Here is a 144179-nt window from a genome sequence, read left to right on the forward strand (position 1 = left end):
GAGTTATGGCTGAGGACTAGAGGGTTACAGTGTTTAGAAAAAAGAGAGATAGAGTAAACCCAGTAATTACTGACCATTCAATTTGACATCAGTGGTGGGGGAATTTTACAACCCAGGACAGAAATATTTGTTGCTTGGAAAAGCATAGCATAATAAATTTCAAGCAGCACGGATATGCTAATGATAAATCATGTCTGGTAAAGTTTACCAAGAACTTATCCCAAGGTATTTCACAGCAGCATTATGAAACAAAGTATAACACTGAACCACAAATGGAGATATTAGGTTAGGTGAACAAATGCTTGGTCAAAGAGGCAGGATTTAAAGGAGTGTCTTGAAGGATAAAAGCCAGGTAGAGAGCTGGAGCGGTGTAGGGAGGATATTCCAGAGCTTGGGGCCGAAAAGGTGTGGCCACAAATGGTGGAGTAATTAATATCAGGGATGCACAAGAAGCCAGAATTAGAGGAGCAAATATATTTCTGCGATTTGTGGGGTTGGAGCAGATTACAGAGATAAGGAGGTGTGAGACCACGGAGGGGGGTGAAAACATATTTGACAATTTGAATATCAAGACATTGCTTGACTGTGAGCTGATGTAGGTCAGTGATCGGGGAATGGGACTTGTTGTGAGTAAGCACACAGGCAGCAGAGTTTTAGATCACCTCAAGGTTACAGATAGTAGAATGTGGGAGAATGTGTTGGAATAGTCTAGTCTACAGGTAATGAAAGCATGAATGAGAGCTTCAGCAGCAGATGAGATGTGACAGGGGTGAAGTTGGGCAATGTTATTGAGGTGGGAATAGGTGGTCATAGTGATGGCACGAATATGAGGTTGGAAACTCATTTTGTGGTCGAATGCCACAGAATCACAGAATTGTTACAGCACAGAAGGTGGCCATTCAGTCCATCGTGTCTGCACTGGCTCTCCAAAAGTGCAATTCATCTAGTGTCACTCCCCTGCCTTCTCCCTGTAACTCTGTACAATCTTCCTTTTCACATAACTATCCACATTCCTCCTGAATGACTCCATTGAATGTGCCTCCACCACACTCTCAGGTAGTGCATTCCAGACCTTAACCACTCGCTGTGTGAAAAAGTTTTCCTCATGTCACTTCTGCTTCTTTTACCAATTACTTTAATTCTTTGTCCTCTCATTTTCGATCCTTTCAAGAGTGGGAACAGTTTTTTTCTTATCCACTCTGTCCAGACACCTCATAATTTTGAATACCTTTTTCAAATCTCCTCTCAGCCTTCTCTTCTCTAAGGAAAATGTTCCAACTTCTCCAGTCTATCTTCATAACTGGTATTCTTCATCCCTGGAACAATTCTTGTGAATGATTTTGTACATTCTCCAATATCTTCACGTTACCTAAACTGTGGTGCCCAGAACTAGACGTAATACTGCTACTGAGGCCGAACTAGTGTCTTATACAAGTTCAAAATATCCTCCATGCTCTTGTATTCCATGCTGCTGTTAACAAAGCCCAGGGTACTGTATGCTTTATTAACTGCTGTCTCAACCTGTCCTGCTACCTTCAATGACCTATGCACATATACACCCAGGTCTCTTTGCTCCTGCACCTCCTTTAGAATTGTACCCTTTATTCGATAATTTCTTTCCATATTCTTCCTACGAAATGAATCACTTCACATTTCTCCACATGGAACTTCATCTGCCACCTGTCTGCCCATTCCACCAACTTGTCTATGTCCTTTTGAAGTTCTACACTATCCTCCTCACAGTTCACAATGCTTCCAAGTTTTGTATCATCTGCAAACTTTGAAATTGTGCCCTCTACACCGAGGTCTAGGTCATTAATATATGTCAGGAAGAGAAAGGGTCCCAACACTGATCCCTGTGGACCTCCACTACAAATCTTAAATAAAAAAACAATACGTGCTGGAAATACTCAGCAGGTCTGGCAGCATCTGTGGAGAGAGAAGCAGAGTTAACGTTTCAGGTCTGTGATCTTTCATCAGAACTGGAAAAGGTTAGAAATGTAATAAGTTTTAATCAAATAAAGCAGGGATGGGGCAAAATGGAGCAGAAGGGGTGTTGATAAGATAGAGGGCCAGAGAGATTAACTGACCAGGAGGTCATGGAGCAAAGGCAAAGAGAGTGTGCTCATGGTGTGGTGAAAGATAAAGCATTAGTGTAGAGCAGGTGTTAAATGAGAGAATAATGAACAGCCCTAGCTAAAAGCACCAACATAAAAAATTCAGTTGTAAGGCTGGCACATGGTAAAATAAACTGATAAAACAAAATAACAATAAAAAGGGTCAGTCATGCTCTGAGATTATTGAACTCAATGTTCAGTCTGGGAGTCTGTCGAGTGCCTAATTGGACAATGAGGTGTTGTTCCTCGAGCTGGTGTCGATGTTCACTCGAACACCGCATCAGGTGAAACACAGATTGGGTGACCGCTTTGTGTAACACCTCCTCTCAGTCCAAAAGCATGACCCTGAGCTTTCAGTCGCTTGTAATTTCAACACCTTCCATTCCCCACGGCCGCTGTAATGCCCACATTTCTGTCCTTCTGTTTCCACCCTCCACTCCCGCTTTACTTGCTTAAAACCTATTACATTTCTAACTTTGGCCAGTTCTGATTAAAGGTCACAAACCTGGAATATTAACTCTGTTTCTCTCTCCACAGACACTGCTGAGTATTTCCAGCACTTTATGTTTTTATTTCAGATTTCCAGCCTCTGCAGTATTTTGTTTTGATTCCACTACAAACTTTTCTCCCACCCGAAAAGCATTCATTGATCACTAATCTCTGTTTGTTGTCACTCAACCAGTTTAGTTTCATGTTGCTACTGTCCTTTTTATTCGATGAGCGATAACTTTGCTCACAACTCTGTTGTGTGATACTTTATCAAATGCTTTTCGGAATTCCATTTACACTGCATCTACAGCATTGCTCTCATCAAGCTTCCTTTCTACCTCTTCAAAAAACTCCAGCAATTTTGTTAAACGCCATTTTCCCTGAACAAATCCGTGCTGGTTTTCCTTAATTAACCCACATTTGTCCATGTGCCTATTGATTGTGCCCCGAATATGAAACCAAGGTTGTAAACAGATTGTCTGAATCTCAGACTGTTACCAGGGAGAGGGATGGAATCAATAACAAGGGAACAGATTTGGAGTGGGCAGTGAAAACAATGGCTTCAGTCTTCCCAATATTTAATTGGAGGAAATGTCTTCTCATCCAATACTGGATGTCGGATAAGCAGTCTGATAATTTAACAACAGTGGAGGAGTGGAGAGAGGTGGTGGTGAGGTAAACATGATGGAGTTCTTTGATGAAACAATGGAGAGGGTTGATGAGGGATGGTGTGATTTAAGTTATATTTATAGACTTTCAAAAGGTGCTTGATCAAGTGTCATTCAATAGACAGATTAGGAAAACTGAACCCTATGTAGTTCTTTGATAAAACAATGGAGACGGTTGCTGAGGAAAGGAATGGTGGAAATAGCAGAGGCATTGGTCAAAATCTCCCAATCCTTCTTGGATATGGTAGTCATGACAGAGGACTGGAGGGCTGTAAATGTTACTCGCTGTTACAAAAGGAGAGATTAGAGAAATCCTGTAATTACTGACCAGTCAGTCTAATGTCGGTGGTTGGAAATTACAAGAGGCCAGAACCCAGCACAAAAAATATATCTTTCTTGGAAAAACATGGGACAATAAATGACAAACAGCACGGATAGGTTAATGGAAAATCATGTCTGATAATCTTGATCAAGTTCGTTGATGACATAACTGTGAGTGTTGATGAAGATAACATGTTTAGTGTTATGTGTACAGACTTTCAAAAGGCCGGTGATCAAATGACATTTCATAGACTTGTCATGAAAAATGGAACATATGCACTAATGTGACAGTGTGGATATGACACTGACTCATGGACAGAAAGCAGAGAGAAGTGGTGAACAGACATTGTTCAGACTGAGGAAGGGGGAGTATGCAGTGCCGTTTCTCAGGTTTTGGTATTAGAACCAGTGCTGTTCCTGGCATATAGATAGATATATAAATGACACAAACGTATACGTAAAAAAAAAACATAATTTCAACTCTTGCAGATGACGTGAAACGCATAACTAAAGGTGGAAAAATTCAGACCAGAGAATTATCCAACTTCACAGACGTTGTTCTTTAAAATGTATTTATTCTGGACACTAATCCATCAAAAATATATTTCTCACTCTAATTTATTTGTGTGTGATTCTCGTGTGAGTGTGTGTGTGAATGTGCAGCGTTTATTTTTATTATTTTATTTCGATCTAGCTTAGATTGTTAAGTAGAATAAACTCACCTCTTGTTTAAACTCAAGAAAACCTGTCCTATTGGCTCTTTCACGATCACAGCAAAGATAAAAGGTAAAATACTCACTGAGGTGGTCAGCACGTCCACTGCTAAAAAGGAATAAACTCTGTTGTGGTGAAATAGGATATAAGACAAGAGGGGAGCCTGGGACCCCTCCTCACCTGGCTGTAACAGAAATCTGGAGGTTCTAGTGATCGTAAACCAACAACAAATGAGAAATTGTAAGTGGGAAAAACAATTGATCCTGAGAAAAAAATTAAAATGTAAATGCAGATTTTATTGTGGTTTTCACTGCTGGAACACTGAAATGCCCACATTGGAAGACAGAGCATACGAATATATGAAAGTATGAATTAGGAGCAGGGGTAGGCCACTCGGCCCCTCAAGACTGCTCTGCCATTCAGTAAGATCATGACCAATCTGATTGAAACCTCAACTCCACATTACCACCTACCCTCGATAATCTTTCACCCCCTTGCTTATCAAGAATCTATCTATCTCTCTCTTACAAGTACTTAAAGATTCTCTTCCACTGCATTTTGAGGAAGAGAATTCCAAAGGCTCACAACCTTCAGAGAAAAAAATATTCTCCACATCTCTGTTTTAAATGGGCGACCACTCATTTTTAAATAGTGACCCCTAATTCTAGATACACCAAGATACACACATCTTTCCACATGCACCCTGTCAAGACCGCTCATGATCTTAGATGTTCAAATCATTTCGCCACTTACCCTTCTAAATTCCAGTGGATATAAGCCGAGCCTCTCCAATATTTCCTCATAAGACAGCTCACCCATTCCAGGTATTAGTCTGGTAAACCTTTTCTAAATTGCTTCCAATGCATTTACATCCTTCCTTAAATAAGGAGACCAGTAATGTACACAGTACTCCAGATGTGGTCTCACCAATGCCCTCTATAGCTGAAGCATAACATCCCTACTTTTGTATTCAATTACCCTTGCGATAAACGACAACATTCTGTTAGCTTTCCTAATTACTTTCTGTACCTGCATAGTAACCTTTTGTGATTCATGCACACAGACACCCAGATCCCTCTGCATCTCAGAGCTCTGCAAACTTCCACCATTCGATAATATGCTTCTTCTTTTATAATTCCTGCCAAAATGGACAATTTCCCATTTTCCCACATTATACTCCATTTTTCAGGTCGTTAAGCATTCACTTAACCTATCTATATTCATTTACAGCCTCTTTATGTCCCCTTCACAAGTTACTTTCTTACTCATCTTTGTATCATCAGCAAATTTAGATACCATGCCTTCGGTCCCTTCATCTAAGTCATTTATATAAATTGTAAAACGTTGAGGTCCCAGCACTGATCCCTGTGGCATACCACTCGTTACATCTTGCCAACCAGAAAATGACCCATTTATGCCTACTCTCTGTTTTCTGTTCGCTAACCAATCTTCTATCCGTGCCAATATGTTACCCGTTCACCATGAGCTTTTATTTTCATAAAACCTTTGATGTGACACCTTATCAATTGCCTCCTGGAAATCTATGTACAGTACATCCACCGGTTCCCCTTTCTCCACAGCACATGGTACCTCTTCAAAGAACTCCAACAAATTGATTAAACATGATTTCCCTTTCATAAAACCATTTTGATTCTGCCTGATTACGTTGAACTTTCCTAAGTGCCGGCTACACCGTCTTTAATAACAGCTTCCAACATTTTACCTCAGACAGATGTGATGCTAACTTGCCTGTAGTTCCCTGATTTCTGTTTCCCTCCCTTTCTTAATAAAGGAGTTACATTCCCAATAAAGGAGTTACATACAGAGTGAAGTAATTGGTACATGTTAAAATCCCTCTCTGTTGAAAAGTTGAGTAATGTAGCTGGACAGTTAGGAATTACTATCCGTCCAAAAGGTAGGAAACCCGAAATCCTAAGACTTTTGGCCAACCATATTTCACTTGAAGCTGAAGACTCAAACAGGGTTAGAATCACTAACAGATAGAGTAATGTTAGCTAAGGTAAAACTGGAACAGAAGAGAATAGAATTAGAATTTCAGAGAGAGCGAGAAAGAACAGAGTGAGTGTCAAGAAAGGGAAAAAGTAATAGTGTTCCAGAATGCGAAGGAGGAAAGGGAATTAAGCCAGCTCAAACAACTAGAGGAAGACCCATACACCCAATGAAGGCACAGCTAGTGTGGGAGCTGCCCCTAGCTCAGGACCATGTGCTGATCTCTTAAAGTTCTCCCAGTTCATGACAAAGTTCAATGAGGAGGATGTAGCAGACCTTTTCGTCACTTGTGAAAAGCTTGTAATGTAACCGAAATGGCCGTCAGAGACTGAATACTGTTTTTACAAAACAAAGTAACAGGAAAATCCCATGAGGTTTATTCACTGTTGCCAGATGAAAGTTCATCAGATTATGAGATGACTAAAATTGCTATCCTGGGTGTACATGAAATAGTACTGGAAGCGTACCGTCAAACATTCCAAACCCTCAGAAAGCAGCCTGACTAAACAGACCTCGAGTTTGAAAGAGTTAAGCAGCTTCCGAACATAGGGACATAGGAGCAGGAGTAGGCCATTCAGCCCATAGAGGCTGCTCCACCATTCAATATGACCATGGCTGATCATCCACTTCAATGTCCTTTTGACACATAATCTCCATATCCCCTTTTTGTCATTTGTAGTTAGAAATCTGTCAATCTATACTTTAAACATACTCAACGACTGAGATTCCACATCCGCCTAGGATGCAGAATTCCAAAGATTCAGAAACCTCTAAGTCAAAGTTTACTCCTCATCTCTGTCCTAAGTGGCTTCCCCCTTATTTTGAAATTGTATCCATTAGTTCTGGACTCCCCAACCAGGGGAATTTTCGAACATACGTCTACGCTGTCTATCCCTTTAATTATTTCGTACGTTTCAATGAGATCCCGACACATTCTTTGAAACTCTAGAGAATACAGGCCCAGTTTCCCCAATCTCTCTTCATAGGACAGTCCCGCCATCCCGGGAACAAGTCTGGTGAAGCTTCACTGCACTCCCTCTATGGCAATAATATCCTTCCTAAAGTAAAGTGACCCCAACTGCACACAATTCCAGGTCTATACACATGAAGCAAGACTTCACTACTCCTGTACTCAAATCATCTCGTGATAATGGCGAACAGACCATTAGCCTTCCTAATTGCGTACTGCACCTGCATATTTTTCAGAGATTTACTGACACCCAGGTCCGTTTGTACATCCACACTTTCTAATTTTTTACTATTTAAGAAACACTCTGCACATCTGTTCCTCTTAACAAAGTGGATAACACATATTTGCCCATATTATATTCCATTTGCCATGTTCTTGCTCAGTCACTATGTCAGTCCAAATCCCCTTGAAGACGCATTGCATCTTCCTCAACTACATACATTCCCACCTAGTTTTGTGTCATCTGCGAACTTGGAAATATTACATTTGGTCCCCACATCCAAATCATTGACATATATTGTTAACAGCTGGGGCTCCAGTACTGATCCTTGCGGTACCCAACTCGTCACAGCTGCCAAAGTGAGAATGACCCGTTTCTTCGTACTCTCTGTTTTCTGCCTGTTAACCAATCTTTAATCCATGCCAGTATATTACCTCCTATCCCATGTGCTTTAATGTTGCTAACCAACCTCCTGTGGGAGACTTTATCAAAAACCTTCTGAAAATCCAAGTATAAATCCATGTTTACGATGCCCAAACAGATTATTATCCAACTGTCCATTTATCACATCCTTCAGAATAGAATCCCAGCATTTTCACAACGACTGATGCATGAGAGCAGGTCTATAATTCCCTGTTTTCTCTCTCCCTCCCTGCTTAAATAGTGGGGTGACATTTGCTACCTTCCAACCTGCAGGAACCGGTCCAGAATATATAGAATTTTTGAAGATGGTCACCAATGCATCCACAATCTCCATAGCTATCTCTTCCTACACCCTGGGATGCAGACAATCAGATCCTGGCGCCTCATCAAACTTCAGCCCCATTAATTTCTCCAATATAACATTCTTACTAATATTAATTTCCTTCACTTCCTCAATCTCCCTAATCCCTTGCATCTCTAATTCTGGAAATTTCCTTGTATCTTCCCCAACGAGGGCAGACACAAAGTAATCATTTAGCTTCACTGCCATTTCTCTATTCCCCATTATACATTCCCCTGACACTGCCTGTATTGGACCCAAATTTGTCATCGCCAAATGTTTCATTTTTAGGTAGCTATAGAAGATTTAATGTCAGTTTTTCTGCTAACGTTTGACCAGTGGACAGAAATACTCAAATTACAGCCCACATATCGAAACCTCAGAGTGGTGATCCATCTCAAGTAGTTCACAAACTCGCTCCCCCTCCCATTAAAACCCACAAAGAGGAACAAAGGGTTCAAAGAGCTGGACAAATTGCAATTCTGGTGATGAATTTTCCCTTGTGCACAAGGCCTTAACCCCAAAGGGAAACACTTCCCTGGTCACCACAAAGACCCGAGAATAAAAGGTGGGAGTGTTATAGGAACCCGAACAGCCAAAGGGCAAGGAGGAAAAGCTGGACACACGGGGGTCCATCCTCAGGTCAAATAGGACGGTACTGAGAGCAGGAGAAACGGCCGAAGACCTGTGTGTTTGCAGTGTAATCGGGTAGGTCGCCATCGAGCTGAATGATGCAAGTGATGGGGAAAACCTGGAGGATTAATCAGGGTCCACCAGATCATAGCAGGAAAAATGGCCCTGATGGAAAGCACAACAGATCAGGCTGTGCCTCCAACTGCGGCAGTCAGACCCAGTAAACATACCACAGAGAGGGTGGGAAAAATAACCAAAATCCTTGAGAGCTACCAGGAATTTGTATCCTCAGGAAAAGTGAAACCATACCCCTTGAGTGAGGGAAGTAAACCAATAGTCAGACTCAAGGATACAGGGGCCAGACAATCCCTTCTGCTGGGAAAAAGAAAGTGCAGTGAATGCTAGAGTGTTAGCGAATGATATCGGAAGACAGCATATGTCCATACTCTTATATCCGGTGCATTTGGAGTGTGACCCAGTTTCATGACCCTTTACCATGGGGATTGTCCCTAATTTACCGGTTGATGTGTCGAACTGCTCCTGGGTAATCATCTGACAGGGGAAAAGGTGGCAGCTTCCCCAGTAATTCTGGAGAGACCAAAAGAGGTCCGGGAGACAGGAGAAGGTCCCGGACATTCTCCCTGATTGTGTGGTGACTCGGTCCATGGCCAAACAATCCCCTGAACTGACACTGCAGACGGATGACTCTATTGTCTGGTTGTCTGAAACCTTCTTGGGAGGTTAGAGGACCCAAAGGATGTGTTACCCAGTTCTTCCTTTTTTGAGGCTCCACAACCCGACCCAACGTTATAAAATAGCACAGACTGTCCAAATCAAAACTGAGCAGAGGGAGTTGCAGACTGTTACTATTTAAAGAATGAGGAGCTAATGAGGAAGTGGAGACCTCCTCACAGAACAGCGGATGAAGAGTGGACAGATGTTCGCCAGATAGTGGTGTCGAAGACCGCAGAAGACAGCATTTTGACTGGCCACAATTCCACAAAGATGGTTTGAAGTTCTGTAAAACTGGTCTCACGTGCCAGGTTGTGGGCAACCCTTCAGCAGAGTGCTGGTGGATTGTGTGGGACCCCTGATGAAAACAAAACGGGACTAGTAGTATCTTCTCACCATTATGGATGTGGTGACCCGATTCCCAGAGGCCATTCGCCCGAAGAACTATCTCTGCCAAGGAAGTGGTGAAGGGGCTAACTCAATTCTTTACCCGATATGGACTTCCTGCTGAGATCCAGTCGAATCAGGGCACACATTTTATGTCCAGTATTTTTGAAAAGGTCATGGGTAATCTGGAGCACCGCAGCCTCACAGCTCCAGCGATCCGGGTTCGATTCTACGTACTGCCTCTTTGGAGTTTGCGAGTTTTCCCTGGGACCGCTTGGGTTTTCACCAGGTGCTCCGGTTTCCTCCCACAGCCAAAGACTTGCAGGTTGATAGGGCCCTAGTATAGGTTGGTGGTAGGGGAGTTGAGGGATGGTGGGGATGTGGTAGGAATATGGGATTAATGTAGGATTAGTATAAATGGGTGGTTTATGGTCGGCACAGACTCAGTGCGCTGAAGGGCCGATTTCAGTGCCGCATCTCTAAATAAATAAAATAAGTAAATAAATAAAGTCCTCAGCCGACCATTCACAGTCACAAGGGGCTTTGGAGCAGTACCACCAGACCCTAAAGACAATGATCAGGACATACTGCTATGAGCAACCCCATGACTGGGACAAAGGGATGGGATTTCTCCTGTTGGTTCCCGAGAATTATCTAATGATTCCACTGGCATTAGTTTCTTTGAATTAGTTTATGGACACGAGGTGAGTGGTCCTCTTAAACTAATCAAGGAGAACTTTTTGGGATACAGGGATGAGTCTTCCATGTTAGACTACATCTCCATGCTCTGGGAGTGGCTCACGAGAGGCTGTGCAATGGCTCAGTAACACCAAAAGATCTCACAGGCAGCTATGCAAAGGTAAGCAGACAGAAATGCCAAGGCTAGAACATGTCATCCCTGAAATCATGCATTGTTAATACTCCCAATGCAGGGCGAACCCATTAAAGCCCAGTTCAGTGGTCCATATCGAGTGGCAAAAGGAATAGTCAGGTAAATTATTTAATTGACACCCCAGACCAAAGGAAAAAAAAGTAAATGCTGCGGAGGGGACAGACAAGTACAGATCTGTCAGACATTCAGGAGGGGAGAATTGAATAGGACAGTGAGGACAGGTTAGAGGAGGGCCAGGAGAATTCCCAACTGGAACCCCCCACTCTCCGATTTGCCAACCCTGAAATGTTAGATAAATTGGACCACACACTCTCCTCATTAAATGCAGGTCAAATATGTACCCTAAAAAGGCTGCTAACAGCATTTACAGAAACGTGCAAGGACAAGGAAAGGTCCCAAAAAGGCATGTCAATGGTGAGGGAGATGCCTCACCTACTCGAAGTGCCGTTTGAGAGTGCAGTGAAAGCTGGACAGACATCTGCGAGCAGTATTGTCGCAGAAGACATAGGATAGATAAAAAAAAGTTCCTTCCCATAGTTAAGGGAAATGTGAAAGGAAAATACCCTAAAGTAAACAGCACTTGCGTACCCCACCAGAAAGCTAAAAGTAAGGTCAGTGTGGATCTACCCACTGAAGAACACAATGATCAGTTCCCAAACCCAAAGCTCTTCAAACCCAACAATTTCAATGGCGAATTCGGCAAGAACAAAGGCCCAAAGGAAATCTCGGACACCTCACTGTGTCTAAAAAAAAACAATTTATTCCACACTGTCGGTTCAGGGAGAAATATTATCAAGGTGCAGTAACCTGAGTAGTTAAAACTTCATTAGAGGAGAGAAAAGGAAAACAAGCATTGTCCAGGGTCGCACAAGACACATAACCATCCCAGATAAAATGCCAATAAAATTAAATCAGTACAGCTGCAACAGACAATGTCAGCTGCAGTTATTCTGAGATTAATGTGTGAATTTGAGAAGTGATTCTTGAGAATGCATGTGTATTTCTTTCGTTTTCTTCCCACAATTCTGCAATGAAATGTTCCTATTATTACATTTCTTTCCATGTACTGTGGCGGTGTCAAGATAACACAATATGCCAAATGAGGAATTTTAATTCATCGATTGGAAACTTACACTAAACCTTTAATAGAACACATCCCACAGTTAACCTTGAAAAAGCTGGCAGCAAAGATGGCCACCGCAATTGGCATCTGAAACACCTTTTCACATTCCAAAGCCTACAACAGCAGACACATGTCTGATGAGCCTGGAACTATATCCTTGGCTTGCTCTAATGATTGAATGACCTCAGATTACATTCATTATTACGGCATACAAGGCTACCCTGACACATTGACTTTGAAAGAGCAAACTCCTCCAAGTACTGACATCCTGAACCCTGGGCAGATCGAAGTTTCTAACTTTGAATCTCATTAGAAAGGTCCATGGAATGTACTGAGGCAGTCAGGAGACCTTCTGTCCATCTCTGTGAAAGCTGGCAGTTTCCCCTGGACAAATGCAGAAAAGACAGTGCTTCAAACTGTGCAGAAGCAGAAGGGCTGTGACCCCCTCTCTATCTCTCCATCTCTTTCTCCACCTAACATCACAAGTTTGAAAACCACATGCGACTGTGGGCCCCTCAAGCCCACAGATTGCTACAGACAGAGTAACCAGGGGAAGAAAGCCACCTACAAGTCTGCCTCAAAGAAAACCCTGAGCAATGTGGACCAGCAGGAAGACCACGGAATCGCCCAACATCACAGAATGAGTTTTTTTTAATTTATTCTGGACTCAAATCCAACCACAAATTTACTTCTCACTCTGTAATCTATTTGTGTGTGTGTGTGATTCTCGTGTGACTGTGTGTGTAACTGTGTGTTCTGTTTTTTAATGATTTTATTTAGATCGGGTTTATATTGTTAAGTATAATAAACTCACCTCTTTCATGTTTAAACTCGAGAACCTGTCCAATCAGTTCCTTCACCATCACACCAAAGGTAAAATGTAAAACACTCAATGAGACGTTACTATTGCACTGTTTATAACGGACAAACACTGTTGCAGTCAAATAAAGAAGAGCCACTCTGACCCCCCCCCCCCCCACCCCCCCACCCCGCCTCACCTGGCCATAACAATTGGCTGGGCTGGGGATGGAGAGAATATGGGGATGAACTCAGCTCAGCATTAAATAGATACCAGAGGTTGTAAACTTCCTGGTTCAGCCTCAGACAATGGCCAGCGAGGGGGATGCAGATCATGGACAGGGAATGGTGCTTGTGACAGAAACTGAAGACAATGGTTTCAGTCTTCTCACGATTTAAATGACAAGAACACTAAATCAGTGAAATATGGCTTATGAATCTAATAGTTGGATACAGAGACTTTCCAGGGACACCAATAGTAGCGAGGATAGGATAGTAAATACATTGAATCATCTTCAGAGCATAAGCGATCCGCAATTCCAATGTTATCCAATAATAATCTGCAGTAAGATAGTCAAACCAATAGGATAAACTCCAGTCAGTTGTTGTAACATTCCACTCTATTGTTCTCAGATTCTGACCCATTGCTGTAACATTCCAATCTATTGTTCTCCTATTCTGACCCATTGTTGTAACATTCCAATCTATTGTTCAGATTCTGATATCTCCTCTCCCTCTCTCTGCAGCCACGGATCCCTTTGAGTGCCGGAGCTGATGCTCCCGCTGAAACTTTCAGAAAACACATTGAAAGGAGTCCTGTATTAATAGAAGAGGGAAACCCTCCAGTGACACCATTAGGGTCGATGGAGACTGACATTAATTACAGTCACTGAACAAACTGGTCCAGTTGACCCCTTTCAATTCAGGACTTTTTGTACCACAGTAAAGTAGAACATTTACCCAGTCTGGATGGGAATTATGAGAGTTACTGGGAAGGAATGGTGGAAATGACAGAGGCACTGGACAAAATCTTTCAGTCCTCCTTGGATATGGGAGTGATGCCAGAGGTCTGGAGGATTGTCAATGTTGCACCCTGTTTAAAAAGGAGAGGTTGGGTAAACCCTGTAAGTATCAGTCTAATGTTGGTGGTTGGAAACTTCTCGAGGTCATAACCCAGCACAAAAATGTATCTTGCTTGTAATACACGGGTTAATACATGACAAGCAGCACGGAAACGTTAATGAAATATCATTCCTGATAATCTTGATCAAGTTTGTTGAGGACGTAACTGCGATTGTTTCATTAATATAATCATAGAAAGTTTAAGATACAGAAAGAGGCCACTTGGCCCATTGTGTCTGCACCGGCCGAAAAATGATCCACCTATTCGAATCCCACCTTCCAGCAATTGATTCATAGCCCGACAGATAATGACAGTTGAGGTCAATATCCAGATTCCTTTTCACTGAGTGAAGGGATTCTGCTCAAACTATCCTTTCAGGCAGTAAGTTCCAGACCCTCACTATAAACAGGGGATGCAGTACTGAACCCTGTGGAACGCCACTGTAAACAGTCCTCCGGTCAGTAAAATACCTGTCAACAACTACCCTTTAATAAAAACAAGAAATGCTGGAAATACTCAGCAGATCTGGCAGCATCTGTGGAGAGAGAAGCAGAGTTAACGTGACAGGTCAGTGACCCTTCATCATTGACCTGAAACCTTAACTCTGCTTCTCCCTCCACAGATGTTGCCATACCAGCTGAGTATTTCCAGCATTTATTGTTCTTACTTCAGATTTCCAGCTTCCGCAGTATTTTGCTTTTATTATAACAATTACCTTTGGTTTCCTGCCACTGAGCCAATTTTGTATTTTTTGGTGGACAAGTTTCTCCTCAACTCCCCGCTAATCCTTCTACCGAGCATTTTAAGTCACTGTCCCCTCGTCACTGATCTCTCTGCTGAGGTGAATAGAGTCGTCACCTTCACTCTATCCAAGCCCCTCAAAATTATGTCCATTTCAATCAGATCTCCCTTCAGCCTACTCTGTTCCAAATAGAACAACCCCAGCCTATCTAATCTTTCTTCATCGCTGCATTTTTCCAGTCCTGGCAAACATCCTTGTAAATCTCCTCTGTACCCTCTCTAGTGCAATTACATCATTTGTGTAATGAGGTGACCAGAACTGCAGACAGTACTCAGATTGTGGCCTAACCAATGATTTATACAGTTCGAGCATAACCTCCCTGCTCTTGTATTCTATACCTCAGCTAAAAAAGGAAAGGATTCCATATGCCTTCTTAACCACCTTATCGACCTGACCTGCTACCTTCAGGACATCAGTGGACATTGACTCTCAGGTCCCTCACTTCCTCTACGCTTCTCAGTATTTTCCTATTATTCGTCTATCCCTTTGCCTTGTTTGACCTCCTCAATTACATCGTCTCATACTTAACCAGGTTGAATTCCATTTGACACTTTTCTGCCATCAGTATCTTCCTGCAGCTGACAGCTATCATCCTCGCTATCTACCACATAGCTAAGCTGTGTGCCATCTGAACACATCTTGATCATGCCCCCTACATTCACGTTCAAATCGTTAATATATGCGACAAAAAGCAGGGAATCCAGTACTGAGCCCTGTGGAACGCCACTGGAAACAGACCTCAAGTCAGTAAAACACCCATCAACAATCACCCTTTGTTTCCTACCACTGAGCCAATTTTGTATCCAGCTTGCTGCATTTCCCTGGATTCCATGGGATTTTATTTTTTTTTATCTAGTATGCCACATGGGACCTTGTCAAAAGCCTTGCCAAAATCCACGGAGACCATATCATCTGCACTACCCTCATCTATCATCCTTGCTACTTCGTCGAAAAATTCAATCAAGTTGGTCAAACAATATCTTCCCTTATCAAATCCATGCTTACTCTCTTTGATTGACCTGAAACGTTCCAAGTGACAGTTTATCCTGTCTCTCAGAATAGATTGCAATCATTTTCCCACTACTCAGGTTACACTGACAGGCCTGCAATTATTTGGTCTATCCCTTGCTCCATTTTAAAGAGGTACAATGTTAACAGTTCACCAATCCTCTGGCATGACACCTGCATCCAGTGAGGACTGGAAAATGATGGTCAGACCCTCTGCTATTTCCTCTCTCACTTCATTTGACAGCCTAGGATGCATTTCATCAGGCCCTGGTGATTTATCAACTTTCAAGGATGCTAATCCCATTAATACTTTCTCTCTCCTATGGATATCACATCCAATAATTCAAGCTCCTCCTCCTCAACCACAATATTTGCATCGTCCCCCACCCCTTTGGTTAAGACAGATACAAAGTACTCATTAAGAACCTTGGCAACATCTTCCGCCCCGACTCATGTCTATCCACTTATGTATATAGATTTTAAGACGGCCTGTGATCAAATGACATTTCATAGACGTGTTATGACATGGATTAATGTGACAGTGATAGTGTGGATATGACACTGATTCAGGGACAGAAAGCAGGGAGAAGTGGTGAACAGTCATTGTTCAGACTGGAGGTGGAGGGGAGTATACAGCACTGTTTCTCAGGGTTCAATTCACTCCGCATGATATCAAGAAACGACTGAAGGCACTGGATACTGCAAAGGCTATGAGCCTTGACAATGTTCCGGAAATAGTACTGAATACCTGTACTCCAGAACTTCCATTCCCCCATCAAGCTGTTCCAGTACAGCTACAACATTGGCATCTACCCTGCAATGTGGAAAATTGCCCAGGTATGTCCTGTACACAAAAAGAGGACAAGTCCAACCCGGCCAATTACCGCCCCATCAGCCTCCTCTCAATCATCAGTAAAGTGATGGAAGGTGTCATCGACACTGCCATCAAGCGGCACTTGATTAGCAATAACTTGCTCAGTGACGCTCAGTTTGGGTTCCGCCAGGGTCACAAAGCTCTTTACCTCATTACAGCCTTGGTTCAAACATGGACAAAGGAGCAGAACTCAAGAGGTGAGGTATGAGTGACTGCCCTGACATCAAGGCAGCATTTGACTGAATATGGCATCAAGGAGCCCGAGCAAAAATGGAGTCAGTGGGAATCGGGGGTGGGGGGGGGGAACGCTCTGCTGGTTAGAGTCATATCTAGCGCAAAGGAAGATGGTTGTGGTTGTTGCAGGTCAATCAGCTCAGCTCCAGGACATCACCGCAAGAGTTCCTCAGGGTAGTGTCTTCGGCCCAACTATCGTCAGATGCTTCATCAGTTACATTCTTTCAATCATAAGGTCAGAAGTGGGGACGTCCGCTGATGATTGTACAATTTCCAACACCAATCGTGACTCCTCAAATACTGAGGCAGTCCGTGCAGAAATGCAGCAAGACTTGGACAATATCATGGCTTGGGCTGATAATTGACAAATATCATTCGCACTGCACTAGTGCCAGGCAATGACCATCTCCAACAAGAGATAATCCAATCATCTCCGTTGACATTCAATGACATTCCCATCGTTGACTCCCCCACTATCAACATCCCAGGGGCTACCATTGACCAGAAACTGAACAGGAATAGCCATATAAATACCATGGCTAAAAGAGCAGGTCATATGCGAGGAATCCTGAGGCGAGTAACTCACCTCCTGACTCCCCAAAGCCAGTCCACCATCTACAAGGCACAAGTCAGGAGTGCGATGGAATTCTCTCTGCTTGTCTGGATGGCTGCAGCTACAACAACACTCAAGAAGCTCGGCACCATCCAGGACAAGGCATCACACGATTGGCACCCCATCCACAACATTTACTGCCTCACCACCAATGCAAAGTTGCAGCAGTCTATAACATCGACAAGATGCACTGCAGCAACGCACCAAGTCTCCTTGGACAGCACCTTCCAAGCACACAACCGCTACCACATAGAAGTGCAAGGGCAGCAGATGTATGGAAACACCACCACCTGCAAGTTCCCCTCCAAGCTACACACCATGCTGATTTGAAACTATCTTGCAGTTCCTGCACTGTCGCTGGGTCAAAATACTGGAACTTCCTTCCTAACAGCACTGTGGGTGTACCTACCCCACCAGGACTGCAGTGGTTCAAGAAGGCAGCTCATCACCAACTTCTCAAGGGTAATTAGGGATGGGCAATAAATGCTGGCTTATCCAGCGATGTCCACATCCCATGAATGAATAATAAAAATGATGCCAGAGAACTGGAGGGCTGTAAATGTTACACCCTGTTTAAAAAAGGGGAGGTTAGATAAGCCCTGTAACTATCAGTCTAATGTTGATTCTTGGAAAATTCTGGAGGCACAGCACAAAAATATTTCTTGCTTGTAAAATCATATCTTAATAAATGGCAAGCAGCACGGATAGCTTCATGGAAAATCATTTCTGATAATCTTGATGGTTTGTTGACACAATTGTGAGTTTTAACGAGGATAGCGTGATTCGTGTTACAGAATAATAGAATTGTTGAAAATTTATGGCACAGAAAGAGGCCACTTGGCCCATCGTGTCTGTCCCAGCCGAAAAGTTATCCACCTATTCTTATCCCACCTTCCAGCATTTAATCCATCACCCTGCAGATTATGACACTTGAGGTTCACATCCAGACTCTTTTTGAATCAGTAGAGGGTTTCTGCCTCAACCATCCTTTCAGGAAGTGAGTTCCAGACCCTCACTAAAAGCAAGGGACCCAGTACCGAGCCCTATGGAAAACCACGGGAAAGTCCTCCAGTGAATACCCGTCAACAATTACCCTTTGTTTCCTGTCACAGAGACAATTTTGTATTTCTGGGTGAACATGTTTTTCCTCAACTCCCTTCCGAAAGTTCTACCAATCACTTTAAATCTATGTCCCCTAGTCACTGACCTTTCTGCTAAGGTGAATAGAGCCTTCACCTCCACTCTATCCAGGCTCCACAAAATTTTGTTCAGTTCAATCAGATCTCCCCTCAGCCTTCTCTGTTCCATGGAGAACAACCCCAGCCTATCCAATCTTTCCTCATAGCTGCATTTTTCCAGTCCGAGCAACATCCTCATAAATCTCCTCTGTACCCTCTCTCGTGCAATTACTTCCTTTCTGTAATGTGGTTACCAGAATTGCACAAGGTATTCAAGATGTGGCCTAACCAATGATTTATACAGTTCCAGCATAACCTCCAGCTTTTACATTCTATACCTCAGCTAAAAAGGGAAATGATTCCATATGCCTTCTTAACTGCCTTATTGACCTGTCCTGCCATCTTCAGGGATATGTGGGCATTCACTCCAAAGTCCCTTACTTGCTCTACACATCTCAGTATTGTCCTAGTAATCGTGTATTCCTTTGCTTGTTTGAGCTCCTCACACTTATTCGGGTCGAATCCCATTTTGCTGCCCGTCTGACCAGACCATCAAAATCTTCCTGCAGCCTTCTCGCTGTCGACTACATGGCCAATCTTTGTGTCGTCTGCAAAAGTCCAATTCATACCCCCTACATTTACGTCTAAATCTTTAATATTGACCACAAAAAGCAGGGGACCCATTACTGAGCCCTGTGGAATGACACTGGAAACAGTCCTCCAGTCGCAAAAATACTTGTCAATAATTACCCTTTGTTTCCTGCCACTGAGCCAATTTTGTATCTGCCTTGCTGCATTTCTCTGGATGCCATTGGATTTTATTTTTTGAACCAGTCTCTCATGTGGGACCTTGTCAGAAGCCTTGCTAAAATCCATGTAGACCACATCAACTGCACTACCCTCATCTATATTCCTTGTAACATCTTCAAAAAATTCGTTCAATTTGGTCAAACAAGAGCGTCCCTCAACAAATCCATGCTGACTTTCTTTGATAAACCTGTGCCTCTCTAAGTGACAGTTTATCCCGTCTCTCAGAATCGATTCCAATAATTTGCCCACTACTGAGGTTAGACTGACTGGCCTGTAATTATTCAGACAATCCTTTGCTCCATTTTTAAACAGAGGTCCAACGTTAGCAATTCTCCAATACTCCGGCACCACAACTGTATCTAGTGAGATTGGGAAATGATGGTGGGCAGACCCTCTGCTATTTGTTCTCTTGCTTCTTCGAACAGCCTGGGGTACATTTCATCCTGCTGTGGTTATTTTTCAACTTTCAAGGATGCTAATCCCATTAATACTTCCTCTCTCCCTATGTTTATCACATCCAATAATTCACACTCCTCCTCCTTAACGACAATATCTAAATACCCCCTCTTTTCTGAAGACATACGCAAAGTGCTCAATAAAGAACCATACCAATATCTTCCACCCTTATACAAAGGTTACCTTTGCGATCTATTATGGGTCCTACTCTCCCGTTAGTTATCTTCTTACTCGTAATGTTTTGAGAAAACATCTTTGGGTTCACCTTGATTTTGCTTGTCAATATTATTTCATTCCCTCTCTTTCCTTTCCTAATTTCCTTTTTGATTTGACCCCTCCACTTTCTAAACTCCTCTCAACTTTCTGTAGTATTGAGTTCTCAGTGTCGGATATATGCTTCCCTTTTATGTCTTATCCTACCCTGTCGGCACCTTGACATCCATGGGACTCGAGATTTGGCCGACTCACCCTTTTTCTTTGTGGGAACATGCTTATCCTGAACCTCTTGAATCTCCCCTTTGAATGCCTCCCACTGCTCTGAGACTGAATTACCTTCAAGCAGCTGTTTCCAGTCCACTTTTGCTCCACAGTTTAGTAATATCAGCCTTGCCCCATTGAGAACTTTAACTGCTGATATATCTCTTGTCCTGGTCCGTAATTATGTTAAAACTAACTGAATTATGATCATTCCCACCAAAATGCTCTCCCACTGCTACTCCTACCACCTGCTCATCTTCATTTCCTAAAACAATGTCTAAAATGGCACCCTCTCTTGTTGGACTTGTTACATCCTGGTCAAAAACGTTCTCCTGAATGCACCCCAAGATTTCTGCTCCTTCAATTCTTTTCATACTAAAATTATCCCAGTTAATATTGGGATAATTAAAATCCCCTACTATTGCTGCCCGATTGTTCTGGCACTTCTCAGAGACTTGCCTACATATCTGCTCTTCCATCTCCCTCTGACTATTTGACTGTCGAGATCACACTCCCAGCAGTGTGATTGTCCCTTTTTGGTTCCTTTGCTCAATCCATATGGTCTCACTTGATGAACCTTCCAACATATCATCCCTCCTCACAGCTGCAATAGATGCCTTGACCAAAATTGTCACTCCCCCTCCTTTCTTATCACCTTCCCCATCGCGTCTGAAAACCCGGTAACCAGGAACGTTGAGCTGCCATTCCTGTCCCTCCTCAAGCCATGTTTCTGTAATAGCTATGATATCATACTACCACGTGTCTATCTGTGCCCTCAGCTCATCTGCTTTATTTTCTATACCCCTTGCATTGAAATAGATACCCTTGAGCACTGCTAAGCTCTTCATCTTTATTTTATAACCTCTGTTTCCTCTGTCTTCCAGACTCATCCATTAATTTTCCGCCTTCCATTTTCATTGCTGATTTTGTCCCAGCTGAGTCTACCCTCAGGTCCCCATCCCCCTACCAAACTAGTTTAAACCCTCCCCAACAGTACTAGCAAAACGTTCCGCAAGGAACCCAGTCCAGACTCTGTTCAGGCCGATACAGGACCCATCTCGCCCAGAGCCGGTCCCAGTGTCCCAGGAATATGAAGCCCTCCTTTCTGCACCATATTTCCAGCCAAACATCCATCTGTCTTCTCTGTCTATTTCTGTGCTCAGTTGTGCGTGGCATTAGGAGTAATCCGGAGATTGCTACTTTTGACGTCCTGCTTGTCAATTTCTTCCCTTGCTCCCAAATTCTGACCACAGGACAACATTCCTCTTTCTACCTATGTCGTTGGTTCCGATGTGAACCACGACCTCTGGCTGTTCCCCTTCACCTTCAGGATGCTCTGCAGTCGCTCAGTGACATCCTTGACCCTGGCAACAGGGAGGCAACACACCATCCTGGATTCACGTCTGTGGCCACAGAAACGCCTGTCTGTTCCCCTGACTATTGAACCACCGATCACTGTGGCTCTTTCAGTCATCCCTGTATCCCACTCTACAGCTGAGCCACCCGTGGTGCCATGGACTTGGCTCTGGCTGTACTCCCCAGCTGAAGCATCATTTTCCTCAGTATTCAGAACTGAATACCTGTTGGAGAGTGAGATGCACTCAGGGGTCTCCTGCACTACCTGCCTGATTCTTTTTGACTGTCTGGTGATCACCCATTCCCTCTCTCCCTGCATACTCTTAAGCAGAGGGGTGACCACATCTATAAACATGCTAAAGCTGAATGAACTGATATGAGAAGGAAGAATGTGCAGGGTTATGGGAAGAAGGCAGGGAATGGGATTAGGTGAATTGCTCATGCGGAGAGCCGGTGCAGACACGACGGGCTGAATAGTTCCTTTTGTGCGGTAATAACACTGTAATGTGCCGTCTCAGATGGGTGTAATGGTGGAGAATGGGGGATCCATGGTGGGAAAGGGAAGTTGTCCTATGGGAACCGGAATTTTAGCAAGAATTGTCCGGGTCGAGGGCATCCAGGAAATATCCTCCCTGCTTCCTCCAGCTCCTGAAGTATCCTCCGGATTCCTGGTGCCAATGACTGTGTCGTCATGCCGGTGATGATATGAAGGGTGCAGCAGAACACCATAAACTTGGACACCTGATCCAGTGTGTAGTGGAGGGCTAATCCCGAGCGGTTCAGACATCGTAAGCATTGCTTCATCACACCGATGGTCTATTCCTGGTGACCCCATTGCCCACGTTATACACAAGTTAATTGTGTGATTTTGGTTGGCGGTGGGAGGTGGTTTGGGGGAGTAGAAACATGAGCTGTGTCCAGAGGGGCTTTCCTTTGTCTCCGAGGAGCCACATTCTGAATCAGCATGGAGCCCCGATGTGTTGGGACAGGCTGACTGCTTCAGAATGAAGGTATGGTGGCTGCTGCCAGCATAGTGGACATTCACCAATATGATGTACTGGGCATGCACTCACACCAACTGTACGTTAATGGAGTGAGAGTTCTTCCAGTTTCTGTGACTCTCCCTATTGAAATGGGGGCCCGGAGGAGCAACCTGCACCATCAGGAATCCCGCTATCCTGACAAAGCCACGGGATCCCTCATCCTGCTTCTCCCTGATGAGGGAGAAATGATGACATAGATGGTCACCCTCACCTCCCAGAATTATCAATGGACAACACACAGGCCTCGCAACTACTGGTCAGTTAGTGTAACATCAGTGGTGAGTAAGGTTTTAGAAACAATAATAAGGGAAAAAGGGCAACACGCACTTGGAGAGGTTTGAGTTATTTAAGGATTGTCAGCACGGATTTCTAAAAGGCAGATTATGCTTGATGAACTAATTGAATTTATTTTGATGATCAGAGAAGGTTGATGAAGGGAATGTGGTGGATGTTTTCTACATCGATTTTATGAAAGTATTTGATGAAGAACCAAACAAAAGTTTGGTTAACAAAATTGAAGCTCATGGAATCGCATCCAATTGGATCAAAAATTGTCCAAAGGACAACAAAAAGAGGCTTGTGTTAAATGGTTGTTTTTCAGACTGGAGGATGGTAGACAGTGATGTTCCCCAAGGATCAGTGCTAGGAATACTGATTTATTTATTTATTTTTGCTGTAAGTAAATGATCCTGGAATGCAGAGTAGAATTTCAAAATTTTCCGAAGATACCAAACTTGGAGGAGTGGAAGCAGTGAGGATGATACAAACTGCCTGCAACAGGAGAGAGATAGGCAAGCAGAATGGACAGAGAAGTTGCAGGCAGAATTCAATACAGAGGAGTGTGAGCTGATGCATTTGAACAGAAGGAATAGGAAGGTAAAATAGACTTAATGACACAGTTCCAACGTTTATGCCGGAACAGAAGGATCTGGGGCTCCATATGCATTGATGTAGGCAGGACCTGTTAGGAGAGTGTTTAGCAAAACGTATCGACCACACTTGGAATATTCTGTTCACTTCTGGTCGCCTCATTATAGGAAGGATGTGGAAGCTTTAGAGAGGGTGCAGAGGAGATTTACTGGGATGCCGACTGGACTGGAGGGCATGTCCGACGAAGAAAGATTGAGGGAGCTAGGGCTTTTCTCATTGGAGCGAAGAAGGATGAGAGGTGACTTGATAGAGGTGTACAAGATGATGAGAGGCATAGATAGAGTGGATAGCCAGAGACTATTTCCCATAGTGGAAAGGGCTATCACCAGGGGACATAATTTTAAGGTGATTGGAGGAAGGTTTTGGGGAGATGTCAGAGGTAGGTTTTTTACACAGAGAGTGGTGGGTGTGTGGAATGCGCTGCCAGCGGTGGTAGTAGAAGCAGATACATTAGGGGCATTTAAGCGACTCTTGGAAAGGTACATGGATGATAGCAGAATGAAGGGTAGGTAGTTAGTTTGATCTTAGAGTAGGTTAAAGGTTCGGCACATCATCGTGGGCCGAAGGGCCTGTACTGTGTGTACTGTTATATGTTCTATGTTCTATCTTGGGATTTATCATTAGAGACAAAGATACAAAATAAGGGAAGTTATGCAGATCATTCATAAAGCTTTGGTTAGGCCCCAACCACAGAACTGTGTCCAGTTCTGGTCACCACATTTTACGAAGGATGTGAAGGTCCTTGAGAAGGTGCAGAGGCGATTTAACAGAATGGTTCCAGGAATTGGTGCGGGGGGCTGGGGGGTGGTGGGGGGCGGGGGGGGGGGAGCGGGATGGTTAGTTACAAGGTTAGTTTGGAGAAGATGGAGTTGTTCTCCTTGGAGTAAAGGAGATTGAGAGAGATTTGATAGAGGTGTACAAGATTTTGATAGGCTTAGATAAGAAAGACATGGGAAAACAGTTCCCATTAACTGATGAAACAAGGACCAGGGGCCACAGATGGAAGGTTTGGGTAAGAGATGCAGGGGGAAAATGAGGAAGAACTTTTTTACACAGTTGATGTTAATGAGCTGGAACTCACTGCCCATGAGGGTGGTGGAAGCCGAGACAATCAATGATTTCAAAAGGAAACTGGATGGACACCTGAAGGAAATGAACTTGCAGGGATACGGGGATTGTGCGGGGGAGTAGGACTGACTGGATTGTTCCAAACAGAGCTGGCATGGAGGGACCGAATGGCCACCTTCTGTGTTGTAAATAACTCTATGACCCTATCGCTCTCTATGACTGTATGTTGGATATGTCTCCGGCTCCTGCCTGGAAAGATCCAGATACATAGAGTTTCAATGAAGCTGTGACCTTAACAGCCACTGACAGCTCCGTCCTCACCCTGGTGTGAGGCTGCAGGTCGTGTTACAGGAGGTGGCACAGCTCTGTGACCACATCCTTATTGAATCAGAGTCACCTCACACACTGCTCCTGGGTTAGGTGTAGGTAGGAAAATTGCTCTTGGAAAACCCGGGGTGGGTAGGGCAACGCCCCCTCCTCCTTCCTCTTTACAGAGCTTCCCCTCTCTGCTGTCTCTGCTCCATGTGTTGGTCATGTTACAGACCCAGCGACACTGTAAATACAGTCCCCATACCTCGTCCAGAGTTGGGTTACCAGATCCTCTGCCCTCCCTCAATGTCTGCAGCAGCTCACAACACAACCTCCAAAAAACCATCCACAGAACCTCCACTAACTTTACAATAGCAGAAGTAAGTCAAAAGCCTCTCATCTGTAAGTTGGATGCCTGGTTCATTTAAATAACACTAGAGGGGGTACCTCGGGCTGCTGAATGTATGTTCAGCTGAGAGTGACTAACACAGGTGGTCAGTGGACATGCACACACCAAGTTTCAAAGACGTACATCAAAGTTCTCGGCATGGTACATTGACATCACTTTTAACTCAATCCTCAAAGGGACAACACGTATATGGTACGATTGAGCTAGAGCCCCGGCCAGCTTGGGACACTGTGCTGGCCACACTAGAATTGGCCGGCTGTGAAGACGACACGAATAGAACAGAGATGATACGAGTTTGCTGGAGCCCTGCCCAGAATGGGGTATTGTGCACTAGCAGTGGTCGGCTCTGCGGTTCTCATCATTTTATGGATCCCATCTTCTGTACCGTCTGCACCAGTATTGCTGCAGAGTCTAAAATCGTGGCTCTGGACAGATAAAGAGGGAAATAAATTCACTTTAAAAGGAGAACTGATAAAAGATTGAAGTCAAATGAGTTGCAGGAATATGGGAAATGGACAGGGAAATGGGACTAACTGGAGGGGTGGGCCATGGAGAGATTCAAACACAGGAATGAGAATATTAAAATTAAGGTGCTGCTTGACTGGGAACCAACGTAGATCAGTGAGCACAGGGGTGATGGGTGATCAGGATTTGGTGTGAGTTAGGATACAGGCAGCAGAGTTCTGGATGGACTGTAGTTTATGGAGGTTTATAACTGGGAGGGTGACCAGGATAGAATTGGAATAGTCAAATGTGGATTAACAGTGACACCGATGAGGGTTTATGCAGCAGATGGGCTGAGGCAGAAGTGGAGATGGGTGAGATTACAGAGGTGTTAGTAGGCAGGGTTGGTGATGGAAAGAATTTGGAGATGAACTCAGCTCAGGTTTAAATATAACACAGAAGTTGTAAGCTTTCTGGTACAAGCTCAGATATTGGGCAGAGTGGAGTATGTGCTTCCTAGATAGGGGATGGATTTTGTGATGGAGACCAATGACACTCGCTTCAGTATTCCCCAAATTTACATTACAGAACAGTATTTCATTGAAACAGGGTTTACAGATCTCCTAGCCTGAAATAGAGACAGCAACAGCAGCAACGATGAGAGAGTAAATGACAAGAACTTTAATACAGTTGAGAATGGTTTATAGAGCTAATAGCTGGAGATATTCACCAGGCATACAAAGCAGCAAGAAGGGCAGAGTAAATTACAGGAGCAGTAATGCAGTTAAACATGGTTTAAAGAATTAATAGCCAGATAGAGAGAATACCAGGGACACCAATAATAGCCAGGATGGGATAGGAAATGTATTGAATAATCTTCAGTGCGAGATAGATACGAGTGTTTAATGACATCCGATCATAATATGTAGAAAGAGAGTAAAGATCCGAGGATAAACTCCTGTCCATTGTTGTAATATTCCAATCTATTGTTCTCAGATTCTGATCCATTGTTGTAACATTCCAATCTATTGTTCTCAGATTCTGATCCATTGTTGTAACATTCCAATCTATTGTTCGCAGATTCTGAGCCATTGCTGTAACATTCCAGTCTTTTGTTCTCAGATTCTGATCTATCCTCTCTCTATCTCTCTGGAGCAGCTGATCTCTGTAAATGCCGGGGCTGATGTTCCCACTGACACGATGGAATGAGATATTGAAAGAAGCCCCTTATTAGTAGAAGATGGAAAACACAATTAGGGCCCATGGAGACTGACATTAATTACAGTCACGGAACAAACAGATTCAGTTAACCATTTTCAAACCAACACTTTTTGTACCACAATAAAGTTGAACATTTACCCAGTCTGGATGGAATGTATGAGGGTTGCTGAGGGAAGGAATGGTGGAAATAGCCGAGGCACTGGCCAGAATGTTCCAATCCCTCTTGGATATGGGCGTGATGACAGATTTCCACAGGCTCACCACCCTCTGGGTGGAGAAACGTCTCCTCATCTCAGTCCTGAAAGTTTGACCCCATATACTTAGACTATGAGCCCTGGTCCAGGAGTCCCACACCATCGGGAACATCCTTCCTGCATATACCCTGTCAAGTCCCGTTAGAATGTTATAGGTCTCGATGAGATCCCTCCTCACTCTTCTGAATTCCAGTGAATAAAGTCCTAACCGACTCAATCTCTCCTCGTACGACAGTCCTACCACCCCAGGAATCAGTCTGGTAAAATTCTACTGCACTCCCTCTATAGCAAGAACAGCCTTCCTCAGATCAGGAGACCAACAATGCACACAATATTCCAAGTGCAGCCTCACCAAGGCCCTGCATAATTGCAGCAAAACATCCCTGCTCCTGTACTCGAATCCTGTCTCTATGAAGGCCAACATAAAATTCGCCTTTCTCTACCACCTGTTGCACCTGCATGCTTACCTTCAATGACTGGTGTACGAAAACACCCAGGTCTCACTGCATTTTACTCTCCCTCAGTTTCTAGCCCTTAAGATAATATTTTGCCTTCCTGTTTTTTCTAGTAAAGTGGATAACTTCACATTTATCCACATTATACTGCATCTGCCATGTATTTGTCCACTCACTCAACTTGTCCAAATCACCCAGAAGCCTCTCTGCATCCCCCTCACAACTCACCCTCCCACCCTATTTTGTATCATCTGCAAATCTGGAGATATTACATTTAGTTTCCTCATCTAATTCATTAATATATATTGTGAATAACTGAGATCCTAGCTCCGATCCCTGCGGTACCCCACTAGTCACTGCCTGCCATTCAGAAAAAGATCTGTATGTTCCAATGCTTTGTTTCCTGTCCCCCAACCAATTTTCTATCTATCGCAATGCACTCCCCCCAAGAAGTATACATTAAGATGTATTCACTTCGGAACATGCAGTGGTCATGAAAGGCGTTTCATAAATGGAAGTCTGTTCTTTTATTTTCAATGTCAGCATGCGGGAAATTAGCTCAGTGACAGAAAGTGGAGAATAGTGGAGAATGGTTATTCTTCAGTCTGGAGGGAAGTAGTCAATGGGGTTCCCCAGTGTCACTGTTGCTGTATGTTAATGCAATGGGGTTGTGAACAGAGGTGATAATGTCAAATATTTCAGATGGCAGGAAAGGCAGAAATGCTAATAAACAATGAGAAGGATAATAACACACTTCAGGAGGACAGAGACTGACTGGTGAAATTTGCAGGCGGATGGCAAATGTTAGTTAAGACAGTGAAGTGTGAAGTGAGACATTTAGGTAGGAAGTGCAAGGGAAGGCAACAGAAACAAAATGGTATTGTTTAAATGAGGAGACAGGAACAGAGAGACTTGGTGTGTATTCAGACAGATCTTTGAAGGCAGCGTGAAAAGTTGACAAGTTTATGTCTGATATCACAGACATCAGGTAGAAAACACTATTGAGAAGCAGGCTGAATATTGAAGGTCCAGAGGGGAAGTGAAAAAGCAAATAAGGGAAGCAAAGAGTGAGCATGAAAAGAGGCGAGCATTGAAGGAAATCCCAAAGTTTTCTATCGGCATCTAAATAGTAAAAGGGTAGTAAAAGGAACAATGGGGCCGACTCAGGACCATAAAGGGGATTTGCACATGGAGGCAGAGGATATAGCTGAGGTACTAAATGAATAATTTCCACCTGTCTTTACCAAGGAAGAAGATATGGAATCCTTTCCTTTATTAGCTGAGGTAAAGAATACACGAGCAGGGAGGTTATGCTAGAATTGTATAACTCATTGGTTAGGACACAACTTGAGTACTGTGTGCAGTTCTGGTCAGCTCATTACAGAAAGGATGTAATTGCACTAGAGAGGGTACACAGGAGATTTACGAGGATGTTGCCAGTACTGGAAAAATGCAGCTATGAGGAAAGATTGGACAGGCTGGGGTTGTTCTTCTTGGAATAGAGAAGGCTGAGGGGAAATCTGATTGAAATGTACAAAACCGGGAGGGGCCTGGATAGAGTGGAGGTGAAGGGTCCATTCACTTAGCAAAGCGGTCAGTGACGAGGGGGCATGGACTGAAAGTGATTGGTAGAAAGATTAAAAGGGAGCTGCGGATTTTATTTTTCACCCAGCACGTGGTGGGAGCCTGGAACTCACTTTCTGAAAGGGTAGTTGAGGCAGAAACCCACAACTCATTCAAAAGGTGTCTGGATATGCACCTCAAGTGCTGTACTCTATCAAATGCTGGAAGGCAAGATTAGAATGGATGGGTCGTTTATTGGACAGCATAGACACGATGGGCCAAGTGGCCTCTCTCTGTGCCATAAACTTTCTGTGATTCTAAGATACAACCCAGGCAATGTTGAAAGAAGAGGTAAGTCAGACACTAGTGGGGTTTAAAATTGATAAAGAGGAAGTATTAGATAGGCTGTCTGGACTTAAATTGAATAAAGCACCAGGAACAGATGAGATGCATCCAAGGATACTGAGGGAAGTGAGGGTGGAAATCGTAGAGGCACTGGACATAATTTTTCAGTCTTTCTTAGACTCGGGGTGATGCCAGAGGACTGGAGAATTGCAAACGTTACACCCTTGTTCAAAAAAGGGTGTAAAGATAAGGCCAGCAACTACAGGCCTGTCAGTTAAACTTCGGTGGCAGGAAAACTTCTAGAAAGAAATAATCTTGGACAAAGCTAATAGTCACATGGACAAATGCGAGTTAATTAAACAAGCCAGCATGGATTTCTTGAGAGAACATCATGTTTAACTAATTTGCTGGAGATGTTTGAGGTGGTATCAGAGAGAGTTGATGAGGGCAATTCTGTTGACGTGGTGTACATTGACTTTCATGTAATGGTCTATTCAGTTTCAAATGAACCTGCCTCCACCATACGCAAGCAGTGCATTCCAGACATTTAACTATTCCCTGCATGCAAAAACCTTTTGATACAATGCCACGCAACAGAACTGTGAGCAAAGCTGCAGCTCCTGGAATAAAAGGGACGGTAGCAACATGGATACGAAATTAGCTGAGTGACAGGAAACAAAGAGTAGTGGTTAATGGATGTTTTACAGGCTGGAGGAAGGTTTGCATTGGAGTCCCCCAGAGATCAGTGTTCGGATCCTTGCTTTTCCTGATATATATTAAGGACCTAAACCTGGGTGTACAGGGCACAATTTCAACGTTTGCAGCTGATACGAAAGTTGGAAGCATTGTGAACTGTGAGGAGGATAGTGTAGAACTTCAAAAGGACACACACAAGTTGGTGGAATGGGCAGACAGGTGGCAGATGAAGTTCAATACAGAGAAATGTGAAGTGATTCATGTTGATAGGAAGAACACGGGGAGACAATATACAATAAAAGGTACAATTCTATAGGGTATGCAGGAGCAGAGGGACCTGTGTGTATATGTGCAGAAGTTATTGAAGGCGGCAGGACAGGTTGAGCAAGTGTTTAATAAAGCATGCAGTATCCTGGGCTTTATTAATAGGGGCATAGAGTACAAGAGCAAGGAAGATATGTTGAACTTAGATAAGACACTATTTCAGCCTCAGCTGTGGCATTGCGTCCAGTTCTGGGTGCCACACTTGAGGAAAGACGTGAGGGCATTGGAGAGAGTACAGAAAATATTCACTTGAATGATTCCCGGGATGAGGATTTTCAGTTATGAAGATAGGCTGGAGAAGTTAGGACTGTTTTCCTCGGAGAAGGCTGAGAGGTGCTTTCGTACAGGTTTCAAAAATCATGAGGTGTCTGGACAGAGTAGATCGAGAGAAACAGTTCCCACTCGTGAAAGGATCGAGAACCAAAGGGCACAGATTTAAAGTCATGGGTAAAAGAAGCAAAGACGACCTGAGGAGAATATTTTTTCACACAGTGAGTGGTTAGAGTCTGGAATGCACTGCCTGAGAGTGTGGTGGAGGCAGGTTCAATTGAAGCTGAATAGACTGTTATATGAGAAGGAAGAATGTGCAGGGTTACAGGGAGAATGCAGGGAACGGCATTAGGTGAATTGTTCATTCGGAGAGCCAGTGCAGACACGAAATGCTGAATCGGTTGGTGATGGAAAGAAAATGGAGTTGAACTCCGCTCAGGTTTGAATATAAGCGGGCAGAACAGGCTCCTCCTCCCTCTTTACAGAGCTTCCCCTTTCTGCAGCCTCTGCTCCATTTGTTGATCACGTTACAGATCAAGGGACATTGTAACTACAGTCAAGAACAAAGAACAAAGAACAGTACAGCACAGGAACAGGCCATTCGGCCCTCCAAGCCTGCGCAGATCTTGATGCCTGCTTAAACTAACAACTTCTGCACTTACGGGGCCCATATCCCTCTATTCCCTTCCTATTCATGTAATTGTCAAGATGTCTCTTAAACGTCGCTATGGTATCTGCTTCCACCACCTCCCCCGGCAGCAAGTTCCAGGCACTCACCACCCTCTGTGTCAGAAACCTGCCTCGCACATCCCCTCTAAACATTGCCCCTCTCACCTTAAACCTATGTCCCCTAGTAACTGACTCTTCCACCCTGGGAAAAGGCTTTTGACTATCCACTCTGTCCATGCCACTCATAACTTTGTAAACATCTATCATGTCGCCCCTCCACCTCCGTCGTTCCAGTGAAAACAATCCGAGTTTTTCCAACCTCTCCTCATAGCTAATGCCCTCCAGACCAGGCAACATCCTGGTAAACCTCCTCTGTACCTCTCCAAAGCCTCCACATCCTTCTGGTAGTGTGGCGACCAGAATTGCACATAATATTCCAAGTGTGGCCGAACTAAGGTTCTGTACAGCTGCAACATGACTTGGCAATTTTTGCACTGTGTGCCTCGACCGATGAAGGCAAGCATGCCGTATGCCTTCTTGACAACCTTATCCACCTGTGTTGCTACTTTCAGTGACCTGTGGACCTGTACGCCCAGATCCCTCTGCCTATGAATACTCCTCAGGGTTCTGCCATTTACTGTATACCTCCCACCTGCATTAGACCTTCCAAAATGCATTGCCTCACATTTTTCCGGATTAAACTCCATCTGCCATTTCTCTGCCCAAGTCTCCAACTGATCTATATCCTGCTGTATCCTCTGACAATCCTCATCATTATCCGCAACTCCACCAACCTTTGTGTCGTTCACAAACTTATTAATCAGACCAGCTACATTTTCCTCCAAATCATTTATATATACTACAAACATCAAAGGTCCCAGCACTGATCCCTGCGGAACAACTAGTCACATCCCTCCATTCAGAAAAACGCCCATCCACTGTTGCCCTCTGTCTTCTATGACCAAGCCAGTTCTGTATCCATCTTGCCAGCTCACCTCTGATTCTGTGTGACTTCACCTTTCGTATCAGTCTGCCATGCGGGACCTTGTCATAGGCTTTAGTAAAGTCCATACAGATAACATCCACTGCCCTTCCTTCATCAATCATCTTCGTCACTTTCTCAAAAAACTCAATCAAAATAGTAAGACACGACCCCCCCTTTACAAAACCATACTGCCTCTCGCTAATAAGTTCGTTTGTTTCCAAATAGGAGTAAATCCTGTCCCGAATAATCCTCTCTAATAGTTTCCCTACCACTGGCGTAAGGCCCACCAGTCTATAATTTCGTGGATTATCCTTGCCACCCTTCTTCAACAAAGGAACAACATTGGCTCTTCTCCAGTCCTCTGGGACCTCACCTGTAGCCAATGAGGATGCAAAGATTTCTGTCAAGGCCCCAGCAATTTCCTCCCTTGCCTCCCTCAGTATTCTAGGGTAGATCCCATCAGGCCCTGGAGACTTATCTACCTTAATGCTTTGCAAGACACCCAACACTTCCTCCTTATTGTTAATGAAATGACTGAGACTATCTGCACTCCCTTCCCTAGGCTCATCATCCACCAAGTCCTTCACTTTGGTGATTACTGATGCAAAGTACTCATTTAGCATCTCGCCCATTTCCTCTGGCTCCACACATGGATTCCCATCTCTGTCCTTGAGTGGGCCAACCCTTTCCCTGGTTACCCTCTTGCTCTTTATATATGTATAAAATGCCTTGGGATTTTCCTTAATCCTGTTTGCCAATGACTTTTCATGACCCCTTTTAGCCCTCCTAACTCCTTGCTTAAGTTCCTTCCTACTGTCTTGGTATTCCTCAAAAGCTTCGTCTGTTCCAAGCCTTCCAGCCCTTACAAATGCTTCCTTTTTCTTTTTGATTAGGCTCACAATATCCCGTGTTATCCAAGCTTCCCGAAACTTGCCAAACTTGTTTTTTTTCCAGAACATGCCGGTCCTGGATTCTAATCAGCTGACGTTTGAAAGACTCCCACATGTCAGATGTTGATTTACCCTCAAACAGCCGCCCCCAATCTAAATTCTTCAGTTCCTGCCTAATATTGTTATAATTAGCCATCCCCCAATTTAGCACCTTCACCCGAGGACTACTCTTATCCTTATCCACAAGTACCTTAAAACTTATGGAATTATGGTCACTGTTCCCGAAATGCTCCCCCATCGCAACTTCGACCACCGGGCCCGGCTCATTCCTCAATACCAGGTCCAGAATGGCCCCATCCCTAGTTGGACTATCTACATACTGTTTCAAGAAGCCCTCCTGGAGGCTCCTCAGAAATTCTGCCCCTTCCAAGCCGCACAAAGCAAATCCCAGTCAATATAGGGGAAGTTAAAATCACCCACCACCACAACCCTGTTACCTTTACATCTTTCCAAAATCTGTCGACATATCTGCTCCTCTCCCTCCCGCTGGCTGTTGGGAGGCCTGTAGTAAACCCCCAACATCATGACTGCACCCTTCCTATTCCTGAGCTCCACCCATATTGCCTCGCTGCATGACCCCTCTGAGGTGTCCTCCCGCAGTACAGCTGTGATATTCTCCTTAACCAGTAATGCAACTCCCCCACCCCTTTTACATCCCTCTCTATCCCGCCTGAAGCTTCTAAAACCTGCATCATTTAGCTTCCAATCCTGCCCTTCCCTCAACCAAGTCCCTGCAATAGCAAAAACATCATATTTCCAAGTACTAATCCAAGCTCTAAGTTCACCTGCCTTACCTGTTATACTTCTCGCATTGAAACAAATGCACTTCAGACCACCAGTCCCGCTGTGCTCAGAAACATCTCCCTGCCTGCTCTTCCTCTTCGTCCGACTGGCCTTATTTACTATGTCCTCCTCATTTATTTCACTAGCTGTCCTGCTGCTGTGGTGCCCCCCCCCCGCCCCCCCACCCACCGCAACACTAGTTTAAACCCTCCCGAGTGATGCTAGCAAACCTTGCAGCCAGGATATTAGTGCCCTTCCAGTTTCTATGCAAACCATCCTTCTTGTACAGGTCCCATCTGTCCCTGAAGAGATCCCAATTGTCCAGATATCTGAAACCCTCCCTCCTGCACCAGCTGCTCAGCCACGTGTTTAGCTGCACTATCTTCCTATTTCTAGAATCACTAGCACGTAGCACTGGGAGGAATCCAGCGATTACACCCTTCGAGGTCTTGTTTTGTAACTTACTGCCTAACTTCCTAAACTCCCCCTGTAGGACCTCATCACTCCTCCTGCCGATGTCATTGCTACCGATGTGTACCACAACCTCTGGCTGTTCACCCTCCCCCTTCAGAATGCCCCCTGTCCGTTCAGAGATATCCTTGACCCTGAAACCAGGGAGGCAACATACCATCCTGTAGTCTCTTTCACGTCCACAGAAGCGCCTATCTGTGCCCATAACTATAGAGTCCCCTATAACTATTGCTCTTCTGCGCTTTGCCCCTCCCTGCTGAACAACAGTGCCAGCCGTGGTGCCACTGCTCTGGCTGCTGCTGTTTTCCCCTGATAGGCCATCCCTCGTGCAGAGTTGGGTCACCAAATCCTCTGTCCTCCCTGAATGTCTGCAGCAGCTCACAACACAACCTCCAACAAACCATCCACAGCACCTCCACTAACTTTACAATAATAGAAGTAAGTCAAAAGCCTGTAAGTAAACCTGTAAGTTGGATGCCTGGTCCTTTTAAATAATACTAGAGGGGGTTCCTCATGTTGCTGAATTTATGTTCAGCTGAGAGTGACTAACACAGGCGGTCAGTGGACATGTACAGACCAAGTTTCAAAGACGTACATCAATGCTGCCGGTATGGTACATTGACATCACATTCACAACCATCCTCAGAGCAACAATACATACATGGTACGATTGAGCTAGAGCCCTGCCCAGCATGGGGCACATTGCACGCCGCACTAGAAGTGCCTGGCTGTGCAGTTCACATCTCTCTATGGATCCCAGCTTCTGTACCGTCAGCACCAGTAGTGCTGTTGAGTCTAAATTAGTGGCTCGGGACAGATACAGTGGGAAAGGAATTCACTTCAGAAGCAGAAATGAGAAAAGATTGAAGTCAAAACATTTTCAGGAATATGAGAATGGGCAGGAGAATGGGGCTAATTGGAGGGGTGAGGCCATGGAGGGATCCAAACACAAGAATGACTATATTAAAATTAAGGAGCTGCCAGACCGGGAGCCAATGTAGATCAGTGCGTACAGGTGTGATGGGTGATCAGGATTTGGTGTGAGTTAGGATACAGGCAGCAGAAATCTGGATGGGATGTGGTTTATGGAGGTTTATAACTGGGAGGGTGACCAGGATAGAATTGGAATAGTCAAGTGTGAATTTAACAAAGATACAGGTGAGGGTTTATGCAGCAGATTGGCTGAGACAGAGGTGGAGATGGGGGATATGACAGAGGTGGTCGTAGACAGGGTTGGTACTGAAGAGAACATGGAGATGGACTCAGCTCAGATTTAAATAGAACACACCGAATGCAAACAGTCTGGTTCAGCCTCAGATATTGGGCAGGGTGGTGTATTTGTTTCACAGATAGGGGATGGAGATTGTGATGGAGACCAATAACATTGGCTTCAGTCTTCCTAATATTTACATAACAGAACAGTAGTTCAGTGAAACGGGGTTTACAATGCCCTACCGGGAAATAGAGACAGCAACAGTAGTAAAGATGAGAGAGCAAATGTCAAGAAATCCAATAAAGTTGGCAATGGTTTATAGAGCTAATAGCTGGACATATTCACCAGGAATACAACGGCAGCAAAAAGTGCAGCGTAAATTACAGGAGCAGTAATGCTGTTAAACTTGGTTTATAGAATTAATAGCTAGATAGAGAGACTTACCAGGGACACCAATAATAGCCAGGATGGGATAGTAAATGTATTGAATAATCGTCAGTGTGAGATGTATACGAGTGTTTAATGAGTACCGATCATAATATGTAGAAAGGTAGTAAAGATCCGAGGATAAACTCCTGTCCATTGTTGTAACATTCCAATCTGTTGTTCTCAGATTCTGATCCATTGTTGTAACATTCCAATCTGTTGTTCTCAGATTCTGACCCATTGTTGTAACATTCCAATCTATTATTCTCAGATTCTGACCCATTGCTGTAACATTCCAATCCATTATTCTCAGATTCTGACCACGTGTTGTTACATTCCAGTCATTTGTTCTCAGATTCTGATCTATCCTTTCTCTCTCTCTGGTGCCGCTGATCTCTGTTGTGCCGGGGTTGATATTCCGGATGAAAATATGGTACAACACATGGGAGCCCCTTATTAATAGAAGATGGCAAACCTCCAGTGACACAATTAGGGTCCGTGGAGACTGACATTATTTGCAGTCACTGAACAAACAGATTCAGTTAACCCTTTTCAATACAGCACTTTTTGTATCACAGTAAAGTAGATCATTTACCCAGTCTGGATGGGATGCATGAGCGTTGCTGAGGGATGGAATGGTGGAAGTAGCAGAGGCACTGGCCAGCATATTCCAATCCCTCTTGGACATGGGAGTGATGACGTAATTTTACTGGCTCACCACCCTCTGGGTGAAGAAATTTCTCCTCATTTCAGTCCTGAAAAGTTTACCCCGTATCCTTCGACTATGACCCCTGGTTCTGGACTCCCCCACCATCCGGAGCATCCTTCCTGCAACTACCCTGTCAAGTCCTGTTAGAATTTCATAGGTTTCTATGAGATCCCTCTTCACTCTCCCGAACTCCAGCGAATATAATCCTAACTCTCCTCATACGTCAGTCCCGTCATCCCAGGAATCAGTCTGATAAACCTTCGTTGCACTTTCTCTATAGCAGGAACATCCTTTCTCGGAGAAGGAGACCAAAACTGCACACAATATTCCAAGTGCAGCCTCACCAAGGCCCTGTATAATTGCAACAAGACATCCCTGCTCCTGTACTCGAATCCTGTCTCCATGGAGGCCAACATAACATTGGCCTTTTTCTACCACCTGTTGCACCTGCATGCTTACCATCAGTGATGGGTGTACGAGAACACCCAGGTCTCCTTGCATATTCCCCACTCTCAGTTTATCGCCGTTCAGATAATAATCTGCCTTCCTGTTTTTGCTACCAAAGTGGATAACCTCACATTTATTCACATTATACTGCATCTGTCATGCAATAGCCCACTCACTCAACTTGTCCAAATCACCCTGAAGCCACTCTGCATCCTCCTCACAACTCACCCTCCCACCCAGTTTTTGTCTTCTGAAAATTTGGAGATATTACATTTAGTTCCCTCATCTAAATCATTAATATAGAATGTGAATAGCTGGGGTCCGAGCGCCGATCCCTGGAGTACCCCACTAATCACTGCCTGCCATTTGGAGAAAGATCCGTTTATCACTACTCTTTTTTTCCATCTGACAACCAATTTTCTATCTATCACTACCAGTAATCCCATGCGCTTTAATTTTACACTCTATTCTCTTATGTGGGACTTTGTCGAAAGCCTTCTGAAAGTCCAAATAAACCACATTCTCTGACTCCCCCTCATCCACTCTATTAGTTACATCATCGAAGAATTCTAATAGATTTATCAAGCATGATTTCCCTTTCGCAAATCCATGCTGACTATCCGATTCTAACACTGTTCTCCAAGTGCTCTGCTATCAAATCTTTGATAATGGACTCTAGAATCTTCCCCACTACCGACGTCAGGCTGACTGGTCTACAATTCCCTGCTTTATTTCTACCTCCCTTTTTAAATGGTGGGATTACATTAGCTGCCCTCCAATCAGCTGGAACTGTTCCAAAGTCTATAGAATCTTGAAAGATGACCACCAATGCATCCACTATTTCTAGGGTCACTTCTTTAAGTAATCTGGGATGTAGATTATCAGGCCCTGAGGATGTATCGGCCTTCAATCCCATCAACTTCCCCAACACAATTTCTCTACTAATACTGATTTCCTTCAGTTCCTTCCTCTCACTAAACCCTGTGTTCCCCAACATTTCTGGTAAGATATTTGTGCCATCCTTTGTGAAGACAGAATCAAATTATGCATTTAGTTGGTTAGCCATTTCTTTGTTTCCCATAATAAATTTCCATGTTTCTAACTGGAAGGACCTACATTTGTCTTAACCAATCCAATCCTCAGCTCTGTTGTTTCTTTCTGGCGAATGTATATGCCTCTTCCGTGGATCTAATACTATCTCTAATTTTCTTTGGAAGCCATGGTTTGGCTACCTTTCCCATTTTACTTTTGCGCCAGACAGGAGTAAACAATTGTTGCAGTTCATCAATGCACTCTTTGAATATTGCCATTACCTTTCCACCATCATCCCTTTAAGTAACATTTCCCAATCCATCATAGCCAACTCGTGCCTCATACCTTCATACTTTCCTTTATTAAGATTGACGACCCTAGTCTCAGAATCAACTACATCACTCTCCATCTTCGAGTCATAGATTCGTGCAGCATAGAAACAGGCCCTTCGGCCCACTGCGTCCATGCCGACCATAATGCCGATCTATACTGATTCCACGTGCCTGCATTAATTCCATATCCGTCTATGCTTTGCTCATTCAAATACCTGCCCAGATGACTCTTAAATGTGGCTACTGTTCCTGCCTCCACCACCTCCACTGGCAGCTCATTCCAGATACGCACTATTCTTTGTGTGAAAAATTTACCCTTTTAATCCCCTTTAAACCTACTCCCTTTCATCTTAAATCTATGCCCTCCAGTTTTATTCACCCCTACCATGGGAAACAGACTCTGGCTACCTGCTCTATCGATGCCTTTCATAATTTTATATACCTCCATCATGTCCCCTCTCAGCTGTCATGGCTCCAGGGAAAACAGACCCAGCCTACCCAATCTCTCTTCATAACTCAAGCCCTCCAAACCAGGCAACATCCTTATGAATCTTTTCTGCACCCTCTCTAGCTTAATCACATCTTTCCTGTAGTGTTGCGACCAGAACTGCACACTGGACTCCAAATGCGGAATAACCAATGTTATGTACAACTGTAACATGACGTCCCAACTCTTGTACTCCATGCCGCAGTTGATGAAGACAAGCATGCCATGCACCTTCTTCCCCACCCTGTCTACCTGTGTTGCCACATTCAGGGAACTATGCACTTGCACCCCAAGTTCTCTCTGCTCAACAACACTCCCCAGGCCCTGTCATTCACTGTATATGTCCTGCCCTGGTTTAACTTCCCAAAATGCATTACTTCGCACTTGTCTGCATTAAATTCCATTTGCCAATTCCCACCACTACCATCCGATCACCAAGCTAAATTTGTATCCAATTGGCTAGCACACCCTGGATCCCATGTGTATGAATCTTCTGGACCAGCCGACCATGCGGGACCTTGTCAAAGGCCTTGCTAAGTTCCATGTAGAAAACGTCCATCGCCCTGCCTTCGACAATCCTTTTGGTCACCTCCTCAAAAAACGCAATCAAATTCCTGAGACATGATTCCCATGCACAAAGCCATGCTGACTATCCCTAATCAGACGTTGCCTTTCCAAATGCATATAAATCCTGTCTGTCAGAATCCCTTCCAATAACTTTCCCATCACTGATGTAAGGCTCACCGGCCTGTAGTTCCCTGGCTTATCACTGCTGCCCTTATTAAATAAAGGCACAACATTAGCTATCCTCCAGTCTTCCTGTACCTCACCCATGGCTAACGATAATGTAGAAATCTCTGCTCGGGCTCCAGGAATATCCTTCCTTTCTTCCCATAGCATCCTAGGATACACCTGGTCAGGCACTGGGGATTTATCCACCTTAATGCGCTTCAAAACCTCCAACATCGCCTCCTTTGTAATGTTGATATGCTCCAGGATATTGCTAATCCCTCCCTTGAACTCAGTAGCTTCCATGTCATCTCCATGGTAAATAAAGACGAGAAGTATTCATTTAAGACCTGGCCCATTTCCCGTGGCTGCACACGTAGATTATCACACTGATCCTTAAGGGGACCGACTCTCACCCGAGCTACCCTTTTACTCTTAATATACTTATAGAATATTTTAGGATTCTCCATTATCTTATCTGCCAGGGAAATCTCATGGCCCTTTTTCTCCATCCTAATTTCTTTCTTGAGTGCACTCCTAAATCCACTGTACTCCTGGAGGGACTCGTTTGATCCCCGCTGCCTATACCTGACATATGCCTCCTTCTTTGTCCTGACCAGACCCTCAACATCCCTCAGCAAACAAGGTTCCCTAAACTTGCCAGCCTTGCCCTTCCATCCAACAGGAATATGCCGGCCCATAACTCTTCCTATCTCACTTTTAAAAGCCTCCCACTTGCCAGACGTCCCTTTTCCTGTAAACAGCCCCTTCCATTCAACTTCTGAGAGTTCCTGTCTGATGCCATCGAAATCAACCTTCCTCCAATTTAGGTCTTCAACCTGAAGACCAGTCCTATCCTCTTCCATAACTATCTTGAAGCTAATAGAGTTATGGTCACTGGTCCCAAAGTGCTCCCTCACTAACACATCATCCACCTGCCCATCCTCATTTCCAAAGAGGAGGTCGAGTGTAGCCTTTTCTCTCGTCGGGCCATCCACATAATGTTTCATAAAACTATCCTGGACACACTGAACAAATTCTTGCCCATCTGATCCCTTAGCACTAAGGCAGTCCCAGTCAATATTAGGGAAGTTAAAATCACTTACTATTACAACCCTATAATTCCTACACCTATCTGTGATTTCCCTGCATATATGCTCCGCCAATTCCCTCTGACTATTGGGAGGGCCTATAGTATAATCCCATCAAAGAGATCTCCCCTTGCTTATTTCTAAGCTCCACTCATATGGCCTCACTGGACGTTCCCCCCGTTATATCCTCTCTAACTACTGCCGTGATGTGCTCCCTAATCAATAGTGCAACTCCCCATCCTCTCTTCCCTCCAACTGAAGCATCGGTACCCCGTAACATTGAGCTGCCAGGCTTGCCTATCTCTCAACCACGTTTCAGTAATAGCTATAATATCACAATCCCATGTACTGATCCATGCTCTGAGTTCATCTGCCTTACCTGTAAGGCCTCTTGCATTAAAGTACTTGCAGTTTAGTCGACCAGACCTTCCACGCTCCATGTCAGGCCACTGCCAGGCCCGCCTACTGGACTTGCTTGCATTAACCTCTACATTTACCTCAACTATCTCATCGGAGAGACTACTACTTTGAGTCCCACCTCTCTGCAAGACTAGTTTAAACCCTCCCGAGTAGTACTAACCAATCTCCCCGCAGGGATATCGGTCCCCATCCAGTTTAGATGCAATCCGACCCTCTTCAACAGGTCACCTCTGCACCAGAAGAGATCCCAATGATCCAAGTAGCTGAAGCCATCCCGCCTACACCAGCTCTTCAGCCACACTTTCCTTTTCCTAATCCTCCTATTCCTATCCTCACTAGCACGTGGCACAGGGAGTAATCCTGAGATTCTTCTTCTTCTTTAGCTTTGGCCTCCTTACCTCGAGAGACAATGGGTTAGCGCCTGGAGGTGGTCAGTGGTTTGTTCAGCAGCGCCTGGAGTGGCTAGAAAGTCCTATTCTGGAGTGACAGGCTCTCCCACAGGTGCTGCAGAAAATGTTGTCTGTCGCGGCTGTTATATAGTTGGCTCTCCCCTTGCGCTTCTGTCTTTTTTCCTGCCAACTGTGAAGTCTCTTCGACTCGCCACACTTCAGCCCCTCCTTTATGGCTGCCCGCCAGCTCTGGCGATCGCTGGCAACTGATTCCCACTACTTGTGATCAATGTCACAGGACTTCATGTCGCGGAGACATGGACGGCCGGTGGGTCTGATACCAGTGGCGAGCTCGCTGTCGAAAGTGTCTTTGGGGATCCTGCCATCTTCCATGCGGCTCACGTGGCCATGCCATCTCAAGCGCCGTTTACTCAGTAGTGTGTATAAGCTGGGGATGTTGGTCGCCTCGAGGACTTCTGTTTTGGAGATACGGTCCTGCCACCTGATGCCAAGTATTCTCTGGAGGCAGCGAAGATGGACTGAATTGAGACGTCGCTCTTGGCTGACATACGTTGTCCAGGCCTCGCTGCCAAAGAGCAGGGTACTGCGAAACAGGCTTGATACACTCGGACCTTTGTGTTCCATGTCAGTGCGCCATTTTGCCACACTCTCTTGGCCAGTTTGGACATAGCACTGGAAGCCTTTCCCGAGCGCTTGTTGATTTCTGCATCTAGAGACAGGTAACTGGTGATAGTTGAGCCTAGTTAGTTGAACTCCTGAACCACTTCCAGAGCGTGGCGGCCGATATTGATGGATGGATCATTTCTGACGTCCTTTCCCATGATGTTCATTTTCTTGAGGCTGATGGTTAGGCCAAATCCTGAGATTAACCTTAGAGGTTCTACTTTTTAACCTTCTGCCTAAGTCCCTACATTCACTGTGCAGGACCTTAGCTCTCTTCCTGTCTCTGTCGTTAGCACCAATATGGACCACAACCTCTGGCCTCTCACTCTCCCCTTTCAGAATTTCCTGCAGCCGCTCCGAGACATCCTTGACCATAGCAGCAGGGAGGCAACATACCATCCTGGTGCCTCTTTTGCGGCCACAGAAACGACTACCTGCACCCTCTCCGATAGAATCCCCTATCATGATAGCTCTTCCACCCGTTTTCCTGCCCTGCAGTGCAGCAGAGCCCTCTGTGGTCCCACGGGCCTGGCTGTTGCCGCTTTCCCCTGGGAGGTCATCCCCCCCAACAGTATCCAAAGCGGTCTATCTGTTTGAGAGGGGGGTGGCCACAGGGGACTCCTGCACTACCTGCCTGTGCCTGCTACTCTGTCTGCTGGTCACCCATCCCTTTTCTGCCTGTGCAGCTATTATCTGCGGTGTGACCACCTCGCTAAACATGTTATCCACGACTTCGTCAGCATTATGGATGGTCCACAGTGATTTCACCTGCAGCTCCATCTCCATAATGCGGGTCGCCAGTAGTTGCAGATGGCCCCACTTCCTGCACACATGGTCACTAGGGACACTGGAAGTATCCCTGATTTTCCACAAAGGGCAGGAGGAGCAGATCACGGGGCTGAGCTCTCCTGTCATGACCTACCCTTAGATTAATTAGTTACACGTTTAATTTAAAAAAAGATACTAATTACATGAGGGACCTTTTTCTACCCACTTCAATCTAAGATTCTTAATAAACTACACTGAATTAAAAAAAGAAACACTTCAGTAGTACTCACCTTATCACCAGAGTTATTTTCCCACAAAAATAAACTTTTCACTTTTTTAAAGACATCTACATGCACTAATAGCTGCTACTCACCCAACCAATCAGCTTGCCGCTCTCCTCTGACGTCACTGTTGGCTTTCTTCATGACAAATTCTATTATATTATGGTCGCTCTTCCTCAAGGGATTTCACACAACTAGATTGTCAGTTATTCCTCTCTCTTTACACAATACCCAGTCTGGGATGACCTGTTCTCTAGTTGGTTCCTCAACATATTGGTCCAGAAAACCATCCCGTGTACTCTCCAGTAATTCCTCCTCTACGTTATTGTGACAAATTTGATTTGACCAATTTATATGCAGATTTAAGTCACCCATAGTTACAGATGTTGCTTTATCGCATGCATCTCTAATTTCCTGTTTAAGACCATTTCCACATCACCACCATAGTTTAGTGGTCTAAATATAACCCCCACTAACGTTTTTTGCACCTTCGTGTTTCTCAGCTCTACCCATACAGACTCCACATCATCAGCTCTCATATCCTTCCTCACTATTGTTTTAATTTTCTTTTTAACCAGAAATGCAACTCCAACACGGGTGGAAATAAGCCATTTTACTGATGGTGTGAATATTTGGTCGGAAGCTCATCGCAAGGCATCTCAAGGTTAACTATGTAACCAAATGTGTGGAAAGTTTGGCTTCGTCTCAAACATTTACAAAGGAGAGGGATGGAGTGTGCAGCTAGGAAATATTTGAAGCAGTGACACAAAGCAATGGCTTCAATCTTCTCAATATTTAATTGACATTGCAGATGTGTGAGGTAATACATTCTGAAAGGAGGAATGAGGAGAGACAATACAAGTTAAATGGTATAACTACAAAGGTAGTGAAATAACAGAGACACCTGGAGTATTTGTACACAAATCTTTGTAGCCAAACCGTTAATAAATATATGGGATCCTAGGTTTTATAAATAGAGGCAAAAAGAGCAAAAGCAAGGACATCATGTGAAACATATATAAAATACTAGTTCAGCTGCACCTGAAGTCTTGTGTTGAATACTGGGAAACACACTTTCGGAAGGACATGAAGCCTTCGGAGAGGGTAAAGAACTGTTTTACGAGAATTTGTGCAGGCATGAGGGATTACAGTTATGTAGCTGGGGTTGTTCTGCTTCGAGCAGAGAACTTTCAGAGGAGATTTGATTGAGCTGTTTAACATTGGGAAGGGTTTAGATAAATTAAATAAAGAGAAACTGTTTCCAATGTCCAAGGGGTCACTAACCAGAGACACAGATTTAAGGCGATTGGAAAAGAAGCAGACATGAGGATTTTGGTTTCTGAGTGGTTTGGATTTGGAATGCACTGTCTGATAGGCTGATGGATACAGATTCAATAGTAGATCCCAAATTGTAATTGGATAAATATCTGAAGCCGAAAAAATGTTAGGATATAGTGAAAGAGTCAGGGAGTGGGAGTAACTGGATTGCTCTTTAAAAGGTCCAGCACTGACTTGATGGACAGAATGACATCATTCAGGGCTGTGCTAGTCTATGATTCCATGATTGTTCCTGCCTGTACTTTCCCAATATTCCTATCCTTTCAGCAGCTGTTTGATAAAGTACCACATAACAGCTGTGTTACCAAATTAGAAACACATGGGATTAAAGGCCAATGTCAGCCGTGGCTCAGTTTGTAGCTCTCTCTCCTTTCAATCACAAGCTTCTAGGATCAAGTGTCATTGAAGGACTTTATCGCAAGAAACGAGCTGACACTGTAGTGACAGTACTGAGGGAGTGTTGCACTGTCAGAGGTGCCATCTTTAAAATGAAACGTTAAACCAAGGCCCCGTCCGCCCTCTCAGGTGAATGTTAAATATCGTGTCGCACTATGTAGAATCAGAGTAGGGGAATTATTCCCGGTGTCCTGGTCAGTATTTATCCTTCATTCAACATGACAAGAAAGATCTGATCATCATCACATTGCAACTTGTGGGATCTTTTTGTGCAGAAATCAGCTGCCATGTTAGCGACATTGCAAGACTGACTAAACGTTCAAAAGTACTCATTGGTTGTAAATCATTTTGGGACAAACGGTGATCATGAAGGTGCTACAAAAATGGAAGCCTGTTCTTTTATTTTCAATCCCAACATGCGGGAAATTAGCTCTGTGACAGAAAGCAGAGAGGAGTGGAGAATGGTTATTGTTCAGTCTGGAGGGAAGTACACAGTGGGGTTTCCCCAGGGTCACTGTTGGAATCACTGTTGCTGTATGTTAATGCAATAGGCATGTGTACAGAGGGGATAATGTCAAAGTTTTCAGATGGCAGGAAACTCAGAAATGTTAACAAACTGTGAGAAGGATAGTAACAGACTTCAGGAGGACAGAGACTGACTGGTAAAATGGACAGGAACATGGCAGATGTAATTTAACACAGTGAAGTGTGAAGTGAGATATTTGGGTAGGAAGTATGTGGCGAAACAATATAAACTAAATGGTACCATTATAAAGGGGTGCAAGATTAGAGAGACCTGGGGTGTACACACACAGATCTTTGAATGTAACATGTAGTGTCCTTGGTGTTAGAGAGAGAGGCACAGAGGAATAAACTCAGGAGGAAATGCTGATTTTTATACATCATTGATTTGGTCCCAACTGGAGAATTGTGTCCAATTCTGATCACCACACTTTGGTAAGGATGTCAAGGACTTAGTGAAGATGCAGAGGTGATTTACTGGAATGGTACCAGGGATCTGGGAATTCAGTTACGTGGAGAGATTGGAAAAGCTGGCATGATTCTCGATAGAGCAGTGACGGGTAAGAGGTGATTTAACATAGAATTCAAAATCATGAAGGGTTTTGATAGGGTAATTAATGTGAAACTGTTTCCAGTGTCAGGAAGTTCAGTATTAATAAGACACAGATTGAAGGTAATTGACAAAGAACCAGAGGTGAAATGAGGAGAATTTTCTTACACAGCGAGTTGTTGGGATCTGGAATTCACTGCCTGAAAACATGGTGGAAGCAGATTCAATAATATGTTTCAAAAGAGAATTTAACAAATACTTGAATAGGAGGCTGGGGAAAGAGGAGGAAAGAGTAACTAATTAGATAGTTCTTTCAAAGTGAAAGCACTGACACAATGGGCCGAATAGCCCCCTTCTGTCATTGGGATTGTGATTCGTGACGTGCCTGTGTCCGTTCCTGTTGAGGCAGGTGACATACAAAGCTCCTGCTGTCTCCTCATTTCCATGAATTCTACTTGCGGCCCAGGGTGACCCGCACTGCTGTCTGTCTGCACGCTTAACAGGGACCAAACTCTGTGTGAGACTGGCTCATGTTTCAGCCAGCATTCAGCTCTTAAATGCAGTCTGTCCCTCTTAAAGGGAAGTTGCACTGAATCACAGAAGGCTGCTGCTGCTGCTGCTGCTGACTGTGAATGTTGCAATTCGAGACAAGGTAAATGTAATACACGGACAGGAGACATGGCTCTGCAGTTCACGGATATGGTGCTGGAGGCCTTAGTCATGGAGGGTGACAGGAGCAGAAAGGTCATGTTTCCGTGAGGTGGGGTGGAGTCCCTTAAGGAACGGCCTCCGAAGGGAATGGGAGCAGGCAGCCAGGGAGGTCAATGCAAAAAGTCTCTCCTCATTCCTCCTTTCAAAATGTATTACCTCACACATCTGCAATGCCAATTAAATATTGAGAAGATTGAAGCCATTGCTTTGTGTCTCTGCTTCAAATATTTCCTAGCTGCACACTCCATCCCTCTCCTTTGTAAATGTTTGAGACGAAGCCAAACTTTTCACACACTTGGTTACATAGTTAACATTGAGATGCCTTGCGATGAGCTTCCGACCAAATATTCACACCATCAGTAAAATGGCTTATTTCCACCCGCGGTGGAGTTGCATTTCTGGTTAAAAAGAAAATTAACACAATACTGAGGAAGGATATGAGAGCTGATGATGTGGAGTCTGTATGGGTAGAGCTGAGAAACACAAAGGGGCAAAAAAGGATAGTGGGGGTTATATATAGACCACTAAACTATGGTGGTGATGTGGAAATGGTCTTAAACAGGAAATTAGAGATGCATGCGATAAAGCAACATCTGTAATTATGGGTGACTTAAATCTGCATATAAATTGGTCAAATCAAATTTGTCACAATAACGAAGAGGAGGAATTACTGGAGTGTATACGGGATGGTTTTCTGGACCAATATGTTGAGGAACCAACTAGAGAACAGGCCATCCCAGACTGGGTATTGTGGAAAGAGAGAGGAATAATTGACAATCTAGTTGTGTGAAATCCCTTGAGGATGAGCGACCATAATATAATAGAATTTGTCATGAAGAAAGCCAACAGTGACGTCAGAGGAGAGCGGCAAGCTGATTGGTTGGGTGAGTCGCAGCTATTAGTGCATGTAGATATCTTTAAAAAAGTGAAAAGGTTATTTTTGTGGGAAAAGAACTCTGGTGACAAGGTGAGCACTACTGAAATGTTTCTTTTTTTAATTCAGTGTAGTTTATTAAGAATCTTAGATTGAAGTGGGTAGAAAAAGGTCCCTCATGTAATTAGTATTTTTAAAAAATTAAACGTGTAACTAATTAATCTAAGGGTAGGTCATGACAGGAGAGATCAGCCCCGTGATCTGCTCCTCCTGCCCTTTGTGGAAAATCAGGGATGCTTCCAGTGTCCCTAGTGACCATGTGTGCAGGAAGTGGGGCCATCTGCAACTACTGGCGACCCGCATTATGGAGATGGAGCTGCAGGTGAAATCACTGTGGACCATCCATAATGCTGAGGAAGTCGTGGATAACATGTTTAGCGAGGTGGTCACACCGCAGATAATAGCTGCACAGGCAAAAAAGGGATGGGTGACCACCAGACAGAGTAGCAGGCACAGGCAGGTAGTGCAGGAGTCCCCTGTGGCCACCCCCCTCTCATACAGATAGACCGCTTTGGATACTGTTGGGGGGATGACCTCCCAGGGGAAAGCGGCAACAGGCAGGCCCGTGGGACCACAGAGGGCTCTGCCGCACCGCAGGGCAGGAAAAGGTGTGGAAGAGCTATCATGATAGGGGATTCTATCGTTGAGGGTGCAGGTCGGCGTTTCTGTGGCCGCAAAAGAGGCACCAGGATGGTATGTTGCCTCGCTGCTGCTAGGGTCAAGGATGTCTCGGAGTGGCTGCAGGAAATACTTAAAGGGGAGAGTGAGCAGCCAGAGGTCGTGGTCCATATTGGTGCTAACGACATAGACTGGAAGAGAGCTAAGTTCCTGCACAGTGAATATAGGGACTTAGGCAGAAGGTTAAAAAGTAGAATCTCTAAGGTTAATCTCAGGATTTGGCCTAAACATCAGCCTCAAGAAAATGAACATCATGGGACAGGACGTCAGAAATGTTCCATCCATCAATATCGGCCGCCACGCTCTGGAAGTGGTTCAAGAGTTCACCAACCTAGGCTCAACTATCACCAGTTACCTGTCTCTAGATGCAGAAATCAATAAGCGCTCGGGAAAGGCTTCCACTGCTATGTCCAAACTGGCCAAGAGAGTGTCCTCAGTACCTTGCTCTATGGCAGCGAGGCCTGGACAACGTATGTCAGCCAAGAGCGACGTCTCAATTCAGTCCATCTTCGCTGCCTCCAGAGAATACTTGGCATCAGGTGGCAGGACCGTATCTCCAAAACAGAAGTCCTCGAGGCGACCAACATCCCCAGCTTATACACACTACTGAGTAAAGGGCGCTTGAGATGGCTTGGCCACGTGAGCCGCATGGAAGATGGCAGGATCCCCAAAGACACTTTGTACAGCGAGCTCGCCACTGGTATCAGACCCACCGGCCGTCCATGTCTCCACTTTAAAGACGTCTGCAAACGCGACATGAAGTCCTGTGACATTGATCACAACTCGTGGGAGTCAGTTGCTAGCGATCACCAGAGCTGGCGGGCAGCCATAAAGGAGGGGCTAAAGTGTGGTGAGTCGAAGAGACGTCACAGTTGGCAGGACAATAGACAGAAGCGCAAGGGGAGAGCCAACTATGTAACAGCCCCGACAGATAAATTTTTCTGCAGCACCTGTGGGAGAGCCTGTCACTCGAGAATTGGCCTTTTTAGCCACTCCAGGCGCTGCTGCACAAACCACTGACCACCTCCAGGCGCTTATCCAATGTTTCTCGAGACAAGTAGGCCAAAGAAGAAGAAGAATCTCAGGATTACTCCCTGTGCCACGTGCTAGTGAGGATAGGAATAGGAGGATTAGGAAAATGAAAGTGTGGCTGAAGAGCTGGTGTAGGCGGGAGGGCTTCAGCTACTTGGATCATTGGGATCTCTTCTGGTGCAGAGGTGACCTGTTGAAGAGGGTCGGATTGCATCTAAACTGGAAGGGGACCGATATCCTTGCGGGGAGGTTTGTTAGTACTACTCGGGAGGGTTTAAACTAGATTTGCAGAGAGGTGGGACTCAAAGTAGTAGTCTCTCCGATGAGATAGTTGAGGTAAATGTAGAGGTTAATGCAAGCAAGTCCAGTAGGCGGGCCTGGCAGTGGCCTGACAGGGAGCGTGGAAGGTCTGGTCGACTGAACTGCAAGTATTTTAATGCAAGAGGCCTTACAGGTAAGGCAGATGAACTCAGAGCATCGATCAGTACATGGGATTGTGATATTATAGCTATTACTGAAACGTGGTTGAGGGATAGGCAAGAATGGCAGCTCAATGTTACGGGGTACCGATGCTTCAGTTGGAGGGAAGAGAGGATGGGGAGTTGCACTATTGATTAGGGAGCACATCACGGCAGTAGTTAGAGAGGATATAACGGGGGGAACGTCCAGTGAGGCCATATGAGTGGAGCTTAGAAATAAGCAAGGGGAGATCTCTTTGATGGGATTATACTATAGGCCGCCCAATAGTCAGAGGGAATTGGCGGAACATATATGCAGGGAAATCACAGATAGGTGTAGGAATTATAGGGTTGTAATAGTAAGTGATTTTATCTTCCCTAATATTGACTGGGACTGCCTTAGTGCTGAGGGATCAGATGGGCAAGAATTTGTTCAGTGTGTCCAGGATAGTTTTATGAAACATTATGTGGATGGCCCGACGAGAGAAAAGGCTACACTCGACCTCCTCTTTGGAAATGAGGATGGGCAGGTGGATGATGTGTTAGTGAGGGAGCACTTTGGGACCAGTGACCATAACTCTATTAGCTTCAAGATAGTTATGGCAGAGGATAGGACTGGTCCTCAGGTTGACGTCCTAAATTGGAGGAAGGTTGATTTCGATGGCATCAGACAGGAACTCTCAAAAGTTGAATGGAAGGGGCTGTTTACAGGTAAAGGGACGTCTGGCAAGTGGGAGGCTTTTAAAAGTGAGATAGGAAGAGTTATGGGCCGGCATATTCTTGTTGGATGGAAGGGCAAGGCTGGCAAGTTTAGGGAACCTTGTTTGATGAGGGATGTTGAGGGTCTGGTCAGGACAAAGAAGGAGGCATATGTCAGGTATAGGCAGCGGGGATCAAACGAGTCCCTCCAGGAGTACAATGGATTTCGGAGTACACTCAAGAAAGAAATTAGGAGGGAGAAAAGGGGCCATGAGATTTCCCTGGCAGATAAGATAATGGAGAATCCTAAAATATTCTCTAAGTATATTAAGAGTAAAAGGGTAGCTCGGGTGAGAGTCGGTCCCCTTAAGGATCAGTGTGATAACCTACGTGTGCAGCCACGGGAAATGGGCCAGGTCTTAAATGAATACTTCTCGTCTTTATTTACCATGGAGATGACATGGAAGCTACTGAGTTCAAGGGAGGGATCAGCGATATCCTGGAGCATATCAACATTACAAAGGAGGCGGTGTTGGAGGTTTTGAAGCGCATTAAGGTGGATAAATCCCCAGGGCCTGACCAGGTGTATCCCAGGATGCTATGGGAAGAAAGGAAGGATATTCCTGGAGCCCGAGCAGAGATTTCTACATTATCGTTAGCCATGGGTGAGGGACAGGAAGACTGGAGGATAGCTAATGTTGTGCCTTTATTTAATAAGGGCAGCAGTGATAAGCCAGGGAACTACAGGCCGGTGAGCCTTACATCAGTGATGGGAAAGTTATTGAAAGGGATTCTGACAGACAGGGTTTATATTAATTTGGAAAGGCAACGTCTGATTAGAGATAGTCAGCATGGCTTTGTGCATGGGAATCATGTCTCAGGAATTTGATTGCGTTTTTTGAGGAGGTGACCAAAAGGATTGTCGAGGGCAGGGCGATGGACGTTTTCTACATGGACTTCAACAAGGCCTTTGACAAGGTCCCGCATGGTCGGCTGGTCCAGAAGATTCATACACATGGGATCCAGGGTGTGCTAGCCAATTGGATACGAATTTGGCTTGGTGATCGGATGGTAGTGGTGGGTTGTTTTTCAGATTAGAGGCTGGTGACCAGTGGTGTGCTGCAGGGATTGGTTCTGGGCCCTCTCTTGTTTGTCATATATATTAATGACTTGGATGTGAATGTAGGGGGCATGATGGGTAAGTTTGCAGATGATACAAAAAATGATGGAATAGTAGAAAGTGAAGAAGCTTGTCTAAGTTTACAACAGGATACAGATAAACTTGGAAAGTGGGCAAGGGATTGGCAAATGGAATTTAATGCAGACAAGTGCGAAGTAATGCATTTTGGGAAGTTAAACCAGGGCAGGACATATACAGTGAGTGACAGGGCCTGGGGAGTGTTGTTGAGCAGAGAGAACTTGGGGTGCAAGTGCATAGTTCCCTGAATGTGGCAACACAGGTAGACAGGGTGGTGAAGAAGGTGTATGGCATGCTTGTCTTCATCAACTGCGGCATGGAGTACAAGAGTTGGGACGTCATGTTACAATTGTACATAACATTGGTTATTCCGCATTTGGAGTCCAGTGTGCAGTTCTGGTCGCAACACTACAGGAAAGATGTGTTTAAGCTAGAGAGTGTGCAGAAAAGATTCATAAGGATGTTGCCTCGTTTGGAGGGCTTGAGTTCTGAAGAGAGATTGGGTAGGCTGGGTCTGTTTTCCCTGGAGCAATGACAGCTGAGAGGGGACATGATGGAGGTATATAAAATTATGAAAGGCATCGATAGAGCAGGTAGCTAGAGTCTGTTTCCCATGGTAGGGGTGACTAAAACTGGAGGGCATAGATTTAAGATGAAAGGGAGTAGGTTTAAATGGGATTAAAAGGGTACATTTTTCACACAAAGAATAGTGCGTTTCTGGAATGAGCTGCCAGTGGAGGTGGTGGAGGCAGGAACAGTAGCCACATTTAAGAGTCATCTGGGCAGGTATTTGAATGAGCAAAGCATAGACGGATACGGAATTAATGCAGGCACGTGGAATCAGTATAGATCGGCATTATGGTCGTCATGGACGCAGTGGGCCGAAGGGTCTGTTTCTGTGCTGCACGAATCTATGACTCGAAGATGGAGAGTGACGTAGTTGATTCTGAGACTCGGGTCGTGAATCTTAATAAAGCAAAGTATGAAGGTATGAGGCACGAGTTGGCTATGATGGATTGGGAAACGTTACTTAAAGGGATGATGGAGGAAAGGCAATGGCAATATTCAAAGAGTACATTGATGAACTGCAACAATTGTTTACTCCTGTCTGGCGCAAAAGTAAAATGGGAAAGGTAGCCAAACCATGGCTTCCAAGGAAAATTAGAGATAGTATTAGATCCACGGAAGAGGCATATACATTCGCCAGAAAGAAACAACAGAGCTGAGGATTGGGTGCAGTTTAGAATTCAGCAAAGGAGGACCAAGGGATTGAGTAATAAGGGGGAAATAAAGTACATGAGTAAGCTTGCGGGGAACGTAAAAACTGACTGTAAAGGTTTCTGTAGGTATGTGAAGAGGAAAGGATTGGTTAAGACAAATGTAGGTCCTTAAAGGTCGACACATGGGAATTTATTATGGGAAAAAAAGAAATGGCTAACCAACTAAAAGCATAATTTGATTCTGTCTTCACAAAGGATGGCACAAATATTTTACCAGAAATGTTGGGGAACACAGGGTTTAGTGAGAGGAAGGAACCGAAGGAAATCAGTATGAGTAGAGAAATTGTGTTGGGGAAGTTGATGGGATTGAAGGCCGATACATCCTCAGGGCCTGATAATCTACATCCCAGATTACTTAAAGAAGTGACCCTAGAAATAGTGGATGCATTGGTGGTCATCTTTCAAGATTCTATAGACTTTGGAACAGTTCCAGCTGATTGGAGGGCAGCGAATGTAACCCCACCATTTAAAAAGGGAGGTAGAAATAAAGCAGGGAATTGTAGACCAGTCAGCCTGACGTCGGTAGTGGGGAAGATTCTAGAGTCCATTATCAAAGATTTGATAGCAGAGGACTTGGAGAGCAGTGTTAGAATCGGATAGAGTCAGCATGGATTTGCGAAAGGGAAATCATGCTTGATAAATCTATTAGAATTCTTCGATGATGTAACTAATAGAGTGGATGAGGGGGAGTCAGAGAATGTGGTTTATTTGGACTTTCAGAAGGCTTTCGACAAAGTCCCACATAAGAGAATAGTGTGTAAAATTAAAGCGCATGGGATTACTGGTAGTGTATTACGATAGATAGAAAATTGGTTGGCAGATGGAAAAAAAGAGTAGGGATAAACGGATCTTTCTCCAAATGGCAGGCAGTGATTAGTGGGGTACTCCAGGGATCGGCGCTAGGACCCCAGCTATTCACACTCCATATTAATGATTTAGATGAGGGAACTAAATGTAATATCTCCAAATTTTCAGAAGACATAAAACTGGGTGGGAGGGTGAGTTGTGAGGAGGATGCAGAGTGGCTTCAGGGTGATTTGGACAAGTTGAGTGAGTGGGCTATTGCATGACAGATGCAGTATAATGTGAATAAATGTGAGGTTATCCACTTTGGTAGCAAAAACAGGAAGGCAGATTACTTTCTGAACTGAGAGAGGGGAATATGCAAGGAGACCTGGGTGTTCTCGTACACCAGTCACTGAAGGTAAGCATGCAGGTGCAACAGGCGGTAGAAAAAGGCGAACGTTATGTTGGCCTTCATAGAGACAGGATTCGAGTACAGGAGCAGGGATGTCTTGCTGCAATTATACAGGGCCTTGGTGAGGCTGCACTTGGAACATTGTGTGCAGTTTTGGTCTCCTTCTCCGAGAAAGGATGTTCCTGCTGTCGAGAAAGTGCAACGAAGGTTTATCAGACTGATTCCTGGGATGGCGGGACTGACGAATGAGGAGAGTTAGGAATATATTCGCTGGAGTACGGGAGAGTGAAGAGGGATCTCATAGAAACCTATAAAATTCTAACAGGACTTGACAGGGTAGTTGCAGGAAGGATGCTCCCGATGGTGGGGGAGTCCAGAACCAGGGGTCATAGTCGAAGGATACGGGGTAAAGATTTCAGGACTGAAATGAGGAGAAATTTCTTCACCCAGAGAGTGGTGAGCCAGTAAAATTACGTCATCACTCCCATGTCCAAGAGGGATTAGAATATGCTGGCCAGTGCCTCTGCTACTTCCACCATTCCATCCCTCAGCAACCCACATGCATCCCATCCAGACTGGGTAAATGATCTACTTTATTGTGATACAAAAAGTGCTGTATTGAAAAGGGTTAACTGAATCAGTTTGTTCAGTGACTGCAAATAATGTAAGTCTCCATGGACCCTAATTGTGTCACTGCAGGTTTGCCATCTTCTATTAATAAGGGGCTCCCATGTGTTGTCCCATAGTTTCAGCCGGAACATCAACCCCGGCACAACAGAGATCAGCGGCTCCAGAGAGAGAGAAAGGATAGATCAGAATCTGAGAATAATAGATTGGAATATTGCAACAATGGGTCAGAATCTGAGAACAATAGATTGGAATGTTACAACAATGGATAGGAGTTTATCCTCGGATCTTTACTACCTTTCTACATATTATGATCGGATGTCTTGAAACACTCGTATTCATCTCGCACTGAAGATTATTCAATACATTTACTATCCCATCCTGGCTATTATTGGTGTCCCTGGTAAGTCTCTCTATCTAGATATTAATTCTATAAACCAAGTTTAACAGCATTACTGCTCCTGTAATTTACGCTGCACTTTTTGCTGCCGTTGTATTCCTGGTGAATATGTCCAGCTATTAGCTCTGTAAACCATTGCCAACTTTATTGGATTTCTTGACATTTGCTCTCTCATCTTTGCTACTGTTGCTGTCTCTATTTCCCGGTAGGGCATTGTAAACCCCGTTTCACTGAACTACTGTTCTGTTATGTAAATATTAGGAAGACTGAAGCCAATGTTATTGGTCTCCATCACAAACTCCATCACCTATCTGTGAAACAAATACACCCTGCCCAATATCTGAGGCTGAACCAGACTGTTTGCAATCGGTGTGTTCTATTTAAACCTGAGCTGAGTCCATCTCCATATTCTCTCCAGTACCAACCCTGTCTATGGCCACCTCTGTAATATCCCCCACCTCCACCTCTGTCTCAGCCAATCTGCTGCAAACACCCTCACCTGTACCTCTGTTAAATCCACACTTGACTATTCCAATTCTATCCTGGTCACCCTCCCAGTTATAAACCTCCATAAACCACAGCCCATCCGGATCTCTGCTGCCTGTATCCTAACTCACACCAAATCGATCACCCATCACCCCTGTGCTCACTGATCTACATTGGCTCCTGGTCTGGCAGCACCTTAATTTTAAAATAGTCATTCTTGTGTTTGAATCCCTCCATGGCCTCACCCCTCCAATTAGTCCCATTCTCCTGCCCATTCTCATATTCCTGAAAATGTTTTGACTTCAATCTTTTCTCATTTCTCCTTCTGAAGTGAATCCCTTTCCCACTGTATCTGTCCCGAGCCACTATTTTAGACTCCACAGCACTACTGGTGCTGACGGTACAGAAGCTGGGATCAATAGAGAGATGTGAACTGCACAGCCAGGCACTTCTAGTGCGGCCTGCACAGTGCCCCAAGCTGGGCAGGGCTCTAGCTCAATCGTACCATGTATGTGTTGTTGCTCTGAGGATGGTTTTGAATGTGATGTCAATATACCATACCGGCAGCTTTGATGTACGTCTTTGAAACTTGGTCTGTACATGTCCACTGATCGCATGTGTTAGTCACTCTCAGCTGAACATATATTCAGCAGCATGAGGAACCCCCTCTCGTATTATTTAAAAGGACCAGGCATCCAACGTACAGGTGAGGGGCTTTTGACTTACTTCTGTTATTGTAAATTTAGTGGAGGTGCTGTGAATGGTTTTCTGGAGGTTGTGTTGTGAGCTGCTGCAGACATTCAGGGAGGACAGAGGATTTGGTGACCCAACTCTGGACGAGGTATGGTCTATCAGGGGGAAACAGCAGCAGCCAGAGCAGAGGCACCACGGCTGGCACTGTTGTTCTGCAGGGAGGGACAAAGCACAGAAGAGCAATAGTTCTCGGGGATTCTATAGTCAGGGGCACAGATAGGCGCTTCTGTGGACATGAAAGAGACTCCATGATGGTATGTTGCCTCCCTGGTGCCAGGTTCAAGGATGTCTCTGAACGGACATGGGGCATTCTGAAGGGGAGAAGGTGAACAGCCAGAGGTTGTGGTATACATCGGTACCAATGACATAGGCAGGAAGAGTCATGAGGTCTTGCAGGGGGAGTTTAGGGAGTTAGGTGGAAAGTTAAAAAACAGTACCTCGAGGGTTGTAATCTCTGGTTTACTCCCTGTGGCACATGCCAGTGAGGCTAGAAGTAGGAAGATAGTGCAGCTAAACACGTGGCTGAGCAGCTGGTGTAGAAGGGAGGGTTTCAGATATCTGGACCATTGGGCTCTCTTCAGGGACAGATGGGACCTGTACAAGAAGGATGGGTTACATATAAACTGGAAGGGCACCAATATCCTTGCTGCAAGGTTTGCTCGCGTCACTCGGGAGGGTTTAAACTAGTGTGGCAGGGGGGTGGGAACCAGAGCAGTAGGACAGTGAAATAAATGAGGAGGACATAATAAAGAAGGCCAGTAGGACTAAGAGGAAAAGCAAGCAGGGAGATGTTTCTGAGCACAGCGGGACTGGTGTTCTGAAATGCATTTGTTTCAATGCGAGAAGTATAACAGGTAAGGCAGGTGAACTTAGAGCTTGGATTAGTACTTGGAAATATGATGTTGTTGCTATTGCAGAGACTTGGTTGAGGGAAGGGCAGGATTGGCAGCTAAATGTTCCAGGCTTTAGAAGCTTCAGGCGGGATAGAGGGGGATGTAAAAGGAGTGACAGAGTTGCATTACTGGTTAAGGAGAATAACACAGCTGTACTGCGGGAGGACAAATCAGAGGGGTCATGCAGCGAGTCGATATGGGTGGAGCTCAGGAATAGGAAGGGTGCAGTCACGGTGTTGGAGGTTTACTACAGGCCTCCCAACAGCCAGCGGGAGGTAGAGGAGCAGATATGTTGACAGATTTCGGAAAGATGTAAAGGTAACAGGGTTGCGTGGTGGGTGATTTTAACTTCCCCAATATTGACTGGGACTCGCTTAGTGCTAGGTGCTTGGATGGGGCAGAATTTGTGAGGAACATCCAGGAGGTCTTCTTGAAACAGTATGTATATAGTCCAACTAGGGATGGGGCCATTCTGGACCTGTTGTTGGGGAATGAGCTCGGCCAGGTGGTCGAAGTTTCAGTGGGGGAGCATTCCCGGAACAGTGACCATAATTCCATAAGTTTTAAGGTACTTGTGGATAAGGATAAGAGTAGTCCTCGGGTGAAGGTGCTAAATTGGGGGAAGGCTAATTATAACAAAATTAGGCAGGATCTGAAGAACTTAGAATGGGGGCGGCTGTTTGAGGGTAAATCAACATCTGACATGTGGGACTCTTTCAAACGTCAGCTGATTAGAATCCAGGACCAGCATGTTCCTGTGAGGAAGAAAGACAAGTTTGGCAAGTTTCGGGAAAGCTTGGATAACACAGGATATTGTGAGCCTCGTCAAAAAGAAAAAGGAAGCAGTTGTAAGGGCTGGATGGCGAGGAACAGACTTGAGGAATATAAAGACAGTAGGAAGGAACTTAAGCAAGGAGTCAGGAAGGCTAAAAGGGGTGATGAGATGTCATTGGCAAACAGGATTAAGGAAAATCCCAAGGCATTTTATACATTTATAAAGAGCAAGAGGGTAACCAGGGAAAGGGTCGGCCCATTCAAGGGCAGAGATGGGAATCTATGCGTGGGGCCAGAGGAAATGGGCGAGGTGCTAAATGAGTACTTTGCATCAGTATTCACCAAAGAGAAGGACTTGGTGGATGATGGGCCTAGGGAAGGGAGTGCAGATAGTCTCAGTCATCTCATTATCAATAAGGAGGAGGTGTTGCGTGTCTTGCAAAGCAATAAGATAGATAAGTCTCCAGGGCCTGACGGGATCTACCGTAGAATACTGAGGGAGGGAAGGGAAGAAATTGCTGGGGCCTTGACAGAAATCTTTGCATCCTCATTGGCTACAGGTGAGGTCCCAGAGGACTGGAGAAAAGCCAATGTTGTTCCTTTGTTTAAGAAGGGTGGCAAGGATAATCCAGGAAATTATAGGCCTGTGAGCCTTACGTCAGTGGTAGGGAAATTGTTAGAGAGGATTCTTCGGGACAGGATTTACTCGCATTTGGAGACAAACGAACTTATTAGCGAGAGACACCATTGTTTTGTGAAGGGGAGGTCGTGTCTTACTAATTTGATTCAGTTTTTTGAGGAAGTGACGAAGATGATTGATGAAGGAAGGGCATTGGATGTTATCTATATGGACTTTAGTAAAGCCTCTGACAAGGTCCCGCATGGCAGACTGGTACAAAAGGTGAAGTCACACGGGATCAGAGGTGAGTTGGCAAGATGGATACAGAAGTGGCTCGGTCATAGAAGACAGAGGGTATCAGTGGATGGGTGTTTTTCTGAATGGAGGGATGTGACTAGTGGTGTTCCGCAGGGATCAGTGCTGGGACGTTTGATATTTGTAGTATGTGCAAATGATTCGGAGGAAAATGCAGCTGGTCTGATTAGTAAGTTTGCGGAGTTGCAGATAATAATGAGGATTGTCAGAAGATACAGCAGGATATAGATCGGTTGGAGACATGGGCGGAGAAATGGCAGATGGAGTTTAATCTGGACAACTGTGAGGTAATACATTTTGGAAGGTCTAATGCAGGTGGGAGGTATACAGTAAATGACAGAACCCTTAGGAGTATTGACAGGCAGAGAGATCTGGGCGTATAGGTCCACGGGTCACTGAAAGTGGCAACGCAGGTGGATAAGGTATTCAAGAAGGCATACAGCATGCTTGCCTTCATCGGACGAGGCACAGAGTATAAAAATTGGCATGTCATGTTGCAGCTGTACGGAACCTTACTTAGGCCACACCTGGAATTTTGCGTGCAATTCCGACTGCCACACGACCAGAAGGACGTGGAGGCTTTGGAGAGGGTACAGAGGAGGTTTACCAGGATGTTGCCTGGTCTGGAGGGCATTAGTTATGAGGAGAGGTTGGAAAAACTCGGATTGTTTTCACTGGAACGACGGAGGTGGAGGGGCAACATGATAGAGGTTTACAAAGTTATGAGCGGAATGGACAGTTTGGATAGTTACAAGCTTTTTCCCAGGGTGGAAGAGTCAGTTACTAGGCGACATAGGTATAAGGTGCGAGGGGCAAAGTTTAGAGGGAATCTGCGAGGCAGATTGTTTGCACTGAGGGTGGTGAGTGCCTGGAACTTGCTGCCGGGGGAGGTGTTAGAAGCAAATACGATAGCGACGTTTGAGAGACATCTTGACAAATGCATAAATAGGAAGGGAATAGAGGGATATGGGCCCCGGAAGTGCAGAAGGTGTTAGTTTAGGCAGGCATCAAGATCGGCGCAGGCTTGGAGGGCCGAATGGTCTGTTCCTGTGCTGTACTGTAACTTGGTATTTGTTCTTGACTGTAGTTACAGTGTCCCTGGGTCTGTAACACGACCAACAAATGGAGAAGAGGCTGCAGAGAGGGGAAGCTCTGTAAAGTGAGAGGAGGAAGGGGCTCTGCCCTACCCTCCCTGGGTTTTCCAAGAGCACTTTTCCTATGCACACCTAACCCAGGAGCAGTGTGTGAGGTAACTCTGATTCAGTTAGGAGGTGGTCACAGAGCTGTGTCACCTCCTGCAACACGAACTGGAGCCTCACTGCGTGCAGTTCTGGTCGCCACATTACCAAAAGGACGTAGATGCTTTGGAGAGGGTGCAGAGGAGGTTCACCAGGATGTTGCCTGGTATGGAGGGCGCTAGCTATGAAGAGAGGTTGAGCAGATTAGGATTATTTTCATTAGAAAGACGGAGGTTGAGGGGGGACCTGATTGAGGTGTACAAAATCATGAGAGCTATAGACAGCGTGGATATCAAGAAGCTTTTTCCCAGAGTGGGGGATTGAATTACTAGGGGTCACGAGTTCAAAGCGAGAGGGGAAAAGTTTAGCGGGCATATGCGTGGAAAGTTCTTTACGCAGAGGATGGCGGGTGCCTGGAACACGTTGCCAGCGGAGGTGGTAGACGCGGGCACGGTAGCGTCTTTTAAGATGTATCTAGACAGATACATGAATGGGCAGGAAGCAAAGAGATACAGACCTTAGAAAATAGGCGACAGGTTTAGATAGAAGATCTGGATCGGCGCAGGCTTGGAGGGCCGAAGGGCCTGTTCCTGTGCTGTAATGTCCTTTGTTCTTTTCTTCTTTCTCACACCAGGGTGAGGACGGAGTTGTCAGTGGCTGTTAAAGTCACAGTTTCATTGAACTTCCATGTATCTGAATATTTCCACGCAGGAGCAGGAGACATATCAAACATAGAGTCATAGAGAGTGATAGATACATTTATGGCACAGAAGATGGCCATTCGGCCCCTCTGTACCCGCTCCCTGTGGAACAATCCAGTCAGTCCCACTCTCCCAGTCAGTCCCCGTATCCCTGCAAGATCATCTCCTTCGGGTGTCCATCCAGTATCCTTTTGAATTCATTGTCTCGAATGATGAAGTCCAAGATCTGATATGCTTCGCTAAACACTCTCCTAATATGTCCTGCCAACTTCAAATATGAATGCATATGCAGCCCCCAGGTCGCTCTGTCCCTGCACAATCTTTAGAACTGTGTCATTAAGTCTATATTACCTTCCTATTCCTTCTGACAAAATACATCACCTCACACTCCGTTGTATGAAATTCCACCTGCCACTTCTCTGTCCATTCTGCTAGCCTATCTATATCCTGCTACAGGTGGTTTGCAACATCCTCACTGTTTACCACACCTCCAAGATTGGTATCATCGGAAAATGTTGAAATTCTACTCTGTATTCCAAGATCCATGTAACTTATATATAGCAAAAAAACAAACAGTGGTCCGAAGCACTGACCCTTGGGGAAAATCACTGTCTACCATCCTCCAGTCTGAAAAACAACCATTTAACACATTTCTCTTTTTTATGTCCGATGGACAATTTTTGATCCAATTAGATGCTATTCCATGAGGTTCAATTTTGTTAGCCAAGCTTCTGTGTGTTTCTTCGTCAAATAATTTCATAAAATCCACGTAGACAACATCCACCACATTCCCTTCATCAACCTTCTCTGATTTTCTAAATAAATTCAATTACTTCATCAAGCATGATCTGCCTCTTAGAAATCCGTGCTGACAATCCTTAATTAACTCAACCTCTCCAAGTGTGTGTTGTCCTTTTCCCCTTATTATTGCTTCTAAAACTTTCCTCACAACTGATGTTAAACTAACTGGCCAGTAGTTACTAGGCCTGTGTGTTGTCCATTGATAATTCTGGGAAGTGAGGGTGACCAACTATGACATCACTATCTCCCTCAGCAGGGAGAAGCAGGATGAAAGATCCCGTGGCTTTGTTAGGATAGCGGGATTCCTGATGGTGTAGGTGGCTCTGCGGGGCCCCCATGTCAACCCATGGGTTGAGGTACAGGAACTGAAAGAACTCTCACTCCATCAATGTACAGTTGGTGTGTGAGCATGGCCAGTACATCATGTTGGTGAATGTCCACTATCCTGGTAGCAGCCACCATACCTTCATTCTGAAGCAGTCAGCCGGTCCCAACACATCGGGGCTCCATGAAGAACCAGAATGTAGCTCCTTGGTGACAAATGAACCCCCTCCAGACACAGCCCATGCTTCTACACCCTCAATCCATCTCCCACCGTCAACCGTTAGTTATGCAATTAGCATGTGTATAATGTGAGCAATGGAGTCACCAGGAACATGGTGGAACAGAACATCGGTGTGATGAAGCAATGCTTCCGATGTCTGAACCGCTCGGGGAGAGCCCTCCAGTATTCACTGGAGCAGGTGTCTGAGTTCATGGTGTTCTGCTGCACCCTTCATATCATCACCATCATGAGGACACAGGCATTGGCACCAGGAATCCGGAGGACACCTCAGGAGGAGGAGGCAGGGAGGATATTTCCTCGATGCCTTCGACCCGTACAGGCTGTCGGAGAGTCCCTGCTAAGGTTCCAGTTCCCATAGGACAACTTCCCTTTCCAGCCATGAACTCCCCATTCTCCACCATTACACCCATCTGAGACGCCCCATCACAGTGTCCCCTTGGTCAGCATCCTGTAATAAAAACATCAGAGAATTATTACAGCACAGAAGGACCAATTCAGCCTTTCGTATCTGCACTGGCTCTCCGAATGAGCAATTCACCTAACGCCGTTCCCTGCCTTCTCCCTGTAGCCCTACACCTTCTTCCTTCTCATATAACAATCTATTCAGCTTCAATTGAACCTGCCTCCACCACATTCTCAGGCAGTGCATTCCAGACTCTAACCACGCACTGTGTGAAAAAATATTTTCCTCAGATCGTCTTTGCTTCTTTTACCCATGACTTTAAATCTGTGCCCTCTCGTTCTCGATCCTTTCACGAGTGGGAACTGTTTCTCTCTATCTGCTCTATGCAGACACCTCATGATTTTTGAAACCTCTGATAAATCACCTCTCGGCCTTCTCCGAGGAAAACAGTCCTAACTTCTCCAATCTATCTTCATAACTAAAATTCCTCAACCTGGAAATGATTCTGGTCAATCTTTTCTGCACTCTCTCCAATGCCCTCACGTCTTTCCTCAAGTGTGGCACCCAGAACTGGACACAATACCAGAGCTGAAGCTGAAATAGTGTCTTATATAAGTTCAACATAACTTCCTTGCTCTTGTACTCTATGCCCATTTTAATAAAGCCCAGGATACTGCATGCTTTATTAAACACTTTCTCAACCTGTTCTGCCGCCTTCAATGCCTTCTGCACATATACACACAGGTTCTTCTGCTCCTGAACACCCTATAGAATTGTATATTGTCACCCCATGTTCTTCCTACCAACATGAATCACTTCACATTTCTCTGTATTGAACTTCATCTGCCACCTGTCTGCCCATTCCAGCAACTTGTGTGTGTCCTTTTGAAGTTCTACACTATCCTCCTCACAGTTCACAATGCTTCCAACGTTCGTATCAGCTGCAAACTTTGAAATTGTGCCCTGTACACCCAGGTTTAGGTCCTTAATATATATCAGGAAAAGCAAGGATTCGAACACTGATGTCTGGGGAACTCCACCACAAACCTTCCTCCAGCCTGTAAAACATCCATTAACCACTACTCTTTGTTTCCTGTCACTCAGCTAATTTCTTATCCATGTTGCTAATGTCCCTTTTATTCTATGAGCTACAAGTTTGCTCACAGGTCTGTTGTGTGGCATTGTATCAAAAGGTTTTTGCATGCAGGGAATAGTTAAATGTCTGGAATGCACTGCTTGAGAATGGTGGAGGCAGGTTCATTTGAAACAGAATAGACCGTTATATGAAAGTCAATGTACACCACATCAACAGAATTGCCCTCATCAACTTTCTCTGATACCACCTCAAACATCTCCAGAAAATTAGTTAAACATGATGTTCTCTCAAGAAATCCATGCTGGCGTGTTTAATTAACTCGCATTTGTCCATGTGACTATTAGCTTTGTCCAAGATTATTTCTTTCTAGAAGTTTTCCCACCACCGAAGTTTAACTGACAGGCCTGTAGTTGCTGGCCTGATCTTTTCACCCTTTTTTGAACAAGGGTGTAACGTTTACAATTCTCCAGTCCTCTGGCATCACCCCGAGTCTAAGAAAGACTGAAAAATTCCCTCAGTATCTTTGGATACATCTCATCTGGTCCTGGTGCTTTATTCAATTTAAGTCCAGACAGCCTATCTAATACTTCCTCTTTATCAATTTTAAACCCCACTAGTGTCTGACTTATCTCCTCTTTCAACATTGCCTGGGTTGCATCTTAGAATCATAGACAGTTTATGGCACACAGAGAGACCACTTGGCCCATCGTGTCTATGCTGTCCAAAAAACGATCCATCCATTCTAATCCTACCTTCCAGCATTTGATAGATTACAGCACTTGAGGTGCATATCCAGACACCTTTTGAATGAGTTGTGGGTTTCTGCCTCAACTGCCCTTTTGGACAGTGAGTTCCAGACTCCCACCACCCGCTGGGTGAAAAATAAAATCCGCAGCTCCCTTTCAATCTTTCTACCAATCACTTTAAGTCCATGCCCCCTCGCCACTGACCTCTTTGCTAAGGTGAATGGACCCTTCAGCTCCACTCTACTCTCAGTTTTGTACATTTCAATCAGATTTACCCTCAGCCTTCTCTATTTCAAGGAGAACAGTCCCAGCCTGTCCAATCTTTCCTCAGAGCTGCATTTTTCCAGTCCTCGCCACATCCTCATAAATCTCCTCTGCACCCTCTCTAGTGCAATTACATCCTTTCTGTAATGAGGTGACCAGAACTGCACACAGTACTCAAGTTGTGTCCTAACCAATGAGTTATACAATTCTGGCATAATCTCCCTGCTCGTATATTCTATACCTCGGCTAATAAAGGAAAGGATTTCATATCTTCTTCCTTGGTAAAGACAGGTGGAAATTATTCATTTAGTACCTCAGCTATATCCTCTGCCTCCATGTGCAAATCCCCTTTATGGTCCTGAGTCGGCCCCATTGTTCCTTTTACTACCCTTTTACTATTTAGATGCCGATAGAAAACTTAGGGATTTCCTTTAATGCTCGCCTCTTTTCATGCTCTCTCTTTGCTTCCCTTATTTGCTTTTTCACTTCCCCTCTGGACTTTCAATATTCAGCCTGTTTCTCAATAGTATTTTCTACCTGATGTCTGTTATATCAGACATAAACTTGTCAACCTTTCGTGCGGCCTTCAAAGATCTGTCTGAATACACACCAAGTCTCTCTGTAACAAAAACAAGAAATGCTGGAGTCACTCAGCAGGTCTGGCAGCATCTGTGGAAAGAGAAGCAGAGTTAACGTTACGAGTCTCTCTGTTCCTGTCTCCTCATTTAAACAATACCCCTTTGTTTCTGTTGCCTTCCCTTACACTTACTACCCAAATGTCTCACTTCACACTTCACTGTGTTCATTTATATTTGCCATGTTCCTGCTCATTTCACTGGTCAGTCGCTGTCGTCCTGAAGTCTGTTACTATCCTTCTCACCGTTTATTAACATTTCTGAGTTTCCTGCCAACTTTGACATTATCCCCTCTGTACACAAGCCCATTGTATTAACATACAGCAACTGGGGTGGCACAGTGGCGCAGTGGTTAGCACCGCAGCCTCACAGCTCCAGCGACCGGTTTCAATTCTGGGTACTGCCTGTGTGGAGTTTGCAAGTACTCCCTGTGTCTGCGTGGGTTTCCTCCGGGTGCTCCGGTTTCCTCCCACATGCCAATGACTTGCTGGTTGATAGGTTAATTGGATGTTATAAATTGCCCCTAGTATAGGTATGTGGCAGGGAAATATAGGGACAGGTGGGGATGTGGTAGGAATATGGAATTAGTATAGGATTAGTATAAATGGGTGGTTGATGGTCGGCACAGACTCGGTGGGCCGAAGGGCCTGTTTCAGTGCTGTATCTCTTAAAAAAAAACTGTGATCCCAACAGTGACCCTGGGGAACCCCACTGAGTACTTCCCTCCAGGCTGAAGAATAACATTCTCCACTACTCTCTCCTTTCTGTCACTGCGCTAATTTCCTGCATGCTGACATTGAAAATAAAAAACAGACTTCCATTTATGAAACGCCTTTCATGGCCACTGCATGTCAAAAAAGTGATTTGCAACCAATGTATACTTCTTAAAGTGAAGTCACTCTTGTAATGTAAGAAACAGGCAGACAATTTCTGCACAGCAAGATCCCCCAAGCAGCAATGTGAGAATGATCAGATGGGTTTTTGTGATGTTGATTGAAGGAAAAAATATTGACCAGGACACCGGGAATAATTCCCCTGCTCTGCTTCTGCATAGTGCGATGCGATCTTTAACATCCACCTGAGAGGGCAGACTGCAACTTGGTTTAAAGTTTAATTCGATAGACTGCACCTCTGACAGTGCAGCACACCCTCAGTACTGCACTGCAATGTCAGCATTGATTCTTGTAATCAAGTCCTGCAGTGACACTTGATCCTGGAAGCTTGCCACTGAAAGGGGAGAGAGCTACAAACTGAGCCACAGCTGACATTGGTCCTTTTATCCCATGTGTTTCTAATTCGGTAACACGGCAGTTATGTGGTACTTTCTCAAACGCCTTGTGAAAGGATTGGAATATTGTGAAAGTCCAGGTGGGAACCATCATAGAATCATAGAATAGCACAAACTGAATGAGGCCATTCGGCCCATCAAGTCTGTGCTGGCCCTTTCAAAGAGCAATCCAGTTAGTCCCACTCCCTGGCTCTTTCACTATATCCTTGCATTTTTTCTCCTTCAGATATTTATCCAATTCCCTTTTGGGATCTATTATTGAATCTGTATCCATCAGCCTATCAGACAGTGCATTCCAAATCCAAACCACTCAGAAACAAAAATCCTCATGTCTGCTTCTTTTACCAATCGCCTTAAATCTGTGTCTCTTGGACATTGGAAATAGTTTCTGTTTATTTAATTTATCTAAATCCTTCCTAATGTTAAACACCTCAATCAAATCTCCTCTGAAAGTTCTTTGCTCTCTGCAGAACAACCCCAAATACATAACTGTAATTCCTCATGCCTGGACAAATACTAGTAAAACAGTTCTGTACCCTCTCCGAAGGCTTCATGTCCTCCCTAAAGTGTGGTTCCCAGTATTCGACACAAGACTCCAGGTGCAGCTGAACTAGTATTTTATATATGTTTCACATAATGTCCTTGCTTTTGTTCTTTTTGCCTCTATTTATAAACCCTAGGATCCCATATATTTATTAACTGTCAAGTTAACCTTTCCTGCCACCTTCAAAGATTTGTGTACAAATCCCAGGTGTCTCTGTTATTTCACCATCTTTATAGTTGTACCATTTAACTTGTATTGTCTCTCTTCATTCATCCTTTCAAAATGTATTACCTCACACATCTGCAATGCTAATTAAATATTGAGATGATTGAAGCCATTGTTTTCTGTCTCTGCTCCAAACATTTCCTAGTTACACACTCCATCCCTCTCCTTTGTAAATGTTTGAGACTAAGCCAAACTGCTCACAGACTTAGTTACATAGTTTACCCTGAGATGCCTTGAGATGAGCTTCCTACCAAATATTCACACCATCACTAAAACGGCCTATCTCCAACCCCGGTGGAGTTGCATTGCTGGTTAAAGAGTAAATGAACGCAATAGTGAGGCAGGATATTAGCTCTGACGATGTCGAATATGTATGGGTAGAGCTGAGAAACACTCAGGGGCAGAAAACGTTAGTGGTGGTTTGTATATAGACCCCCAGACTGTAGTGCTGAATTAGGGAATGGCATTGGACAGGAAATTAGAGACGCATGTGATAAAGGAACATCTGTAATTATGGGTTTCTTGAATCTGCATATAGATTGGGTAAATTAAATTGGTCACAATACATTGTGGAGGAATTCCTGGAGAATATACGGGATGGTTTCCAGGACCAATTCTTTGAGGAACCATCTGGAGAACAGGCCATCCTAGACTGGTTATTGTATAATGAGAGAGGAATAATTGACAATCTAGTTGTGCGAGATCCCTCTGGGATGAGCGAGCATAATATGATAGAATTCTTCATCATGATGGAGAGTGTCCTAGTTGATTCTGAGACTGGGGTCGTGAATCTTAATAAAGTAAGCCACGAAGGTATGAGGCATGAGTCGTTGATGATACATTGGGAAACGTTACTTGAAGAGTTGACGGTGGAAAGGCAATGGCAAACATTCAAAGAGCGCATGGATGAACTGCAACAATTGTTTATCCCTGTCTGGCGCTAAAGTATAATAGAAAAGGTAGCCAAATCATGGCTTGCAAGGAAAGGTAGAGATAGGGTTAGATCCAAGGAAGAGGCATATAAATTTGCCAGGAAAAAAACAACAGACCTGAAGATTGGGAGCAGTTAAAAATTCAGCAAAGGAGCACCAGGGGATTTATTGAGAAGGGGAAAATGGAGCACGAGAGTAAGCTTGCGGGGAACATAAAAACTGACTGTAAACGAATCTATACGTATGTGAAGTGGAGAAGATTGGCGAAGGCAAAGGCAGGTCCGTTACAGTCAGAAACAGGGGGATTTATTCTGGGAAACAAAGAAATGGCTGACCAACTGAATGCATACTTTAGTTCTGTCTTCACAAAGGAGGACGCCAATATCATACCAGAAATGTTGGTGAATACAGGGTTTAGTGAGAGAGAGGAACTGAAAGAAATCAGTATTAGTAGAGAAATGGTGTTGGGGAAGTTGATGGTATTGAAGGCCGATAAATCTCCAGGGCCTAGTAATCTACATCCCAGAGTACTAAGGAAGTGGCCCGAGAAATAGTGGATGCATTGGTGGTCATCTTCCAAGAATCTATGGACTCTGGAACAGTTCCTACAGATTGGAAGGTAGCTAATGTTACCCCACTGTTAAAAAAGGAAGGCAGAGAGAAAGCAGGAAATTGTAGACCAGTCAGCCTGATATCGGTCGTGGGGAAAATCCTGGAGTTCATTATCAAAGATTTTGCAGCAGAGCACTTGGAGAACAGTGGTAGAATCGGACAGAGTCAGCATGGATTTATGAAAGGGAAATCATGCTTGATAAATCTACTAGCATTCTTCGAGGATGTCACTAGTAGAGTTGATGAGGGGGAGCCAGTGGATGTGATTTATTTCCACTTTCGGAAGGCTCTCGACAAAGTTCCACGTAAGGGTTTAGCATGTAAAATTAAAGTGCACAAGACTGGGGGTAGTGTATTGCGATAGATAGAAAATTGGTTGGCAGACAGGAAACAAAGCATTGGAACATACGGATCTTTTTCTGAATGGCAGGCAGTGACTCGTGGGGGACCGCAGGGATCGGAGCTAGGACCCTAGCTATTCACAATATATATTAATGATTTAGATGAGGAAACTAAATGTAATATCTCCAGATTTGCAGCTGATACAAAATTGGGTGTGAGGGTAAGTTGTGAGGAGGATGCAGAGAGGCTTCCGGGTGATTTGGACAAGTTGAGTGAGTGGGCAAATGCACGGCAGATGCAGTATAATGTGGATAAATGTGAAGTTATCCACTTGACTAGCAAAAACAGGAAGGCAGATTATTATCTGAACTCCTATAAACTGAGAGAGGGGAATATGCAGCGAGACCTGGGTGTTCTCGTACACCAGTCACTGAAGGTAAGCATGCAGGTGCAACAGGCGGTCGAAAAAGGCGAATGTTATGTTGGCCTTTATAGAGACAGGATTCGAGTACAGGAGCAGGGATGTTTTGCTGCAATTATACAGGGCCTTGGCGAGGCCGCACTTGGAATATTGTGTGCAGTTTTGGTCTCGTTATCTGAGGAAGGATGCTCTTGCTATAGAGGGAGTGCAGTAGAGTTTTACCAGACTGATTTCTGGGGTGGTAGGACTGTCGTATGAGGAGAGCTTGAGTCGGTTAGGACTATATTCACTGGAATTCAGAAGAGTGAGGAGGGATCTCATCGAAGCCTATAACATTCTAACATGGCTTGACAGGGTAGATGCAGGAAGGATGTTCCCGATGGTGGGGGACTACCGAACCAGGTGTCATAGTCTAAGTATATGGGGTAAAAGTTTCAGGACTGAGATGGAGACTTTTCTCCATCCAGAGGGTGGTGAGCCTGTGGAAATCTGTCATCACGCCCATATTCAAGGGGGATTGGAAGATTCTGGCCAGTGCCTCGGCTATTTCCACCATTGCTTCCCTCAGCAACCCTCATACATCCCATCCAGACTGGGTAAATGTTCAACTTTATTGTGGTACTAAAGTGTTGGATTGAAAATAGTTAACTGAATCTGTTTGTTCCGTGACTGTAATTAATGTCAGTCTCCATTGGCCCTAATTGTGTCACTGGACGTTTTGCATCGTCTATTAATAAGGGGTTTCTTTCAATGTGTTATTCCATAGTGTCAGTGGGAACATCAGCCCCGGCACTTACAGAGATCAGCTGCTCCAGAGAGATAGAGAGAGGATAGATCAGAATCTGAGAACAATAGATTGGAATGTTACAGCAATGGGTCAGAATCTGAGAACAATAGATTGGAATGTTACAACAATGGACAGGAGTTTATCCTCGGATCTTTACTCTCTTTCTACATATTATGATCGGATGTCATTAAACACTCGTATCTATCTCGCACTGAAGATCATTCAATATATTTACTATCCCATCCTGGCTATTATTGGTGCCCCTGGTAAGTCTCTCTATCTAGCTATAAATCCTTTGAACCATGTTTGACTGCATTACTGCTCCTGTAATTTACTCTGCCCTTCTTGCTGCTGTTGTATGCCTGGTGAATATCTCCAGCTATTAGCTCAACAAACCATTGTCAACTGTATTACAGTTCTTGTCATTTACTCTCTCATCTTTGCTGCTGTTGCTGTCTCTATTTCAGGCCAGGAGATCTGTAAAACCTGTTTCACTGAAATACTGTTCTGTTACGTAAATTTTGGGAAGATGGAAGCCAGTGTCATTGCTCTCCATCACAAACTCCATCACCAATCTGGGAGGCACATATTCCACCCTGCCCAATATCTGAGGCTCAACCAGACAGTTTACAACTTCTTTGTTATATTTAAACCTGAGCTAAGTTCATCTCCATATTCTTTCCATTACTAACCCTGCCGAATATCACCTCAATGATATCACCCAACTCCACCTCTGCCTCAGCCCATCTACTGCATAAACCCTCATCCGCATCACTGTTAAATACACAGTTGACTATTCCAATTCCATCTTGTTCACCCTCACAGTTCTAAACCTCCATAAACCACAGCCCATCCAGAACTCTGCTGCCTGTATTCGAACTCACACCAAATCCCGATCACCCATCACCCCTGTGCTCACTGATCTCCATTGGCTCCCGGTCTGTCAGCACCTTAATTTTAATATTCTCATTCATGTGTTTGAATCTCTCCATGGCCTCACCCTTCCATTTATTCACTTTCCCCTCTCCAATTCATACATTCCTGCAAATATTTCGACTTCAATCTTTTTTCAGTTCTCCTTGTAAAGTGAATTTCGTTCCATCTGTATCTGTTCCGAGCCACGATTTTAGACTCTGCAGCAAGACTGCTGCTGACGGTACAGAATTGGGATCCAAAAAGAGATATGAATCGCACAGCCGGCCACTTCCAGTGCGGTCTGCACAATATCCCATGCTGAGCGGGGCTCCAGCCCAGTCACATCATCTATGTGCTGTCAGCGTGGTCTTCACAGCCGGCCACTTCTACTATGCCCTGCACAGTGTCCCAAGCTGCGCAGGGCTCTAGCTCAATTGTACCTTGTATGTGTTGTTACTTTGAGGGTGGATTTGAAAGTGATGTCAATGTACCATACCAGCAGCTTTGATGTACTTCTTTAAACTTTTTCTGTGCATGTCCACTGAACGCCTGTGTTCGTCACTCAACGCTGAACATACATTCAGTAGCAAACGGAAACCCCTCCGGTGTTATTTAAAAATACCAGGCATCTAGCCTACAGGCTTTTGACTTACTTCTGCTATTGTAAAGTTAGTGGAGGTGTTGTGGATGTTTTTCTGGAGGTTGTGTTGTGAGCTGCTGCAGACATTCAGGGACATTTGTGAACTCTACAGTAAATGGAAAAGTCCTGGGGAAAATTGATGTGCACAGAGATTTGGGTGTTCAGGTCCATTGTTCCCTGAAGGAGGCAACGCAGGTCAATAGAGTGGTCAAGAAGGCATACGGCATGCATTCCTTCATCGGACGGTGTATTGATTACGAGAGTTGGCAGATCATGTTACAGTTGTACAGGACTTTGGTTCGGCCACATTTGGAATACTGCGTGCAGTTCTCGTCGCCACATTACCAAAAGGATGTAGATGCTTTGGAGAGGGTGCAGAGGAGGTTCACCAGGATGTTGCCTGGTATACAGGGCGCTAGCTATGAAGAGAGGTTGAGTAGATTCGGATTATTTTCATTAGAAAGACGGAGGTTGAGGGGGGACCTGATTGAGGTGTACAAAATCATGAGAGGTCTAGACAGGTTGGATAGCAAGAAGCTTTTTCCCAGAGTGGGGGATTCAATTACTGGGGGTCACGAGTTCAAAGTGAGAGGGGAAAGGTTTAGGGGGGATATGCGTGGAAAGTTCTTTATGCAGAGGGCGGTGGGTGCCTGGAACGCGTTGCCAGTGGAGGTGGTAGACACGGGCGCGATAGCGTCTTTTAAGATGTATCTAGACAGATACATGAATGGGCAGGAAGCAAAGAGATACAGAGCATTAGAATATAGGCGACATGTTTAGATAGAGGATCTGGATCGGCGCAGGCTTGGAGGGCCGAAGGGCCTGTTCCTGTGCTGTAATTTTCTTTGTTCTTTGTTCTTTGAGTACAGACGATTTGGTGACCCAACTCTGGACGACGTATGGGGACTGTAGTTACATCGTCTCTGGGTCTGTAACATGACCAAAAAATGGAGCAGATGCTGCCGAGAGGGGAAGCTCTGTAAAGAGAGAGGAGGAGAGGGCTCTTCCCTACCCACCCCGGGTGCTCCAAGAGCACTTTTCCTACCTACACCTAACCCAGGAGCAATGTGTGAGGTGACTCTGATTCAATAAGGAGGTGGTCACAGAGCTGTGTCACCTCCTGTAACACAACCTGGAGCCTCACACCAGGGTGAGGACGGAGCTGTCAGTGGTTGTTAAGCTCACAGTTTCATTGAACTTCTCTGTATCTTCATATTTACAGGCAGGAGCAGGTGACATATCCAACATAGAGTGGTAGAAATTGATGGAGTCATTAACAACACAGAAAGAGGCCATTCAGCCCCTCACTGCCGGCTTTCTGTGCAACAATCCAGTCAGCCCCACTCTCCCACTCCTCCGCTCAATCCCTGTATCCCTGCAAGTTCATTTCCTTCAGGTTTCCATCCAGTTTCCTTTTGAAATATTTGATTGTCTCGGCTTCCACCATCCTCATGGGCAGTGAGTTCCAGCTCATTACCATCCACTGTATAAAAATGTTCCTCCTCACATTCCCCTGCATCTCTTAACCAAAACCTTCCATCTGTGCCCCCTAGTCTGCGTTGCATCAGTTAATGGGAACAGTTTTTCCTTGTCTGTCTTATCTAAGTCTATCATAATCATGTACACCTCTATCAAATCTCTCTCAATCGCCTTTACTCCAGGGAGAACAACTCCATCTTCTCCAAACTCACTTTGTACCTAAACTCCCATCCCTGGATTCATTCTGGTAAATCTCCTCTGCACCCTCTCAAGGACTTTCACATCCTTCCTGCAGTCTGATGACCAGAACAAGGCACAGTTCTCTTGTTGGGGTCTAACCAAAGCTTTGTAAAGTTTCAGCTAAACTTTGTAAAGTTTTTGTATATTTGCCTCTAATTATGAAGCCCAAGATCTGATATGTTTTGCTAAACACTCTGCTAATATGTCCTGCCACCTTCAAAGATCAATGCATATGGAGCCCCTGGTCCTTCTGTTCCTGCAAAATCTTTAGAACTGTGTCATTAAGTCAATGTTGTCTTCCTATTCTTTCTGACAAAATACATTACCTCACACTCCTCTTTATCAAATTCTACCTGCCACGTCTATGTCCATTCTGCTAGCCTATCTATATCATGTTGTCGGTGGTTTGTATCATCCTCACTGTTCCCCACTCCTCCAAGGTTGCAATCATCAGAAAAAATATAAATTCTACTCCGTATTCCAATATGTCATTTTTATACGGTAAAAAAAAACAACTGTGGTCCCAGCACTGACCATTGTGTAACATCAATGTCGACCATCCTCCAGTCTGAAAAATAACCATTTAACACATTTCTCTTTTTGCTGTCCTTTGGACAGTATTTGATCCAATTGGATGCTATTCCATGAGCTTCAATTTTGTTAACCAAGCTTGTGTGTGGTTCTTAATCAAATACTTTCATAAAATCCAGGTAGACACCATCCACCACATCCCCTTCATCAACCTTCTCTGATCATCGAAATAAATTCAATTAGCCCATCAAGCATAATCTGCCTTTTAGAAATCCGTGCTGACAATCCTGAATTAACTCAAACCTCTCCAAGTGTGTGTTGTCCTTTTTCCCTGATCATTGTTTCTAAAACCTTACTCACCACTGATGTTACACGAACTGACCAGTAGTTACTAGGCCTGTGTGTTGTACATTGATAATTCTGGGAGGTGAGGATGACCATCTATGTCATCATTTTCTCCCTCAGCAGGGAGAAGCAGGATGAGAGATCCAGTGGCTTTGTCAGGATAGCAGGATTCCTGATGGTGTAGTAGGCTCTGCGGGGTCTCCATGTCAACGGGGAGAGGTACAGGAACTGAAAGAACTCTCACTCCATTAATGTACAGTTGGTGTGTGAGCATGCCCAGTAAATCATGTTGGTGAATGTCCTCTATCCTAGCAGCAGCCACCATACCTTCATTCTGAAGCAGTCAACCAGTCCCATCACTGCGGGTCTCCATGCAGAACCAGAATGCGACTCCTCGGAGACAACCCATGTTTCGACAACCCCAAACCATCTCCCACCACCAACCAAACGCACACAATTAACATGTGCAAAATGTGAGCAATGGAGTCACCAGGAACATGGTGGAACAGATCATCGGTGTGATGAAGCTTTACTTCCGATGTCTGAACCGCTCGGGGGGGAGTCCTCCAGTACATACTGGAGCAGATGCCCAAGTTCATGGTGTTCTGCTGCACCCTTCATATCATCACCATCACGAGGACACCGGCATGGGCAGCAGGGATCCGGAGGCCACCTCAGGAGAATGAGGAAGAGGCAGGGAGGATATTTTCTGGATGCCTTCTACCAGGACAGGCTGTCGGAGAGTCCTTGCTAAGATTCAGTTTCCTATAGGACAACTTCCCTTTCCCACAATGAATCCCCCATTCTCCACCATTACACCCATCTGAGACGCCCCATCACAGTGTTATTACTGCACAGAAAGAGCTATTCACTCTGACGTGTCTGCGTCGCCTTTCCGAATGAGCAATTCACCTAATCCCATTCCCTGCCTTCTTCTCATAATCCTGCACATTCCTCCTTCTAATACACCAAATTATTCAGCTTTAGCATGTTTATAGATGTGGTCACCCAACAGCTGAAGGGAGAGAAGGAATTGGTGATCCCCAGACAGTCAAAAAGAATCAGGCAGGTAGTGCTGCAAACCCTTGAGTGCATCTCACTCTCCAACAGGTATTCAGCTCCGAATACTGTGGAAAGTGATGCTTCACCTGGGGAGCGCAGCCAGAGCCAACTCTGTGTCAGCACGGGTAGCTGAGCTGCAGAGCGGGGTAGAGGGATGACTGGAAGAGCCATAGTGATCAGTAGTCAGGGGAACAGGCAGGCGTTTATGTGGCCACAGACGTGAATCGAGGATGGTGTCATGCTTGTCTGGTGCCAATATCAAGGATGTCACTGAGCGACTGCAAAGCATCCTGAAGGAGAAGGGGAACAGCCAGCTGTCATGGTCCACATCGGAACCAGCGACAAAGGTAGAAAGAGGAATGTCGTCCTGCAGTCAGAATTTATGGAGCTAGGGAAGAAATTAGCCAGCAGGACCTCAAAGTAGTAACTTCTGGATTAGTCCCAGTGCCATGCACAACTGAGTATAGAAATAGAAAACGAAGACAGATGAATGTGTGGCTGGGAAGATGGTGCAGGAGGGAGGGCTTCAGATTCCTGGGACATTGGGACCAGCTTTGGATTAGATGGGACCTGTACAGGCCGGACTGGTTGCACCTGATTGTAGCCGGGACTGAGTTACTTGCAGAACGTTTTGCTAGTGCTGTCGGGGAGGGTTGAAACTAGTTTTGCAGGGGGGTGGGGACCTGAGGGTAGACTCAGTTGGGACAAAACCCGAAATGAAAATAGAAGGCAGCAAATTAATGGATGAGTCTGGAAAACAGAGGAAAAGAGGGTTAGAATTTTTTTTAAGTGTTTGGCTGTGCTCAAGGATATCTATTTCAATGCAAGAAGTATAGCAACTAAAGCAGATGAGCTGAGGACAAGGTGGACACGTGGCAGTATGATATCATAGCTATCACTGAAACATAGCTGAAGGAGGGACAGGAATGGCAGCTCAACGTTCCTGGTTACAGGGTTTTCAGACACGATAGGGAGGGGGATAAGAAAGGAGGGGAAGTGGCAATTTCGGTCAAGAAATCTATTACAGCTGTGAGGAGGGATGATATGTTGGAAGGTTCATCAACTGAGGCGATATGGATTGAGCTAAGGAACCAAAAAGGGGCAATATCACTGCTGGGAGTGTGATCCCTGCAGCCAAACAGTCCGAGGGAGATAGAAGAGCAGATATGTAGGCAAGTCTCTGAGAAGTGCAAGAACAATAGGGCAGTAATAGTAGGGTATTTTAATAACCCCAATCTTTACAGGGATAATTTTAGTATGAAAATAATTAAGGGAACAGAAATCTTGAGGTGCATTCAGGAGAACGTTTTTGGCCAGGATGTAGCAAGTCCAACAACAGAGGGTGCAGTTTTAGACATTGTTTTTGGAAATGAAGATGGGCAGGTGGAAGGAGTGGGAGGGAAGAGCATTTTGGTGGGAGTGATCATAATTCAGTTAGTTTTAACTTAATTATGGAACAGGACAAGAGATACATCAGGAGTTAGAGTTCTCAATGGGGAAAGGCGAATATTACCACACTGAGGAGCGAAAGTGGACTGGAAACAGCAGTTTGAAGGTAGTTCAGTCTCACAGCAGTGGGAGGCATTCAAAGGGGAGATTCAAAAGGTTCAGGATAAACATGTTCCCACAAAGAAAAAGGGTGAGGCGGCCAAATCTCGAGTCCCATGGATGTCAAGGAGCCGACAGGGTAGGATAACGCAGAAAAGGAAAGCTTCTGTCCGACACTGAGAACTTAATACTGCAGAAAGCCGAGAGGAGTATAGAAAGTGGAGGGATCAAATCAAAAAGGAAGTAAGGAAAGGAAAGTGAGGGTATGAAAGAACATTAGCAAGCAAAATCAAGGTGAACCCAAAGATGTTTTCTCAATACATTAAGAGGAAGAGGATAACTAAGGGGAGAGTAGGCCCCATAATAGATCAGAAAGGTAACCTTTGAATAAGGGTAGAAGATATTGGTATGGTTCTTATTGAGCACTTTGCGGATGTCTTCAGAAAAGAGGGGGGATTTAGATATTGTCGTTAAGGACGAAGAGTGTGAATTATTGGATATAATAAACATAGAGAGAGAGGAAATATTAATGGGATTAGCATCCTTGAAAGTTGAAACATCACCAGAGCCGGATGAAATGTACCCCAGGCTGTTCAAAGAAGCAAGAGAGGAAATAGCAGAGGGTCTGCCCACCGTCATTTTCCAATCTCACTAGATACAGGTGTGATGCCGGAGTTTTGGAGAATTGCTAACATTGTACCTCTGTTTAAAAAGGGAGCGAAGGATAATCTGAATAATTACAGGCTAGTCAGTATAACATCAGTAGTGGGCAAATTATTGGAATCTATTCTGAGAGACGGGATAAACTGTCACTTATAGAGGCACAGGTTTATCAAGGATAGTCAGCATGGATTTGTTAAGTGACTCTCTTGTTTGACCAGATTGATCGAATTTTTTGAAGATGTTACAAGGAATATAGATGAGGGTAGTGCAGTTGATGTGGTCTACATGGATTTTAGCAAGGCTTCTGACAAGGTCCCACATGATGGACTGGTTCAAAAAATAAAATCCCATGGCATCCAGAGAAATGCAGCAAGGCGGATACAAAATTGTCTCAGTGGCAGGAAACACAGGGTAATTATTGACAAGTATTTTTGCGACTGGAGGACTGTTCCCATTGTCATTCCACAGGGCTCAGTAATGGGTCCCATGCTTTCTGTGGACTATATTAAAGAGTTAGATGTAAATTTAGGGGGTATGATCAAGACTTTTGCAGATGACACAAAGGTTGGCCATGCGGTGGATAGCGAGAAGGATAGCTGTAGGCTGCAGGAAGATATTGACGGTCTGGTCAGATGGGCAGAACAATGGGAATCGACCTGGATAAGTGTGAGGTGATGCTATTGGGGAGCTCAAACAAGCAAAGGAATACACGTTTACTAGGACAATACTGAGAAGTGTAGAGGAAGTAAGGGACTTTGGAGTGAATGCCCACAGATCCCTGAAGATAGCAGGACAGGTCAATAAGGCAGTTAAGAAGGCATATGGAATCATTTCCCTTTTTACCTGAGGTATAGAATGTAAGAGCTGGGAGGTTATGCTGGAACTGTATAAATCATTGGTTAGGCCACAACTTGAATATTTTGTGCAGTTCTGGTAACCACATTACAGAAAGGAGGCAATTGCACTAGAGAGGGTACAGAGGAGATTTACGAGGATGTTGCCAGGACTGGAAAAATGCAGCTATGAGGAAAGATTGGACAGGCTGGGGTTGTTCTTCATGGAACAGAGAAGGCTTGAGGGGAGATCTGATTGAAATGAACAACATTTTGTGGGGCCTGCATTGAGTGGAGGTGAAGGGTCTATTCACCTTAGCAAAAAGGTCAGTGACTAGGGGACATAGATTTAAAGTGATTGGCAGAAATATCAGAAGGGAGTTGAGGAAAAACATGTTCACCCAGAAATACAAATTTGCCTCGGTGACAGGAAGCAAAGGGTAATTGTTGACGGGTATTGACTGGAGGACTGTTACCAGTCGTGTTCCAGAGGGCTCGGTACTGGGTCCCCTGCTTTTAGTGAGGGTCTGTAACTCACTTCATGAAAGGATGGTTGAGGCAGAAACCCTCTACTCATTCAAAAGGAGTCTGGATGTGCACCTCAAGTGTCATAATCTGCAGGGCTACGGATCAAATGATGGAAGGTGTGATTAGAATAGGTGGATAACTTTTCGGCTCGGCACAGACACGATGGGCCAAGGTACCTCTTTCTGTGCCTTAAATTTTCTACGATTCTATGATTCTATAACACGAAACACGCTATCCTCGTTAACACTCACAATTCTGTCAACAAACTATCAAGATGATCAGAAATGATTTTCCATGAAGCTATCCCTGCTGCTTGTCATATATTAAGACATGATTTTACAAGTAAGAAATATTTTTGTGCTGGGTTATGGCCTCCAGAATTTTCCAATAATCAACATCAGACTGATAGTTGCAAGGCTTATCAAACCTCTCCTTCTTTAAACAGGGTGTGACATTTACAGCCCTTCAGTTCTCTGGCATTTTAAAAAATTCATTCATGGGTTGTGGACATCGCTGGCCAGGCCAACATTTATTGCCCATCTCTAATTGCCCATGCGAAGGTGGTGATGAGCTGCCTTCTTGAACCACTGCAGGTACACCCACAGTGCTGTTAGGAAGGGTGTTCCAGTATTTTGAACCAGCGACAGTGAAGGAACGGCAAGATAGTTTCAAATCAGCATGGTGTGTCGCTTGGAGGGGAACTTGCAGGTGGTGGTGCTTCCATACATCTGCTGCCCTTGCCCTTCTATGTGGTAGAGGTTGTGTGTTTGGAAGGTGCTGTCTAAGGAGCCTTGGTGTGTTGCTGCAGTGCATCTTGTAGATGGTACACACTGCTGCCTCTTTGCTTCGGTGGTGGAGGGAGTGAATGTTGTGGATGGGGTGCCAATCAGGCGGGCTGCTTTGTACTGGATGGTGCCGAGCTTCTTGAGTGTTGTTGGAGCTGCACCCATCCAGACAAGCGGAGAGTATTCCATCACACTCCTGGCTTGTGCCTTATAGATGTTGGACTGGCTTTGGGGAGTCAGGAGGTGAGTTAATCGCCTCAGCATTCATCGCCTATGACCTGCTCTTTGAGCCATGGTATTTATATGGCTACTCCTGTTCTGTTTCTGGTCAATGGTAGCCCCTAGGATGTTGATAGTGGTGGATTCAGCTATGGTAATGTCATTGAATGTCAACGGAGATGATTAGATTCTCTCTTGTCGGAGATGGTCATTGCCTGGCACTAGTGCAGTGCGAATGATACTTGCCAATTATCAGCCCAAGCCTTGATATTGTCCAGGTCTTGCTGCATTTCTACACGGACTGCTTCAGTATTTGAGGAGTCACGAATGGTGCTGAAAATTGTGCAATCATCAGCCAACATCCCCACTTCTGGTCTTGTGATTGAAGGAAGGTCATTGATGAAGCAGCTGATGATGGTTGGGCCAAGGACACTACCCTGAGGAACTCCTGCAGTGATGTCCTGGAGTTGAGATGATTGACCTGCAACAACCACAGCCATCGTCCTTTGTGCTAGGTATGACTCCAACCAGCAGAGAGTTTTCCCGCTGATTCCCACTGAATCCATTTTTGCTCTGGCTCCTTGATGCCATACTCAGTCAAATGCTGCCTTGATGTCAAGGCAGTCACTCATACCTCACCTCTTGAATTCAGCTCCTTTGTCCATGTTTGCACCAAGGCTGTAATGAGGTCAGGAGCTGTGTGACCCTGGCGGAACCCAAACTGAGCGTCACTAAGCAGGTTATTGCTAAGCAAGTGCTGTTTGGTAGCATTGTCGATGACACCTTCCATCACTTTACTGATGATTGAGAATAGGCTGATGGGGCGGAAATTGGCCGGGTTGGACTTGTCCTGCTTTTTGTGTACAGGACATAGCTGGGCAATTTTTCACATTGACCGGCAGATTCCAATGTTGTAGCTGTACTTGAACAATTTGATGGGGGAACGGAAGTTCTGGAGCACAGGTATTTAGTACTATTTCCGGAATGTTGTCAGGGCCCATAGCCTTTGCAGTATCCAGTGCCTTCAATCGTTTCTTGATATCACGCTGAGTAAATCCAACCATGAGAAGCAGTACTGTATACTCCCCTCCACCTCCAGTCTGAACAATGACTGTTCACCACTTCTGTCTGCTTTCTGTCCCTGAGTCAGTGTTATATCAACACTATCACTGTCACATTAATCCATGTCATGACAAGTCTATGAAATGTCATTTGATCACAGGCCGTTTGAAAATCTATATACATAAGTGGATATACATGAGTAGGGGCGAAAGATGTTGATATGGTTCTTAATGAATACTTTGTATCTGTCTGAACAGAAGAGGGGACGATGCAGATACTGTGGTTAAGGAGGAGGAGTGTGAATTATTGGATGTGATATACATAGGGAGAGAGGAAGTATTAATGGGATTAGCATCCTTGAAAGTTGATAAATCACCAGGGCCTGATGAAATGTATCCTAGGCTGTCAAAAGAAGTGAGAGAGGAAATAGCAGAGGGTCTGATCATCATTTTCCACTCCTCACTGGATACAAGTGTAGTGCCAGAGGATTGGTGAACTGTTAACATTGTACCTCTTTAAAAAGGGAGCAAAGGATCGACCGAATAATTGCAGGCCAGTCAGTGTAACCTCAGTAGTGGGCAAATTATTGCAATGTATTCTGAGAGACAGGATGAACTGTCACTTAGAAAGGCTCAGGTCAATCAAGGACAGTCAGCATGGTTTTTTTAAGGGAAGATATTGTTGACTAACTTGATTGAATATTTCGACGAAGTCGCAAGGATGATAGATGAGGGTAGTGCAGATGATATGGTCTCCGTGGATTTTGGCAAGGCTTTTGACAAGGTCCCATGTGGCATACTAGGTAAAACAAATAAAGTCCCATGGAATCCAGGGAAATGCAGAAAGCTGGATACAAAATTGGCTCAGTAGCAGGAAACAAAGGGTGATTGTTGACGGGCGTTTTACTGACTTGAGGTCTGTTTCCAGTGGCATTCCACAGGGCTCAGTACTGGGTCCCCAGCTTTTAGTAGTATATATTAACGATTTGAACGTACATGTAGGGGGCATGATCAAGATGTGTGCAGATGGTACACAGATTGGCTGTGCGGTAGGTATCGAGGAGGATAGCTAGGCTGCAGGAAAATATTGATGGCAGAAAATATTGATGGGGCGGCACAGTGGCGCAGTGGTTAGTACTGCAGCCTCACAGCTCCAGGGACCAGGGTTCGATTCTGGGTACTGCCTGTGTGGAGTTTGCAAGTTCTCCATGGGTCTGCGTGGGTTTTCTCCGGGTGCTCCGGTTTCCTCTCACAAGCCAAAAGTCTTGCAGGTTGGTAGGTAAATTGGCCTTTATAAATTGTCACTAGTATAGGTAGGTGGCTATCGGGACAGGTGGGGATGTTTGGTAGGAATATGGGATTAGTGTAGGATTAGTATAAATGGGTGGTTGATGGTCGGCACAGATTCGGTGGGCCGAATGGCCTGTTTCAGTGCTGTATCTCTAATCTAAAAAAAAATGTGTCAAATGGAATTCAGCCTGGTTAAGTATGAGACGATGCAATTGAGGAGGTCAAACAAGGCAAAGGGATAGACAATCAATGGGAAAATACTGAGAAGTGTAGAGGAAGTGAGGGACCTTGGAGTCAATGTCCACTGATGTCCTGAATGTAGCAGGTCAGGTCGATAAGGTGGTTAAGAAGGCATACGGAATCCTTTCCTTTATTAACTGAGGTATAGAATACAAGAGCAGTGAAGTTATGCTGGAACTGTATAAATCATTGGTTAGGTCACAACCTGAGTACTCTGTAGTTCTGGTCACCTAATTACACAAAGGATGGAATTGCACTAGAGAGGGTACAGAGGAGATTTACAAGGATGTTTGCCAGGACTGGAAAAATGCAGCTATGAAGAAAGATTAGATACGCTGGGGTTGTTCTACTTGGAACAGAGAAGGCTGAAGGGAGATCTGATTGAAAGGGACATAATTTTGTGGGGCCTGGATAGAGTGGAGGTGAAGAGTCTATTCACCTCAGCAGAGAGATCAGTGACTAGGGGGCAGTGACTTAAAGTGCTTGGTAGAAGGATTAGCGGGGAGTTGAGGAGAAACTTGTTCACCCAAAAATACAAAATGTGCTCAGTGGCAGGAAACAAAGGGTAATTGTTATAATAAAAGCAAAATACTGCGGATGCTGGAAATCTGAAGTAAAACACGAAATGCTGGAAATACTCGGCAGGTCTGGCAGCATCTGTGGAGGGAGAAGCAGAGTTAACGTTTCAGTTCAATGATGAAGGGTCACTGACCTGTAACGTTAACTCTGCTTCTCTCTCCACAGATGCTGCCAAACCTGCTGAGTATTTCCAGCATGTCTTGTTTTTATTAAAGGGTAGTTGATGACGGATATTTTACTGACCTGAGGACTGTTTACAGTGGCGTTCCACAGGGTTCAGTACTGTGTCCGCTGTTTACAGTGAGAGTCTAGAAATTACTGCCTGAAAGGATAGTTGAAGCAGAATCCCTCCACTCAGTGAAAAGGAAACTGGATGTTCACCTCAAGTGTCATTAACTGCAGGGCTGTGGATCAAATGCTGGAAGATGGGATTAGAATCGGTGGATCATTTTTCGGCCGGTGCAGACACAATGGGACAAGTGGCCTCTTTCTGTATCTTAAACTTTCTATGATTATATTACATGAAGCAATCACAGTTACGTCCTCAACGAACTTGATCAAGATTATCAGGAATGATATTTCATTAACCTTTCCGTGCTGCTTGTCATTTATTATCCCGTGTTTTACAAACAAGATATATTTTTGTGTTGGGTTATGACCTCTAGAAGTTTCCAACCACCAACATTAGACTGATAGTTACAGGGTTTACCCAACCTCTCCATTTTAAACAGGGTGTAACATTGACAATCCTCCAGACCTCTGGCATCACTCCCATATCCAAGGAGGACTGAAAGATTCTGTCCAGTGCTTCTGTCATTTCCACCATTCCTTCCCTCATTAACCCCCACAAAACCCATGCAGACTGGATAAATGTTCTGCTTTATTGTGGTACAAAAGTGTTGAATTGAAAGGGGTTAACTGAACCTGTTTGATCAGTGACTGTAATTGATGTCAGTCTCCATGGACCCTAATGGTGTCACTGGCGGGTTTCCCTCTTCTATTCATAAAGGACTCCTTTCAATGTGTTTTCCGAAAGTATTAGCGGGACCATCAGTTCCGGCACTAAAAGGGATCCGTGGGCTGCAGAGAGTGGGAGAGGAGAGATCAGAATCTGAACAATAGATGGGAATATTACAACAATGGACAGGAGTTTATCCTATTGGTTTGACTATCTTACTGCAGATTATTATTGGATAACATTAGAATGGCGGATCTAGTATGCTCTGAAGATGATTCAATGTATTTACTATCCCATCCTCGCTACTATCGGTGTCCCTGGTAAGTCTCTGTATCCAACTATTAGATTCATAAACCATATTTCACTGATTTAGTGTTCTTGTCATTTAAATCGTGAGAAGACTGAAACCATTATCTTCCGTTTCTGTCACAACTTCATTCCCTGTCTATGATCTGCATCCCCCACGCTGGCCATTGTCTCAGGCTGAATCAGGAAATTTTACAACCTGTGGTATCTATTTAATGCTGAGCTGAGTTCATCCCCATATTCTCTCCATCCCCAGCCCGGCCAATTGTTATGGCCATGTGAGGAGGGGTCAGAGTGGCTCTTCTTTATTTGACTGCAACAGTGTTTGTCCTTTATAAACAGTGAATATGCTTAACGTCTCAGTGAGTGTTCTACATCTTACCTTTGGTATGATGGTGAAGAAACCGATTGGACAAGTTCTCTTGAGTTTAAACATGAAAGAGGTGAGTTTATTAAACTTAACAAGAGAAACCCGATCTGAATAAAATCATAAAAAAACGGAACACACAGTTACGTACACACTCACACGAGAATCACACACACTCAAATAGATTAAGGAGTGAGAAGTAAATTTGTGGTTGGATTTGAGTCCAGAATAAGTTTCAAAAAACTCATTCTGTGATGTTGGGCGATTCCGTGGTCTTCCAGCTGAAGTTATATTCTTGACGTCTTTTGCTTGTCGAAGTGCAGTATGTGGCTGGTCCACATTGCTCAGAGTTTTCCTTGAGGCAGGCTTGTAGGTGGCTTTCTTCCCCTGGTTACTCTGTCTGCAGCAATCTGTAGGCTTGAGGGGCCCGCAGTCACATGTGGTTTTCAAACTTGTGATGTTAGGTGGAGAGAGAGATGGAGAGAGAGAGTGAGGGGTCACAGCCCTTCTGCTTCTGCACAGTTTGAATCATTGGCTTGTCTGTCTTTGTCCAGGGGAAACTCCCAGCTTTCACAGAGATGGACAGAAGGTCTCATGACTGCCTCAGTGTATTCTCTGGACCCTTCTAAGGAGATTCAAGGTTAGAAACTTCTATCTCCCCAGGGCTCAGGATACCAGTATTTATACTTGGAGGAGTTTGCTCTTTCAAAGTCAATGTGTCAGGGTAGTCTTGCATGCCATGTTAATGAATGTAATCTTCGGTAATTCAATCACTAGAGCAAGCCAATGATATTGGTCCAGGCTCATTAGACATGTGTCTCCTGTTGTAGGCCTTAGAATGTGAAAATGTGTTTCAGATGCCAATTACGGTGGCCATCTTGGCTGCCAGTTTTTTGAAGGTTAACTGTAGGATTTTTTCTATTAAAAGGTTAGTGCAAGTTTCCAATCGATGAATTAAAGTTCCTCATTTGGCATGTTGTGTTATCTTAACACCGGCGCAGCACATGGAAAGAAATGTGATAACGGGAACATTTCATTTCAGAACTCTGGGAAGAAAAAGAAAGAAATACACATGCATTCTCAATAATCACTTCTCAAATTCACACATTAATCTTAGAATTATTGCAGCTGACATTGTCTGTTACAGCTGTACTGATTTAACTTTTTTGGCGTTTTGTCTGGGATGGTTATGTGTCGGGTTCGACGCTGGACAATGCATCAACGATTGCATTGTTTACCTTTTCTCTCCTCTAATGAAGTTTTAACTACTCAGGTTCCTGCACCTTAACAATCTTTCTCCCTAAACCGACAGTGTGTAATAAATTGTTTTTTTTAGACCCTGTGAGGTGTCTGAGATTTCCTCTGGGCCTTTGTTCTTGCTGAGTTCGCCTTTGAAATTGTTGTGTTTGATTAGCTTTGGGTTTGGGATCTGATCATTGTGTTCTTCAGTGGGGAGATCCACACTGACCTTACTTTTAGCTTTCTGGTGAGGTACCCAAGTGCTGTTTACTTTAGGGTACGTTCCCTTCACTTTTCCCTTTACTATGGGAAGAATCATTTTTTATCTACCCTATGTCCTCTGGGACATTACTGCACGCAGGTCTTTGTCCAGCTTTCGCTGCACTCTGCAGCGGCACTTCGACTAGGTGTGGCATCTCCCTCACCATTGACATGCCTTTTTGGGACCTTTCCTTGTCCTTGCACGTTTCTGTAAATGCTGTTAGCAGCCTTTTTAGGCTGCCTCTTTGACCTGCATTTAAGGAGGAGAGCGTAGGGTCTGATGGATCTCACATTTCAGGGTTGCTATTCGGAGAGTAGGGGGTTCTAGTTGGGAATCCTCCTGGCCCTCCTCTAACCTGTCTTCACCGCCCTTTCCAATCCTTCCCTCCTGACTGCCTGACAGATCTGTACTTGGCTGTTCCCTCCACAGCCTTTGCTTTTTGCCTTTGGTCTGGAGTGTCAATTAAATAATGTACCTGACTATTCCTTTTGCCACTCGATATGGACCACTGAACCGGGATTTCAGGGGTTCACCCTGCAGTGGGAATAGTAACAATACATGGTCTCTGTCCTGAAATGTTTTAGCCTTGGCATTTCTGTCTCCTTACCTTTTCATAGCTGCCTGGGTGGTCTTTAGGTGCTCCCACAGCAAAGAAATGCAGTCTAACATGGGAGACTCATCCCTGTGTCCCAAAAACCTCTCCTTGATTAGTTTAAGGGAACCTCTCACCACGTGTCAATAACATAATTCAAAGAGAATAAAGCCAGTGGAATCATTGGATAAGTCCCTGGAAACCAACAGGAGAAATCCCAGTCCTTTGTCCCAGTCATGGGGTTGCTCATAGCTGTATGGCCTGATCATTGTCTTTAGGGTCTGATCGTACCGCTCCAAAGCCCCTTGTGACTATGGATGGTAGGCTGAGGACTTTATTTATTTACTTATTTTATTTATTTAGAGATACAGCACTGAAACAGGCCCTTCAGCCGACCGAGTCTGTGCCGACCATCAACCACCCATTTATACTAATCCTACATTAATCACATATTCCTACCACATCCCCACCATCCCTCAACTCCCCTCCCACCAACCTATACAAGGGGCAATTTATAATGGCCAATTTACCTATCAGGCTGCAAGTCTTTGGCTGTGGGAGGAAACCGGATCACCTGGTGAAAACCCACGCGGTCACAGGGAGAACTTGCAAACTCCGCAAAAGCAGTACACATAATCGAACCCGGGTCGCTGTAGCTGTGAGGCTGCGGTGCTCCAGATTACCTATGACCTCATAAAAAAAAATGGACATAAAATCTGTGTCCTGTTCGGACTGGCTCTCAGCAGGCAACCCATATCGGGTAAAGAATTGGGTTAGCCCCTTCACCATAGCCTTGGCAGGGATCGTTCTTCGGGCGAATGGCCTCTGGGAATCGGGTCACCACATCCATAATGGTGAGAAGATACTGGTATCCCTTTTTGTTTTCAGCAGATGACCCCACAATCCACCATCACTCTGCTGAAGGGGTCCCCAAAAGCTGGTATGTGAATTAGGGTGCAGGCTTTATTGCAGGTTGGGGCTTCCCCACAACTTAGCACATGTGACTAGTTTTACGAAACGCCACCAGATCTTTGAGAAGTTGTGGCCAGTCAAAATAGTGTCTTCTGCGGGCTTTGATTTTTCATACACCGAAATGTCCATCCATTAGAAGGTCGTGGGTCATTCTAAATATTTCTTTAAGGGACCTCAGCGGCACCACTATCTGGTGAACCACTGCCCACTCTTCATCCTCTGCTCTGTGAGGAGGTCTCCACTTCCTCATCAGCACCTCATTATTTAAATAGTAACACTCTGCAACTCCCTCTGCTTCAGTTTTGGTTTGGACAGTCTGTGCTATTTTTTAACTCTGGGTCGGGTTGTTGAGCCTCAAATAAGGAAGAACTGTTTAATACATTCTTTGTCTCCTCTAACTTCCCGAAGAAGGTTTCAGACAACCAGAATGTAGGGTAATCCGTCTGCAGCGTCAGTTCAGGGGATTGTTTGGCCATGGACCGAGTCACCACACAATCAGGGAGAATGTCAGGGACCTTCTCCTGTAACTACTCTGTCTCCCGGACCTCTTTTGGTCTCTCTAGATCTACTGGGGAAGCTGCCACCTTTTCCCCTGTCAGATTATTACCCAGGAGCAGTTCGACCCTTCACCCGGTAAACTAGGTACAATCCCCAGGGTAAAGGGTCATGAAACTGGGTCACACTCCAAGTGTACCGGATATAAAGGTATGGACATATACTGTCTTCCGATACCATTCACTAACGCTCCAGCATTCACTGCACTTTCGTTTTCCCAGCAGAAGGGATTGGGTGGCCCCTGTATCCTTGAGTATGACTATTGTGTTACTTGCCTCACTCAAGGGGTATGGGGTCACTTTTCCTTAGGATACAAATTCCTGGTACCTCTCATGGATTTTGTTTATTATTCCCGCACTCTCTGTGGTGGGTTTACTGGGTCTGACTGCCGCAGTTGGAGGCACAGCCTGATCTGTTGTGCTTTCCATCAGGTCCCATTATCCTGCACTGATCTGGTGGTCCCTGATTAATGCTGCAGGTTTTTCCCATAACTTGCAGCATTCAGCTCGATGGTGATCTGCCTTATTCCAATGGAAACGCACAGGTCTTCGGCCATTACTCCTGCTCTCAGTGCCGTCCTATTTGGCCTGAGGATGGTCCATTGGGTGTCCAGCTTTTCCTCCTTGCCCAAGGCTGATCGGGCTCCTATCACCCTCCCACATTTTATTCTCGGGTCTTTGTGGTGACTAGGGAAGGGTTTCCCTTTGGGGTTAAGGCTTTGTGTACAAGGGAAAATTCATCAGCCAGAATTGCAACCTGCCTGGCTCTTTGAACCTTTCGTTCCTCTTTGTGGGTTTTAATGGTAGGGAGAGCGAGTTTTTGAACTCCTTGAGATAGATCACCACTCTAAGGTTCAGATTTGTGGGCTGTAATTTGAGTGTTTGTATCCATTGGTCAAAAGTAAACACAAAAACTGACTTTAAATCTTCTATAGCTACCAAAAAATGAAACGTTTGGCGAAGACAAATGTGGGTCCAATACAGGCAGAGTCAGGGGAATTTATCATGGTGAACAGAGAAATGGCAGTGAAGCTAAATGATTACTTTGTGTCTATCCTCATTGAGGAAGATACAAGGAAATTTCCAGAATTAGAGATCCAAGGGATTAGGGAGATTGAGGACATGAAGGAAATTAATATTAGTAAGAATGTTGCATTGGAGAAATTAATGGGGCTGAAGTTTGATGAGGCCCCAAGTTCTGATATTCTGCATTCCAGGGTGTGGGAAGAGATAGCTATGGAGATGGTGGCTGCATTGGTGAATATCTTCAAAAATTCTATAGATTCTGGAGCGGTTCCTGCAGATTGGAAGGTAGCAAATGTCACCCCACTATTTAAGCAGGGAGGGAGAGTAAAAACAGAGAATTATAGACCTGCTTTCGTGCATCAGTCGCTGGGAAAATGCTGGGACTGTATTCTAAAGGATGTGATAAATGGACAGTTGGATAATAATCTATTTGGGCATCGCAAACATGGATTTATGAATGAGAAATCATGTTTGGCGGAACTGTTGGAGTTTTTATTGGGGATGTTAATAACAGAATTGATAAAGGGGAGTCGGTGGACGTATTATACTTGAATTTTCAGAAGGCTTTTGATAAAGTCCCCCACAGGAGGTTGGTTGGCAACATTAAAGCACATGGGATAGGAGGTAATATACTGGCATGGATTAAAGATTGGTTAACAGGCAGAAAACAGAGAGTAGGAAGAAACGGGTCATTCTCACTTTGGCAGGCTGTGATTAGTTGTGTACCGCAAGGATCAGTACTTGGGCCCCAGCTGTTAACAATATATGTCAGTGATTTGGATGTGGGGACCAAATGTAATATTTCCAAGTTCGCACATGACACAAAACTAGGTGGGAATGCATGTTGTGAGGAAGATGCAAAGCGTCTTCAAGGGGATTTGGACAGACATTGTGACTGGGCAAGAACATGGCAGATGGAATATAATATGGACAGTTATGACATTATCCATTTTGGTAGGAGGAATAGATGTGCAGAGTATTTCTTAAATAGTAAGAGATTAGAAAGTGTAGATGTACAAAGGGACCCGTGTGTCAGTAAGTCACTGAAAACTAACATGCAGGTGCAGCAAGCAATTCGGAATGCTAATGTTCTGTTAGCCTTTATCACAAGATGATTTGAGTACAGGAGTAGTGAAGTCTTACTTCATGTGTATAGAACCTTGCTTAGACCACACCTGGAATATTGTGTGCAGTTTGGGTCCCCTTACCTTCGGAAGGATATTATAGCCATAGACGGAGTGCAATGAAGGTTCACCAGACTTGTTCCCGGGATAGCGAGACTGTTCTATGAAGAGAGAAACTGGGCTTGTATTCTCTAGAGTTTCAAAGAATGTGTCGGGATCTCATTGAACCCCACGAAATAATTAAAGAGATAAACAGCGTAAATGCGTGTACGATATTTCCCCTGGTTGCGGAGTCTAGAACTAATGGATACAATTTCAAAATAAGGGGGAAGCCACTTAGGACAGAGATGAGGAGACATTTCTTGACTCAGAGGTTTCTGAATCTTTGGAATTCTGCATCCCAGACGGATGTGGAATCTCAGTCGGTGAGTATGTTTAAACTATAGATTGACAGATTTCTAACTGCAAATGACAAAAAGGGGATATGGAGATTATGTGTGAAAAAGGCATTGAAGTGGATGATCAGCCATGGTCATATTGAGTGGTGGAGCAGACTCGATGGGCTGAATGGCCTACTCCTGCTCCTATGTCCCTATGTTCGGAAGCTGCTTAACTCTTTCAAACTCGAGATCACTTTAGTCAGGCTGCTTTCGGAGGGTTTGGAATGTTTGACGGTACACTTCCGGTACTATCTCATGTACGCCCAGTATTGCATTTTTAGACATCTCATAATCTGATGAACTTTCATCTGGCAACAGTGAATAAACCTCATGGGATTTTCCTGTTACTTTGTTTTGTCAGAACAGTGTCCAGCTCTCCGCCGGACATTTCAGTTGCTTTACAAGCTTTTCAAAAGTGACGGAAAATTCTGCCACATCCTCCTCATTGAACTTTGGAATGAACTGGGTGAAAGGGAGGAAGGCAGAAAGTCGGAAACATCTATCGTTGGGAAATTGTTAGAACCCATTCTTAAGGAAGTAATAACAGGATATTTAGAAAGTCACAACGCAATCCATCAGAGTCAGCATGGTTTTTTGAAGGGTAAATCCTATTTGACGAATTTGCTAGAGTTCTTCGAAGCTGTGACAAGAAAAGTGGAAAATGGGGATCCTGCAGGTGCAGTATATCTGGACTTCCACAAGACATTTGATAAGGTGCTGCTCAAAAGGTTTATACACAAGGTAAGATTACACGGGGTTAGGGGCAATTTATTAACTTTGATAGAGGATTGGCTAACCAACAGAAAACAGAGAGTCGGCATAAATGGGTCTTTTTCTGGTTGGCAATATGTAACTAGTGGGGTACCACAGGGTTTGGTCCTTGTCCCCAGCTATTTACAATATATATTTATGACTTGGATGCAGGGATAGAAAGTACTATTGCCAAATTTGCAGATGACACTACAATAGGTGGGATAGTAAATTGCAATAATTAAATAAGAAATTTGCAAATTGATATGGATAGGTTCGGTGAATGATCCAAAATTTGGCAGATGGAGTTTAACGTGGGTAAGTGTAAGGTTATCCATTTTGGTCAGAAGAATAGAAAGGCAAATTATTACCTAAATGGAGAGAAACTTCAGAGTGCTTCGGTGCAGAAGGATCTGGGTGTCCTCTTGTATGAATCGCAGAAAGCTAGTTTTCAGGTACAGCAGGTGAAAAGGAAGGCAACTGGAATTTTGGTATTTCTTGCTAAAGGAATAGAATATAAAAGTAGGAAAGTGTTGCTGCAACTGTACAAGGCATTAATGAGACCGCACCTGGAGTATTGTGTATAGTTTTAGTCTCCTGACTTGAGGATGGATGTAGTTGCATTGGAGGCAGATCAGAGGAGAGTCACTAGATTGATTCGAGGAATGAGGGGTTTGTATTATGAAAAGAGATTGATCTCTTTATGCCTTTACCCTCTAGCGTTTAGAAGAATGAGAGTCGATCTAATTGAGGTATATAAGATGATTAAGACAAAGTAGACATAGAGAAGACGTTTCCTCTTGTGGGGCAACCTAGAATGAGAGGTCATTGTTTTAGGATAAGGGTTAAGGATTTAAAATAGAGATGAAGAGAAATTTCTTCTCTCAAAGGGTCGTGGGTCTGTGGGATTCACTACCCAGAGTGCAGTAGATGCCGGGACATTGAGTGAATTTCAGGAGGAGAAGACAGATTTTTAATTAGAAATGGGTTGAAGAGTTATGGAGAACGGGCAGGAAAGTGGAGTTGAGCCCGAGATGAGATCAGCCATGATCATATTGAATGGCGAAGCAGGCTCGAGGGGCTGAATTGCCTACTCCTGCTCATACTTCTTATGTTATTATGTTCTTATCTGGATCTTTCCAGACAAGAGCGGGTGACGTATCCATTAGCTCTCTGTATGTTGTCCATTCATGTATCTGCTGTATGACGGAGGCCATCTATGTCGGGTGAGGTGAATTATACTGCCTGCTCCCTCAGCAGGGAGAAGCAGGTGAGAGATCCCGTGGCTTTGTCAGGATAGCGGGATTCCTGATGGTGTAGGTGTCTCTGCGGGATCCCCATGGCAACGGAGAGAGGTACAGGAACTGATGGAACTCTCACTCCATTAATGTACAGTTGGTGTGTGAGCATGCCCAGTACATCATCTTGGGAAATGTCCACTATCCTGGCAGCAGCCACTGTACCTTCATTCTGAAGCAGTCAGCCGGTCCCAACACATCGGGCCCCCATGCAGAACCCGAATGTGGATCGTGATCTCTAAACTCTAGACACACCCCTTCCCCCACACAAAACCACCAGGTGAAGCAATGCTTCCGAAGTCTGAACCGCTCGGGGGGAGCCCTCCAGTACACACTGGAGCAGGTGTCCAAGTTCATGGTGTTCTGCTGCACCCTTCATATCATCACCATCATGAGGACACAGGCATTGGCAACGGGAATCCGCAGGCTACCTCAGTAGGAGGAGGAGGAGGCAGGGAGGATATTTCCTGGCTGATTTCAGCCCGGACAGGCTGTCAGTGAGACGCTGCTAAGATTCCAGTTCCCAGAGGACAACTTCCCTTTCCCACCATGCATCCCCCTCTTCTCCACCATTACACCCATCTGAGATGCCCCATCACAGCATCCCCTAGGTAACCATCCTGCAATAAAAACACCAACAAAATGTTTTTCATGATCGTCTTTATCCAACAACAGATGCAATTATACAAACACAACTGAACTATTCACCCTTGTGTATTCCCTTAGTCCCTGTCCTGTGGGATCCCTCAAAATGCCTATTGCTCCGAAACAGTGTTTATCCAGTGACTGCAGCATGGCTGGTGGAAGGCTGCTGACCTTCACTGAGGGAGACTGCAGATGGCCTTTCAGGACGTTCCCGAACAGCTCTGGGCCTTGAGGACTCGGATTCAGACTGAACCACCTCGACATGGGCAGCAGCTCCAGCAATGTTCACATCTGAATCCTGTGTATTATAACTCGTTTGAGACCTCACCCTCCTGTGATCTGACACATGGACTATCCTTTTCCCCTGGACTGGCTGCAGCTCACTCGTGCTCAGTGACTCACCACGTGCATATTCCGACTCTATACTAGCCTCTAAGGTACACGCACTGTAAGTATTTGATCTGGTGGCTGTGAGTGTCAGACCATGTGATGGGGCTTCACCATCAGTGCTCTTTTGCTGCTCTCTTTCTGTCTCCTGGAGCTGCTGTGACTGGGAAGTTGGTTGTATTGGGTTATCATTGGAAAGTATAAAATCAGAAGGGGAGGTTTGAGGTGAAGGATTGGGGGTGGAATGGAAAGCAGGAGGTCCATGGTCTTACCATCTCCAGCTTTTACATCAACATTTCTAACGTTTACCAGTTCTGATGAAGGGTCACAGATCTGAACCATGAACTCTGTTTCTCTCTACACCGATGCTGCCAGACCCACTGAGTATTTCCAGCACTTTCTGTTCAGGTACACAGATGTGCCCCATTGACCAACTTATCTCAGCCCTTTTTTTTTAGTTTAAATTTGCATTTCTGGACATCCTCAGATATTCCATTGAGAATAAAATCGTAATTCCCATCATTCACCTCGAAAATCCTTAGTATGTCCGTCTCCCCAGGCGTGCCTGTTTTTCTTCTCTACCAGGTTATCAATTGACTATTTCCTGTGATATGCTAGTGAGATTGTTTTTTCTGACTTTACTTATTCAAAACACTCTGGAATCCCCCCCCCCCCACCTCCCCCACGCTCTTAGTGGTGAACACACACGTTTGATTGAGTGTAAACTCTCTTTGTTTGCCAAATGTCCTACCCAATCTCAGCAATGATAGCTGAACTGAGTTTGCTATTTCTCACAAATCAAGTAAACCAAGCCTAATATCCCGATCTCTGTGTTCCCTCTCCTACACCACTGTAAGTTCTGATCTAGGGTCACAGATTACCCAAAAGGAGGTGAAAGGGTCACAAGCAGTTTATTGAGGAGTGACGGTTCAAATACAGCACAAAATCAGAATAAACATAGTAGAGCAACAATATGTGACAGATGAGAAAGGCTTTCTGGCTGTGGATTAGATTTTAGAAGCTTTTATTAAAGATTTTATAGAAGGCAGGGAGAAAAAATCAAGGTGATCAGGTGGAGTCAACATGGTTTTGTGAAAGGGACATTATATTTAACCAATTAACTGGAGTTCTTTGAAGAAGTAACATGGGCTGTGGATAAAGGGGAACTGGTGGATGCACTGTACAAAGATTTCCAGAAGGCATTTGATAAGGTGCCACATAGAACATAGAACATAAAACAGTACAGCACAGTACAGGCCCTTCGGCCTGTTGTGCCGAACCTTTAACCTACTCTGAGATCAAACTAACTACCTACCCTTCATTCTACGATCATCCATGTACCTATCCAAGAGTCGCTAAAATACCCCTAATGTATCTGCTTCTACTACCACCGCTGGCAGTGCATTCCACGCACCCTCCACTCTTTGTTTAAAGAACCTACCTCTGACATCTCCCCGAACTCTTCCTCCAATCAGCTTAAAATTATGCCCCCTGGCGATAGCCCTTTCCACCCTGGGAATATGTCTCTGGCTATCCACTCTATCCATGCCTCTCATCATCTTGTACCCCTCTATCAAGTCACCTCCCATCCTTCTTCACTCCAATGAGAAAAGCCCTAGCTCCCTCAATCTTTCTTCGTAGGGCATGCACTCCAGTCCAGGTAGCATCCTGGTAAATCTCCTCTGCACCCTCTCCAAAGCTTCCACATCCTTCCTATAATGAGGCGACCAGAAGTGAACAAAATGTTCCAAGTGTGGTCGAACCAGGGCCTTATAGAGCTGCAACATAACCTCGTTGCTCTTAAACTCAATCCCCCTGTTAATGAAAGCCAACACACCATACACCTTCTTAACAACCCTATCAACTTGGGTGGCAACTTTGAGCGATCTATGGACATGGGCCCCAAGATCCTCCACACGACCAAGAATCCTGTCTTTAAGCCTGTATTCTGCATTCAAATTCGACCTTCCAAGATGAATCACTTCACACTTTTCCAGGTTGAACTCCATCTGCCACTTCTCAGCCCAGCTCTGCATCCTGTCAATGTCCCGTCGCAACCTACAACAGTCTTCCACACTATCCTCAACTCCAGCAACCTTCGTGTCATCGGCAGACTTGCTAACCCAGCCTTCCACTTCCTCATCCAAGTCATTTGTAAAAATCACAAAGAGCAGAGGTCCCAGAACAGATCCTTGTGGAACACCACTGGTCACCGAGCTCCATGCTGAATAGTTTCCATCTACTACCACCCTCTGACTTCTATGGGCCAGCCAATTTTGTATCCAGACAGCCAACTTTCCCTGAATCCCATGCCTCCTTACTTTCTGTATGAGCCTACCATCGGGAACCTTATCAAACCCCTTGCTAAAATCCATAAACACAACATCCACTGCTCTTCCTTCATCAATGTGTTTCGTCACATCTTCAAAGAATTCAGTGCGGCTTGTGAGGCATGACCTGCACCTTCCAAAGCCATGCTGACTGTCTCTAATCAAAGGTTATTGCGGAAAATAAAAGCTCATGGTGTCGGAGGTAACATACTGGCATGGTCTCTCTGTCTCTCTCCCTGACCACACATTTCATCCCTCCAGCTCCACTGGTGCTGTGGAAGTTTGGATCCATAAAATGGTGTGAGCTGCACTGCTGGTACCATCCAGCACATTGTACTGGACACCCAGACTGGCCGGGGTGCTCGCGTGGCTGTAACATGCGTGTGCCTGTAGTGTAAGGAAGGGACTGAATATGGTGTCTATCAGCCATTCCGGCAGCTTTGACGTACGTCTTTGAAACTTGGTCTGTGTATGTCCACTGACCACCTGTATTAGTCTCGCTCAGCTGAACAGACATTAAGAAGCACGAGGAGCCCCTTCTAATTTTATTTAAAAGGACGAGGCATCCAACTTACACGTGAGGGGATTTTGACTTGCTACTGCTATTGTAAAGTTAGTGGAGGTGCAGTGGATTGTTTTCTGGAGGCTGTATTGTGAGCTGCAGCAGACATTCAGCGAGGACAGAGGATTTGGTGACCCAACTCTGGACGAGGTCTCGGGACTGTATTTACAGTGTCTCTGGGTCTGTAGCATGACCAACAAATGGAGCGGAAGCTGCAGAAAGGGGAAGCACTTTAAAGAGGGCGGAGGACGGGGCTCTGCCCTACCAACTCTAGGCTTTCCAATAGCAAAACTAGCAGTGGTCCTAATACCGAGCCCTGGGGAACACCACTGTATACTCCCATCGAGTCCGAACAACAATCTTTCACAACTTCTCTCTGTTTACTGTTCATTAGACAATGTTATATCCACACTGTCACTCTCCCTTTAATCCATAGGGTTCAGTTTTCCTAACCTGTCTATTGAATGTCAGTTGATCAAACACCTTTTGAAAGTCCATATATATAACCTCAACCACCTGCATCAACCCTCTCCATTGTTTCATGAAAGAACTCCATCAAGTTTACCTCAGCACCACCTCTCTCCACTCCTCCACTGTTGTTAAATTATCAGACTGCTTATCCGACATCCAGTACTGGATGAGAAGAACTTTCCTCCAATTAAATATTGGTAAAATTGAAGTCATTGTTTTCACTCCACACTCCAGCTCTGTTCCCCTGCTATTGATCCCACCCTGGTAACAGTCTGAGATTCAGACAGACTGTTTACAACTTTGGTGTCACACATAATCACAAAATGAGCTTCTAACATAATACTCACGCAATCATTACAATCGCCTATCTCCACCTCAGTAACAGAGCCTGACTTCACCCCTGTCTCAGCCCTTCTGCTGCTGAAATTCATTCATGCCTTCATTACCCCTAGACATGACTATTCGAGTTCACTCCTGTCTGGTCTACCGCATGCTACTCTCTGTAAACATAAGGTCCCCCAGAACTCTGCTGCCCATGTCCTAACTCGCACCAAGGCTTGTTCATATATCACTGACTGACATTGACTCATGCTCAGGCAATGTCTTTATTTAAATTTTTCACCTTGTTTTCCCTCCATGACCTCGCCCCCGGCCTGTATCTGTAATATCCTCCAACCGCACAACCCTTCAATATATCTGAACTCCTCTAATTCATGACTCTTCTACCTCCCAGTTATTAACTGTTCCACCTTTGTTGGCCACACCTTCAGTTGCCTAGGCCCCGAGCACTGGAATACACTCCTTACACCCCTCCATCTCTCCACCATGCTTACCTTCTTTAATGTACCCATTAAAATCTACTTCTTTGACCACGCTTTTGGTCCTCTGACCTAATATTTCCTTATATGTCTCGGCGTCATTTTTTATTTTATAATGCTCCTGTGAAGCATCTTGGGATGTTTTATTACATTAAAGGCACTAAATTAAATACGTTGTTGTTGTTGACGTTTGCCAGACATGATTTGGAATTCGCATTTCCGTGCTGCTTCTCAATTAATATCCCATTTTTTTCGAGCAAGGAATACCTATCCCTTGGTTGTGACCTTTCGAAATTTCTAACCACTGACATTAGACTGACTGGTCAGTGCAGAGTTTCCCCCATCTCTCCTTTTCTAAACAGGGTGTAACATTTACAACCGTCTCGTCCTCTGTCAGAACTTCCATATCCAAGGAGGATTAGAAGATTCTGTCCAGTGCCCCTTCTATTTCCTCATTTACTTCCTTCAGTAACCCTCACACAACCCATCACACTGGGTAAATGCCCTACGTGTTTGAGTTCCAAGAAGTGTTCGATGGAAAGTGGTTAACTGAATATGTTTGTTGAGTGACTGTACTTGAAGTCAATCTCCATGGACCCTAATTGTATCACTGGAGGGTTTCAAACTTCTATTAATAAGGGATTCCTTTCAAGGTGTTATCCCATTGCGCCAGTGGAGTATCACCCTCAACACTTAGAGAGATCAGCGGCTCTAGAGAGAGGGAGAGGATAGATCAGAACCTGAGAACAATAGATTGGAATGTTACAACAATGGGTCAAGTTCTGAGAACAATAGATTGGAATGTTACAACAGTGGGCAGAGGTTTATCGTGGCCTCTTTACATGCTTTCAGCGCATGATTCGCTGTCTTTAACATCTCGGATCTATTTTATACTGCTCATTATTCAACACATTTACTATCCCATCCTCGCTACTGTTGCTGCCCCTGGTAAATTTAGCAATACAGCTATTAATTTTATAAACCATGTTTAACTGCATTAATACTCCTGGAATTTACTTTGCCCTCCTTGCTGCTGTTGTTATTCCTGGTGAATATCTATCTCCAGCTTTAGCTCGATATACTATTGCTATCTGTATAATAGTTCTTGAAATTTGCTCTCATCTTTCCTGCTGTTACTGCCCCTGGTAAGTCTCTATTCCCACATATAATATCTGCCAACCCTGGTTCACTGAAATACTGGTCAAGTACTTTAATTATTTTTGAAGACTGAAGACAGTATCATTGTTTTCCGTAAGAAATTCTGTCCCCGATCTGAGAACCACATACCCGTCCCTGCCCAATGTCAGAGGTTGAACCAGACAGGTTACAACCTCTGTGTTCTATCTAATCCTGAGCTGAGTTCATCTCCATATTCTCTTCATCACCAACCCTGCCTACTACCACCTCTGTATTATCACCCGTCTCCACCACTGCCACAGCCCATCTGCTGCATACACCATCAGACGTGTCACTGTTGAATCCACACTTGACTGTTCCAATTTTATCCTGGTCAGCTTCCCTGTTATAAACCTCCATAAACCACAGTCCATCCAGAATCCTGCTGCCTGTATCCTAAATCACACCAAATCCCGATCACCCATCACCCCTGTACTCACTGATCCACATTGGCTCCGGCCTGGCAGCACCTTAATTTTAATAATCTTATTCTTGTGTTTGAATCCTGCCCTGGCCTTACCCCTCCCATTAGTCTCATTGTGTTCATTCCCATATCCCAGAAAAACCTTTGCCTTCAAATCTACTTCCATGTTTCCTTTTAAAGTGAATTTCCTTCCATCTCTATCTGCCTGGTGATCATTTTTGGTTCTACAACACCACTCTTTCCTACACTATGGAAGCCTGGATCCACAAAAGGTGTGAGCTGAGCTACCAGCCACTTCTGGCATGGCGAGCACACCGTCCCACGCTGTGCAGCATTCTATCCCGGGTGAAGATTGTGTGCACTCGTACAATGAGGAGTTATGGAATGTCACATCAAACTGCTATTCCAGTACTTTGATGGACGTCTTTGAAACTTGGTCTGTGCATGTCCACTGACCGCCTGTGTTAGTCACTGTCAGCTGGACAAACATTCAGCAGCACGAGGAACCCCCTCTAGTGTTATTTAAATGTATCAGACGTGCAACTTACAGGTGACGGGCTTTTGACTTAATTTTGCTGTTGTAAAGTCAGTGGAGGTGCTGTGGATGGTTTTCTATAGTTCGTCTTGTGAGCTGCTGCAGACATTCAGGGAGGACAGAGGATTTGGTGACCCAACTCTGGGCGAGGTATGGCGACTGTAGTTACAGTGTCTCTGGGACTGTAACATAACTAACAAATGGAGTAGAGCCTGCAGAGAGGGGAAGCTCTGTAAAGAGAGAGGAGGAGGGGGCTCGGTCCTACCCACCCCGGGTTTGCCAAGAGCACTTTTCCTACCTACACCTAACCCAGCAGCAGTGTGTGAGGTGACTCTGATTCAATAAAGAGGTGATCACAGTGCTGTGTTAGCTCCTGTAACACGACCTGGAGCCTCACACCAGGGGGAGGACGGAGCTGTCAGTGGCCGTTAACGTCGCAGTTTCATTGAACTTCGATGTATCTCGACCTTTCCATGCAAGAGCAGCTGACACACCCATCAAAGATTCATGGAATCACTTATGGCACAGAGGGAGTCCATTCTGCCTATTGAGATGGTGCCCGTTCTCTGTTGAGCAATTCACTCAGTCCTGCTCCCACACTTGATCCCCATAGCCCTGCATGTTCTATTCCTTCAAGTACCCATCCAGTTTCCTTTTGAAATTGGAATGAAGGATCAAATTGGGAGGAAGTAAAGCTGGTAACAGGAGGTAGAAAAGTCGAAAGTGACATTAGAAGCAGGCAACACAAAAGTGAGCATCAACTTGTCTTAGAATGCTGAATGTCAAGATGACAAGGTTAAGGGCGCTCTACCTGAATGCACGCAGTATTCCCAACAAGATTAATGATTTAAAGGCCGAAATGGAGGTAATTATGTCTGATCCAATTGTCATAACGGAAATGTGGCTACAGGGTGACCAAGCCTGAGAACTGAATATACAAGTATGTTCGACATATATGAAGGATAGGCAAAAAGCAAAAGGCAGTGGTGTTGCGCTGATAATATGGGATGGGATCAGTACATTAGTAAAGGAGGATCTCAGGGCTCAAGAACAAAATGTGGAATCTGTTTGGGTGGAGCTAAGAAACAGCAAGGGGCAGTAAACATTGTTAGGAGTTTTTTTAAGGACCACCAAACAGTAGTGGTAGTGTGGGGGATGGCATTAATCAGGAGATTAGAGTATCATGTAGCATGGGTAATACAGTATTCACGGGTGACTTCAATCTTCATATAGATTGGGTAAACCTAATGAGAACTTCTGCTTGGGATGACAAGGTACTGGAGTGTGTTGGGGATGATTTTCTAGAGCATAAGCTGAGGAACCGATTAGAACACAGTCTGTTTTAGATCTAGTATAATGTAATGAGACAGGGTTAACTAATGTTATTGCAAAATAACATTTAGGGATGAATGACCATAATAGAATTTTACATGATGTTTGAACGTGCAGTAGTTCAATCTTAAGCCAGGGTGTTAAATTTGAACAAAGTAAATTATGAAGGTATGAGGGGCAAATTGGCCGAGGTGGAATGTAAACATGCATTGAAAGGTATGACAGTACATAGGTAATGGATAGTCTTTAAAGAAATATTGCATAATTTACAGAAGCTATACATTCTATCAAGGCACATAGACCCCAAAAGTAAAGGCAGTCAACAGTGGATAACAACGGAAGTTAAGGACTGCATTAGATTAAAAGAAAATGCCTATAAAGTTGCCATAAATAGTAGAAAACCTGAGAATTGGGAGGATTTAAGAATATAGCAAAGGAGGATGAAGAAACTGATAAAGAAATGGAGAATAGAATATGAATGTTAGCTAGCAAAAATATAAAAGCGGGCTGTAAAAACGTCTACAGGTACGGAGAAAGGAAACGTTTGGCGAAGATAAATGTGGGTCCATTACAGGCTGAGTCAGGAGAATTTATAATGAGGAATAGAGAAATGGCAGAGAAGTTAAATGATTATTTTGTGTCTGTCTTCACTGAGGAATATCTAAGAAATCTCCCAGAATTAGAGATCCAAGATGTTGGGGGAAAGAGGAATTAAAGGAAATTAATATTAGTCAGGAGCTTGTGTTTCTGAAATTAATGGAGCTGAAGGTTGATAAGTCCCCAGGACCTGATATCCTACATCCCAGAGTGTTGAAAGAGCTAGCTATGCAGATAGTGGATGCATTGGTGATCATCTTACAACATTCTATAGATTCGGGTTCCTGGAGATTGGAAGGTAGCAAATGTCACCCCACTATTTAAGAAGGGAGGGAGAGAGACAACAGGGAATTACAGACCTGTTGACATTACGTTAATCATTGGGAAAATGCTAGAATCTATTCTAAAGGATGTGATCAATGGGCACTTGGATAATAATGACCTGATTGGCAGAGTCAACATGGATGTATGAATAGGAAATCATGTTTAAGAACCTGTTGGTGCGGGAAGTGAGTGAGTGGGAATGGCCTGGAAATCACTGCCGACGAGGGTGGTGGAATCAGAGATGGTGAATGATTTCAAAAAGATATTGGATGGATACTTGAGGGAAATAAACTTGCAGGAATGTCGAGACAGCTGGGGAATGAGACTGTCTGGATTTATCTACAAAGAGCAGGCATAGACTCGATGGGACAAATGGCCTCATTCTGTGCTGAAATGACGACGACTCTAAGACTCTCTGACAGGGAAATACTATTACTACTGCTTTCCTATACTGGGAAAGTTTCTAATGGACTGGGCAGTATCACCCTGTTGATCTAAGTGAAATGGTTGATGCCCCACAACATGGCTAACAAATGCCCTTCACAAACAGAGTAAATCAGTTCAGGCCCACTCACAATTCTGGAGTCATTCACAATGGGAAGTAGTTTCTCCTGGTTTTCTCTGCATAGGACATCAGCCAGGCTTTTCACTGTGTCCCCCATCGCCATGTGGAAAGTCTTGTCAGGGTTAAGTGAGATAAGACACGTTGCCTGGGCGAAAGCTGTCTTCATTCGTGTTACTTCTTCAATCCAACCGGGTTAAACCTGGTCATCATCACCATTAGGTAGTTCATAAACAGGAGTCACAGTCTCTGAGGGATGAGGGTCCACTGATACCCCACCAGCCTGAGGATAGGACACAGGGCATTCTTTGAGGTGGACAGTGGTAGACACTGGATGAGGGTTCACTACACCCCACTAGCCTGAGGACAGGGCACAGGGCAGTCTTTAAGGTGGACAGGGGTGGACACTGGATGAGGGTCCACTGATGACCCACCAGCCTGAGGATAGGATACAGGGCAGTCTTTGAGGTGGACAGGGGTAGACACTGGATGGTCTCCACCTGATGATCGTCTGGGCTGGTGCAGGATGATCCAACCTGGACACTTGGAAATGTGACACGATCTTGCACAGCTGGGCCTGACGTGGATGGTCTTTTGTCCAGCTCCCAAAGTAACTGCAGCAGTTCCTGTCAAAGGGTTAAATGTGTGGACACGGTCTGTGGTGATGAGGAGGAGATTATTGACACATTGCAGCAAGCAGGAAGACTGTAAAAAACTCATAAGGGCCCGGCCGTACATTAGTGGGAAATAGTGGAGTTATCATGGATCCGCTTGTGACAGGCATGTCCGGGGTACCTCTGGTCCTCAGAAGTGAATGTGAATTTAAATTGTTCCTCGAGCTTCACTGGGATACTCTAATAACGATTAGAGATATCCAGGGTGGTGAAGACAGCCCTGCCACTGGGAATCCGGGAGAGTAGGGTGGGTGTCTCTCAGACAACTGGGTTCACACAGGGATGACTGAGTTGAGTTTGTGATGGTGAATGGTCAGTCACCAGCTGCTTTCCGGTTTTCTAACTGGTCAAATGGGGCAGTTAGTAATGAATGTGTCTTTGTGAACTACACCCTGGTATAACAATAACCTAATGTTGTCTGGAATATATGATATAATCTCAGCTCGGTATGAATACTGCTTCATGGAGCATGCAATGGTCAGTTAATTTCTTCAGGTCTGCTCATGTTTCCACGGTCATCTTTATGGGTTGTGAATACACTCAGTACCGACTCGATAATCGCCTGCAGCTCAGGGTCATCAGAGGTGTCTGGTTCACACTCCTCTGATATTTTAATCAGGAATATTGAGGGTACACTGGACACCAGAGTCGGGGTATGTTTTAATGTTCTACAATATACAAATATAGGGAGAATCAATTACTGCTGATAACCTTTGAGCACATTACTGCCCAGTAGTCCCTGTCCATTATGCAGGATCATATAAAAGTGAGGTAGGACTTTGCATGAACTCTGTTGCCACTCCTACACCACTGTAAGGTCTGATAGAGGGTCATAGATTAACCGAAAGGAGGTGGAAGGGTCACAAGCAATTTACTGCAGGGAAACCATTGGAAAAAATCGGAGGGACCGGATTAATCTCCACGTGGAGAGGCAGGGATTAATCAGGGATAGTCAGTATAGCTTTGTCAACAGGAGTTCGTGTCTAACTAAATTGACTGATTATTTTCGAGGCGGTGAAGAGGGGCGTAAATAAGGGTAAAGCAGTAGTCTATATGGACTTCAGGAAGGCTTTTGATAGGGTCCCGCATGGGAGATTTGTTAAGAAGGTAAGAGCCCATGGGATCCAGGGCAATTTGGCAAATTGGATCCAAAATTGGCTAAGCGGCAGGAGGCAGAGGGTGATGGTCAAGGGCTGTTTTTGCAAGTGGAAGCCTGTGACCAGTGGTGTACTGCAGGGATCGGTGTTGGGACCCTTGCTGTTTGTAGTGTACATTAATAATTTAGATGTGAATACAGGAGGTCAGATCAGTAAGTTCGCAGATGACACGAAAATTGATTGTTTTGTTAATAGTGAGGAGGAAAGCCTTAGATTACAGGACCTTGTTGCACTTGTCCATTGATCACTGAAGGCAGCAGCAGATGTAGACAATGCGGTCAGAACAAAGAACATAGAACAAAGAAAATTACAGCACAGGAACGGGACCTTCGGCCCTCCGAGCCTGCTCTGATCCAGATCCTCTATCTAAACATGACGCCTATTTTCTAAGCGTCTGTATCTCTTTACTTCCTGCCCATTCATGTATCTGTCTAGATACATCTTAAAAGACGCTATCATGCCCGCGTCTACTACCTCCACTGGCAATGCGTTCCAGGCACCTACCACCCTCTGCGTAAAGAACTTTCCACGCATATCCCCCCAAAACCTTTCACCTCTCACTTTGAACTCGTGACTCCTAGTAATTGAATCCCCCACTCTGGGAAAAAGCTTCTTGCTATCCAACCTGTCTATACCTCTCATGATTTTGTACACCTCAATCAGGTTCCCCTCAACCTCCGTCTTTCTAATGAAAATAATCCTAATCTACTCAAACTCTCTTCATAGCTAGCGCCCTCCATACCAGGAAACATCCTGGTGAACCTCCTCTGCACCCTCTCCAACGCATCTACACCCTTTTGGCAATGTGGCGACCAGAACTGCACACAGTATTCCAAATGTGGCCGAACCAAAGTCCTATACAACTGTAACATGACCTGCCAACCCTTTCACTCAATACCCCGTCCGATGAAGGAAAGCATGCAGTATGCCTTCTTGACAACTCGATTGACCTGCGTTGCCACCTTCAGGGAACAATGGACCTGAACACCCAAATCTCTCTGGACATCAATTTTCCCCAGGACTTTTCCATTTACTGTTTAGTTCACTCTTGAATTGGATCTTCCAAAATGCATCACCTCACATTTGCCCTGATTGAACTCCATCTGCCATTTCTCTGCCCAACTCTCCAATCTATCAATATTCTGCTGTATTCTCTGACAGTCCCCTTCACTATCTGCTAATCCACCAATCTTAGTGTCGTCTGCAAATTTGCTAATCAGACCACCTATACTTTCCTCCAAATCATTTATGTATATCACAAACAACAGTGGTCCCAGCACGGATCCCTGTGGAACACCAGTGGTCACACGTCTCCATTTTGAGAAACTCCCTTCAACTGCTACTCTCTGTCTCCTGTTGCCCAGCCAGTTCTTTATCCATCTAGCTAGTACACCCTGGACCCCATGCGACTTCACTTTCTCCATCAGCCTACCATGGGGACGCTTATCAAACGCCTTACTAAAGTCCATGTATATGACATCTGCAGCCCTTCCCTCATCAATCAACATTGTCACTTCCTCAAAGAATTCTATTAAGTTGGTAAGAAATCATCTTCCCTACACAAAACCATGTTGCCTATCACTGATAAGCCCATTTTCTTCCAAATTGGAATAGATCCTGTCCCTCAGTATCTTCTCCAAAAGCTTCCCTACCACTGACGTCAGGCTCACCGGTCTATAATTACCTGGATTATCCCTGCTACCCTTCTTAAACAAGGGGACAACATTAGCAATTCTCCAATCCTCCGGGACCTCACCCGTGTTTAAGGATGCTGCTAAAATATCTGTTAAGGCCCCAGCTATTTCCTTTCTTGCTTCCCTCAGTAACCTGGGATAGATCCCATCCGGACCTGGGGACTTGTCCACCTTAATGCCTTTTAGAATACCCAACACTTCCTCCCTCCTTATGCCGACTTGATCTAGAGTAATCAAACATCTGTCCCCAACCTCAACATCCGTCATGTCCCTCTCCTCGGTGAATACCGATGCAAAGTACTCGTTGAGAATCTCACCCATTTTCTCTGACTCCACGCATAACTTTCCTCCTTTGTCCTTGAGTGGCCCAATCCTTTCTCTAGTTACCCTCTTGCTCCTTATATATGAATAAAAGGCTTTGGGATTTTCCTTAACCCCGTTTGCTAAAGATATTTCATGACCCATTTTAGCCCTTTTAATTCTGCATTTCAGATTAGTCCTGCATTCCCGATATCCTTTCAAAGCTTCGTCTTTCTTCAGCCTCCTAGACCTTATGTATGCTTCCTTTTTCCTCTTAGCTGGTCTCACAATTTCACCTGTCATCCATGGTTCCCTAATCTTGCCATTTCTATCCCTCATTTTCACAGGAACATGTCTCTCCTGAACACTAATCAACCTCTATTTAAAAGCCTCCCACATATCAAATGTGGATTTACCTTCCAACAGCTGCTCCCAATCTACATTCCCCAGCTCCTGCCGAATTTTGGTATAGTTGGCATTCCCCCAATTTAGCACTCTTCCTTTAGGACTACTCTCGTCTTTGTCCATGAGTATTCCAGGTGAGGCCACACCTGGAATATTGTGTGTAATTTTGTTCTCCTTCTCTGAGGAAGGATGTTCTTGCTATAGAGGGAGTGCAGCGAAGGTTTACCAGACTAATCACTGGGATGGTGGGACTGACGTATGAGAAGAGATTGACTCGGTTAGGATTTAACAAGAGTTCGGAAGAGTGAGGGGGTATCTCATAGAAACCTATAAAATTCTGAAAGGAATTGACAGGGGAGATGCAGGACGGATGCTCCCGATGGTGGGGGAGTGCAGAACCAGGGGTCATAGACTAAGGATAAGGGTTTAACCTTTCAGGACTGAGATGAGGAGAAATTTCATCACCCAGTGAGTGGTGAGCCAGTGGAATTCGCTACCACAGAAAGCGGTTGAGGCCAAGACAATGTATCTTTTCAAAAATGAGTCAGATATACTTTTGGGTTGAAAAGGATCAAAGGAGATGGAGGGGTGTGGGGGGGGGGGGGAGGTGCGGGGAAGTGGGAACAGGTTACTGAGTTGGATGATCAGCCATGATCTTAATGAATGGCGGAGCAGGCTTGAAGGGCCGAATTACCTGTTCCTGCTCCTATTTTCTATGTTTCTAAGGTAGGAGCCCATGGGATCCAGCTCAATTTGTCAAATTGGATCCAAAATTGGCTTACTAGCATGAGGCAGAGGGTGATGGTCGAGGGTTGTTTTTGTGATTGGAAGCCTGTGACCAGTGGTGTACCACAGGGATCGGTGCTGGGACCATTGCTGTTTGTAGTGTACATCTCTAATTTAGCCGTCAATATAGAAGGTATGATCAGTAAGTTCACAGATGGCACAAAAATTGGTGATGTCATAAATAGTGCGGAGGAAAGCCTTAGATTACAGGATGATATAGATGGGCTGGTAAGATGGGCAGAGAAGCGGCAAAGGGAATTTAATCCTGAGAAATGTGACGTGATGCATTTTAGGAGGACTACCAAGGCAAGGGAATATACAATGGATGGTCGCACGCTGGGAAGTGCAGAAGGTCAGACGGATATTGGTGGACTTGTCCATCGATCGCCGAAGGCAGCAGCACAGGTGGTTTGGAAGGCATATAAGATGCTTGCCTGTATTTGCTGAGGTATCGAATATAAGAGTGGGGAGGTTATGATGGAGCTGTTTAAAACGCTCGTAAGGCCACAGCTGGAGTACTGTGTACAGTTCTGGGCACCACACTATAAGAAGGATGTGATTGCACTGGAGAGGGTGCAGAGGAGATTCACCAGGATGTTGCATGGGCTGGAGTATTTCAGTTATGAAGAGAGACTGGATAAGCTCGGGTTGTTTTCCTCAGAGCAGAGAAGGCTGGGGGGGGGAGGGTGGGGGGGGGGTGGGGACATGATTGAGGTATACAAAATTATGAGGGACATTGATAGGAAAGATAGGAAGAAACGTTTTTCTTGATGCGCTGCAGAACATGTGGGGTAAATACACCCACTGTGCTGTTAGGAAGGGAGATTTTCATTCCTTTTTATTGACTTCGTAGCAGATAGATACAACTGAGTGGCTTGCTAGGCCATTTCAGAGGCCATGTAAGAGTCAACCACATTGCTGTTCGTCTGGAGTCACATGTAGGCCAGACCAGGTAGGACAGCAGATTTCCTTCCCGAAAGGACATTAGTGAACCAGATGGGTTTTTACAACAATCTGCAATGGTTTCATGGCCATCATTAGACTTGCTTTTTAATTCCAGATTTTTATTAATTGAATTCATATTCCACTTTCTGCTGTGGTGGGATTTGAACTCATGCCCTCAAAGCAATACCCTGGGTCTTTGGGTTATGAGTCCAGTGACAATACCAATGCGCCACCGCCTCCCAAACCATAGTGGTGATCTTGGAAATGGCATTAAACAGGAAATTAGAGATGCATGCGATAAAGGAACATCTGCAATTATGGGTTATTATAATCTGCATATAGATTGGAGAAATCAAATTGGTCACAATACCGTAGAGGAGGAATTCATGGAGTGTATACGGGATGGTTTTCTGGACCAATACATTGAGGAACCAATTAGAGAACAGGCCATCCGAGACTAGGTATTGTGTGATGAGAGAGGAATAATTGACAATCTAGTTGTGCGACATCCCTTGGGATGAGCGACCATAATATGATAGAATTCTTCATCAAAGTGGAGAGTGACCTAGTTGATTCTGAGACGAGGGTCCTGAATCTTAATAAAGGAAACTGCGAACTTATGAGGCGCGAGTTGGATATGATGGATTGGGAAATGTTATTTAAAGAGATGACGGTGGATAGACAATGGCAAACATTCAAAGTGTGCATGGATGAACACAATAATTCTTTGCTCTCTTCTGGCACAAAAGTAAAATGTGAAAGGTAGCCAATCGATGGCTGACATGGAATATTAGAGACAGTATTACATCCAAGGAAGAGGCATACAAATTCGCCAGCAAAAACAACAGACCTGAGGATTGGGAGCAGTTTAGAATTCAGCAAAGGAAGGCCAAGGAATTTATGAAGACAGGGGAAATAAAGTCTGAGAGCAAGCTTGCAGTGAACATAAAAACTGACCATAAAGTGTTCTGTAGGTCTGTGAAGAGGAAAGGATTGTTTAAGACAAATGTAGGCCCCTTACAGTCAGAAACGGGAATTTATTATGGGGAAGAAAGAAATGGCTGACCAACTAAATGCATACTTTGGTTCTGTCTTCACAAAGGAGAACACAAATATCATACCAGAAATGTTGGGGAACACAGGGTTTAGTGAGAGAGAGGAACTGAATGAAATCATTATTATCAGATAAATTGTGTTGGGGAATTTGATGGGATTGAAGGCCGATAAATCCCCAAGGCCTGATAATCTACATCCCAGAGTACTTAAGGAAGTGGGCCAAGAAATAGTGGATGCATTGGTGGTCATCGTTCAAGATTCTATAGACTCTGGAACTGTTCCTACAGATTGAAGGGTAGGTAACGTAACCCCACTATTTAAAAAGGGAGGTATAGAGAAAGCAGGGAATTATCGACCAGTCAGCCTGACTTCGATAGTGGGGAAAATTCTAGAGTCCATTATCAAAGATTTTCTCGCAGAGCACTTGGAGAACAGTGGTAGAATACAACAGAGTCATCATGGATTTACGGAAGGGAAATCATTCTTGGTGAATCTACTGGAATTCTTCGAGGATGCAACTAGTAAAGTTGATGACGGGGAGCCAGTGGATGTGTTTATTTGGACTTTCAGAAGGCTCTCAACAAAGTCCCACATAAGAGCTTAGGGGGTAAAAATAAAGCGCATGGGATTGGGGGTAATGTATTGTGATGAATAGAAAATTGGTTGGCAGACAGGAAACAAAGTGTAGGAGTAAACGGGTCTTTTTCTGAATGGCAGTCAGTGACTCGTGGGGTACCACAGGGATCAGTGTTAGGACCCCAGCTATTCACAATACATATTAATGATTTAGATGAGGGAACTAATTGTAATATCTCCAAATTTTCAGATGCCACAAAACTGGGTGGGAGGGTGAGTTTTGAGGACGATGCAGAGAGGCTTCAGGGTGATAGGGAAAGGTTGAGTGAGTGGGCAAATGCATGGCAGATGCAGTATAATGTGGATAAATGTGAGGTTATCTATTTTGGTAGCAAAAACAGGAAGGCAGATTATTATCTGAACGGCTATAAACAGAGAGAGGGGAACATGCAACGAGACCTGGGTGTTCTCGTACATAAGTGGCTGTAATTTAGTATGCAGGTGCAACAGGCAGTAAAAAAGGCAAATGTTATGTTGGCCTTCAAAGCGAGAGAATTCGAGTGCAGGAGCAGGGATGTCTTGCTGCAATTATACAGGGCCAAGGTGAGGACACAGCGGCAATAGTGTGTGCAGTTTTGGTCTCCTTATCTGAGGAAGGATGTTCTTGCTATTGAGGGAGTGCAGCGAAGGTTTATCAGACTGATTCCTGTGATGGCGGGACTGACATATGAGGAGAGATTGAGTCAGTTCGGATTAAAGTCGCTGGAGTTCAGAAGAGTGAGGAGGGATCTCATCGAAATCTATAAAATTCTAACAGGGCTTGACAGGACAAATGAAGGAAGGATGTTCCCGATGGTGGGGAGTCCAGATCCAGGGGTCATAGTCTAAGGATAAAACTTTCAGGACTGAGATGAGGAGAATGTTTTCACCCAGAGAGTGGTGAGCCTGTGGAATTCTGTCATCACGCCCCTATCTAAGGGGGATTGGAAGATTCTGGACAATGCCTCTGCTATTACCACCAATCCTTCCCACAGCAACCATCATTCCTCCCATCCAGACCGGGTAAATGGTCGGGTTTATTGTGGTGCAAAAATTATTGGATTGAAAAGGGTTAAATGAATCTGTTTGTTCAGTGACTGTAATTAATGTCAGTCTCCATGGACCCGAATTGTGTCACTGGAAGTTTTCCATCTTCTATTAATAAGGGATTCCTTTCAATGTGTTATAGCATAGTGTCAGCGGGAAAATTAGCACTAACAGAGATCAGCAGCTTGAGAGAGAGAGAGAGAGAGAGAGAGAGAGAGAGAGAGAGAGAGAGAGAGAGAGAGAGAGAGAGAGAGAGAGAGAGAGAGAGAGAGAGAGAGAGAGAGAGAGAGAGAGAGAGAGAGAGAGAGAGAGAGAGAGAGAGAGAGAGAGAGAGAGAGAGAGAGAGAGAGAGAGAGAGAGAGAGAGAGAGAGAGAGAGAGAGAGAGAGAGAGAGAGAGATCAGAATCTGAGAGCTTTAGAATGGAATGTTACAACAATTGGACAGCGACTGAGAACAATAGATTGGAATGTTACAACAATGGACAGGAGTTTATCCTCGGAACTTTACTATCTTTCTTCATACCAGTACTCATTAAATAATCGTATCTATCGTGCACTGATGATTATTCAATACATTTATTATCCCATCCTGGCTGCTATTGGTGTCCCTGGTAAGTCTCTTTAACAAGCTATTAATTCTATAACCCATCTTTAAGTGCATTACTGCTCCTGTCATTTACTCTGCCCTTCTTGCTGCCGTTGTATTCCTGGTGAATATCTCCAGCTATGAGCTCGATAAACCATTTCTCACTGTATTACAGTTCTTGTCATTTATTCTCTCATCTTTGCTGCTGTTGCTGTCTCTATTTCAGGCTAAACCCTATTTCACTGAAATGTTGTTCTGCAATGTAAATTTTGGGAAGACTGAAGCCAATGTAATTAGGCTCCATCACTAAGTCCATCTCCTATCTGTCAAACGTATACCCCACCCTGCCCAATATCTGAGGCAAACCAGACTGATTACAACATCTGTTATATTTACACCTGAGCTGAGCTCATCTCCGTATTCTCTCCATCACCAACCCTACCTACTACCACCTCTGTAATATCACCCATCTCCACCTCTGCCTCAGCCCATTTGCTGCATTATCCCTCATCCCTGTCATTGTTAAATTCACACTTGACTATTCCAATTCTATCCTGGTCACCCTCCCAGTTATAAACCTTCATAAACCACAGCCCATCCAGAACTCTGCTGCCTGTATTCTAACTCACACCAAATCCCGATCACCCATCACCCCTGTGTTCACTGATCAACATTGGCTTCCGGTCTGGCAGCACCTTAATTTTGATATTCTCATTCTTGTGTTTGAACTCCCTCCGTGGCCTCACCCCTCCATTAGTCCAATTCCCCTGTACATTGCCTTATTCTAGAAAATCCTTTGCCTTCAAATCTGTTTCCATGTCCCCCTTTAAAGTGAATTTCCTTCCCTCTCGATCTCTCCCTGGTGGTGCACCGTGCTGGGCAGGGACCTAGCCTGGGTATACCATGCATGTGCTATTACTGTGAGGAAGGGTTTGAAATGATGTTGATCAGCCATTCCGACAGCTTTGATGTACTTCTTTGAAACTTGGTCTGTGCATGTCCACTGACCGCCTGTGTTAGTCACTCACAGCTGAACATACATTCAGCAGCACCAGGAACCCCCTCTAGTGTTATTTAAAAGGACCAGGCGTCCAACTTACAGGTGAGGGGCTTTTGACTTACTTCTGCTATTGTAAAGTTAGTGGAGCTTCTGTGGATGGTTTTCTGGAGATTATGTTGTGAGCTGCTGCAGACATGCATGGAGGACAGAGGATTTGGTGACCCAGGTCTTGACAAGGAATGGGGACTGTAGTTACAGTGTCTCTGGGTCTGTAACATGACCAATAAATGGAGCAGAGGCTGCAGAGAGGGGAAGCTCTGTAAAGAGGGAGGAGTAGGGGGCTCTGCCTTACTCAACCCGGGTTTTCCAAGAGCACTTTCCATACCTACACCTGACCCAGGAGCAATGTGTGAGGTGACTCTGATTCAATAAGGAGGTGGTCACAGAGCTGTGTCACCTCCTGTAAGACGACCTGGAGCCTCACACCAGGGTGAGGACAGAGCTGTCAGTGGCCGTTAAGGTCACAGTTTCATTGAACTTCTATGTTTCCGGATCTTTCCAGACAGCGGCAGGCGACATATCCAACATCGAGTCACAGAGAGTGATAGTTATTTACGACACAGAAGGTGGACAGTCACCTCCCCCCCCACCCCACCCCCCCCCCGCCCCTCTCTCTGGAACGATCCAGTCAGTCTCAATCCCCCACTCAATCTCCGTATCCCTCCAAGTTCATTTCCTTCAGGTGTCCATCCAGTTTCCTTTTGAAATCATTGATTGTCTCGGCTTCCACCACCCTCATGGGCAGTGAGTTCGAGCTCATTACCATCCACTGTATAAAAAAGTTCTTCCTCATATTCGCCTGCATCTCTTAACCAAAACCTTCCATCTGTTTCCCCTTGTCTGTGTTTCAACAGTTAATGGGAACAGTTTTTCCTTGTCTATCGTATCTAAGCCTATCATCTTGCACACCTACATCAAATCTCTGTCAATCTCCTTTATTCCAGGGAGACCAAGTCCATCTTCTCCAAACTAACCTTGTAACTAAAGCCCCCATCCGTGGAATCATTCTGGTAAATCTCCTCTGCACCCTCTCAGGTACCTTCACATCCTTCCTAAAGTGTGGTGACCAGAACTGCACAAAGTTCTCTCGTTGGGGCCGAACCAAAGCTTTATAACGTTTCAGCATAACTTCCCTGCCTTTGTATCTTTGTCTGTAATGATGAAGCCCAAGATCTGATATGCTTCGCTAAACATCCTCCTAATATGTCCTGGCACCTTCAAAGACGAATGCATATGGCGGCCCAGGTCCCTCTATTCCTGCACAACCTTCAGAACTGTGTCATTAAGTATATGTTGTCTTCCCATTCCTCCTTCCTTCCACCATCCATTCATTACCTCACACTCCTCTTTATTAAATTCCACCTGCCACTTCTCTGGCAATTCTGCCAGCCTATCTATGTCCTGTTGCAGACGGATTGTATCATCCTCCCTGTTTACCACACCTACAAGATTGGTACAATCGGAACATTTTGAAATTCTACTCTACATTCCAAGGTACATGTCCTTTATCTATATCAAGAAAAAAAAGATCAGCGTTCCTGGCACTGACCCTTGGGGAATATCACTGTCTACCATCCTCCAATCTGAAAAGCAACCATTTAACACATTTCTCTTTTTGCTGTCCTTTGGACAATTTTTGATCCAATCGGATGCTATTCCCTGAGCTTCAATTTTGTTAACCAAGCTTTTGTGTGGTTCTTCATCAAATACTTTAATAAAATCCAGGTAGACACCATCCATCACATTCCCTTCATCAACCTTCTTTGATCATCGAAATGAATTCAATCAGTTCATCAAGCAAATTCTGCCTTTTGGAAATCCGTGCTGACAATCCTGAAATACCACAAACCTCTCCAAGTGTGTGTTGTCCTTTTTCCCGGATTATTATTTCTAAAACCTAACTCACCACTGAAGTTAAGCTAACTGACCAGTTACTACGCCTGTGTGTTGTCCATTGATAATTCTGGGAGGTAAGGGTGACCATCTATGACATCATGTTTTCCCTCAGCAGGGAGAGGCAGGATGAGAGATCCAGTGGATTTGTCAGGATGGCATGATTCCTGATGGTATAGTTGGCTCTGCGGGGTCTCCATATCAACGGGGAGAGGTACAGGAACTGAAAGAACTCTCACTCCATTAATGTACTGAGCATGCCCAGTACATCATGTTGGTGAATGTCCACTATCCTGGCAGCAGCCACCATCCATTCATTCTGAAGCAGTCAGCCATTCCCAACACTGTGGGTCTCCATGCAGAACCAGAATGCGACTCCTCGGAGACAAAGGAAACCCCCTCTAGACAGAGCTCATGTTTCTACAACCTCAAACCACCTCCCACCGCCAACGAACCTGACACAATTAACTTGTGTATAACGAGAGCAATGGAGTCACCAGGAACATGGTGGAACAGACCATCGGTGTGATACAGCAATTCTTCCGATGTCTGAACCGCTTGGGGGGAGCCCTCCAGTACACAATGGAGCAGGTGTCCAAGTTCATGGTGTTCTGCTGCACCCTACATATCATCAACATCATGAGGACACAGGCATTGGCACCAGAAATCCGGAGGCTACCTCAGGAGGAGGAGGAGGAGGCAGGGAGGATATTTCCTGGATGCCTTCCACCAGGACAGGCTGTCGAAGAGTCCTTGCTAAGATCCTGGTTCCCATAGGATGACTTCCCTTTCCCACAATGGATCCCCCATTCTCCACCATTACACCCATCTGAGACGCCCCATCATACCGTCTCCTTGGTCATCATCCTGCAATAAAACAATCAGAATTATTATAGCACAGAGGAACTATTCAACCCGTCGTGTCTGCACTGGCTCTCCGAATGTGCAATTCACCTAATCCCATGCTCTGACTTCTTCCCATAACCCTGCACATTCTTTCTTCTCATATACCAGTTTATTCAGCTTAAGCATGGTTATAGATGTGGTCACCCCACAGCTTTCGAGAATGCATGGAGAGAGGGAATGGGTGATCAGCAGGCAGTTAAAAACAAACACTCAGGTAGTGTAGGAGACCCCTGAGTACATCTCACTCTCCACAGGTATTCAGTTCTGAATACTGAGCAAAGTGATGCTTCACCTGGGGAGTGCAGCCACAGCCAAGTCCGTGTCAACACGGGTTACTCAGCTGCAGAGCGGGATACAGGGATGAAGAGCCATAGTGATCAGTGAGTCAATAGTCAGGGGAACAGACAGGCGTTTTTGTGGCCACAGACGTGAATCCAGGATGGTGTGCTGCCTCCCTGGTACCAGGGTCAAGGATCTCACTCAGTGACTGCAGAGCATCCTGAAGGAGAAGGGGAACAGTCAGACGTCGTGGTCCACAGGGGAACCAATGACATAGGTAGAATGAGGGATGTGATCTTGCAGTCAGAATTTAGGGAGCTAGGGAAGAAATTAGCAAGCAGGACCTCAAACATTGTCAAAAAGTAGAATTCTCCAGATTACTCCCAGTGCCAGGTGCAACTGAGTATAGAAATAGAAAGACAAGAAAGATGAATGTGTGGCTGGAAAGATGGTGCAGAAGGGAGGAATTCATATTCCAGGGACACTGGAACCGGCTCTGGGGGAGATGGGACCTTTACAGGCCGGAGGGGTTGCATGTGAACAGAGCCAGGACTGGGTGCCTTGCGGAACGTTTTGCTAGTACTGTTGGGGAGGGTTTAAACTAGTTTGGCAGGGGGAATGGGGACCTGAGGATAGACTCAGCTGAGACAAAATCAGAAATGAAAATGGAAGGTGGCAAATTAATGGATGAGTCTGGAAGACAGAGGAAATGAGGGTGAGAAAATAAAAAAAAGGTTTCAATGTAAGGAGTGCTGCAAATAAAGCAGATGAGCGGAGGGCAAAGATAGACATGTGGCAGTATGATATCATAGTTATTCCAGAAACATGGCTTAAGGAGGGACAGGAATGGCAACTCAACGTTCCTGGTTACCGGTTTTCAGACGCAATAGGGAGGGGGTTAAGAAATGAGGGGAATGGCATTTTTGTTCAGGGAATCCATTGTAGCTGTTCGGAGGGATGATATGTTGGAAGGTTCATCAAGTGAGGTCATATGGATTGAGCGAAGGAACCAAAAAGGGGCAATCACACTGCTGGGAGTTTGATCTCGCCAGCCAAATAGTCAGAGGGAGATAGAAGGGCAGATAAGTCGGCAAGTCTCTGAAAAGTGCAAGAACAATAGGGCAGTAATTGGAGGGTATTTTAATCACCCTGACGTTAACGTAGTATTAAAAGAATTGAGGGAGCAGAATTCTTGAGGTGCATTCAGGAGAACGTTTTTGTCCAGTATGTAGAAAGTCCAACAGGAGAGGGTGCAATTTTTGACTTTGTTTTAGGAAATGACGATGGGCAGGTGGATGGAGTGTCAGGGGAGAGCATTTTGGTGGGAGTGATCATAATTCAGTCAATTTTAACATAATTATAGAAACGTACAGACATAGAACAGGAGTTAGAGTTCTCAATTGGGACAAGGCCAATATTACTAAACCGAGGAGCGAAAGTGGACTGGAAACAGCGACTTGAAGGTAAATCAGTCTCAGAGCACTGGGAGGCATTCAAATTGGAATTTCAAGGGGTTCAGGGTAAACATGTTCCCACAAAGAAAAAGGTTGAGGCGGCCAAATCTAACGTCCCATGGATGTCAAGGAGCCTACAGGTTAAGATAAAACAGAAAAGGGAAGCATATATCCGACACTGAGAACTCAATACTACAGAAAGTTGAGAGGAGTTTAGAAAGTGGAAGGATCAAATCCAAAAGGAAATTAGGAAAGCAAAGAGAGCGCATGAAAGAATATTGGCAAGCAAAGTCAAGGTGAACCCAAAGATGTTTTCTCAATGCATTAAGTGTAAGAGGCTAACTAAGGGGAGAGTAGGGCCCATAATCGACCAAAAAGGTAACCTATGCGGAGGGGTGCAAGATATTGGTATGGTTTTATTGAATACTTTTAGTGTCTTCAGAAAAGAGGGGGGATGCAGATATTGTAGTTAAGGAGGAAGAGTGTGAATTATTGAATGTGATGAACATACTGAGAGAGGAAGCGTTAATGGGATTAGTATCCTTGAAAGTTGATAAATCACCTGATCCAAATGAAATGTGCCCCAGGTTCCTAAAAGAAGCAACAGAGGAAATAGCAGAGGGCCTGACCATCATTTTTCAGTCCTCACTGGATACAGTTGTGGTGCCGGAGTATTGGAGAATTGCTAACGTTGGACCTCTGTTTAAAAAGGGAGCGAAGGATTGTCTGAATAATTACAGGCCAGTCAGTATAACATCAGTAGTGGGCAAATTATTGGAATCTATTCTGAGAGACGGGATAAACTGTCACTTCCCGACGCACAGGTTTATCAAAGATAGTCAGCATGGATTTGTTAAGGAAAGAGCTTGTTTGACCAACTTGATCGAATTTTTTGAAGATGTAACAAGGAATATAGATCAGGGTAGTGCAGTTGAGGTGGTCTACATGGATTTTAGCAAGGCTTTTGACAAGGTCCCACATGACAGACTGGTTCAAAAAATAAAATTCCATGGCATCCAGGGAAATGCAGCAAGGTGGATACACAATTGGTTCAGTGGCAGGAAGCATAGGGCAATTGTTGAAGGGCGTTTTTGAAACTGGAGGGCTGTTTCCAGTGGTGTTCCACAGAGTTGAGTAATGGGTCTACTGCTTTTTGTGGTGTATATTAACGATTTCGACGTAAATGTAGGGGGCATGATCAAGAAATTTGCGGATGACACAATGATTGGCCGTGTGGTAGATAGCGAGAAGGATAGCTGTCGACTGCAGTAAGGTATTGGCAGTCTGGTCAGACGGGTAGAAAAATGGCAAATGTAATTCAACTTGGAGAAGTGTGAGGTGATGCAATTGCGGAGCTGAAACAAGGTAAAGGAATACACAGATACTGTGAAAATGCTGAAAAGTGTGGAGGAAGTAAGGGACCTTGGAGTCAATGTCCACAGATCCCTGAAGATAGCAGGACAGGTCAATAAGGTGGTTAAGAAGGCATATGGAATCCTTTCCCTTTTTAGCTGAAGTACAGAATACAAGAGCAGGGAGGTTATGCTGGAACTGTATAAATCATTGATTAGGCCACAACTTGAGGACTGTGTGCAGTTCTGGTCACCTCATTACAGAAAGGATGGAATTGCACTAGTGAGGATACAGAGGAGATTTACGAGGATGTTGCCAGGACTGGAAAAGTGCAGCTATGAGGAAAGATTGGATAGGCTGGGGTTGTTCTCCTTGGAACAGAGAAGGCTGAGGGGAGATCTGATTGAAATGTACAATATTTGGAGTAGCCTGGATAGAGTGGAGGTGATGGGTCTATTCACCTGAACAGAGAGGTGAGTGATTGGTAGAAAGATCAGAGGGGAGATGAGGAAAAACATGTACAACCAGAAATACAAAATTGGCTCAGTGGCAGTAAACAAAGGGTAATTGTTGATGGGTATTTTACTGACTGGAGGACTGTTTCCAGTGACGTTCCAGAGGGCTCAGTACTGGGTCCCCTGCTTTTAGTGACGGTCTGGAAAAGACTGCCTGAAAGGATGTTTGAGGCAGAAACCCTCTACTCATTCAAAAGGAGTCTGGATGTGCACTTCAAGTGCCATAATCTGTAGGGCTATGGATCAAATGCTGGAAGGTGGGATTAGAATAGGTGGATCATTTTTCGGCTGGTACAGACACGATGGGCCAAGTGGCCTCTTTCTGTCCCTTAAGGTTTCTACGAGTCTATAATTCTATAACATGAAACACGCTATGCTCACTAACACTCACAGTTATATCAACAAACCCTATCAAGATTATCAGAAATGATTTTCCATAAACCTATCCGTGCTGCTTGTCATTTATTATCCCATGATTTTACAAGCAAGATATATTTTTATATCAGGCTGCTGCTTGACTAGTCTGTGGCATAGTTCTACCAACTATGGCACAAGCCCCCAGATGTTAGTAAGGAGAACTTTGGAGGGTCGCTAGGGCTGGGTTTGTCGTTGTCATTTCCGGTGCCTAGGTCTATTTGGGTAGTCCATCCGTTTTCATTCCTTTTTATTGACTTCATAGTAGTTAGATACAACTGAGTAGCTTGCTAGCCCATTTCAGAAGGCATTTAAAAGCCAACCACATTGAGTTGGTCTGGAGTCACATGTAGGCCACGAGGTAAGGGCAGCAGATTTCCTTCCCTAAAGAACATTAGTGAACCTTTCGTGTCACTGGAGAGTTTCCATCTTCTATCACTCTCATATCCAAGGATGACTGAAAGATTCTGGCCAGTGCCTCTGCTGCTTCCACCATACCTTCCCCCAACCACCCTCATACATCCCATCCAGACCAGGCAAATGTTCAACTTTGTTATTGTACAAAAAGCGTTGAATTGAAAGGAGTTAACAGAACCTGTTTGTTGAAAGACTGGAATTCATGCCAATCTCCATGGACCCGAATTGCGTCACTGGAGTGTTTCCAACTTCTATTAATAAGGGGCTCCTTTCAATGTGTTATTCCATGGCATCAGCGGGAGCATCACCTCTGGCACTAACAGAGATCAGCGGCTTCAGACAGAGGGAGAACTTGCAAACTCCACACAGGCAGTACCCAGAATTGAACCCGGGTCAGTGGAGCTGTGAGGCTGCGGTGCTAACCACTGCGCCACTGTGCCGCCCATAAGGTTAAAATCTGAGAACAATAGATTGAAATGTTACAACAATGGGTCAGAATTTGAGAACAATAAATTAGAATGTTACAACAATGGGCAGCAGGAGTTTCTCCTCTTCGTTTGGCCTGGTTACGGCAGATTATTATTGGATGACATTAAAATTGCGGATCTATTATGCTCTGAGGATGATTCAATTTATTTACTATCCCCTACTCGCTATTATTGGTGTCCTCTGTATCCAACTATTAGATTCATAAACCATATTTCACTGATTTAGTGTTCTTTTCATTAAAATCATGAGAAGACAGAAGCCATTGGCTTCAGTTTCTGTCACAAACTCTATTCCCTATCCACGATCTGCATCCCCCTCGCTGGTCGTTGCCTGAGGCTGAACCAGGAAGCTTACAACCTCTGATATCTATTTATTGCTGAGCTGAGTTCATTGCAATATTCTCTCCATCCCCAGCCTGGCCGATTGTCACGGCCAGGTGAGGAGGGGTCACAGTCGGTCCTTTTGTCTTTCCTCTTATTTGACCGCAACACTGTTTGCTCTTTTTAAACAGTGAATGTGCTAACCATCTCAGTGAGTATTTTACCTTTTACCTTTGGTGTGATGGTGAAGGAATTGATCGGACAGGTTCTCTTGAGTTTAAACACGAAAGAGATGAGTTTATTATACTTAACAATCTAAACCCGATCTAAATAAAATCATAAAAAATACACCGCACATTAACGCACACACTCACACAAGAATCATACACAAATAGATTCCAGAGTGAGAAGTGAATTTTTGGGTAGATTGGAGTCCAGAATAAATATAAAAATAAAATACTCATTCTGTGAGGTTGGACGATTCAGAGGTCATCTGGTCGATGTTGTGTTCTTGAAGTCTTTGGCTGTTGGAAGTGTCCTTTGTGGCTGGCCCACATGGCTCAGGGATTTCTGGGAGGCAGACTTGGAGCTGTCTTCCTTTCCCTGATGTCTCTGTTTGTCGTAATCTGTATGCTTGGAAAGCCCACAGTCGCATGTGGTTTTCTAACTTGTGATGTTATCTGGAGAGAGAGACGGAGAGAGGGAGAGGGAGACACAGCCCTTCACTTCTGCACAGTTTGAATCACTGACTTGTCTGTCTTTGTCCAGGGGAAGCTCCCAGCTTTCACAGAGATGGACAGAGGGTCTCATGACTGCCTCACTTTATTCTCTTGACCCTCATAATGAGATTCAAGGTTCGAAACTTCTATCTCCCCAGGGTTCAGGAAACCAGTATTTACACTTGGAGGTGTTTCCTCTTTCAAAGTCAACGTGTCAGGAGGGCCCTGTATGCCGTGTTAATGAATGCAATGTTCGGGAATGCATTCACTGGAGCCAGCCAATGATTTGGGTCGAGGCACATCAGACATGTTGGAGGCCTTGGAATGTGAAAAGGTGTTTCAGATGCCAATTGCGGTGGCCATCTTGGCTGCCAGTTTTTTCAAGGTTAACTGTAGGATTTTTTTCCACTAAACGTTAAGTGTAAATTTCTAATCGATGAATTAAATTCCTCATTTGACATATTGTGTTATCTTGACACCACTGCAGAACATGGGAAGAAATGTGATGATAGGAACATTTCATTACAGAATTGTGGGAAGAAAAAGAAAGAAACACACATTCATTCTCAATAATCACTTCTCAAATTCACACATTACCCTTAGAATTACTGCAGCTGACATTGTCTGTTACAGTTGTGCTGATTTAATTTTCTGGAGTTTTGTCTGGGATATGTCGGGTTCACCCTGGACAATGCATCAACAATTACATTGATTTTTTCTCTCCTGCAATGAAGCTTCAACCATTCAGGTTCCTGCACCTTGATAATCTTTCTCTCTAAACTGACAGTGTGTAATAAATTGTTTTTTTAGCACCTGTGAGATGTCTGAGATTTCCTCTGGGCCTTTGTTTTTGCTGAGTTCTGCTTTGAAATTGTTGGGTTTGATTAGATTTTTGTTTGGGATCTGATCATTGGGTGCTTCAGTGGGTAGATCCACACTGACCTTACTTTGAGCATTCTGGTGAGGTACACAAGTGCTGTTTACTTTAGGGTATTGTCCCTTCCCTTTTCTCTTTACTATGGGGAGAATATTTTTCCTAATCTGGACTATGTCCTCTGTGACATTAGTGCTCGCAAATTTCTGTCCAGCTTTGACTGCACTCTCATATGGCACTTCGACTAGGTGAGGCATCTCCCTTACCATTGGCATGCCTTTTTGGGAAGGGTCCTTGACCTTGCAGCTTTCTGTAAATGCTGTTAGCAACCTTCTTAGGGTGCCTCTTTGACCTGCATTTAAGGAGGAGAGCGTTTGGTCCAATTGATCAAACATTTCAGGGTTGGCTAATCGGAGAATAGGGGATTCTGGTTGGGAATCCTCCTGGACCTCCTCTAACCTATCCTCACTGTCCTTTTAAATCCTCCCATTCTGACTGTCTGACAGATCTGTACTTGTCTGTCCCCTCCACAGACTTTCCTTTTTTGCCTTTGGTCTGGGTGTCAATTAAATAATTTACCTGACTGTTCCTTTTGCCACTCGATATGGACCACTGAACCGGGCTTTCAGGGTTCACGCTGCATTGGGAGTAGTAACAGTACATGATCTCTGGGCTGAAATGTTCTAGCCTTGGCATTTTTGCCTGCTCATCTATTCATAGCTGCCTGGGAGGTGTTTAGGTGTTCCTGAGCCATTGCACAGGCTCCCCTGAGCCGCTCCCAGAACATGGAAATGTGGTCTAACATGGAAGACACATCCCTGTGTCTCAAAAACTTCTCCTTGATTAGTTTAAGAGGACCTCTCACCTCGTGTCCATAAACTAATTCAAAGAGACTAAACCTAGTGGACTCATTAGATAAGTCCCGGTAACCAACAGGTGAAATCCCAGCCCTTTGTCCCAGTCATGGGGTTACTCATAGCAGTATGGCCTGATCATTGCCTTGAGGGTCTGGTGGTACCGCTACAAAGCCCCTTGTGACTGTGGCTGGTAGGCTGAGGACTTTAGCTGGGTTATGTCCAGAATACCCATGACCTATTCAAAAATACTGGACAGAGAATATGTGCCCTGATCCGACTGGATCTGAGCAAGCGGCCCATATCGGGTAAAGAACTGAGTTAGCCCCTCCACCACTACCTTGGCAGAGATAGTTATTTGGGAGAATGGCCTCTGGGAATCGGGTCACCACATCCATAATGCTGGGAATATACTGGTTTTCACTTGTTTTCCACTTGTTTTCAGCAGGTATCCCAAGCGATCCACCAGCACTATGCTGAAGGGTTCCCAAATAGCAGCTATGGGAATTAGGGGTGCAGGTTTCCTGGCTTCCAGGGCTTCCCCACAACCTGGCACATGTGACCAGTTTTACAGAACTCCACCACATCTTTGTGGAGTTGTGGCCAGTCAAAATGCTGTCTTATGCGGGCTTCGATTTTCCATACACTGCCATGTCCAGTCATTGGAAGCTCGTGGACCATTCTTAATATTTCTTTAAGGTACCTCGGCAGCACTGTCTGGTGAACCACTGTCCACTCTTCATCCGCAGGTCTGTGAGGAGATCTCCACTTCCTCGTCAGCACCTCATTCTTTAAATAGTAGCACCCTGGAACTCCCTCTGCTTCAGTTTTGGTTTGGGCAGTCTGTGCTATTATTTAACACTGGGTCGGGATGTTGAGCCTCAACTAAGGAGGATCTGTTTAGAAAATCCTTTGTGTCCTCTAACTTCCCAAAGAAGGGTTCCGGCAACCAGACAGTAGGGTCATCCGTCTGCAGTGTCAGTTCAGGAGATTGTTTGGCCATGGAGCGAGTCACCACATGATCAGGGAGAATGCCAGTGAACTTTTCCTGTGACTGCTCTGTCTCCCAAACCTCTTTTGGTCTCCCTAGAACTACTAGGGAAGCTGCCACCTTTTCCCCTTTCAGATCATTACCCAGGAGCAGGTCGACCCATCCACTGGTAAACTAGGTACAATCCACATGTTTACCAGTCCTGAAACTGAGTCATACTCCAAGAGCAGCCGATATAAAGGTTTGGACATATACTATCTTCCGATACCATTCACTAACACTCTAGCATTCACTGCACGCTCGGAGGAAGGTCATGCCTTTTCCCAGCATCAGAGATTGGGTGGCCCCTGTATCCCTCAGTATGACTATGGGCTTGCTTGCCTCAGTCGAGGGGGATGGGGTCACGTTTCCTTGGGATACAAATACCTGGTAACTCTCAGGGATTTTGTTAAGTTTTCCCACACTCTCTGTGGTAGATTTACTGGGTCTGACTGCCGCAGTTAAAGGCACAGCCTGATCTGCTGTGCTTTTCATTCGGGCAGCTTTCCCTGCACTGATCCGATGGTCCCTGATTAATCCTGCAGGTTTTCCCCGTCATTTCCAATATTCAACTGTATAATTAGTGTAAAACACACAGATCTTCGGCCGTTACTCCTGCTCTCAGTACCGTCCTATTTAGCCTGAGGAGGCCTCCCTCTGTGTCCAGCTTTTCCTTCTTGCTCATGTCTGTTCGGGCTCCAATCACCCTTCTATCTTTTAACCTCAGGTCTTTGGCGTTACTAGGGAAGGGTTTCCCTTTGGGGTAAGGCCTTATGTACAAGGGAAGATTTGTCAGTTAGCATTGCAAGTTGCCTGGCTCCTTGAACCTTTTGTTCCTCTATGTGGGTTTTAATGGAAGGAGGAGCGAGTTTTCGAACTCCTCGAGAAGGATCACCACTCTGAGGTTGTCATATGTGGGCTGTATCTTGAGTGTCTGCATCTACTGGTCAAAGGTAAACACCAAAACAGACTGTACAATCTTCTATAGATACGTTAAAAGGTAACGTTGAGCTCAGACAAATGTGGGTCCATTACAGGCAGAGTCAGGAGAATTTATAATGGGAAATAGAGAAATGACAGAGAAGTTAAATGATTATTTTGTGTCTGTCTTCACTGAGGAAGATGCAAGAAATCTTCCAGAATTAGAGATCCAAGGGATTTGGGAGAATGAGGAATTGAAGGAAATTAGTATTAGTAAGAAGTTTCTATTGGAGACATCAATAGGACTGATGTTTGTCAGTTACCCAGGATCTGAAAGTCTATATCCCAGAGTGTTGCCGAAAGTAGCAATGGAGATTGTTCATGCATTTGTGATCATCCTTAAAAGTTCGATCAATTCTGGAACGCTTCCTGTAGATTGGAAGGTCGCAAATGTAACCCCACTGTTTAAGAAGTGAGGAAAAGAGAAAATTGGGAACTACAGACCTGTTAGCCTTACATCAGTACTAGGGAAAATGCTAGAATCTATTCTAAAGAATGCGATAAATGGATCTGATTGGGCATAGGCAACATGGATTTATAAATGGGAAATCATGCTTCATGAACCTGTTGGAGTTTTTTTAGGATGTTACTATCAGAATAGGAAAGGGGAGCCGGTGGATTTTAAGATGGCTTTTGATAAAGTGCCCTACAGGAAGTTGGTAAGCAAAATTAAGGAACATGGGATAGCAGGTAATGTACTGAATTGCAGTAAGGACTGGTTAACAGCTAGGAAACAGAGAGTAGGAATAAACGGGATATTCTTGCATTGGCAGGCTGTGAAAAGTGGAGTCCCGCAGGGATGAGTGATTGGGCCCAGGCTGTTCACAATGTTTTGGATATGGGGACCAAAGTGATATTTTCAACTTTGCAGATGACACAAAACTAGGTGGGAATGTGTGTTGTGAGTAAGATGCAAAGCGGCTTCAAGGGATTTGGACAGACTTAGTGGGCAAGAATGTGGCAGATGGAGTATAATGTGGAAAAATGTGAGGTTAGCCACTTTGATAGAATGAATAGATGTGTAGAGTATTTTTTTTTAAATGGTAAGAGATTAGAAAGTGTAGATGCACAAAGGGACATGGGTGTCCTCATCAATAGGTCACTGAAAGCTAACATGCAGGTGCAGCAAGCAATTAGGAAGGCTAATGGTAAGTTAGCATTTATCACAAGACCATTTGTGTACAGGAGTAGTGAAGTCTTGCTGCAATTGTATCGATGCTTGGTTAGACTGCACTTGGAGTACTGTGTGCAGTCAGGTCCCCTTACCTGAGGAAGGATATGATGACCACAGAGAGAGTGCAAAGAAGTTTCACCAGACTTGTTCCCGGGATGGTGGGACTGTCCTATGAAGAGAGATTGTGGAAACTGGGCCTGTACTCTCCCGAGATTCGAAGAATGAGAGATGATCTCATTGAATCCTACAAAAATATTTAAAGGGATAGACAGGGTAGACGCAGCTAACATGTTTCTCCTGGTGGGGGAGTCTAGAAAAAGCAGACACAATTTCAAAACGAGAGATGCCCTCTGAAATAGCCTAGGAAGCCATTCAGTTGTACCTAACCGCTACAAAGTCCATAAAAAGGAATGAAACCGGACAGACCACCCGGCATCGACCAAGGCACCAGAAACGAAAACAGCAAACCCAGTCCTGTCGACCCTGCAAAATCCTCCTTACTAACATCTGGGGGCTTGGACCAAAGTTGGGAGAGCTGTCCCACAGACTAGTCAATCAACAGCCTGACATAGTCATACTCACGGAATCACACCTTACAGACAATGTCCCAGCACCTGCCAGCACCATCCCCGGGTACGTCCTGTCCCACCAGCAGGACAGACCAACCGGACGTGGTGGCACAGTGGCATAAAGTAGGGAGGGAGTTGCCCTGGGAGTCCCCAACATCGACTCTGGACCCCATGAAGTCTCATGGCATCAGGTTAAATATGGGCAAGGTAACCTCCTACTGATTACCACCTACTGCCATCCCTCAGCTGAGGACTCAGTACTCCTCCATGTTGAACACCACTTGGAGGAAGCTCTGAGGGTGGCAAGGGGACAAAATGTACTCTGGGTGGGGGAATTCAATGTCCATCACCATGAGTGGCTCGGTAGCATCACTACTGACTGAGCTAGCCGAGTCCTAAAGGACATGGCTGCTAGACTGGGTCTGCGGCAGGTGGTGGGGGAACCAACACGAGGGAAGAACATACTTGATCTCGGCCTCACCGATCTGCCGGCCGCAGATGCATCTGCCCATGACAGTATTGGTAGGATTGACCACCGCACAGTCCTTGTGGAGATGAAGTCCCGCCTTCACACTTCACATTGAGGATACCATCCATCGTGTTGCGTGGCACTATCACCGTGCTGAATGGGATAGATTTCCAACAGATCTAGCAATGCAACACTGGGCATCCATGAGGCGCTGTGGGCCATCAGCAGCAGCAGAATTGTACTCAACCACAATCTGTAACCTCATGGCCCGGCATATCCCCTACTCTACCATCATGATCAAGCCAGGAGACCAACCCTGCTTCAATGAAGAGTGCAGGAGGGCATGCCAGGAGCAGCACCACGCATATCTCAAAATGAGGTGTCAAGCTAGTGAAGCTACAACCCAGGACTACTTGCATGCCAAACTGCGTTAGCAGCATGCGATAGACAGAGCTAAGCGATCCCATAACCAACGGATCAGATCAAATCTCTAGTCCTGCCACATCCAGCTGAGAATGGTGGTGGACAATTAAACAACTGACTGGAGGAGGTGGCTCCACAATATCCCTATCCTCAATGATGGGGGAGCCCAGCACATCAGTGCGAAAGATAAGGCTGAAGCATTTGCAACAATCTTCAGTCAGACGTGCCAAGTTGATGATCCATCTCGGCCTCCTCCTGTCGTTCCCAGCATCACAAATGCTAGACTTCAGCCAATTCGATTCACTCCACGTGATATCAAGAAACGACTGAAGGCACTGGATACTGCAAATGCCATGGGCCCTGACAATATTCGGGCAATAGTACTGAAGACCTGTGCTCCAGAACTTGCTGCACCCCTGGCCAAGCTGTTCCAGTACAGCTACAACACTGGCATCTACCCTGCAATGTGGAAAATTGCCCTGGTATGTCCTGTACACAAAAAGCAGGCCAAGTCAAACCGGGCAATTTACCGCCCCATTAGCCTACTCTCAATCATCAGTAAAGTGATGGAAGGTATCATCAACAGTGCCATCAAGCAGCACTTGCTCAGCAATAACCTGCTCAGTGACGCATAGTTTGGGTTCCGCCACGCCCGCTCAGCTCCTGACCTCATTACAGCCTTGGTTCAAACATGGACTAAAGAGTTGAACTCAAGAGATGAGGTGAGAGTGACTGCCCTTGACATCAAGGAAGCATTTGACTGAGTATGGCATTAAGGAGCCCTCACAAAACTGAGGTCAATGGGAATCAGGAAAAAACCCTCCACTGGCTGGAGTCATACCTAGCACAAAGGAAGATGGTTGTGGTTGTTGGAGGTCAATCATCTGATCTCCAGGACATCACTGCAGGTGTTCCTCAGGGTAGTGTCCTAGGCCCCACCATCTTCAACTGCTTCATCAATGACCTTCCTTCAATCATAAGGATAGAAGTGGGGATGTTCGCTGATGAATGCACAATGTTCAGCACCATTCTTGACTCCTCAGATACTGAAGCAGTCTGTGCAGAAATGCAGCAAGACCAGGACAATATCCAGGCTTGGACTGATAAGTGGCAAGTAACATTCACGCCACAGAAGTGCCAGGCAATGACCATCTCCAACAAGAGATAATCTAACCATCTCCCTTGGCATTCAACGGCATTCCCATCGCTGAATTCCCACTATCAACATCCTAGGGGCTATCATTGGCCAGAAACTGAACAGGAGTGGCCATATAAATACCGTGGCTACAATAGCAGGTCAGAGGCTTGGAATCCAATGGCGAGTAACTCACCTCTTGACTCCCCAAAGCCTGTCCACCGTCTACAAGGCACCAGTCAGGAGTGTGATGGAATACCCTCCACTTGCCTGGATGGGTTCAGCCCCTCCAAGTCACACATCTTCCTGACTTGGAACTATATCGCCGTTCCATCACTGTCGCTGGTTCAAAATCCTGGAACTCCCTTCCTAACAGCACTGTGGGTGCACCTAACCCACATGGACTGCAGCGGTTCAAGAAGGTAGCTCACCACCACCTTCTCAAGGGCAATTAGGGTTGGGCAAGAAATGCTGACCTGGCCAGTGACGCCCTCATCCCATGAATGAATAAAAAAAATAAGCCACTTAGGACGGCGATGAGAAGGAATTTCTTTACTCAGAGGGTTATGAATCTTTGGAATTCTCTGCCCCAGAGAGCTGTGGAAGCCCAGTCATTGAGTATGTTTAAATCAAAGATTGACAGTTTTCTAAATGCCAATGACATAAAGGGATACGAGGATAGTGTGGGGAAAAGGCATTGAAATTGATGATCAGCCATGATCATATTGAATGGTGGAACTGGCTCGATGGGCTGAATGGCTTACTTCAGCTCCTATGTTCCGAAATTCCTAAGCTGCTTAACTCTTTCAAACTCGAGGTCAGTTTAGTGAGGCTGCTTTCTGAGGGGTCGGAATGTTTGATGGTACACTTCTGGTACTGTCGCATATGCACCCAGGATAGCATTTATAGTCATCTCATGATGTGATAAATGTTGATCTGGTAACAGTGAATAAACCACGTGTGCTTTTCCTGTTACTTTCCTTTGTAAAAACTGTGTCCGTCTTTCTGCCGATCATTTCAGCTGTTTTGCAAGCTTTTCAAAAGTGATGAAAAATTCTGCCACATCCTCCTCATGGAACTTTGGAATGAACTGGGAGAACTTTAAGAGTTCAGCACATGGTCCTTCGCTAGGGGTAGTTCCCTCACTAGCTGTGCCTTCACTGGGTGTACTGGGTCTTCCTCCAGTTATTTGAGCCACCTTAACTCCCTTTCCTCCTTCTCCTTCTGGAACACTCTTACTTTTCACTTTCTTGACAAGCAATGTTATTCAACTTTTCAACAGAGAGGGATTTTAGCCTGTCCCAAGTTACTTCACTCTGTATGTAACTCCTTTATTGCGACTGTAACTCCTTTATACAAAAAGGGAGAGAAACAGAAAGCTCGAAAAATTATGAGGGGCATAGATAGTGTAGGTGCGAAGAAATGTTTCCTTAGTGGAGGGGTCAATAACCATGGGGCATTGATTTAAGTTAAGGGGCAGGAGGTTTAGAGGGGATTTGAGCAAAAAAGTAATTCACCCAGAGGGTGGTTGGCTTCCAGAACACACTACCTGAAGCGGTGGTAGAGGCAGGAACATTTCAGAAGTAGTTAGATGAGCACTTGAAATGCCATAGCTTAAAAGATTACGGGCCAGGTGCTGGAAAATGGGATTAGAATGGATAGGCTTCTTGGCAGGCACAGACACAGTGGGCCGAAGGGGCTGTTTCTTTGCTGCATAACTCTGTGACTCTATGACACTTCCAAATTCTGGTTTCTCGTTGGGTTATGATCACTAGAACCTCCACATTTCTGATACAGCCAGGTGAGGAGGGGTCCCAGACTCCCCTCATGCACTATCTTTTATTTCACTGCAACGGGGTTTATTCCTTTTTAGCAGTGGACGTGCTGACCACCTCAGTGAGTATTTTACCTTTTACGTTTGTTGTGATCGTGAAAGAACCAGTAGGACAGTTTTTCTTGAATTTAAACAAGAGGTGAGTTTATTATACTTTAAAATCTAAAACGACTCTAAATAAAATAATAAAAATATACGGTACACATTCACGCACACACTCACAGGCAAATCACACAAATATGTTACAGAGTGAGAAATACATTTGCATTTGGACTTCAGTCCAGAATAAATTAAATATAAACAACGTCTGTGAGGTTGGATAATTCTGTGGTCTGCGCCTTTGCCATCCTTATTTATGAGTTTCATGTCACCTTCAAGCATTGAAATTATGTTTTTTTACATATATGCCTCTATCACTTGTATATCTATCCACACCCCTGAGAAACAGCACTGAAACTCCCCCAGTCTGAACAATTAACTTTCCAAATATTGACTGGAAATACTATAGTTCGAGTACATTAGATAGGTCAGTTTTTGACCAGTGTGTGCAGGAGGGTTTTCTGACACAGTATGTAGACAGGCCAACCAGGGGCGATGCCACATTGGATTTGGTATTGGGTAATGAACCCGGCCAGGTGTTAGATTTAGATGTCGGTGAGCACTTTGGTGAGAGTGATCACAATTCGGTTAGGTTTATCTTAGCGATGGGCAGGTATATACCGCAGGGCAAAAAATTATAGCTGGGGGAAAGGAAATTATGATGCGATTAGGCAAGATTTAGGATGCGTAGGATGGGGAAGGAAACTGCAGGGGATGGGAACAATCGAAATGTGGAGCTTATTCAAGGAGCAGCTGCTGCGTGTCCTTGATAAGTATGCACCTGTCAAGCAGGGAGGAAGTTGTCGAGCGAGGGAGCCGTGGTTTACTAAAGAAGTTGAAGCGCTTGTCAAGAGGAAGAAGAAGGATTATGTTAGGATGAAACGTGAAGGCTCAGTTACGGCGCTTGAGAGTTACAAGCTATCCAGGAAGGATCTAAAGGGAGAGCTAAGAAGAGCAAGGGGAGGACACGAGAAGTCATTGGCGGATAGGATCAGGGAAAACCCTAAGGCTTTCTATGGGTATATCAGGAATAAAAGAATGACTAGAGTTAGATTTGGGCCAATCAAGGATAGTAGTGAGAAGTTGTGTGTGGAATCAGAGGAGATAGGGGAAGTGTTAAATGAATATTTTGCGTCAGTATTTACAGTAGAGAAAGAAAATGTTGTCGAGGAGAATACTGAGATTCAGGCTACTAGGCTAGATGGGATTGACGTTCACAAGGAGGAGGTGTTAGGATTTTGGAAAGTGTGAAAATAGGTAAGTCCCCTGGGCCAGATGGGATTTATCCTAGGATTCTCTGGGAAGCTAGGGAGGCGATTGCAGAGCCTTTGTCCTTGATCTTTATGTCGTCATTGTCGACAGGAATAGTGCCGGAAGACTGGAGGATAGCAAATGTTGTCCCCTTGTTCAAGAAGGGGAGTAGAGACAGCCCTGGTAATTATAGACCTGTGAGCCTTACTTCGGTTGTGGGTAAAATGTTGGAAAAGGTTATAAGAGACAGGATTTATAATCATCTTGAAAAGAATAAGTTCATTAGCGATAGTCAGCACGGTTTTGTGACGGGTAAGTCGTGCCTCACAAACCTTATTGAGTTTTTCGAGAAGGTGACCAAACAGGTGGCTGAGGGTAAAGCAGTGGATGTGGTGTATATGGATTTCAGTAAGGCGTTTGATAAGGTTCCCCACGGTAGGCTGTTGCAGAAAATACTGAAGTATGGGGTTGAAGGTGATTTAGAGCTTTGGATCAGAAATTGGCTAGCTGAAAGAAGACAGAGGGTGGTGGTTGATGGCAAATGTTCATCCTGGAGTTTAGTTACTAGTGGTGTACCGCAAGGATCTGTTTTGGGGCCACTGCTGTTTGTCATTTTCATAAATGACCTGGAAGAGGGTGTAGAAGGGTGGGTTAGTAAATTTGCAGATGACACTAAGGTCGGTGGAGTTGTGGATAGTGCCGAAGGATGTTGTAGGTTACAGAGGGACATAGATAGGCTGCAGAGCTGAGCTGAGAGATGGCAAATGGAGTTTAATGCGGAAAAGTGCGAGGTGATTCACTTTGGAAGGAGTAACAGGAATGCAGAGTACTGGGCTAATGGGAAGATTCTTGGTAGTGTAGATGAACAGAGAGATCTTGGTGTTCCGGTACATAAATCCCTGAAGGTTGCTACCCAGGTTAATAGGGCTGTTAAGAAGGCATATGGTGTGTTAGCTTTTATTAGTAGGGGGATCGAGTTTCGGAGCCACGATGTCATGCTGCAGCTGTACAAAACTCTGGTGAGACCGCACCTGGAGTATTGCGTGCATTTCTGGTCACCGCATTTTAGGAAGGATGTGGAAGCTTTGGAAAGGGTGCAGAGGAGATTTACTAGGATGTTGCCTGGTATGGAGGGAAGGTCTTACGAGGAAAGGCTGAGGGACTTGAGGTTGTTTTCGTTGGAGAGAAGGAGGAGGAGAGGTGACTTAATAGATACATATAAGATAATCAGAGAGTTAGATAGGGTGGATAGTGAGAGTATTTTTCCTCGGATGGTGATGGCAAACACGAGGGGACATAGCTTTAAGTTGAGGGGTGATAGATATAGGACAGATGTTAGAGGTAGTTTCTTTACTCAGAGGGTAGTAGGGGCGTGGAACGCCCTGCCTGCAACAGTAGTAGACTCGCCAACTGTAAGGGCATTTAAATGGTCATTGGATAGACATATGGATGAAAATAGAATAGTGTAGGTCAGATGGTTTCACAGGTCGGCGCAACATCGAGGGCCGAAGGGCCTGTACTGCGCTGTAATGTTCTAATTCCAATTCTAATTCTAATTCTAATGTCTGCTCACCACTTATCTCTGCTTTCTGTCCCTGAGTCAGTGTCATATCCACACTATCACTGTCACATTAATCCATGTGCTCCATTTTTCATAACAAGTCAATGAAATGTCATTTGATCACAGGCCTTTTGAAAGTCCATATACATCATACGAAACACATTATCCTCATCAGCACCCACAGTTATGTCATCAACGAACTTTATCAAGATTATCAGACGTGATTGGTCATTAACCTATCCGTGCTGTTTGTCATTTATTATCCCATGTTTTTCCAAGAAAGATATATCTTTGTACAGGGTTACTGCCTCTCGAAATTTCCAACCGCCGACATTAGACGGACTGGTCAGAAGTTTCAGGGTATATCTAATGTCTCCTTTGATTAACAGGGTGTAACATTTACAATCTTCCAGTCCTCTGCCATCACTCCCAGATCCAAGGTGAATTGAAAGCTTTTGGCCAGTGCCTCTGCTATTTCCACCATTCCTTCCCTTAAAGTTAGGCGAGCTGTCCCACAGACTGGTCAAGCAACAGCCTGACGTAGTCATACTCACGGAATCATACCTAACAGACAATGTCCCAGACACAGCCATCACCATCCCTGGGTACGTCCTGTCCCACCGGCAGGACAGGCCAACCAGAGGTGGTGGCACATTGATATACAGTTGGGAGGGAGTTGCCCTGGGAGTCCTCAACATTGACTCCGGACCCCATGAAGTCTCATGGCATTAGGTCAAACATGGGCAAGGTAACCTCCTACTGATTACCACCTACCGCCCTCCGTCAGCTGATGACTCAGTTCTTCTCCATGTTAAACATCACTTTGAGGAAGCGCTGAGGGTGGCAAGGGCACAAAATGTACTCTGGGTGGGGGACTTCAATGTCCATCACCAAGAGTGGCTCGGTAGCACCACTACTGACCGAGCTGTCCGAGTCCTAAAGGACATGGCTGCTGGAGTGGGTCTGCGGCAGGTGGTGGGAGAATCAACACGAGGGAAGAACACCCATACTGCCTCGCTGCATGACCTCTCTCAGGTGTCCTCCCACAGTACAGCTGTGATATTCTCCTTAACCTGTAATGCAACTCTCCACCCCTTTTACATCCCCCTCTATTCCGACTGAAGCTTCTAAAGCCTGGAAGATTTAGCTGCTGCTCCTGTCCTTCCCTCAACCAAGTCTCTGTAATAGCAACAACATCATATTTCCAAGTACTAATCCAAGCTCTAAGTTCGTCTGCCTGACCTGTTATACTTCTCGCATTGAAACAAATGCACTTCAGACCACCAGTCCCGCTGTGCACAGTAATATCTCCCTGCCTGCTCTTCCTCTAAGTCCTCCTGGCCTTCTTTACTATGTCCTCCTCATTTACTTCACTAGCTGTCCTCCTGCTCTGGTTCCCACCCGCCTGCCACACTAGTTTAGACCCTCCCGAGTGACACTAGCAATTCTTGCAGCCAGGATATTAGTGTTCTTCCAGTTTAGATGCAATCCGTCCTTTTTGTACAGGTCCCATCTGTCCCTGAAGAGAGCCCAATGGTCCAGATATCTGAAACCCTCCCTTCTACACCAGCTGCTCAGCCACGTGTTTAGCTGCACTATCTTCCTACTTCTAGCCTCACTGGCACGTGGCACAGGGAGTAATCCAGAGATTACAACCCTAGAGGTCCTGTTTTTTAACTTACTACCTAACTCCCTAAACTCCCACTGCAGGACCTCATCACTCTTCCTGCCTATGTCGTTGGTAACGATGTGCACCACAACCTCTGGCTGTTCACCCTCCCCCTTCAGAATGCTCCCTATCTGTTCAGATACATCCTTGACCCTGGCACCAGGGAGGAAACATACCATCCTGGAGTCTCTTTCTTGTTAGAGAGGGGGATCGTCACAGGGGTGTCCTGCACTGACTGCCTGCCCCTTCTAGCGGTTACCCATCTATCTGCCTGCACCTTGGCTGTAACCACTTTTCTAAACCTCCTGTCTATGACGTTCAGCCACCTGCATGCTCCTAAGTGCATCCAGTTGCCGCTCCAACCGACCCATGCATCTGTGAGGAACTGCAACTGGGTACACTTCCTGCAGATGTAGCCGCCTGGAACGCTGGAAGCGTCACGGACTTCCCACATCTCACAGGTGAAGCACTTCACCCCTCCAACAGACATTTCTATCACTAATTAGTTAATTGATAGAAAATAAATAAATAGTTATTAAATCCTTACTAAATTATGATACACTTCACTATGTGGTTCCTGTGCTAGATTTCTACAATAAATATTAAATGCTGTCTAAATACAGTAATCTCCTCCCTCTGGTTTAGTTATTCTACATATTAATTAGTTAATTAGTGTTTTAATCAATTTTTATCAGAACCTCCTCCGCACCCTCTCCAAAGCATCTACATCCTTTTGGTAATGTGGCGACCAGAACTGCACGCAGTATTCCAAATGTGGCCGAACCAAAGTCTTATACAACTGTAACATGACCTGCCAACTCTTGTACTCAATACCCCGTCCGATGAAGGAAAGCATGCCATTTGCCTTCTTGACCACTCTATTGACCTGCGTTTCCACCTTCAGGGAAAATTGGCCCGGAACACACAAATCGCTCTGTCCATCAATTTTCCCCAGGACTTTTCCATTTACTGTATAGTTCACTCTTGCATTAGATCTTCCAAAATGCATCACCTCGCATTTGCCCTGATTGAACTCCATCTGCCATTTCTCTGCCCAACTCTCCAATCTATCTATATTCTGCTGTATTCTCTGACAATCCCCTTCAATATCTGCTATTCCACCAATCTTAGTGTCGTCTGCAAACTTGCTAATCAGACCACCTATACTTTCCTCCAAATCATTTATGTATATCACAAACAACAGTGGTCCCAGCACGGATCCCTGTGGAACACCACTGGTTTTCAAATTCGGTACAGATTCCCCACCAGCCAATCAGGTCACAGCTTTACTGTGACGTCACTTTTTCATGTTTTTTTTTTCCCACCCGAGGTCACTCACCGCTCTGGAGCTCCGCCCTCCGAGTCTCTTTCAAACTCGAGGTAAATTTCGTCAGGCTGCTTTTGGAGGGTTCAATTTTTTTTCTGGGTCACCTCTAGTACTATCTCATATGCGCCCAGGAAAGCATTTTTAGTCATCTCATAATCTGATGAACTTTCATCTGGCAACAAATATAAAATTTATGTGATATTCTTGTTATTTTTCTTTGTATAAACGGCGTCCAGCTCTCCGCCGGACATTTTAGTTGCTTGCAAGCTTTTCAAAAGTGATGAACAATTCTGCCACATCCTCGTCATGGAATTTTGGAATGAACTGGGAGAACTTTAAGAGATCAGCACATGGTCCTGAGCTAGGGGCAGCTCCCTCACTAGCTGTGCCTTCACTGGCTGTACTGGGACCTCCTGTCGTTGTTTGAGCTGCCTTAACTCCCTTTCCTCCTTCTCCCTCTGGAACACAGTTACATTTTCCCTTTCCTGACACTCAGTCTGCTCTTTCTCTCTCTCTCTCTGGAATTCTAATTCTAGTCTCTTCTGTTCTCGTTTTACCTTAGCTAACATTATTCTATCTGTTAATGATTCTAACCCTGTTTGAGTCTTCAGTTTCAAGTGAAAAATGGTTGGCAACAAGTCTAAGGATTTCGGGTTTCCTAGCTTTTGGACGGAGAGTAATCCCTAACTGTCCAACTCAACTTTTCAGCAGACAGGGCTTTTAACCTGTCCCAAGTTACTTCACTTTGTATATAACTCCTTGATTGCGAATATAACTCCTTTAGTCAGAAATGGAGGGAGACAGAAAACAGAAAACTACAGGCCAGTTAGAATCACATATTTCTGGCAGAAAATGTTGCAAGCTATTATAAAGGACGGTATGGCAGGGCACATAGATAAATTCGAGGTAATCAGGCAGAATCAGCATGGTTTTATAAAGGGAAATCATGTTTAATCAATTTATTGGAATTCTTTGAAGATGTGCCTGTGCTGTGGAGAAAGGGGGATGGTGGATGTACTGTACATTGATTTCCAGGATGCATTTGATAAGGTGCCACGTCAAAGGTTTTGCGAAAATGAAATCTCATCGTGAAGGGGGTAAGATGTTAGAATGGATAGAAGATTGGTTAGCTAACAGAATACCGAGAGAAGGCATTAATGGGTCATTTTCAGGTTGGCAAGATTTAAGGACTGGTGTGCCACAGGCATCTGTGCTGGGGCCTCAACTTTTTGCAATTTATATCAATGATTTGGATGAAGGGGCCGAAGGCATGGTTGCTAAATTTGCTGATGACACAAAGATAAATCAGAAAGCAACTTCTGAAGAGGACATAAGGAGGCTGCAAATTAATATAGATAGGTTAAGTGAATGGGGAAAAACCAGGAAAATAGAGTATAATGTGGGAAAGTGGGAAATTGTCCATTTTTGCAGGAAGAATAAAGAAAGAAGCATATTATCTAAATGGTGAGAGATTGCAGAGCTCTGAGATGCAGAGGGATCTGGGAGTCCCAGTGTATGCATCACCAAAGGTTAATTTGCAGGTTCAGCAATTAATCAGGCAAGCTAATAGAATGCTATCGTTTATTGCAAGGGGAATTGAATACAAAAGTAGGGAGATCATGCTTCAGTTAAACAGGGCATTGGTGAGTCCACATCTGGAATACTGTGTACAGTATTGGTCTCCTTATTTAAGGAAGGGTGTAAATGCATTGGAAGCAGTTCAGAAAATGTTTCCTAGACTAATACCTGGAATGGGTGGGTTGTCGTATGCGGAAAGATTGGACAGGCTCGGCTTATATCCACTGGAATTAAGAAAAGTAAGAGGCGAATTGTTTGAAACATAAGATCCTGAAGTGCCTTGACAGGGTAGATTTCCCCTTCTGGGTGTATCTATAATTAAGGTTCACTATTTAAAAATAAGGGGTCGCCCAATTAAAACAGAGATGAGGAGAATATTGTTTTCTCTCAGAGGGTCGTAAGTCTTCGGAATTCTCTTCCTCAAAAGACAGTGGAAGCAGACTCTTAAAGTATTTGGAAGGCAGAGGTAGACAGATTCTTGATAATCAACGGGATGATAGGTTATTCGGGCGAGGTAGTAATGTGGAGTCGAGGTTACAATCAGATTAGCTATGATCTTATTGAATCGCAGAGCAGGCTTGAGGGACCTAGTGTCTCTACTCCTGCTCCTAATTCGTATGTTCATATGCTCTGGCTTCTGAAGGTATTGGTTTCGAATGTGGACATTTTAGTGTTCCAGCAATGAAAACCACAATAAAACCTGCATTGAATTTTTATTTTATTTTCTCAGGATCAATTGTTTTTACCATTTCCAATTTCTAATTTGTTGTTGGTTTACGATCACTGGAACCTCCAGATTTCTGTTACAGCGAGGTGAGGAGGGGTCCCAGGCTCCCCTCTTGTCCGATATCTTATTCCACCGCAACAGGGTTATTTCCTTTTGAGCAGTGGACGTTCTGAGCATCTCAATCAGTATTTTACCTTTGTTGTAATTATGAAGGAACCAATCAGACGGGTTTTCTTGACTGAAACAAGAGGCGAGTTTATTATACTTAACAATCTAAACTGGATAAAATAATAAAATAAAAAAAAAATACGCTACACATTCACGCACCCACTTACACAAGAATCTCACACAAATACGTTACAGAGTGAGAAATAAATTTGTGTTGGGATAGTGTCCAGAATAAATAAATAAAAAAAGGTCTGTGAGGTTGGATAATTCTGTGGTCTGCATTTTCCCACCCTTAGTTATGAGTTTCATGTCATCTGTAAGAGTTGAAATTGTGTTTATTTGCATACACGTCTGTGTCATTTATATATCTATCTAGATGTCAGGAAGAGCAGCTGACCCCTGAGAAAGAGCTCTTTATACACCCCCTCCCCCAGTATGAACAATGACCGTTCACGACTTCTCTTTGCTTTCTGTCACTGAGTCAATGTCATCTCCACACTATCACTGTCACATTAATCCAGGTGTTCCATTTTTCATAACAAGTCTATGAAATGTCATTTGATCACAGGCCTTTTGAAAGTCCATATACATAACAGGAAACACACTATCCTCATCAACACTCACAGTTAAGTCATCAATTAACTTGATCAAGACTATCAGACATGATTTGTCCTTAACCTATCCGTGCTGCTGGTCATTTATTATCCCATGTTTTTCCAAGAAAGATATATCTTTGTGCTGGGTTCTGGCTTATAGTAATTTCCAACCACCAATATTAGATTGACTGGCCAGTAGTTACAGAATTTATCTAATCTCTGCTTTTGTAACAGGGACTAACATGTGCAGCCCTCCAGTCCTCTGTCATCAATCCCAGATCCAAGGAGGATTGAAAGAATCTGGCCAGTGCCTCTGCTATTTCCACCATTCCTTCCCTCATCAACCCTCGCCATTGTTTTATCAAAGAACTCCATCAGGTTTACCTCAGCACCACCTCTCTCCACTCCTCCACTGCTGTTAAATTATCCAACTGCTTATCCGACATCCAGTACTGGATGAGCAGGAATGTCATCCAATTAAATATTGGTAAGACTGAAATCATTGTTTCACTCCCCACTCCAACTCTGTTCCCTTGCTATTGCTTCCATCCCTCTCCTTGGTAACAGTCTGAGATTCAGACAGTCTGTTGTCCACCTTGGTGTCATATTCCGGACAACATTAATAGGCACATGGACAAATGTGGGTTAATTAAGGAAAAACAGCACAGATTTACTGAGGGGAAATGATGTTTAACTAATTTGCTGGAGTTATTTGATGAGGTAAAAAGGAAGCTTGATGAGGGCAATGTTGTTAATGTGGTGGAAATGGAATTCCAAAAAGCATTTGATAAAGTGCCACCCAACAGAGTTGTGAGCAAAGTTATAGCTCATCAAATAAAAAGGACAGTAGCAACATGAAATTAAATTGGTTGAGAGACAGGAAATAGAGAGTAGTGATCAATGGATGCTTTTCGGGCTGGAGTAAGGTTTGTTGTGGAATCAAAGCAAAATACTGCAGATGCTGGGAATCTGAAATAAAAACAGAAAGTGCCAGAAATACTCAGCAGGTCTGGCAGCATCTGGAGAGAGTGAAGCAGAGTTAACTTTTTAGGTCTGTGATCTTTCAGCAAAAGTGGCAAAGGTTAGAAATGTATTAGGTTTTAAGCAAGTAATTCGGGGTTGGGGGGTGTAAACACAAGGACAGAAATGTGGATATGAGAGCAGTGGTGGGGGTGGAAGGTGTTGAAATGACAAGCGAGTGGAAGCTCGAGATCATGCTTTTGGACTGAGCGGAGGTGTTCCACAAAGCGCTCACCCAATCTGTGTTTGACCTGCTGCGGTGTTCCAGTGAATATCAACGTCAGCTCGAGGAACAGCACCTCATTGTCTGATTAGGCACTCTACAGACTTCCGGACTGAACATTGAGTTCAATAATTTCAGAGCATGACTGACCCTTTTAATTATTATTTTGTTTTATCATATTTTTCTATGTGCCTGCTTTAAACTGGATTTTTTAAGTTGTTGCTTTTAGCTAGCGCTGTTCATTATTCTGTCATTTAACACCCTCTCAGCTCTAACGTTTTGCCTTTCACCACACAATAAGCTCACTCTCTTTGCCTTTGCTCCATTACCTCCTCGTCAGTTAATCTCTCTGACCCTCTGTTCTATCAACAGCCCTTTTGTTATGTTCTGCTCCATCCCTGCTTTATTTGCTTAAAACCTATTACATTTCTAACCTTTGCCAATTCTGATGAAAGGCCACAGGCCTGGAAGTTTATCTCTGCTTCTCTCTCCACCAATGCTGCCAGACCTGCTGAGTATTTCCAGCACTTATTGTTTTATTTCAGGTTTCTAGTGGAGTTCCCCAAGGATCAGTGTTGGGATCATTTCTCTTCCTGACATATATTAATGACCCAGATCTTGGTTTACAGGGAACGCTTTCAAATTTTGCAGAAAATATGAAACTTGGAAGCATTGTGAACTAAGAGCAAGATAGTGTAGAACTTCAAAAGGACACGGACAAGTTGGTGGAATGGGCAGACAGGTGGCAGATGAAGTTCAATGTGGAGAAATGTGACGTGACTCATCATGATGGGAAGTAAATGGAGCCACAATATAGAATAAAGGCTACAATTCTAAAGGGGGTGAAGGAGCAGAGGGACCTGGGTGTATATGTTTTTTAAATTCATTCATGGGATTTGGGCATCGCTGGCCAGGCCGGAATTTATTGTCCATCCCTAATTGCCCTGAAGAAGGTGGTGGTGAGCTGCCTTCTTGAACCACTGCAGTCCATGTGGGGTAGGTACACTCACAGTGCTGTTAGGAAAGGAATTCCAAGATTTTGACACAGCGACAGTGAAGGAACGGCGGCATAGTTCCAAGTCAGAATGGTGTGTAACT

This window comes from Heterodontus francisci, unplaced genomic scaffold, assembly GCF_036365525.1.
Source record: "Heterodontus francisci isolate sHetFra1 unplaced genomic scaffold, sHetFra1.hap1 HAP1_SCAFFOLD_167, whole genome shotgun sequence".
In the NCBI taxonomy this organism is placed as follows: domain Eukaryota; kingdom Metazoa; phylum Chordata; class Chondrichthyes; order Heterodontiformes; family Heterodontidae; genus Heterodontus; species Heterodontus francisci.